At 53.9% G+C, this 104,939-nt stretch overlaps 1 protein-coding gene across 2 annotated transcripts; it reads left to right on the top strand.

Moving 5' to 3' along the window:
- Positions 1 to 7,381: 7,381 nt before the first annotated feature.
- Positions 7,382 to 71,833, top strand: MID2 (midline 2). 2 transcript variants are annotated; one of them, XM_032196332.1, is made up of 10 exons: positions 7,382 to 7,452; positions 20,423 to 21,144; positions 52,624 to 52,719; positions 56,519 to 56,626; positions 61,297 to 61,445; positions 61,887 to 62,014; positions 62,520 to 62,663; positions 64,966 to 65,127; positions 70,465 to 70,672; positions 71,194 to 71,833. In XM_032196332.1, the coding sequence occupies exons 2-10, from the start codon at positions 20,479 to 20,481 to the stop codon at positions 71,594 to 71,596; spliced, it is 2,064 nt and encodes a 687-aa protein (XP_032052223.1). In that variant the 5' UTR covers positions 7,382 to 7,452; positions 20,423 to 20,478; the 3' UTR covers positions 71,597 to 71,833. The 2 variants fall into 2 exon arrangements, with proteins under 2 accessions (XP_032052223.1, XP_032052224.1); XM_032196333.1 differs by lacking the exon at positions 7,382 to 7,452 and adding an exon at positions 10,162 to 10,234.
- Positions 71,834 to 104,939: the final 33,106 nt, after the last annotated feature.

Here is a 104,939-nt window from a genome sequence, read left to right on the forward strand (position 1 = left end):
GAAAATAAATTGAAAATAAAGATTTTTCTCCCTCCCTCTGTTCAGCCGCGTGCTTCCCGCACGGTAAATCTTGGCGGGCTGACGGGTATTTAGAAGTGCTCGTTCATTGACAAAGTGAAAAAATATACCTGGAGCAGAAGGGCCCTGTAAAGGTCCTTGTAGACCGTGATTTGTGGCTGTTTATTCTCAGCAGCGAAGCAGAATCCATTAAAATGGATGTGCCCGTAACGGAGCACGTAGCTTCTCCCAGCAAGGTGCAATTACGATAACGAGCTGCATGAGAGCAGGAGCAACTTTTCAGGTGGCGGGGCTCGTGAGCAGCAGAGCAGCTCCACAGCCTGCAAGGAACAACGGGGAAGCTTAGGGAAGGGTCACTGGCTCCTAAAAATCACGGGACTCTGGCAAGGGCTGGGGGCAGCCTCGCTCCTCCGTCCTGATGTGCTGCTGCCCCCAGGGAGCACCAAGGCAGGGTGCTGCCTGAATTTGGCTCCTTTTCTCTTTAAAAACATACAGCCACTTCACGTTCCTCCTGGGAAGGCTGGAAACTGGAGCGTGGTGCCAGCTGGAGACACGGATCCCCAAAGAGCTGCACCCCATTTAGCCTAGCAGGAGCCTCTCAGGAGAAGGAGGAGATAAACCACCTCAGCAGCAACGCTTCAGAGGTCTTAGGTGTGACGTTTTCACCTTTTATCTCCAGCCAAATGGAAAATATTTTTGTTTTGCCCTGTTGGCTCAATGGACCATCAGCCCTTCCCTGGGTGCTCCGTCGCCCAGCTCGGTTCTGCGTTGGGTCCTGCGGAGCTGGAAAAGATCCTGCAGGAGAGCGACCTGGCTGGCTTTCAACCCCCTGATGACAGATTCCACACCATCCCTCGGTTAATTGTTTGAATAGTTAATCACCCTCGTAATTAGCGGTGTGCGCTGTGTTGCTCATCTGAATTTCTGGGTGAAACTTCCAGCTCCTGCCTCCTGTTAGACCTGTACTAGATTAAAGAATCTGTTCCCATCCCATTTCGGCTCCCCACGCAGGTTTTTGTGGGCTGTCAGCTCAGCTTCAGCTGGGGTTTCGGAGCCTCGTGCCTGCTTTTGAGCCTCTCCATGCAGTTACAGCTCTTGTCCAGGATGCTCTTTTGCTTTACCCTCACCATGCCCGCAGCTCCTGTCTCTTCTTCAAGCTCCCGTCTCTTCTTTTTCATCAGATCTTTTCTTTCAAGTGCCTGGAGAACGGGATGGCAGCGTTAAACACGAGGTGTGGGATAGGGGCAAAGCATCCTAATCACAAGCTCGGTTGTAGGAGCCATGGGTCCTCTGAGGTTTCCACAAAAGTGCATACTAACGAAGCTTCCTGAAATGTATGTGGAGTGTGTTGCTTATCGCCTATGATCCAGAGGGTGATGTATGCGCTCAAACTGTGCCTTAAAAAAAAATACAGGCAGATGAAATCGGCTTTATAAGCACAGTGGTTATCATTAATTATTCCAGCTTGTTCATTACCTGTATCACCTATAAATGCAACAACTCTAGAGTACCTGAAGAGTCTCTCGTACTGCAGGATGCGTGGAAAAGCAGCCACGGTGACTGGGGAACTCCCCAGATCCCCCAGAAGCGGGGTACGGCTCGCCCAGAGCTGCCATCTCACCATGGGGCTGCTCACGGGACTCGCTCCCGACGGCTGGGCGCTGTCACTGCTTGGCTCTGCCAAGGAGCAGGATGAGAGGGTCTTTATGTGTGCATACCCATGCACAGCGTCACAGCCCTCCTCCTCCTCCTCCAGGTATTCGCTCCCCATTAAGATTCAGCACCGCTTTAATTAAAAAGCCGGCGCACGGCCACCCTGTTCCCCAAGCACCCTGCACCAGTGCTCCCAGTCAGACCTGCTGGGTCAGGGCGTGCGTCGGAGTGGGTGGTCCTGGGGGAGGCTGGATGGGGGCTGCCACCCCAGGAGCAGCTGGCAGAGCCGGGCAACACCTGGGGGCTCCTCCTGCCAGGATCAGGCCTTCTCCTTGCAGCACCCCTGGGTGCGCAGAGGGGACCTCCACCTCGGCGCACTCACCAGCTGCACCCACCAGCTACCTCCCATCCCTCTGGTGGTCTTCTCCCTGCTGGGAGAAGGTCAGACCACCTATAACAAGGGTATCACCGTGCTTCCATAGCTCCTGGGGTGGGCAGCACCAGGGCAGCCCCGTGCAGACATGGCCCTGCCGAATCTCAGCCCTGGCTCCTGGCCCCACACACGCTGCGTTTGCTCCTGCCCGAAAGTGGGCAAACCCCAGGAGTGCCCCCCAAAAAAACAGGAGAAAAGCTGCTGTGACGTGGTTCTCCTGAGACAGCAGCAGGCGGGCCCAGGGGGACCTTCCTGGAGGACTCAGAGCCCCGCTGCAGGCAGAGAGGGGATATAAGCTGGGGGAACACCCCCTTGGTTTGGGGGAAGTTGAGAGGTCTTTGAGGTCTGCTGTGTGCCGATGAGGGGGGAAACGTAGGTTTTGAGCAGGCTGGGATGAGGTTATTGGTTTATTTTGATTATAAGTCTGACGTCGGTCTTGCTAAATGGATGTGCACTTTGTTTAATTCCTGGGTATGCTTTACCTGCTGATCCGTGAGGCTGAAACCAGTGGGAGATGCTAGCGAACCTGGAAGGGCTGCTCCCAGAGGGTGTAGGGTGAACTGGGAAGCGTGGGAATGCTTCCTGCAGGATTATAGGGTCAGGGTAGGTCTTGTGGGGCTGTTGTGGCTGCTGCGAGCCAGTTTCTCTTTTGCAAGGCGTAGCGATTACCCTGGAGCATCCTAAAAGACAGTTTCGTGTGCTGCAGGAACCGCACGGTGGAAGTTGAGGCTGTGCTTGGCGTGGAGCTGGGGAGTGCAGGTGCAGCACGTGCCCTTCCCTTCCCTTTCCTTCCCTCGCTGCCTCTGCTGAGGCCTGTGCATGTCCCAGTGGATCTTTCTCTCTGTGCAGCTTCAGGTGGGTCTCAGAGGAAAGGGAAACCTCAGCAGCAGCAGAACCTCAGCCCTCTTCCATGCCCTGGGAGGTAACACACCCATTGGTATCCCTGCAGCCTGAAGCCAAGCTGGTGGGCAGCATTTTGGTTGTGTTGGTTTGCTCCTTGCTGGTCAGCCCTCCACCAAACGTAATGTGCTCGACGCCAGGAACATCTCACGTGCCCTGCTCTGGTTTTATTTCCTGCTGAATCCGTTGGCTTTGGCTCATGCAACATCTCCCTGGGCGCAGAGCTGGTGGTCTGTGGCGGGTGGATGGCACAGATTCGGCTCGGGCACCAAGGCTAACACCACACGTGGGGTGGATCTGCAGGTTCAGGGCAGGGGACTCATCCTCGATGAGCACAGCCAAGAGGTTCACGAAGGACTGGCACGGAGGAGGTGAGGTTAAGCAGTGAAACCAGCTGTGGCTCAGGTGGCTCTGGCACCGCGGAGAACCTCGCTCGAGGCGCCGTGTGGAGCCTGCTGGCTGGCTACAGAGGGGTTCCCGGCCTGAGAAATGCTCATCTCCTGTTGTGGCTAATTACCAGCCCTTAAATGCCCTGCAGCTGGCAGTCACTTGCATCTTTTCGCTGCCAGGATGCTGATGGAGAGCTCGTACGACTCCTCCCTGCAGCTAGGAGCCCTTACAGCTGCTTTGCACCACAGCAAGAGGGCTGTGCTGACCCAGCTCCCTCCTCCACCTCTTCGCTCGGTGTGAATGTTGGCTCAGGGCTTGTCTGACCACCGTTTTCAAAAGCCACGTTTCCAGTGCTGCAAGAATCAGCTTGAAACGAAGCTTTCCACCCTACATGAAGTCCCCTCGTGCATGTGCACGGTGAGATGCTCTTTAACGACGTGATCCTGGGCGTTTCTTCCCCTGGGACCCTTCATCAGGGTTTCCATGCGATAATTCTCTTTGCTCTCCAACAGGAGGGTTTCTCCAGCTGGGTTTTTCTTAAGCCCCGGTGAAGTGTTGCACTCGAAATGGCTGCAGGGGTGAAAACCCAGCACGGCAGGTGGCGAGGGAGCCCTGCAGGATTGGGAAGGGCAGCAGGGGGTGGTTGTGGTGACATGCAAGCAGCAGGGGCTGAGCAGTGGCTGCCCCTTTTGGGCACCCAGCTCCATATCTCGATGAGCCCCGGGTAGGTTCCACAAGCCATTTTCTAGGCTTAGAAACCAACTAAAAGGGGGAAAAAAACCCTGGTGGAAGGCCTGTGGAGCTGAACCCATTCAGCCAGCTGAGTAGTTTCACCCTGGAGGCACTGTGGGGGAAGCGAAGGCGTGGCGAAACAAGAAATACAGACTGGGGAACTTGTGAACTCGCCCTTTGTTTTGGTGTGTGTGGGGGGGTCCCAGCTGCTGCAGTCCCCTTGGGGCCTTTAAAAACCTATTCCACGAGGAGGTGTTGCTTCAGGTTCCTCTGGCAGCACAGAGGGCAGCACGTGGGCTCTGCTGGCGACCCTGGCTGGGCTGTGTTGTGCAACGCACCCGCCCCGTCTGGGAATGGCGAAGGACTGGGGCTTCTTGCTGCAACGGGAGGGTCTTGAGACACCCAGGAGCTTCAGAAACAAGGAGCAGCGCTTGCAGGTGTTGTTGCAGGGTTTCCAGCTCCAGTTGCACATCTCCTCCTGTGCTGGCTCCCAGTGGACGCTTGTCTGAAGTGCTTTGTCCCATCCTTTGGGGGAGCGAGGGAGGGTGGCTGAATCGAGGGAGGAGAAGGAAGCAGACCTGGGGACAAGTCCAGCCTTCTTGGTGTGAGAACGGCCTGGGCTCTCCCCTGCAATGCCTCACCTTCCTCCTGCAGAGCCCTTCCTGGACAGGAGAGAGGAGGGCTCTCCCCAGAGCTGCGTGGCAAGGGCTGTGTTTGCAAATGTTTGCATTGCCTTGGAGCAGAACCGCTTCCCCTGCAGCTCGCTGGGGTGGTGCGAGGACACAATCGCGCCCCTCAAAAATTGGAGATGCTCAGAAGATGGCTTAAAACCCGGCGAGACGGTCCTTGCCTATCAAACCACGTCTCCAAACTCTCTCAAGGTGAAAACTTCCCCTCCTGGGCTCGCAGGAGAGGCAGAAGGATGGGGCTGCTCACCAGCACGCCGTGCTCTCCAGCGGTGTTTCGCGTGCTGTGGGGACAGCTCAGCCCTGCTGCGGGTGCTTCTGCAGGAGGACGCTGAACAATGAAGCCTTAATGAAGCACCCAACACCGTCACCAGTTCCTGAAGAGGCGTTGGGCAAGTGGATGTGGAGCCAGAAGAGCCTGTTCTGGGGCAAGTCGGTGAGGCCTGTGGTTTGCTCAGCATGGGAGAGAGCAGAAATTTGGATGAGGCTGTGAAATTCCAAGGTTCAACATGAGGTGGTGCAAAGCATCCACTTCCCGTCCCCGAACCGGAGCCACAGCTCCCTGTGCAGTAGCAAGGAGGAGGAACCGAACGTCTCTGGATAAAGGAGGTGCTAGGGAAACCTAGAAAAAAATGAAGTCATCAAAATATAAAAAGAAAACGAGAAGAGATTAATCCAGGGGAATTCATCCATCCCTGCTCATCTCTACAGCTGCCTGCTTTTTGGAAGAGGGATTCTGAAGTTAAAATGATTTTTTTTTTCCCCCCCAATGCTTTCCACTGTGAGAATGGATTTTAGGAGGAGAGTTCTGCTTTATAACTGTTAGTTATGCACTAGGCTCCCCGGGCATGCGACACAGTTTAAGCACCTTCATTCCCCCTTTGCGATACATGGATGCTAACGCCTTGGGCAGTGCAGTCGTGATTCCCTTGGTCCCAGCAGCACGCAGGGTGCAAAAACCAAGCCAGCCCGTGATCGAAACGCATGGGTCCTCCTGGAAAGGGTGTTGAGTACTCCTTCACCTCTCCAAAACACCTCTGTGGGCGGATGGAGATGATCTCCCCACCCCTAATGAACATGACTCACTCTGGAGTGGTTAGCGCATTAACATAAAGAGCTCTACCCTCCCGCTGCCCTGCTTGCTCAATTAAAGTGTCATTTGAACCCCATCCCTCCTGTGTTTTGAACACACGCACATGCACAACAAGGCTGCGGTGGCGGCTGTTTGCCCAAGGTCACCTCTGACACCTCCAGCTTTCATCCAGGGGCCCGGCTGATCCCAGCGCGCATGGAGCTGGGAGCAGCGCAGTCGTCTCCCGGGGAGCTCTTAGGAAAACTGATCGGGGGCTTAAATAAATAAAACGAGAAATAAATACTCCCGGCGCTGAGCTGCGGTCTGGCGGGGCCCGCTGGCTGATACCTGCAGAGCAGCAGTGGTGCTTTCCTGTGGTCTCCAGCCATCTGCTGGTTGCTCACGGCCTCATTTCTCCCGCAGCCTGATGTGCCTGCTCGGGGGGCTGCACATCTGTGCCGCTGTCTTTGCTGCTTCGGTGCGGGCACAGCTTAAATCTGGCCCTGGCTACCTGCTGGTGGCCCTCAGCTCAGGAAAGCGGGGTTTGATTTCTCCTCATCCCAGCAAAGGAGGGTCGGGCTCTGGCCTGGCTGCTTGCTCTCCGCACAGATGCACGCGACAGGGATGGGTCCCGGGGCAGCTGTGAGTTACGTGACTTGGCCGTGGCCGTGCCGGCTGCGTTTTTGCTGCCAGGAAAACGGAGATTGGGTTTAGCGCCGAATAAGCGGTGCGCGTTACCCACCCCGCTGTCAGATCCTCCTGCAGGCAGGGTTTGCAGCTGCTCGGCGGGGTGCAGGGGGTGCGAGCCTGGCAGTGACCTCCCTGGGAATGGCCCAGCGGGCGGGTGCTGTGTGCTGAGGGCTGGCTGCATGGGCCCAGCCCGTGCGTGTGCGAGCAAAGGGTGGAGAATGGAGGATTCGTGGCTAAATATGCGGCGAAATGGCTCTGACGCCCAAAGCTCCCTCCTAGCCCACGTGCAGGAGCACCAGGAGGCCTTTTCCCTCCTATTTATTTTAAAGAGGCGCTCTGGGCTGCCTTTGAACGCAGACAACCCGTGCGGCACATCCCCGGGAACGCATCGCATCGCCGCGTCCCCCTTTCTCCCTGCCCTTTGCACCCGCACCCGCACTCCTCCCGCAGCAGCGCAGCCCCCCAGGAGCCCCCTGCAGCCCCCCAGGAGCCCCCCAAGCCCCCCAAGCCCCTCCCGGAGCCCCCCACCCCCCCATACAGCCCCTCTCCAACCCCCGCAGCCCCATCCCTGCGCGCAACCGAGCGCAGAGCGGGGTCCCCCCAGGGCTCCCAGCTGCCGGTAACGGGAGGAAGGGGCTCGGTGCGGGGCTCGGTGCGGGGTTTGGTACCGGGGCTCGGTGCCTCCCGGAGCCGCCTCACCTGCGGCGGGGCGGGGAGGGGCAGCGGCGGCGGCGGCGGCCGGGGGAGGGCTCGGGAGCTCGGCGCCGCCTCCCCGCGCTCCGCTGCCGCCCGCCCGCCGCCGTCTCCCCCGCGCCGCCGCCGCCGCCGCCGCCTCCAAGATGCCCGGGCAGCGGCGGGGAGGCTGCCGCAGCCCGCTGGTAAGGCAGAGCGGCACCGGGAAGGGGGTACCGGGGACATGGGGGGGATTGGCACACCGGGAGAGGGGTGCCGGGCTTTTGGGGAGGGGGCCCCGAGGTTCTGGGGGGGCCCCCGGTGGCGGCTTCTCCTCCGTTCCGTGCGCCCCCGCCGGATCCCTCCGGCGCCGGGGCGGCTCCGTGCGCCCATCCCGGCTCTTTTCGGTTCCGTGTGTGCGTGGGGGGGTCTCTCTGGGTCCTACCACCCCCTCTCCCACCCCACCCGGGCTTTTTTCCTTTCCTTTTCTCCGAGCCCGGGGGGTTCCCGTGAAGTCCCCGGCAGCAGCCCGCTGCCTCTCGCCCCGCCGGGGCTCTGGAGAGGTGGAGGGGGGGGAGAAAGTTGCAGTGGAAGTTACACGAGCTCGAGAGGCGGGGGGGTGCGTGGGCCCCGTCCCGAGTGGGGTCCCCCCCGGGGGTCGCCGAGGCTTCGGGGGCTTCCGCAGGAAGGGGAGCGTTGGGCTTTTTTAGCCCCCCTTCCGCGGTGAATAGAGGGGGAAAACTGGCTGCAAAATACCGGGGTGGGCTCGGACCCGAGGGTTTTTTTTTTTTCCGTTCCTGGAAAACCGGCTGGGAAAAGGGGAAGGAGCGAGGAGGAGGAGGAGGCAGAAGGAAACGGCAGCGGCAGGAGCGGCTGCGGGGATCCGGGCAGGTGGTGCTGGTGTCGCTCCAGAGCCCTGGGTGTTGCCGGCGCTTTCCGAGCGCTCCGAGCCGGGTCTGTGCCCTGCGGAGCCTTCTGCGGCAGCGGGGGAAAGCAGCGCACGCACACCGTGGCCGGAAAGTTGCGCTGCCTGTTTTGTAAACGTCGCTTTAAAAAAAATAATAATAATAAATAAAAAAAAGAAATTAAGAGTGCGATGGATTCCCACCCTGGAAGGACGTGCTTGTGTGCGCTGCTGGCGCGGGTACAGCTTGGGTGCCAGCAGCTTGCGTGGCGTTAGGCACACGTGTGGAGGTAGCCTGGGTTTGCAGGCAGGGTGGGAGCATCCTTGGGACCGCTGGAGATGCATTAATGCCTCCTGGTTAATTTTAACGCAGGGTTGCCCTCCGTTTTGGGGAGGGAGAGGCGGGTTTCGAAGCCAGCGCTTGGGGTTTTATCCCGAATTTTGGAGTTGGATTCAGAGCGGGTCGCTGTGCAGCCAGAGGTCGGGGCTGCTGGATAGTTTGGAGAGAAGCCTTTTGGGGGTTGTGGGGTTTTATTTTTTTTTTGGAGCCTGTGTTACATCTCGAGTCGGCTCCCGTTGGTGAGATGTGCTGGGTAAAGGGGGAGGCTGAAGTGGGGACGCCGTAACCTGGACTTTGCGGGGTGCCCACGGCCATTCCCCTCCGTGAGGCTGACGAGTGGTGTGGCTGTTCCTTGGGAGGGGATTACCGCTCCCAATAGCGTACCCGCCGTCACTCGCCTCTAGTTTAGGCTGGTGGCCCCCTTCTGGGGGCATTTCAGGAGGGTTTGTGGGTGCTTGGGAGCAGGATTTGGGTGCCCCAGGGTTGGCACGGAGCTCGGCTTGCTCCCCAGCCCTTTACAGCATCCTCCTCGGCAGGAGCAAGCAGGCTCAGGATCTGGCCTCCTCCCCGCAGCTCCAGCAGGGCTTGAACCTGTGCTCGCCGGGTGCCCGGATCACGTTGGCTCTTTCTGGATTTTCTTCCCCCAGAAAACAAGCGCGTGCTGCTGCTTAATGAGAGCCTGCCTTCACCCTCGTCTTTTTTTTTTTTCTTTTTTTTTGCCAATGAGCCTCTCTGATTAACACGGCAGGGAGGCCCGACGAGCAGCCTCCCTCTGCTACCGCCTCCAGCCTGGGCTGCCCAAAATGCCAGGGCCCAGAGGTCAGCGGCGGGGACAAAGCCGTGCCTGTGCGCGGCCGAAAGCTGCCCCGTGCCCTGCGAGGGCGGTGGGGCTCTGGCACGGGGGGAGCATCTCGCCCTCAGATCCCACACTGCCTTCCTGGTTTCTTGTGGTGTTTCTTTTTTTTTTTTTTTTTTTTTTTTTTTTTTACATGCAGCTGCTTGCAAACATCGCGGTAACTCTTGCCAGTGGGACGTGCCTCCTGTCCGGGATGGTGCCGGCACCGTTTTTGTGTCCTCGAAGGGGAGCTGGGGGCTGGTAGCAGGGGGACCCCAGCAGCTCCATCGGCTCTTGTGGGCTCTGGCAGCTCCCCGCCGCTGCTGGGCAGCAGCATAAGAGCCTTTTGTGCCGCTGGATACGCTGCCCTTTCTCAGGAAATCGCCTATTGTGCAGGCTGGAGGCTCCGGCTGTCTGTCTGTCCCTCCCCGAGCAAGCAAACCCAGGGAGCCCAAAGGCCAAGGGACATCCCCCCACCACCCTTTCCCCCACTCCCCTCTCGCCTTTGAGTCCTCCTCCTATCTGAGTCCCCTTCCCTGGGCAGGGATGCTCACGGGGACCTCTGCTCGCTGGAGCCTCGCGGGTGCCCAGGGTGCGGGGAGCCGGTGTCCCCTGGTGTCACCGGGTGCAGGGGATGTGGTGCAGGTGCCATCGCTGTCCTCCGGCGTGTGCAGCTTGGAAAAAGCCTGGCGTGCTCCGCAGATCCAGGGCTGCCTCCCTCGGACTCTCCAGGCCTGTTCCGGGGCTGCGTGGATGCGGGCGAGTCTTTTACACTGAAGTGGAAGCGGCGTGCGGGGTCCGGAGGGTGGTTCCCGATGGAAGCCGTGTTTATTGTTGAAAACTGCGCCGGCTGGGATGCGGCCAAGCAGAGGAGCGTGCTCGGAGCCAGCTGCAAAGCAACCTGTCCTGGTGCGTGGACGTCTGCTCTTCCCCAGACACGTCTCGGCAAATGCTGCCGCTGCTCTGGTTTTAGTTCTTTTTGTTTGCTTGCTTGCTTTGTGGTTTCTTTTTTATTTCTAAATTTATTTAAATTTTGATTTTGTTTACAGCTGTTGCAGTGTTGGGTGCTGCAAGCTCTCAGCTCTCAAAACTTTTTTTTTTTTTTTTCTTTTTTTTTTTTTTTTTTTTTTTTTCTGTCTCTCTGGGCCCTCTGCTTGAGAGAAAAAGGTGAAAACCTAGCGGGCTGTGAAAAGCCAGGATAAGAAATAATCGGAAGCCTGCCACGTTGGTGCGAAGCAGGGCACATCCAGAGGATGCTGTCTGCAGGCCTCGTAAGAAAGTGCCCAGCAGGGTTGTTTGCCAGCTCCGTGCACGAGCAGCCCGCCATGCACCAGGAGCAGCGAGGCTTGCCGGCTTCCCGCGACGTGGGTTGGGATTGTGAAATGAAAGGGTCCCTGTGCCTCTGCAGAATATCATTACTATTATTTATTACTGGAATTTGCGTCTAACCGGGAAATTAATTGCTAGGTCTGTTTGTTTGTGTCTCATTTTGCAGGCACGGGAGCTAGCCCGCTCTGGGGTAATGGCCTAGAAATTAAATTTCATTTTAATATGCAAACCCAATTTTGAGTTGATCGACCAAAGGGGGGAAAATTAACTTCAGACAGCAGGCAGAGATCTTTATGAAGCCGAGCTGGAGCGCAGCGTCGTAAATGTGAGCTGGCCCAAGATCTGTGTGGGAGCAGAGAGGACAGATGCGTGTACACATCCATGCGTGTGCGCAGGGTGCAGCTGGGCAGCACCCTTAGCGGTGTGTCAGAGGTGATGTGGAATAAACAAGCTTTTGGTTTTCCAAAAGGCCACGAAACCACACGGTTAAGGGACGGGTTGGGCTTCTCCATGGCTGGGTGGAGGCTCAGGTTGCTGCCCACAGGCTCCCGTGGCGTTTGCTGATGAGTGCTGACGCTGGTCGCTGCCCTGGTGCCATGGCTCTGGATGGGACAACTGCACCTTCTCTTACTACTTCTGGTAGTGGAATCTCATGCAAGAAAATCCTTGTTTTTGTTGTGAGATTGATCAAACGCTGGCACAGGCTTGCCAGAGAGGTTGTGGAGTCTCTGCTTAGGGAGATGTTGAATACCAGGTCCTGGGCAGCCTGCTGCAGGTGCCCCTGTGCAGGCAGGGCTGGGATCCCATCTCCTGGGCTCCCCGCAGGTCCATCAGAGAGTTGTCCCTGCTTGTCACCTTAGAGGATTTAGTGGCAAGAGGCCTACAGGTGATTTCTCTCCTCGGGGCGGTTTGCTGGGACCTGGTGCAGCCTGGACACTTCAAATGATGGAGCCGTGCCACAGTGAGCAGAGTGCGGTGCCGGGTGGAGCCGGGCTGAGAGACACGCTGGTGTCAGACTGGTGGTGTGATGGAAGCCTCCGAATGGAAAATGTTCCCAGAGTCAAGAGCACATCCGTGGGAGGGTGGCCAAGACGCTGACCTTTGCCACTTGGGTGTCTGCAGGATGCTCCAGCCACCAGGACAGCTCTGAGCCGCTGCCCAGCTGTGCTGGCTCGGGCTGCATGAAGGCATTTATTTCTCTTAAAGCACCTGATACCTTCTCAAAACTGGCACTCGAGTTCCTCCAGCGGCGCGTCCCGCAGCGCGGATCCCACCCGGCTCCCAGACTCCGCTGGCACGGCCACGAGCTTCAGCAGTGCAGGAGAGGGAGCCAAAAACAATTGCGTTTGTTTAGCAAACTCACCCCGACGTCTCCTGGCTCGCGCTTTGCATCACGGTATGGCCGCGGCATGCTGGGACCTGGCCTCGGCTCTCCCCGCCGATGCCTCTGCCTGCCTGCCCCGTTCCTGTTCCCCCTCCCAGGAACGTGCTCCGATCTGTGCTTGGAGGCTTTCCCTGGCCGCGGGCGGCTCCGACGCTCGCTGCACGGCGCCAGGAGCGGTTGCGTGCCTGTAGGCAGGAGGAACGGGCTGGGCCGTGTCTTGCAGGAGGGTGCTGAGCATCTCGGGGGCTTCTCGGGGCTGAGCATCCTCTTCCTCCGTGGTGGGCAGGTTGGCGATGCCCTCCAGGGTCTCCGCTGGCCCCATGAGCACACCTGAGCTTTCCTAGAGCCCCTGCCTCCCCTTTCAAGCTTGCTTTCCTCCTGGGAAATCCATTTCTTGATTAGTGTGGGCTACTCCTGCGCCTCCTGCCATCTCTCCGGGCATCGAGGAGAGCTGTGTGTGAAGTCTGCAAGGAGGCACCAAGTCCCCGAGTGTTTGCACGGGGAGCACAAAGCGCAAAGGATGCTGCAGCTTCTGCTGCTGGTAGTCCCGACGCATGCCCAAGCCCAAGCTCCGTGTCTGGGATTTCCGTGTGCCAGCTGTGAAAAACTGCCTGTAATGTGAAACTGGAGGTAATTAGTGAGGAAAATAAGTTGCGCTGGTCTTTGACTTCATTACATGTTGGAGAAAGGGATCCCAGCTTCTGGTTGTCATCAGAGGTTGCTTTTTCGGGTGCTGGCTGCTGTGCCTTTTTGGCCCCATGCCTCCGTGTGTGACACGTTTGCATTTTTCTGGCATGAAGTATGTAGTCTTTTTTTTTTTTTTTTTTTTTCTCCCATCCCTTTTATCTGATTGCTGAAGTCATTAGGCAGAGAATTGCATCTAAGGAGAGCTGAAAGGGACGGCGGTGGGGACGTGCCAAGCCAACCCCAGCTGCCGTGGGGACGCGTGGAGGTGACGGGTGGGATGCAGCCTGTGGTGGGCTGGGGGCAGCAGGTCAGAGAGCTTTGCTGGGCCTTTCACCGAAATCATCGTGCCCGTGCACCCCGCGGGCATCTGGAAATCTGGCTCGTGCACAGAGCGCTGCCACGAGGTAGGTGTAGCAGAAGGCTCCAAGGAGCTGTCATGGTTTGAAAACAAGCCTCGATTTGCCCATCTCCGAAAAGATGGGGTGGGGACCGAGCGTCGTCCTCCCCACCAGAGCCTGGGAAGGACTGAAGCGACCTTCATCCGTCTGCATCCACCGTCTTCTGCTGGGGGCAGCCCCAAATGCTTGGGCTTCTGTGTCCCGTGTGAGCCAGCCCTTGGGTTCAGTTGCACCAGTCTGGGTGCCTCTTCCTGCCCATGGTGGGGTGGGAGGGTGTGAAAGCCCAAAATATCTCCTACCTGCATTGTTTCTGCATGGGGGATTACTGCTAATTATTCCCCATTGTCTGCAGTTCCTGCAGGAAGCCTTGTTTATCTTACCCGTTTAGCCAGGAATGCAACCCCAAGGAGCCCACGAGGATATATTTAAACTCGCACAACCCAGCACAATAGCCTTTGAATTTCCCGACTCCGTGGCATCCGTCGTGAGCGCAGCCTCGTTGCATCCGGGCGTCGCGTTTGGTGGTTTTTGGGGTTTGGATGCTGGACCGAGCAGCCCGGCCCCGGCCGGGGTTGGAGCGTGCAGCCGGTAATTAGCGGCGCACGAGGCCGTGGGCGTTGCGTGGGGCGGGATGGCTGCAGGAGGCTTCGAGCAGCGGCTCTGGGAGCGTGTGCTGGGCACAAAATGGAGCTGAAGCGACGCTGCTTGGGGCTCACACCTCCCCGGGCATGTGTCAGGGGTCCTTGGGGATGCACCACGGCCCTCAGCTGGCTGTGAGGGTGCTGGAAACCTTGATGATGGGGGTGCAGCAGGGCTGTGCCCGCTGGCACTGCGCCTTGGTTGGGGTGGGCAAAAGCGCTTCTACGGGGGCTTCACGTGAGCAGGACGGCCCCAATTCCCTTTCGTGGGGTGATGTTTGAGAGCTGCTGGCTCCTGTTGAACTAAAGCAGAGCAAATTGGACAGCACGAAGGCAGGGAACTGGGAGGAGAAGCTCCGTTGGGCAGAGCGCAGGACGGCTCGAGGGGGCTGCACGTGCCTGCTCTGTGGCTGGCACTGCTCCAAAGCAAAGTGGGGAAAATGCCCGCTGTGACGGAATAACCGACCTGATAAATGCTCCTCGAAATGCGATCTGTCTTAATTATGCCTCAGCGTTAAGGTTCCTCCGGTAGCAGCCTCGATGTTTGCAGGGCACGAGGGTCCCTGGGGAGCTCCGGTGTGGGCTGGCTCCTCGCCACGCGCTGGTTGCTTGGAGCAGATGCGTTGCGTGGTGGCAAACATTGCCTTCCTTCTTCAGAGCCTGCTCTGGGACACCCAGGAGCCCCAAGGCTCTGCTGAGCTCCTCTGCCTTGCTTCTGGTCTAGTGGGGGCTTTCACAGCACCGCGTCGGCCGGGTGTGTGCCTGCAGCAGCTCTTTGCAGGGCTGGATGTGTCCCCTGCACCCTGGATATCTCCATGCAGTGTCCATCCTGGGGCTAAAAACCATGGCTTGCTCTTTTTTTTTTTTTTTTTTTTTTTTTTTTTATATAAACCACGGCATTTGCAGCCGTGCCCTCCCCTTGTCCTTGTGGAGCCAGAGCCCTCTGGCTGCCTGCGGGGACGTGGCTGGGCTCGAGCTGCATTGCAGGCTGCCTGGTGAAGAGGGAAGGGATGCAGCAGCGCTGGAGGGGGACACCAGCTCACCCCGAGCTGGGCACTGCAGCAAGGAGCTGGCCCTGCATCCCCCGGGGCTGGAAGAACCGGGGCTGGCTGCCGTGAGACTCCTCCGATGGGCGTCCACGCGGGTGTACTTCTCGCAGACAGGGTACTGTGTTTCCACCAGGGTGAGCTTTAATTAAAACGATGAGTGAACAAGCGGGGTTGAGCTTCCAGAGTGGCTGGAAGCGCTGGGCTGTGAAGGGGAATGGCATCGGGCGAGGGCTGGGAGGAGAGCAAACAGCTTTGGGACGGGTGATGGACAGAGGGAACGCGGTGAGACCTTGGGCAGGGGGGGCCTGGGGCAGAGGAGAGATGCCCTGCGCCTTCTTGCACCAGCCAGGCTGTGGGGGAAGCATCAAATGTGTGTCTGCTGGGGCTGGGAAGCAAACTGCAGGAAGCCCAGCCCGGCCCTGCATGCTGCAAACTCCAAGCCCCGGCTTTTTTGGGAGCCATGGGTGCTGTGCGTGCTTGTCACCTGGCTGGGCAGGGCACGGTGCCTCGCATGCATCTCTTAGCCGGGCAGGGTTTGTAGGAGATGGGTAAAATCCTCCCTGTGACCAGAGGGGTGCAAGCAGAGAAGACAGGGATGAGCTCTGGTGTTTGCTGCTCAGAGGTCCTGAAGGTGACCGAGGTCTCTGCCCTTTGGCCGAGCACCTTTGCGCCGTGGGGTTGCCCATGGCGAGCCCCACAAAGCTGCTGCTGGGCTTGTCCGAGAGGCGAGCGCTGCTGTGAAGTGCTCAGCTCCACCAGGGGAGCTCTGCCGTGGATGCTGGTGTGCTTGGATGCTTCCAGCACCTCCCCAAAATCCCCCCCTTGGCGTGCTGCAGGGCTGGCACCTGGTGCCGCTGGGCACGGAGCACGGCTCGGGGGCTTCCTCAGTGACAAGTTGTGCTGGCGTGACCTACTTACAGCAACAACAAAACCTCCGTGCCCCGAGCAGGGCAGGCAAACACGGTGCTAGCAGCTGAGGGCTGGGCACGGCGCCCTCCCCGTGTCCCGTGTTCCAGCAGGAGGATGGCTTCTGCGCTCCCCTCCGGCTGGCTGCAGGTGGAGCGAGCTCGTTCCATCGCCATGGGGCCGATCGATGTGTGCACAGCTGCAGAAACGTCGCTGGGTGTGTAAAATAATGGGAAACACCGAGGATGAGGTAACAGGAAGGATGGCGGGGTGTGCTGTGGGGAGGACGGGGGGGAGCCTGGCGCAGGGAGGGCTTCTTTGTGCCTGGGGGAGCCACAGAAATCCATGGAGGTGACCGGTGTGGAGGCTCGTGGAGCTGCCTGATGAATGGAGGCATGTTATGGGGTAGGAAAGAGGGAAAAAGAGGGAAAACCCCAAAGGGAGTAGCCTGGGGGCAGCATGGGGAGGATGGGAGCGATGCACAGCGGGACATGCCTGACCCGTGATGCTAACGGGGCTGGGCCTTCATCTCTGCCACCAAGTCTTCTGTGGAGTTGCACGTTGGGAAAGCCCCCGTTTTTAGGATGGGGGAGCAAAGGAAAACAACCCCGAGGAGCGGGGGAGGCTGCTGAAGGCGACAGAGCTTGTCCCAGCCCCGGCCTCACCGGGGAGAAGCTCGGGAGGAGAAGGATGCTGGGAGCGGATCCGTTTCATCAGCCAGGATGACGGAGGCAGAGATGGAGACAAAACTCCCCAGGGGAATGAAAGCAGCGTGCAACTGGAGAAATTAAAGAGCAACAAATCACCGGCACCCGGTGGGCTCCAGCCAGCTCGCTGGGAGGAACTCGACAATGAAGCGGCTGAACTGCCAGCAGAAAGTAATCTCTCGTTAGAAGCAAGTGCTGCTCGGGAGCGCAGCCTCTTCTGCTCCGTCTTTAATTTAGGGAGGCACAAGGACAACTGTGGGAATTACAGACCAGTGAGCTTTATTTCAGCACCGAGTAAATTGGCTGAGAAAATAATTAAAGCTCATGTGGAAATGCCTGTGCTTCAGCGTGACGGATTAAGGACAACAAAGCGTGACTTTTACACAGGAAATTCAGTTGTTTTTTCCTTTCCTTTTTTTTTTTTTTTTTTTTTTTTTTTCTCCCTTCCTTCAGCATTGCAATAAAGTGATCGGGGAGAGCAGTTGGGAGACGAACTGAGCTATTGAGGAAGCAGCTGAGGCAGGAGCCGTGGGAGGAAGGGCCGGATCCTGCCCGATGCTGGCAGATGGGCTGCGAGGAGGACCCGGCGGCGAGGTGCGCGCCGCTTGAGCTGGAAATTTCGTGGTGAACGAAATTTCCCAAGGCTGCAAGCCAAGCACGTAAAAATTAGGTAACGCTAGGTGCAAATTGCCTGGATGAGCCTGATTGCCTCCCCCTCTCTCTCTCTCTCTCTCTCTCTGCTTTGAGTATCTTCGTTAGGAAGCTGTCGCTAATTACACGGTGATTGGCTGTTGTTACTGGCAGGAGTCCTGGTTCTCCGGGGGCAGAGCTGTCCCAGGGCAAATTTTGGGGAGCGCATGGCTGCTCCCCAACTTGCCGGGCTGGGGGGAGCGAAGGGGCTCCCCCTGCCCCCCGTCTGCATCCACTGCCCCCCAAATTGGATGAGGCCACGGTGCTGGACGGGGATTTTGATTCTTCCTGAGGCTGAACCGTGGTCCAATTCCCAGCTCGTTTTCCCGAGGACAACAAAAAGCGCAAAGACAACTGCTGCCCAGATTTTATATCCTGCTGTCACGGAGCCAATTAAGGAAAGGGTTGCCATATTTTTTATTTATTTATTTATGTATTTTACATAAGGGTGGAACAGCAGAGCGGATTTTTTTAAGGCTTGTTCTTGGAAGCAGCTGAGCAATCCTGGCTGAAGTTTTCCTTGGGGGGGGGAGAAGAAAAAAAATAAAGCTTGGTATGGAAAATATCAGCCTGAGGAGCCTGTGCTTCCCCAGACTGTGAGCACTGGAAAGCAGGTCTGGAAAGGAAGGGCAGTTTGGTTTTGGTACCCATAGCCCAGGGACAGCACGGTGTGGACGTGTGAGAGCTTTCTTACACCGGGGATCAAGGGAAAAGCATGGGCAGAAGGAGCCGAGGGGACTCAGGGCTGTCCAAACACGGTCGGAGGAACACATCCTTGTGTTGCTAACAGAGCACCTGTGAGCTTCACGTGGGACTTGGGCTCGACCCCGAGGCTGTAAATACGATGCCTCGTGAGAGGCGATGGGGGCACCTTTGCGTCAGGCGCTCCTGAATGCTGTTTGCTGATACCCCATGTGTCCGCAGGGCTCGTGCCACCGGGACACAGGTTTGAGGGGCTGCCACGGGCTGGGATGAGCACATGGGGATGTGTGACACAGTGACGTGAGCCGGGAGGACGCTGCCAGCCCAGCCTTGTCACACCACGGGAGAAACGCGTGGTGCCCGCCTTGTCCTCAGGGGCCGGCTGACCCTCGGGCACGCATGACGTGGGGCTGTTTGTAAACCGTGTTAACTTCCACGGGTCTTTAACATTTATTTCGGGAGTTAATTACTGTAAACAAAGCAGCTTTAAATCTAATCAGCTATTCCTTGTGCCACGTTGGTCCCGGACATCAAAGTGAACATCAAAGCGAGAGGCATGAAAGGCTTCGAAGGCAGCGCCGCCCGGCTCGCCCAGGTGCATCTCCCCAAGAGCTCCCCGGTCTGTGTCACACAGCCCTGTTTGTGGGGCTCCTTCCAGTTATCGCAGATCTGAAGGATGTTGTCCTGTTGAGGAAAACAAGATTACCATAAGAATAGCCACCAGGAACAAAGCGAAGAGCTGTTTCAACTTGTTTTTGTTTGTTTGAATGTATTTTTGGTGGCTCATCAGTGAGGATGCTGTGCTCAGCCTGGAGTGTCCCAGCAAAACAAGGGACAAACCCCGACTCCGAGGTGTTTTGTAACATCCTGATGTGGGTGAGCACACATTTGGGCAGGCCTTGCTAAGGTTGTGAGCTCTTGGAGCAACCCAGGACGGGCAGAGTTGTTGGGGAGCGATGCAGCAGCACCTGGTGCAGCAAGGTGGGAGATGCCGTGTACCTTGGTGAGCTGTGGCGGGGGCTGTAGCTTGAATTTGGGATCTTTGAGCTCTTAGAGGTGGGCCAGAGGTGTGCAGAGGGAAGGAGAGCTCTGAAGAAGCCAGGGTGGCCGGGTTAAGGGAGGCTGAGAGCGTGCATTTTCTCCTGGGTGGTTTCTTGCCGGCTTCTTGTTTTAATTGAAAATCAAAAGCTTGTGGCTGGAGAGACTTCCCGACATCCCACAGGCAATCTCCCTCAGAGGTGTCCCACTCTCCAGAGGCACCTCGCTGTGAATTTTGGCCAGAAATCCCCTGGCTGGCCTGCCCCTTCTGTGCATCCTCGGCTGCAGTTTGCATTTTCCGCTGCGGAGCATCCCCCGGCAGCCGCAGCGCCTGCTCCCCCTGCCGCTTCCCACCTAATTAAGCGCTGCCTCTCATTTGCAGAAGACGTTTCCGGGCTGGTGTCAACCCGGAGCACTCGCATGCTAATTTCGAGCAGCGAGCGGGCTCCTCGAGCGCGTTCCTGCACCGCGGGGAAGCAGCGGGGCCGGATAATTGATTGCAGTTTCACCAGAGGCACGGGCCGCTCGCCTCTAACGCGGAGCAGACCCGGAGGAAGCCCACCGCCGTGCCCCTCCTTGCTAATTAGTCTTCGCTACTGCGTGCGGCTGCGGCGGAGCTGGGGGGGGGGAAAGCGTGTGGTTTCTCCTGGTAGCTGTCAGGCTGTCGTTCCCTTCCACGTGCAAGCTTGCATTTCGGGGAGGGGTGTGCGGCGCGCTGCTGCGGGCTCGCTCCCTCCTGCGTGGAGAGGCAGCTGCGGAAGGGACTCGGTGCTTTGTGAAACCAGAGCTGCTCATTGTCCTGGGTATTGGCAGTGGCTTTAGGTGCTTGAAAGGAGCCCGTGTCAAGCCTTGAGCTCGTTTTCCCCAGCTGGAGCTGATTTGGGCATCCCTGGTTTGCAGTAGAGGACAGCTGAGGTCTGGGCGCGTACAGCCTGTAATTTGGCTGGTCTTCTTTCCTCTCTCCTAAAAACAGGCGGCCAGGGGAAATCTGGGAGCAGGACGGTGCACTAGACCTCCTGACCCGCTTTACTCAGAGTTTCCTGGACATGATTCACCTCTTCCCCTTCCCCAAAAAGAGCAGGGACGGTGCAGACACAGAGGGGTTGTTTGGAGGCTTGGTTTTGCCCTCGCAGAGCCCTTAGATGTGGGAAACCAGCACGGCCTCCAGTTCCTCTCTTTGGCAACGCTTGCTAGAAGCAGCATGAAATCGTGTGGTTTTATCCCATGTTTTCTCTCGGCCTTGCTGTCCCAGCCATCTTCCCAGGCTGGGGTGGGAGGTGGCAGAGAGGAGCTTGCTGCTGCCCCTCCATCCCCTCCCAGCACAGCTATTGTCCTGCAGAGTTGCCAGATGCCACTTGGGGTCTGGACGTGGTGGTGGGACATAGGAGCCCAGTCAGGCTGTAGGAGCCACATCAGGGTGCAAAGAGCCACGGGGTGCAAGGAGCTGGGTGTTTCTGACCTCCCCATGTGCCTGTTCCCAAAGGGAAGGACCTGCCCTGCCCGGCTTTGCTGCCCCAGCCCACATAGCTGCTGTCTCACACCGTGCCTCTCTGCTCTCCTCCCCGCCAGGTCACCGACCAGCTTCCTGAGATTCTGACGCTGGATCGGGATCGTTTTAACTAAAGATGGAAACACTGGAGTCCGAATTGACCTGCCCAATCTGCCTGGAGTTATTCGAAGACCCTCTCCTGCTGCCCTGCGCCCACAGCCTCTGCTTCAGCTGCGCCCACCGCATCCTGGTGTCCAGCTGCTCCTCCAGCGAGTCCATCGAGCCCATCACCGCCTTCCAGTGCCCCACCTGCCGCTATGTCATCTCCCTCAACCACCGGGGCCTGGAGGGCCTCAAGAGGAATGTGACGCTGCAGAACATCATCGACCGCTTCCAGAAGGCGTCGCTGAGCGGCCCCAACTCCCCCAGCGAGAGCCGCCGCGAGAGGACGTACCGCAACAGCCCTACCATGTCCGTGGCCGGCGAGAGGATCGCCTGCCAGTTCTGTGAGCAGGACCCGCCGCGGGACGCCGTCAAGACGTGCATCACCTGCGAGGTGTCCTACTGCGACCGCTGCCTGCGGGCCACCCACCCCAACAAGAAGCCCTTCACCAGCCACCGCCTGGTGGAGCCCGTGCCGGACGCGCACTTCCGAGGACTCACCTGCCTGGAGCACGAGAACGAGAAGGTGAACATGTACTGTGTGGCTGACGACCAGCTCATCTGTGCCTTATGTAAACTGGTGGGCCGCCACCGGGACCACCAAGTGGCATCCCTCAGCGATCGCTTTGAGAAGCTCAAGGTAAGCACCAAGGGCGTCCCCGGGCCAGGGCGCACCAGGGAGCTTCGTGGCGGAGAACCGGTGCTGGCTGCAGGGTGCTCTGGTGGCACGTCTTTTAAGCCAAGCAGGGCTGTGGGCTGGAGGATGGGGTCCATGCGCTCATCCAGGCCCTTTTGCATTTCCTTGGGCTCCTTTCAGCGTGCTCAAGGCCTGGGGACTGCAGTGCATGGGGAGCCTCCTGCTGTTCGTGGGCCTCCCCTGCCTGCAAACTGGTGCTGCAGGAAGCGCTGCGGGCACCGCCTCCGTGTCCTCCTTGGTACGGCTTCCCCAGTCCTCTGCACTGCTCTGGGATGCAGGGATGGAGCTTCCCTCTCCTGCCCATGCGCCCTAACCTCTTCCTCCATCCTGTGGGACCTCTGGTTTTTGGCCAGGGCCACCTCCAGCAGGGTGTCCTGGCCGTGCCACTGCGGTTCTCCACGGTGGGAGCCTCTGCTCCGCAGCAGTCAGCGTTCTCCATCCTCGTATCCCTCAAGCTGTAGAAATGAGCAATTGTTTTCCAGCCCCCTTACCTCCAGCCTATGCCACGTATCGATCCAGAGTGAATTCTTGCTCTGCTGCTCCTCAGGTTGGAGAGAGCAAACTTCCAGGGAGCCCTCTGGGGTGCTTTGAAGCTTAATTTTTATGCAGTGGCTGTGCTAGTGCCGAATAACATGTGAACCCGTGTGGCTGATGTTTGACCTATATAAAGTTAGAAATCCCTCTCTCTGTCCCCTGTGCATTCTGCATGAGTCTGCAAAATGGTTTTAATTTTTTTTTTCTTTTTTTTTTTAATAATAATAAAAAAAACAGAGCTGGTCCAGTTAGAGGTCATGCTGGCGAGGCTGTAACTGTGGCTGCAGTCACGTTCCCATTGCAGCCCTTCTCATGTCTTTCCACCTTCTTCCTTGATCCTTTCTCCCTGAATTTTCTGGGCTTGTTCTGACCCAAAAGTGCTTTTCTTAGCTCTTTGTCTTGTTAATGCTTTTAGACAAAATCGATTTCTCTGCTCTTGTGTTTTCCGAGGGCAGAAGAAATAGTTCTATCACTAGCAAAAATTGAGAAGACTTCTTGTGTGCAGGCTGGATTGTTTTAAAAAGGAAAGAAAAAAGATTTCTCTCCAGGCATCAGTCTTCCTAGATGCTGAGTTTACCCCGAGCTGTTTCCCGGCTGGTTTTCCACCTGCCCTTTCCTCGCAGCTCCCAAACCCAGTGCAACTCCCCAGCAGTGCGGTGCGGTGCTTGCCTCTCGAAATGCAGTGCCAGCAGAGCTCTCCTCGGGTCAGAACATTCTTTTTCCATGAGGAAACGTCTCAATTAGCAAGTTGGAAACCCTAGAAAGAAAGCCCATGTATGTTTGCATGCAGTAAGACTTGGGGACAGGAATTAAACCCGTTTAATATTTCCCCCCATGCTAGCCAAGCAAGCTCATCTGAAGACAAAACCCCCAACAAGAAATTGCTTCTTCAACCAGCCAAGCTTTTGCAGGTTGCCAAAAAGCCAAGCTTTTGCAGGTTGCCAAGATGCTTTTTTTCTTTTTTCTTTTTCATTTAAATAACAGCCTTAAGTGGTTTTGGACAAGGAGGGAAGGTCTCCTCTGCTCTCTCTGCGATGAGCACTCCTCCTGTGCTGCTCGTCCTGCACAGCTCACCCTTCAGGCACGGCCATGATGCTGGTGGGAGCAGCAGCTGCCTCGTTCCCTGACGTGGAGGAGCTGTTTTTTGGGGAAGATGTTTTGTTGTCCTCCTTCCCCGCTGCAGTCAGCCTCCCTCTTCCTCTTGCATGCCCTTTAGTGGGTGGAGATTGCCCTAGGTGAGGACTGGTGGCCCACTGGGGATGGATGCGGGGTGTGAGCACCCCCCTGTTCCGGATGAGCACCCGGTGCAGGATGACTCCAGGATAACAGTTCCCCAGCAGAAAGTTTCCCTCTTGGATGCAATGCTGTGAAGAGCTGGTCTGTTTCTTGAGATGTGAGGCATCAAGCAAAGAAATGAATTTTTGAAATGCAAAGCTGCATCTCTGCCTGCTGAGCCGAGCTAAGAGGGATGAGTGCTTTGCTGCTTGTGAGGATGCAAAATTAGCTGCATAGCCTTGTCCGAGCTGCATCCTTGGCTGTGTTCTTAAATCTCTTAACATAATAAGCTGCAAAGCACGGAAAATCAAACCACGTTGACCAGTGCTTCCACATGTCTTTAACTGCACTGACACACTGGGGATGGTTAATTTTGTAACTAAATGATGCGCAGTGGAAACTTCTTTTGCCTCCTTTTGCATCTGTTGCTATTTAATTTCTGCAGGGATCTGGTTTGCGAGGCACAACTACTACATGGTTATCAGTCCGGAGTGCCTGGCTTGGCAGAGCTGTGCTTTTTTTTTTTGGATGCCTTTTCTCCTGATGCTCTACCCCTGGTGCAGGAGCAGCACGAGATCAATAGCAAGCATGCTGGCAAGCCTGAAAATCAGAGTCAATATTTGCAGCTGTATTTCGGCCTCGTCTTCGTACATCCTCAGTCTATACGTTTGGCCATGGTTGAGTCCGTTGCTCTTTCTGGAAATATTGGGAATCCTTGCTGGCTGCTCTCTGCTCACCCGACCCTGACGCTTTGTCCCCTCCTTGCTCTCGTGAGCACTGAAGCCAGGCTGCTCTCGAGCATCCGTGGAGTGCTTGGGCATTGAAGAGCAAGCGATTGCTCTTGTTTTCTGGCTTCGATCACATTGCTCGAGCTAGCTGGAAACACCTTTCAGATTAAAAAAATAAATAAGTGGAAAATTGGAGCAAATTATTCTGTCAAAAGGAGTGCTTTCCACAAGAAAGCTTTGGCTGGGGATTTTTTTTCCTTGCTTAGAAGAGCTAACTGCCTGAAAACTGTACTTTTTTGTTGTCGTTAAATCCTGAAGTGTTTCAGTTCTGAGTGCTGTCTGGGAGAGCAGGGACCTGTGCTGCTGTCGGGGTTGTTGGTTAATGCTGGGGCAGATGCTGAGCACCGGTGTCCAGGCTGCTCCCTGCCCCAAGCCATGCATCTTTAAATCCACGTGTTTATACCACCCTGCCTGCACAAGGCGTGTTGCTTTTAGGTATAGTTCTTGCTCCAGAGGTTCATGAAGGCATCTCCCTGTCCTTTCTCCTCTTGCAGCTCCCTTTATGGAGCTGCCTCTGCTGCCCGGACCCAGGAGGCAGCGCGTGCCTGTGGTGCTCCCGGTGCACCAGCATGGCTACAAGTAGTCAAAATGCAGGGGCTCGACGCCTGTTTTCCCCTCTCTGCGTATTCAGGAAGGGGTGGGATGCTGAAAGTAAAGATGCCCATCACCTCGTCTCGCTGGCTGAAAAATTAGCATTAAAAAATCAAATTAAAAACGGGTGTAGATTAAGCACAAAGCAACTGGCTTGACCTAGATAAAGCAAACGCCTAGGACAGCAGCACGTTATCAGCTGAGTTTAAAAAAAAAATAAAAAGAAAGAAAAAAAAAGTTCTCCAATTATAAATTGAGATGCCTTGAAGCCCATAATTGCAGTCATCTCCGCGGAGCGCTGCCCTGTCCCGTGTGCTGGCTGCCACCCAGCCGGGGCCGGGAGCGGGGTCACATCGGTGCAGTGAGAGAGGTCACAGTGAAAAAGGACTTGGCTTGTGAGCTCCGGACAGCTCTGTGGCAGAAAGAGTTTCAGAAAAAGGATTTTGCCCTAAATGATTTGCTGCTTTGCTTCTCCATCTGATCTGTTCCCTTTACGGGAACCAGCTGAGGGCTGTTGCTGAGGTTTGCGTTGACTGACACACTGGGAACAGCAAAAAAAAATTATTTAAATATATATATATATTTTGTAACACTTTCATATCTGCTCTCTGCTAAAGGAGGAGAAAAATCCCATCTCCTGTTATGCTTCAGATATAGATGCACTGCCTCCAGTGGGTTAGTGTCAGTGCGATGAAGTTTAAAAAATAATAAACAACCCCCTGTGCTAGACAAATTGTATGCAGAAAGCTGGTGGTTATTGCAGGGCTCTTCGGAGAGCAGTAGGGTAGAAAGAACGAGGGGCAGAAACCTTCCTTGGTGCTGTAGTGTAGGACTTCTTCGCCTCGGGGCCAGGGAACGTGTTCCCACTTGCGCTGTGTGAGTCACCAAGATCGCTGCTTAATTTATAATTTACTGTACTGCCATGGGGCTAAACTGAATTTTATACATATATAGAGAAAGTTGGCTTTTGTTTTTTTTTTCATTTTCCCACATGTAGAAAGGAGCTGGCTGAGAGCGAGGGTTAACGTTGTGATTGTTGCGACTCCTACACAGAAGGTGGGGGGCTGCTACCAGCAGACAAAGGGAAACCCAAAGCTCTGGCTGTGTGGCAGCAATCAGCTCTTTCCCCCGAAGCAGATCTTATTTGGGTCTGCTTCTGCTCAAGACCTGCTTAGGGAAGGAGATGCAAAGCCTTGCTTCCTGGCTGGGGTGATGCGGGTGGATGAGGCTCCCGAGCAAATCATCATCATCTTCCCGATCCATCCATCCCGGGCTGCCAGCACAGTTCTGCTTGGATTTGCCCAAAACACCCACTCGATGCGTGCTGCAGGCACACGCTTACCTGTGGAGCGTGGATCATATGGAAATACAAAATTTTCCTGGCTTCTTTACACTGCAGTGGGAAAGGGATCAATACACGCTCTGGTGTCTGATGTAGCTCCCAGTTTAAATTTTCCATCAGTGCAGAGAATGCAAGCATTGGTCACTGTTTCATTACTGCTCCTTTGTTGGTCGACAGGACCTTGAATCAGCCCTGAGTTCTGGGCTCCTCGGTTTTCTTTCCCAGCCATCAGCTTTTTGGGCAGAGCTTTGATTTTTTTAGTTAATTTAAGTAAGCAATTGCAGGTCCTGAGATAGCAGACCTGGAAAACTGCGTTGGTTAGATGAATCTCCTGCTTTTTCCAGAACCGTGTTCACGTCCAACCGAATCAGGTTGCTGCGGTCTCCCCAGCTGCTAGGGCCCCGAGCAGCTCTGTGGCTGGGGGCAGCTAGAGGAGGACGAACCTCCAGCCTTGGCATCCTGCAGGACGGCAGGCCAGAGCTGTGGAGGAAGCAAGATGGTAATCAGACGAGGTTATTTTTAAATAATGAGCGTTGCCTTCTTCTCTTAAAGTCCCCAGGAAAAACAAGCAAACAAACAGACATTGCTTTCAGAAAGTGGTTGGGTGCTAACTCCTTCACCTGCCACATCAGCCTTGGGCAGTGAGGAGCCCTTCATCACCTCATCCCGCCTCACCTCAGCTTCTCCCCAGATGCCTCAGATGTGCCTCTGAAAGCACGAGGAATAGGCCAGAGGGGCTGCTTCAGCCAAGGGCCCTTTTGCCACCTGCATGGCGATGGTCCTGAGCCCGTGCAGATCGCGTCTGCGCTTGAATGCAGTGAGGATGAGGGCAGGGATGGCTCAGAGCAAACCACACTTGTGGGGACACCACGAACCTCCCCGTGCTCTCCCCTGCTCTCCATGTACGTAGTGCTTGCCACGGTGCTTTGCCTTAATTGTAATTAGTGCTGCCCTCTGGGCTGCTGGCAAGGCACCGGCATAGGCAGTCATGGGAGGAGGTTTGGAGAGCGTTGGTTCCAGTTCAAGCAGAGCACGGGCTGCGGCGCTAAGCAGCGGCGAAAACCCTTCCAAGTTACTGAAGGAGGACGGGGAGGTTTTTTGTTTTTGTTTCTTTTTTTTTTTTTTTTTGGCAGAAGCCGTTGCGCTGGTGAATTAGAAACGAGAAATTTATGAGCGCGTTAAATTGTACGGCTGTGGCCGCTCCGGTTTGTTAGGTATTAAATTCCCCCTTAACTTCCTGCCTCGTGGTGATCGACTCCTTGATGGCAATTAGTTCGGTGGGAATCGTTTGTGGGAAAGCACCGCTCGTACCCCGTGCATGGGCTGGGGGGCACAGGACAGGTAGGATTTCCTGCTCTGGAGGGGGAAAGGTTTGTGCTCGTATGAAGGAGCAGGGAGCACGCTTCACCTTCAGCTGGACGATATTTTCACTTGGCAGAATGTGGGTTTTATGGCTCTGTGGGAATGTCTTCTCGCTCGAACCCCCAAAACCCAACCCCACAGAGTTTTGGCGTTTGGAGAGCGTCCATACCTAAAGAACAGAACTAAGTCTCTGGGTCTCCCTTGCCTTGAGACCGGGGAACCTTTCCCTGGGCCGCAAGAGGAGAGGCATGAAGAGGAGCAGCAAAACATCAGGGGAGCGGTGCTGTGGTGGCCCAGGGCCAGCGGGTGCGGAGGTGGCTTCTGGAGGTGTCACCCCACGGGTTCTCCCCCCCGGGCCTTCACTCCTGGTGCTGCTTTGTGCAGCTCCATCATGTTGCTCTGGGCCTGGAATAGTATGGTCAAACTAGAAAAAAAAAAAGAAGAAAAAATGGGTCTTAGGCACGTGCAAAGTCCAGCCTTGGCTTTCGCTGCTGGCTTCTCCTGCAGCTGGGGTGGTGGCGTGGTGCCCATCAAGCAGGCTTATGCGAGAGATGACAGGTTTAGCAGTTGAATTTTCTATTTCTGGACGGGGGAATAATCTCTAATACATAATACTTTTTTCCCAGCTGAAACAAGTCTGTGCCAGTCCTTGAGCTACGGCCCTGTAGTTTTCCAAGACAATTGACGTTCCCATCAACCCTAATCTTTGTTGCATGCATTCCTTGTCATGTGATTTAACAGATATATTTTCTTCTCTGTCAACAGATTTGTTAACAATACAGAGGCTTTCATGCTATAGTTTCCTGTAACGTCTCTTTGGAGGCTTCAGATTTGTGTTTTGCAGTTTCTAAATTTCCATTTAGCCCTGCTTCTTCTCTCCCTACCCTGCCGCTGGCTCTCTGAAATAGCAACTATTTCAGGGAAGACTCACGAGCTTGCAGGCGTTTTCCTCCCTGGAACAGGCACTTTTGTTTCCTGAAACAATTGCAAGCTGTTATCTTTTCAGGGCTTCTGTCTGATGATGGCTGTAAGGGCGTGGAGCTGAACTTCCGCTGCTTCAGTTCTGCATCAATAGGTTTTCTCTGAAAAATGAAAATTTGAGTGTAATCCCACCTCCCAGAGAAGGTGTTTACCAGTGTGGGGTTGCCTCAGGTTTCTGTGAGCTGGTTTTGCTCCTGGCAGCTCTGAGCCTTGCCCAAAGGCAGGACAGTGTCTGAGGCCATTTATTCTCAGCTATTTTGCAGTGCTCCTGCTGCCAGCAAGCTCGCTCTGCCTCTACCCTTTTTTCCTCTTTTTTTCAGAGATTTTACTCCAGCTTCTCCACTCTTCACTTCGTGCTTTAATCTCACGTACTGGAGCTCACACTGGCAATGCCCCGTTGTCAGTCACATTCCCATGCCTTCCCCCAAGCCCTGGCCAGCGTTTTTGGCAGCCTCACGCTGCGCTTCACATCCCCCAGAGTCCCTGCATCTTCCCTGCTGCACCCTCATCTTTATGGCCTCAAATCTGTCACGGGTGGTGATCCCACTTTCTGATACTCCTGCCCCGAGCGGATGCCACTTAATATTCAGGATGTGTGGCGTTATGGGGTTATAATGAATATTCAGAGCATGAATTAGCATGGCTCGGTTAATTACGCGCAGCGTGCGACAGGGAAGGGCTGCGCTCAGCTATTTGCAGTGCATACGCTTGCTTGGAAAACGCGTCCCGGGAACACTCGGTGTCTTTAAGTAATTTGGAGGATTGGTTGTGTGCGCTGGGGCGAGCGGCGTATGAATTTCTTAGCAGGTTCGAAGTCATGCTCTGAGATGCTGAATATGCTATTATTATCACATTAAACCCTTAAGTAGGCTTACAGGTGTTATTAAGTAATTTCACCGTGATGGCTGACATGCTTTAAAAAAATATATCTAATTTGAATATCCAATCAGTGTGTGTTTAACGTGCCCTTTTGTAGAAATGAACGTACAACAGTAGAGTGCATGCTGATAGAAATCCTTCTGTGTTGGGGCTGGAAAAGGATCTTGGGAGCACGAGAGCATGAGGCAGGAGATCTTCAGGGTTCCTGCTCTCTTCTTCCACAGCGGGTCCCTGGAGGGCACTGGTTCCTGCTTTGCACTTCTTGACCCACTTTGCTTTGGTCTTTATAAGCAGGTATGTCCACAACGAGGAAAGCAAAATCTCTCCAGCTGGCTTCCAGACACACGAGTCCTTGCAGGTCTCTTGTTCTGCTGAACTCCTCATGGGTCAGTCCAAATGTCCGTAGCGTTTGGAGAGCCCCATCTGTACAGGATGTCCTTCCAGATGATGCTGTGGTGTAACATGAGCATGCATCTTCTGCGTCAGGAGCTGGCAGCACCGCCACGGGGTGGGTGATGGCACCGGGCTGGCACGGGGGTCAGTGCTGGGAGCAAAGTGAGGCTCAGGTGTGACGAGCAGAGAGGTTTCCCATCAGCTCTGTCTCTAAGGTACACATTTGGTGTCTCTTCTGCTCCTACCTGTTGAATTCCTTTTATTTGGGGTGGGTTCCAGCCCAAAAAACATACCTGGAGGGATATCTAGTGCTGCCACCCGTGTTCCCCCAGCCTGCAGGACCCGGGGCTCCTGCAGTGAGGTGACACGAGCTGCGAGGCTGGCGCACGCTCCTGTCCTGCAGGTGGCCTTGGGACTCTCTGAGCATTAAATGGCTTTTTCACCTGGGAAAGTTGTCGGATGAATGATCTGCATCCCAAGTGCAGCCCTTCCCGAGCGCAGCTGGAGGAGGGCGACGTGCGCGAGCAGTGCTGGCAGCCCATCTCCCTTGGATGGAGCCTCCAGGAGCTTTTTCAGTGCTTCAGGCTGAAAAGCGCCTGGCCGGGCCTCCCATCCGTCCTCCACGTGCCAGCACCCCTCCCTTCGGGGGCAGAGAATGCAGTGCTCAAAGGAAGCCTGGATTTTCTGACGCAGCTTGCTTGCTTCAGTAGCCAGCTGGCCGTGGGACAAGGCTACGCGACCGTCCCGCATGGTGTTGGTGCGGCGCACGGTGCTCCGTGGCTTCTGAAGCAAATCTGCTCCTCAGGGGCCCAGACCTGGCACTTCAGTTTCTAAAATCGGCCTGATATGCGGCCTGCTGGAGCCCCCTCCGCTCATACGGGCATCACTGATTTACAGGATAAGCTCAGGAAATAATGCGCAAAAAGGCGTGTGTCGTGCAGGATGTGCCAAAGCAATAAATCCGGATTCCTTCCGTGCTCCTCTAAAGGGGCTTTTGGGAACCAAACATCTGGTATCAGAAGAGGTCCAAGAGAAAACGTGCACGGGTTGTCCTTCTATGTGTGCTCTTTGGGCTTTTTTATATATATACATATACATAAAATGGTGATGGTTTGGAAATAAAGGTCAGGGGGTGAAAGAGATGCTTCCTCTGCAGCTCCGCATCCTGGTGATTGCCTGACGTTTGTGGTGGCGTGAGCTGTAAAAATCCAGACTAGAATTTAAAAGCCTTGAAAAATGCCCCTTTGTTGGCCTCCCAAGGAATGAATTATGTCCTGCCCAAAGCTCTCCCGGCCCTGTGAAGGAGACGTTTTCATGAGCATTGTTTCAGGGCAGCAGGGCAAAGGGAGTCTGCAGCAAGGGGTTTAACAAGGAAAGCTCTTCCTATCGTGTGTTTGTAAAGGCTTATCTCAAAATAACTTACCCTAAGTACTTCCATACTGCTGAAAGCGGTGTTCTTCCCGGATAACTGGTGTGTGGAACCATTTGTATTAACGTTGGATGTGGGCTTGTGGGTTTATTGGGTGTGAAGGTTTAAAGGTGGACGTCGTCGTCAGCATCCGTGGGCATAGAACAGGGTGAGGATCCTGCAAAGCCGTGAGCCCTGTAGCAGTGTACCGGGAGTGCTAGCGTTTTATGAGACTAATAACTCAGTTAAAGCCCTCGGTTTTCTTTTAAGCCGCACCTTGCTGCTGAAAAAAAAATCTCTTTTAGCAGAAACTTCATATACTTGGCTCCTCCATGGGAAGCCAAGCGTGTTGGAAAACTGAGAGGTGCTCGGGTGTCACGGGGAAAGAGGCTTGGATGGAGAGGTGCCTATGTTGGAAATTGTGTTTGCAGCCTGAGCTACTGACCTCGTTCTGAGGTGAGGACAAGCACTGCAGGTTATTTACACACCCGTGGGGTGCGGGGGCACAGCTGGGAGGTGGTAGAGGCGTCGTGGTTTTCACTGTGTTCTCCTGGGTGTCCTCGGGCGCAGAGGTGATGTGGCCGTGGTGGGTGGCAGCTGCTGAGCCGTGGGCACGCTCTGGTGGCAGAGAAGAGGCTCTCCAAGCCCCGTTGGCTTGGCTGCTTGAACTCACACCTCAGGCAGTGCCCTCCCTGCTGTGCTTTGCTGGTGCTGCTGGCACATCCAGCAGTGAGACCACGACCTGCTGCAAAGGTTGCAGAAAGAGATCTGCTTGCTGGGATGCCCGGCTCTGGACCTTATTAGATCATCCCAGCACCATCCGTCCCTTTGCACGTGAAGCCCACAGGTCTCAGCTGAAGCTCTGTCGTGGAAAAAAGAATAAAATCATATAAGCCACTTGACCCATTTGCTGAGCATCTGCCCTGCGTTGGCTGGAGGAGGCAGCGCGCAGGGTTTCCGTGCGTGCGGGGCTGTTCTTCTGGCCGGTGCCTCTCCACTGCCTGCAGCCTACCTGAAAAGCAGCTGTGCAAGATGTGAGCAAGAGCCATTCAAGCAGCTTAAATCGGTTCTCACGAAGCAGCGGCTGGCTCAGCTTTTTCCTCTTGCCGCGCTTTGATCTGACAAGCGTTCGCTGAGGAAATTAGCTGGAAGGTCTTTGCTGCCGTGAAAGACGGGCGGTTTGGAGCGTGAAGCGTGAGCTGTGAATCGCTGCGCTGCTCCGGCTCCTGTCACGGCTCCTCTGCTCCCTATGTGGGGGTCTGCATCGCCCCCAGAGCGAGCAGAGCCACTGCTGGCACCAGGATGGGTGCTGGGGTCCTTCCCCAGCAGGGGCTGGGCACGGGGAGGTGACGTCTGGTACCGCAGCCCGGAGAAGGCATCCCTTCCTTCCTGTTGCCTTGAGGAGACTCTTGAGTACGGGGAAAGAACTTTTAACCTTTGCCAAGGTTAGCTGTGTGAATTTCTTACGGTCACAGGCGGTGTGGGTGCTGTCCTAGGCCCCCGTTCCTGGCAATGTGCAAGCTGGATGCTGCTTTCTCCTGCAGTCCCCTAAAAACAACTTCTTGTGGTTCAGCCTCCTGGTCCTCGCTTGCAAATTCTTCGTTGCTCTGCCTCAGTTTCCCAGCTTTAAAGCCACGCTGTGTTAGATTGGCGTTTGAAAGACAGGAAGCAGCGGAGAGATGCTGCTGCTGAAGGGCAACGTGGTCTCCTGAGCTCGGAGCTCAGCTGTGCGGGGAAGAGCTATTGATTTTCCTTTACCTTGCTTTCAAATGGAGTTGTCAGCTTTACGACTAAACATTATGTGCTGTTAATGATTTGCTGTCTCAACTTTTTGTCTTAAAGTCTTGGCTGTTCACCTTTCTGGAGGTGAAGCACGGAAGCGCCAGCACACCAGAGGCCCGCTGGAGAGCTGGAGGCTTCCCACCTCTTTGGGTCATTCGCTGTCAGCTCCAAGAAAGCAAGGAAAAAATAGCAAAGATGGTCTTATTTTGTTCACTGGGTGTGGAGACCTTTGGGCCTGCTTTCCATGGCGTTGTCCCAACTTAGCAGCTGTACCTGGGTCGTAAGAAGAGAGGGTGTAATTTAGGATTCTGACAGCAGAGTGGTCTGTGTGCCTTGGCTCTCCCTGTACCGTTTTACTCCAGCTCGCCCAGCCCCTGGACCTAACGGGTCTGTTTGTGTGCTTGTTTCCTCCAGATGAAAAGGGAGATGAGACACACGCCCTGGGAATTTGTCACAATGCATCAAACTCCCCGTGCTGTTGGCCCGTGGTTCCTAATAGACTCAAAGGGGAGTAAATCAGCGCCTTGACTTCCAAGGTCATCTGAGATGCCTCCATCTGCAGCAGCAGGGATGGCACAAGTGTCTTTGGGTGCTTCTTCCCCCTCTTCTGGGTTGGAGCAGTGGGGCCACCACGGTGCCCTGGCGTTGTGGGGACGTGGTGTGGGCACCAGCAAGTCCCCACGGTGCTGCTCCAAGATTTCTTGGGTAGGATTCTGTCCCCATCACACCGGGGAAATCACATCCCATTGACCCCAACCCAGCCAGAAGCAGCCCCAAGGGACGCCCAAACTTTGCACAGCCACTTGGAACAAAATACTCTTCTATTTTAGGACTGGGAGGAAGGTGCGGAAGGCAGGTCCAACCCCAAGGACTCCATCTCAGTGGGTCAAGGTTGGGGGGACCCCTCTGTGCCCGCAACGCTGCCCAGCCCTCGTGTTGTGAAGCCCAAGCATCCGATTATTCACCGGGACACATCTTTAGGGGTAGCCAGGAGAGCTCAAACCCATCTGGATGGTCCCTGGCTTAAAAACAAGTCTTTCTGCTTCATCATACGCCCCTCAGTTCTCAAAGCTGTGATTTTTATTTTTTTTTAATTTGACATTGTTCCTTGTCAGTCCCAGCAGGAAATATGTTTGGGACCAGTTGGAAAACAGAGGGGGAAAAAATTACCAGAAGGTTTTTCAATTCTTTGATCTTTTTTTTTTTTTTTCTTCCCTCCACAGAAAGCACAGTGAGAGAATGAATATTCTCCTGCAATCTGTTTGCTGCTCTCTGGGTAGTAGAGGATGACACCAGCTGTGCTGGCAGAAATCTTAAAAAAAGAAAAATCCCAAATTCACATTAGCAATTAAACACATTGCTTATTGAACTCTGGAGTTTAATCATATATTTTTTTTCCCCATTTTTATTTTGTTTCCATTTCGTTTTGTGTCTGAATTCTGGTCTGAGGACATGTGAGCTGAGGGTTTTGCATCAGGCAGATGCTGAGTTATTCCATATTCCAGTCAGGCTTAATTAATGCAGTGCACACGTGTGTTTGTGCCGCTGTGGCCACGGGAGCCTATAGGGATGGTAAATTGTTACCAGTGGTGCCAGGCCCCTGTAGGGGTGTTTTAGGCAGAGCTGAGACCTGCGCTGTGCACCACAGCTCTCGTGGGCTGCAGCTCAGCATCTCCTGGAGATGTCACCTGCAAAGAGGATGAGGAAGGGCAAGGAGCAGAGAAATGGGGCCGTGGTTTGCTGGAGGCTGCAGGAACTGGCGGTCTTGTGGGGAGAAACCCTTGCGGAGAGGAGGGAAGGACCAGCAGCCCCGTTTCAAGCTGAGAGCGTTTCTGTGCTTGCACCCCATGCCTTCATCCCCATACCCCGGGGCAGAGGGAGGGAAGGAGGAGAGCATCTCTTTGCTTCTCCTGATGCAAAGCTTGTGGTTGGACGTGGCTGTGCTTGGTCTCTCCTCTCGTTCCTGGTGTGGGATGGCTTCTCCTGAAGCTGCTGCCTGCGGGCTCCATCCCTGCTGCGAACCACAATGCATCGTGCTGCTGCGGCACTGGGTGATGCAGAGTGCTCGGTGCAGTGGTGCGTGGTGAGGGAAGTGCCAAGCAGGATGTCTGTAGGGCAGCTCTCGCTGCCTGCACTGGTCAGGAGGTGTTCCCAGATTCAGTTTTCCTTTGGGTTATTGCCAGGCATCCAGCTCTGTCTCTCCTTTCCACTACAATTGCTCCAGAACCAGTCCCGATGCGCTTCTCAGCTCAAGGAGCTGGTCTTAAAGTGCTTCACAGCCTGCTGTACCCTCCTGTCCCACTGCCTCCCGCTTTGCATCCTATATTCCTATGTTTTATCCATCATTCCCATGTTTTATCCATTCCAGCAGCTTCTTCTGTGAGTCCTGGCGCTCCTTCAGCCCGCTGGTAACAGGCAGCCCCTGCTGGGGTGTTGCAGTCAAACGCATCATTGCAATAAATCGTCTCATAAATTATCAACAAAACCAGCTCCAACATCACTCGGTGGCATCCCCAGAAAGGACGCTGTGTGGTTTTAACGCAGCAGCGTGGACAAGGCAGGTTTTATGTTCGACCACAGCAGTGGGACAGGAGGGCATGGAGCTGTGGGGATGGAGTCTGCTGCTTCTGCACCCACCAGGACTTTGCCAGTGGGACAACGTTTTGTCATGTCAGCCTCCAGGGACTTCTGTAGCATAAGGAAATATCCCACCCGAAGTTGTGTGGGCATGGTCTAGGTCTGTATTTTTGTCATTTTGTAGTTTTGTGGTAGAAGGCACGGTGGTGGGCTGGTGCGCAGGAGATGCCGGCAGGGGCTTGTGGTGCACCTCTGGCCAAGCAGCCACAGGGGCTGCAGGAGGAGCAGAGGGATGGGAGAAGGCTCTGTGCTGGGTGTAGCTGTGTGCTAAAAAGCTGGCAGGCATCCCTTCTGATAGAGGATTTGGGGCGTGTGCTGGAGGAACTGAACATCTATCCCGGCTGGGGGACACGTTCCGCAGAGACCTCTTGGACACGCAGCATTTTCTGGCCACTCGTGGAAGAATTAGCATCATTAGCCTGAGTTCATTGTCATTTGTCGTGGACCCTATAAAACAGAACCTGGCGCTGCTTTCCCTGAGTTTTGCTCCATGGTGGGGCGATGCAGTCACCTTCGCGTGGCATTAATGGGTGCGGGTGTCTGCGGGGAGCGGTGAGGTTGGAGGTGCCAGGGGGACACAGGGTGCAGCCTGGCTGTGACAGCAGCAGCCATGAAAGCCATCGGGATTTTAATCACGTTGCCAAGGTTGGGGAGGGAAGATGTCACATCGGGATACAGGTGCTTTGTGCAGGGCATCCCCTCTCCGAGTAGTGTTTCCATAACAGGAGGGCAGTGCATGGTGCTCGGAGGGGGGGCGATGCTATCCCCGATAGAAATTGTCCTCTTCCTTCTAAAAAGGGACATGAAGGGATGGAGATCCCCTGAGGCTGCCATGTGGCCTTGCACATCCCTGCATCGGGAGGTCTGCTCATGCACAGCCCGTCCTCAGGCGAGGGGCTTGGCCTGGCAGCACCCACAGGTGTGAGTGATAGCGATGCTATTTTATTTTATTATTTTTATTTTTATTTTTATTTATTTTATTTTATTTAATGCACAGTGCCCTGATGCATGGAGGGCTTGCAGCGCAGCTGTAAGGGGGCAGTGCTGGCTGTGCCACCAGCATTGCCCTGCGCGGTGCTGGACCTGGATGGGGCAACAGCAGCCGTGTTCATGCACTGCAGCCCCTTGCCCTTCCCCTTAAGGGAGCAAACCCCCCTCGGGAAGGAAAATGCCAGCTGCGATTCAAAATGGCACGCAGGGTTTGGGGAGGAGGCACGTTGTATGCACGGAGGAAGAGCCGTGCCCTGCGAGCTCCGTTCACGGCTGGGCAGGCACTGGGATGAGGCAGGAGGAAAGGGGAAGAAGTGCAGAGAACAGAGAGCAGTAAAAGTGACAGCTTTTTAAATAATTTAAATCCAAGCCGTGCTGAAGCAGGGAGTTTATCTCACGAGTTATCTGCAGCTGAGCTTTGTTTAACCCTGGGTAATCCTTCCTGGGCAAGCACAAGAATGCCCTGCACCGATCATATCTGCCGGTGAGAGTTATTTAGCGCTCAATAGCTGCTTTTTAAAACATTGTAAAACATTTCTATTGAAAAATAAAAATAAAATGCTAATTGCTCTGGTTTCAAAGCCCGTGACAAGGCCTCTTACGGAAGATATATGTTTGTAGACATGCTTGCCAACACATAGATTAGCGGTGTCAGAGGGAACAAAAAGTTCCCGTTAGCAAAGATTAGCTTTTAAAGAAAAATGAGGGGTCTGGGGGAAAAAAACAGAGGAGAGGAAAAAAAAAAAAAACAAAAAACTTGAGAAAGGTTTTCTGAGTAACCCTCTTTGTGGAGGTCTCTGCCAGGAAGATCAATGTGGTTGTTTTGTTATTGTGCCTCGACAGTGCTGCGTTTTGAAAGAAGCCTTTTGAACTGCTTGTGAATGTGCAGGAAAGAAGCTGCTGGAGAGGGGGCAGGGAGCACGCTGGCCCTGCCAGCATTTTGGTGGAAAACCGCCCGCTGCTGCCAGCGACAGCGCCTGGGGGGACGCGGCGGGGACTCCGGCTGCTGTGGTTTGCAGGACGTGGGACACCTCTCGCTCCTCCCGCGTGCCAGGTGCTCCCACGCCGTTGCTGTACTCCCCGTGCCCTTGGTGCCTTGGGAGTGAGCCCAGGAGGTGAGGAGCCAGGATGCTCGGCGCAGCTCTGTCCCGCTGTGGTCCCCGACATTTTCCCAGGTCCTGCCACCTGGGGTTAGAGGGCTTGTGGCTGGCACGAGGGCACGGTGTGGGGGCAGCAGCTGGGGGCCAGCGGTGCCGGCATCACGAGTGGTTTTGGGAGCCCAGCCTGGGGAGGAGCGGTGCCACGAGAGCTGAGTCGGGTACGGCGTCAAGGGGCCGGCGGGTGCAGGGTGCGACAGGTGACTGAATCCACGCTGAAAGCTCCCAAAAAGCCACCAGCAGCAAGCGCCGAGCTCTGCAGCCTCTGCTTGCTTTGTGAAGCACTCAGCGTTTTGCAGCGGGCCTCGTGACTGACTCGGGCTCTGACTCACGGGCTCCAAAACCCAAGCTTGGCAGCCGACGTGTCCGCACGCTGTCTGTCTGTCTGTCCGGCCGCAGGACAGGGAGGCAGCTTTCCGCGTGCCCCTCCCAGAGGTGTTTGTCCCAGCCCGGAGGAGCACGGGGGGCTTCAGGCCAGGAGGAAGGAAGCTGCTGGTGCAAGGGGGGCTTTGGCGCTGCGCCGCCCCCAGCCGTGTGCCGGCTGGGTGTTGGTTTTGCAAAGGAAACGTTTTCCTGATAGCAGCTATCTGCAGCTTGCTAGAGATAAAGAAAAATGTTATCTGCAGGGAAAAAACCTTCAGAAATGCCTGCTGGAGGGAGAGCAGCGTGCCTGGCTTGCAGCTAAGGCAGGCGGAGTTTGCAGAGCGCGGCGACACTGCCCTCGGCAGAGCGCTGCCCGCTGCGGGTGCTGCAGGAGGCGGCCACGAACCCGGCAGAGCTGTAAACTGAATTCTGCCAAGCACAGCTACATGTCAGCTCAGCAAAAACAAAGGAAGGTGCTATCACTCGCTACGCACTCATTTCCACCCAGGCCTGGCTTTCATTGAAATGATAGGAGCCAGGCAGCGATGGAAAAACATTGCTCTCGACGCCACCGCTCACCAGGCAATAAAAAAGTTCACTGTGGAGCTGGCATGTCCTGCAGCCTGAGCGGGATTTGCCCTGGGCTTCACGATGCCCTGAAACCCAGCTACAACATCTCAAACGGAAATCTTGGGAACGATGTGATAGGCAACAGGGGGCTCCCTCTCCAGGCAGGATGCCTGGTGCGGCACGCTCCATCCCCACATTTTGGGATAGCTGCGTTATTTTTACGGCTGCAGCCCCGGGAATCTCAGGGCTGCCTGGCAATTTCAGCTAGCTTTTAAGCACGCAGTTTGGGGACCTCCAAAGGCTCAAAAGGCAGGAAGCAGATAAGAAAACTGCCGGGTTTCTGTAAACCTTGTGGTTTGTGGGATACTCGCCTGATGTTTATGAAGCTCAGGGGCTGGTGGTGAAGCAGATGCGGGGTCCATCACCCCATTGGGGCGCAGCAGAGCCTGCGAAAGGCTTTTGCTCGCCGGGATGAATGCAGCCCAGCAGCAGGCCCAAGCCCAGGCATTTGGTCTGTGTTTATTCCAGATTCTCACCTGCTACTCAATTAATTCTTTGCTGTGTTGCACAGCTTCAGCAGCTTTATTTGAAGTGTCGCACAGCATGCAGGAGGCGTTTGCCTCTTGTACAAAAGCATTTGCCTTTTCAGCATGCATCCCACCCGCAGCAGCCTGTGCTGTTGGGCAAGATGCTTTTTGGTTTGGGTTGCTGTTGTTGTCTTTTTTTTGTTCCTGTGTTTTAGCAAAAAGATTTGAGTGTATCAGAGGAGAGGGCTGGAGGAAGACAGAGGTTATCACAGCCCTCTGCCTTGCAAAGAAAGGGCTATGAAACTTGAATGTCCTAGGGAAATAACTGAGAATTTGGGGCTTTCTCCCACTTTGGAGAGGTAGAGTGTATTTTTCGTTTTCACAGTATCAGAAATGTCTGGGCCATTTTTATTTATTTTGTTTTTGTTTTTTTTTTTATGAAGAAGGCAACAAGGACTGGTGGGAGCTTGGCACTTGGCTGGGTGAAGCCCGAGCCAAGTGCAAAGCAGCTGAAGTGGGTTTTGGCACGCACAGCTCCCCTTGCGCTGGCTCCTCAGCTCCGCTGGTCCCTCCCCTCCACAGCTTCCAGATGTTGTAACTTTCCGAAAGGCCTTTCTTTGCTTTTTGGCTTTACCCAGGCTGCCTAAACACGCTGCCTTGGGACGCTGCAGGGCATCTGCCGGTGCCATGTCCCCGTCCTCAAGCGGCGAGGCTGGGCTCTTTGCCTGGGGCAGGAAAACCTGTTCAGACCTCTGCTCCCGTGCCCGTTGCTGCAAGACGTCGGCACTTGTGCAACCGAGCCCTGCTGGATCAGCAGCCTGTGCACAAGCTCCGTGCATCCCCAGCAAAGCCTGCACCCGCACCCCATGTGTTGCAGGGTGAAAAGGGGGGTTCCCAGCAGCACGTAGCCTGCTGCTGGTAGCTTTGTGGGGGGTTTAGGCATTTTGCTGGCTTTTCCAGCAGGAAAATAGCAGTGAAGGGAAAAGGCAGAGGGGAGGCACAGGGCTTTCTGCTGCTCCGGTCTGCACAAGGAGTTAAAGAAGTCGGTGAGTTTACCCCGAGGCTGAGTTTGTGCTGGTGCGCGTCTATCTCAACATCTCCCTCTCCGGTTGTAACAGTCTCGCTGCGGCTTAGCATAAGCAACAGATCAGCCAAAATAAGCCCCATCCCGAGCAGCCGGTTGGCGCGGTGTATCTGCTTCCAAGAGAAACCTGAGGGTTTGCCTCCTCCTTCACGCTTTGGCGGTGCTCGCGGATTGCCCTGCCAGCACAGCTTTAGGGATGACGTGGATGTGAGCGGGATAAAAGCCGGCGCTTGGCTTTCCCATGGCCCTGGCCTCTTCCCCAGCAGCCAGGTGCTGGGACAGGGGTGCTGGAGCATCCCCAAAAGCTGCGCAGCTGAACCGCTCCTTCCGGAGCTGGAGAGGGAGAAAATCCAGGGTGAATTCCCCATAAAACGTGGAATGGCCCCACTGAACGTGGCCGTCACAATCGTGCCCCCAGAGGCTTTCGCATGCTGGGGATGTGGAAAGGTTTCTCTGGGCAGCACAGGAACAGGAATTTGGGTTCAAGTTACTCCTCCATCGTTGCAGCAGTGCTCCTCGTGCCCTGCACTGCCCTGGGTGGGATGGTGCTGGCCCTCGTGACTAACGAAGCAGCCTAGCAGAAGGAGCCAAGCGCAGACAAATGGTCAAGTCTCCCCAAGGGCGCACTGTGGTTAATCCTACCCATTTGTCACCCCTGCACAGTGGGTTTCTAAAGCAGCCCCAGGGGCTTTGCAAACCAAATTTTGCAGCAAACAAAATGTTGGTGCAGCGGAGCAGGGTTCAGTGCAGGGCCGCGTGGTGAAACAGCAGAAAAACCCTGCTTAGAGAGCTGGAGAAGTGCACATGCTTCCCTGTAACCGCTTACAACACGTCTCGTTATTTGTCTTCAGGTTATTAAAAGGGAAAGCAGTTGGCTCCATTTCCTTCCAACAAACCGTTCAGCGGAGCGATTTAAATCTAAAGCAAACACAACGGCAAGGGCTGAGCAGGGACAGAGCCTCCAAGAACATCCCGGCCTCCCCCAGGGTCTTGAAGCACGCTCGTGATCAGGGGGTGCTTCACATCGCTCAGCGCAGGGCTTTGCCCTCCTGCCTCCTGCCATGGGCTCCTACCCTGTTGGACGTCATGGTGCATGGGGAGGATGGTGCACAGAGAGGACACGCAGTGTGTGGGCTTGAGGGGTGCCCAGGGGGAGCTGCGGCCAGTCCGAGTGGGAAGGAGCCTCGGGGAGGGATGAAGGAAGCCCCCGGATTTTTTTTTTGCTGCTCTCTGTTCTGGCCCTGGTGCCCGAGTGCTGACAAACAGTGGCAAGGCTTGGGGATGCCTTTCAAAGATTGATACTGATGTTTTGTGACAATTAATCTTGCTATTTATATCAGTATAATTAGCTATGTTATTAATATTATCAAGGCGCCACAGTGCTAATTATATGTCTGCTTAACATGTGCTATCAGTGCTGTTTAAAATCCAATGTAATTCTGTTTGACATTATCCCCACCATTAGCGTTATTTGTTGTGTGCTGCGGAAGATAATTTGATGCTTCTAATCGCTGCGATACCAATTATGTAAGCTGTCCCCACTTGCCAAAGCTTTTGAGAACGATGCCACCAAGTGGTACAGCTGTCCTAGGGATGTGGCCCTGAGATGCCCGCCCTGTCTCTGGGGTGCCCTGTCCGTCGGGGGCTTCTTTGGAAGGACAGGGACTCTTGGAAAATCCTGCCCCCCAAAATAATGTAAGTAGGTCTTTGCTCTGGGCTCTGTAGGAGCTTCCCCGGGCTTTTGTTTCCCTTTTTTCCCCCATCAAGAGCTGAAATATTTCACATTTGAGGCGAAATTTCTGTGGGGAACCCAACTTTAAGGAAACTTCTCCATCTTTTACCCTCAAGTCCTGTCTGCCAGCTCTGCAGGGGTTCTCCTCCTCTCCCACCAAGCTCAGGAGATGGTGGCATTTGATGGCCCATCCTCCAAGTGCTGTTTGTTTTCTTAGGGGCCAGGCAGCTGCCCTTGCCTTCTCCTTGCCCCGTGCGTGTCTCCTGTGGCTGCAAAGAGGAGCCAAGAGCTCCCCTGGGGAAGCCTTGTGTCTTTTCTCCCCTTTAGCTGGCCTTTGCCATGGCCTCGTGCCGGGTCCCACAACATCTCCTTCCTCTGCCCGTGCCGCAGGACCCTGGCATCCTCCAGCTCCTGGCAGAGGTGGAAAACTGAGCTAAACCTGTAAATATGGGGGCAGAAAGGGAGCCACGTGGCTTCAGGTCTGCGCGCTGCTGCCTGCCCAAATCACGGTACGGCGGGTGGAGGAAACAGCTCGTCAGCGCGCGCAGGAGTTAGCGCAACAGGGAATTCAAAGCCAGCTGCTGGAGCGTTTGATCGTCTCATTTGATCCTCGGAGCTGGGAGCTGGGCTTTTTGGGGGCATGCTGGGAGAGGGAAGGCACCGATTAGCAGGCTCTGTTTCATTATTCATTTGCAGCCGTCTCAGTGCCCCCGCTCCAGCGTGAGGTGCCGAAGGAGGGAGCAGGCAGGAGGGTGGACTGGTGTGGGAAAGGGGGGAAGGAGCAACTTGGGGCTGGGGGAGTAGTTATTGAAACATCTTTAGTGATGTTTCTCCTGCCAGGGACAGCCTCTGGGGTGCTACAGCCCCCGAGCAGGCAGCTCCTGCCCCGTGCTTGCTGTGGGGCAGCCCTCTTCTGGCTGCGGTGCCTGGGAGGGGGCTTGGCTGTGGACTGAGGTTTTTTAGGGATCCAGGGTAGGTTTGGAACCATCCTTTGGGATCCCCCGTGGGGTAGCTGTGTACCTGGGGAGAAAAGGGGACTCTGGACCTGGTGGGCTCTCCTTGTTGCCCAACCCCTCTCCGTCAGCGGGATGAGATGTGGTGGGAGATCCCAGCCAAGCCCCGCTGTCTGCCTGGCAGTGGTGGGCGGTGGCAGCTGCTTGCTTCTTTCCTTGCAAGCCTCTGTTACACAGTACTTCAGCTCCTCTGAACGAGGTCTTCTGGGGCTGTGAGGAAGGCTGAGCTCATTCACCCACACTTTGGTGGCCCTTTTCTGCTGGCCTTCTGTTTTCCAGAGATGGGGCCGTTGGCAGTGCAACTGGCCACGGGGAATGCTGGCATAAATAAACTCAGGGAAGAGACCTGAGCCTCCGTCCTCGCAATGCTAGATAGAAATGAAGCGGCGATGAAGGTGATAAAAGTCTCAAGTGCAAGGAAGAGGAGAGGCCGAATAAATGCACAACACAGGAAAACCCTCCCTGGAGCTGGGGAGGCAGTGGGGATGCTGGAAAACACCCCGTGGTGCATCCCACCACCAACCCTAATGATTCGAGGTGATATTGCCCTCGCATTGCCATGGCTGTTTCCACCGAGGAGCAGTGGTTCTGCCCTTTTGCTGCCAAATCTTTGGGGTGGTGGCAGCCCTGTCTGCACAGCCCCGCTGCGAGCAGCCACATCTCCATCTCATGGAACAAACGAGCTTGAGGACAAGCCGTTTGGAGACAAGTTTTATTGCCAATTAATATTTCAGGTTAAAAGCATGTTCCGCAGTATTTTCGCTTGGTGAAGCTAAACTGTGGGACGTGGACATAACACAAGTCAAGCTCCCCCTGAATTGATTTCTTCCCCACCATTTGTCATCGACCTCTGGTGCTGTATCTTTCTGATCTCTGCAGAATTCAATACATTTTCTGCAATAATTTGAAATGCGGGAGCTTTAGCTTCACTTTCAAGGTAATTTTGTATTTGTAATTCAAAACCTATCTCCCCGTTGTTTAGGCGTGAATTCTACTCCTAATTCATTTTCTGCATTTCATATTCAGTTTTTGAAAAGCTGAATCTCAACGTTGCTATGCAGACCAGGCAGCTAGGAGAAAAGGATCTTACAGGTACCTTCCTTGAATTTTTTCATTACTTTTTGCTGGAATTTCATCTCTTCGTTTCCACAACAGAAGGTTGATTCTTCATTAAGTGCAAATACAGATTTGAATAAATCTTCTGCCAAATTCCAGATTTACTTTTTGCGAGCTCAGATTTAGTATTTCATCTCTTTAAATGGTATCATTAATTTGGAAAATTAAAAGATTTCAAATAATTTCAAAACCCAAGCCATGCACTGAGCCTTGCAAATGGCCCACAGGGTGATTTTGTAGCTTCCTAGGGTGCATCATCCGTCACCTCAGCTGTCAGACCTTCCTCAAAATGCAGGTAAGAGCCAATATAGTCTGCTATGATTTTATGTACTTAGTACAACTTCTACCGAGGAAGGAATCGCAGGCACTGTGCTATTAATCATTCAATCGTGCAAATGAAATAGGTATGCTAATATATTCCTCTATAACTGCATTCTCCAATTTCAAGAGGGTAAATGCAAGCCAGCATTTGACTAATGAAGCTCTCTTGGTTGGGAATCACACTGGGATCTTCAGGAGGTGGGGGGTGAAGGGTGTCTTTAATCAGAGCAGCTCAGGAAATTACCAGCAGAGCAGCTGGCCCTTTTGGAAGAACCCAAATGGTTAATGGAAACCAAAAGGCTTCAGCCTCTGCCAGGAGAACCTGGCCCAGGGGATTCCTAACTCACATCGGGAGCTCCTCGGTCTTCTGTTACAATTCCCACGCCCTCCATCATGGTTGTGCTTTCCATCACAGTTATGTTTTTGGTTTCCATTTGGTTTGTTACAAGTTGGAGCTTCCCAGGAGCAGCCAGGTGCTCAGCCTGGGCCTTTTGTGCTGGCCTGCCCATGTCCCCTGCCCTCTGAAGCCATTGGGATCCCCCCTCACTTACTCTGTCCCTTTGTAGGCCTCCTGTGGCTCCTCCTTAGATTTTCACCACACCTTGTTCATCCTCATGGTCCAAGTTCATTTTAGTGTTTCGTGTTCAGAGATATTTCTGGTCTTTTATTTTTATTTTTTGCTTAAGAGACCTTAACAACAAAAATTATTGTTGATTCCCTTTTACTTAGCTTGTCCTCTTCTGTCTTTAATAACCGAGCTCAAACGTTATCAGTGGTGTTCAGTGCCCTGCTGTTCTGAGTGTTCCCTGTGTGCCTCGGATCACTATTTGTCACATTTTTTTTTTCCTGGAAACCCCATCAGTGCATGAGATCCTCACATACCCTTGGGAATATTCTTAAGGGCTCTTCATAGCCATACCATTATCTGCAGCAGGAGTAGTTAATATAATTGCACTATTGTTAGTGAACCCATGAGGACTTACATCCGCTGGAGTTGGTTTCCACCCACCTGCCCTTACTTTTCGAGCAGGGCAACTTTTATGTCATCCTTTGTCTTTGCCTACCATGCATTTATCCACGTCCTTCAAAGGATGCATCTTCCATTCCACCAGTCATTTCTTCCATGAGGTTATGCATATTTATGGGGGTGAAGCTGTGTTGTCTACCTGCAATGCTCTGAAAGGAGCTTTGTTCACTTTTGGCTTCAAAGCCCCTGGCAGCGTGGTGCTGCTAGCTGCAGTCCCAGTCCCGTTCCACGCCTGGCAGTCCTTCATCAGCTGTGAAGCAGTGGCTGTTTTCTCATGGCCTCGTTACTGCTGGGCTGCACTGTTGCTAGCTTTGTCCTCTGGCTATTCCTGTGCGTTCAGAAGAGATCCTCCAAGCGGTCGGTCGGTGTGCTCTGGTTTCTAATCCTTTTTCCACGTCTGAGGTTGTTAACCCGCATTATGGCTGTGATTTGTTGTCCTTTGGCATTTCTGCTTTCCAAGGGTTGTGTGTAACTTCTGTCTCGCCTTGACCTGGGTATCGGGTGTGTTTCTCCCTCTGGCTCACGGGATGCTGCCAGTGTAGCTGTCTGGGGACAGGACCATGTAAGCCTTGTACCCCACCGAGGTCTTCTCCAGTTATTTTCTCTGAAATAACTCTGCAAATGTCAGGTGCTGGGACTGTGCCTCTCTAATCAGCTGGCACAGGGCATTTTGACTCAGGCCATCAGTGTCAGCAGCACAAGCAACCTTCTGGACAGATAAGGACACACTTTGAAACTGCCTTGATTTTTCCCAATTTTGAATCAGTTGGGGTGGGTTTGCTCTCCCCATCTGGGAGTTGCGTGCGCTGGAGATGTTGTACCCAAGGCAATCCATTGGATGTCCTTCCTCACTGGTGGAGAGGGGTGCTTCTGAAGCATAGTTTGCTTAGTTTGTGATGTCTCGGGATATCATTGGGAGATTTGTCTTTTGTTAACACCTTCTGCTTCTCACCGTTAGAAGTTTGGGAAGCCCAAGCACGGAGGGCTTTCATTGCCGAGCCTACTTGTGATTCCTGCCGCCACGACCCAACGGGATGATAAACAATGCTAACCCCAGTGAAAACTCACAGGCAGCTCCCAAAAGGTTTCCAAGTTCCCTGTGCTCGCCCAGGTCTGATGACACCTCCCCGAGATGCGAATAGGCTTGGCCAGAGGCTCTCAAGCTGCTCCTGAAGATGCGCAGTGGAGACGAGGTGCCCAGTGGGTACCAGTCCTGCAGCCGCATCCTGCCTGTTGATCTGCTTAGGTATAGGGTCATTCAGATGCATCAGAGAGGCAGAGACACAAAAAGGCACCTAGAATTATGGCCAAAGGAGCTTGGAGATCCACATGAGGGCTCGGAGATGGGGGAGGTTGCTCCCCCTTGGGCCCTGTGTCTGCTGGTTGTGCTTAGCACAGAGCATCAGGGAACAGCCCCCTGCACCTCCTGCTACTGGATTTGAAGAAAGTGAGGTGGAATTGCTCATTAGAGGAACATTTCTGGGAAAAAAAAGGCATTGCTTGGAGCAGTGGAAATCTTTTCCTTCCGCTCTGTCTTTTTAAAGGAGTAAATAAAAGTAGTAGAAGGTAAACAAATAAGCTCAGGTCTCACCATAGCTTGGGAATTTTTACATCAAATGTAGCAAATTTAATAAGATGTCTGAAAACCACATCCTTTTAGGTTGAAAAGCACACAGCCTGAACAGGGGAGTGAAATCTTTTGGAGTATTTAAGTAGGACAGCTCAAACAGCCAGATAATGGTTAGATGGCTTCAGGAATAAAAACTGACTTGTCACAGTCGGGATGAATTTAATAAAATATTTAAACAATTTTCAACAGTGCTGCAGTGGTACAGAAAACCACGATAATATCCAATAGCAGAAGAATGGCTTTGAAAAGATTAAAGGATGTAAACACTGAAGGACCCAAATAAGCCATGTGCATTTCTGCAGTGTTGTTGGATAAGCGTTCGTCAGGTGGGGCCGGTAGTGCGTCGTTAGTACCCTTGTTTTTGGCTGGTTCTGGCTGTTTTTGGCTGGTTTTGGCTGGAAGGTGAGGGAAGCAGGGCACTGGGATGAAGGTCAGGGTTGTGGGCCAACCTTGAACCCAGCCTTGCTGAGGGCCTCACTGAGGATGAGGGGAAAGCCCTTGGAGATGCCTTGTCCTCCAGGCTCATCTCTGCGGTTGTTTTTTTGGGAGGGAAGCTGCAGGGATGGGGGGGCTGTGAGGCTGCTGTGGGTGCTAGGACCCCTCTGGCTGCCCCGGGGTTGAAGGTCTCGCTGTGTCTTGGCTACACGGGTGGGTTTCCAGTCAGAGCCAGCCCCATACAGATGCTGCAGAGATGCTCCTTCTGATGCGCCCAGAGGGACCTGGGTGACCAGCGCATGTGTTACCATCTTCAGGGCTTCCTGCTGGAGACCGTTTCTTCACACCGCTTGATCCCGGGCAGCTTGAGGAGGTCTGGCCACCCTGTAACAGAGAGGAAAATCAGCAGGCTCCTTCTGGCCTTTTGCTAATTTTACTCAGGAAAACAGGTCCACGCAGCTCGCCAGGGGACAGCTCGTTCTTTGGGCCCCGTGCTTGTGGGGACAAGCTCCAGCAGCCAGAGGTTATCCATCCCCGCCGGTCCAACGCAGCCGTTCCTCATCTCTCGAAGAGGGTGACTCGAGCCAAGGGCTTGCAGGTGTGAGGGCTCTTACAGGATCTTTGCCTGCAGGAATAATTTCGGAAGCAGAGTCCCTGTTTCTGTTAAGTACCGCAGGGACAGAGAGAGCAAACAGGGGAAATGTAAGTCCTAGAGACGCACGCTAAGCAGCCAGACAGCAAAACCTGCCAAGAGGATGCTTCAGACCGAGTCTGCAACTAATCAGCAGTTTTGGAGGAATGACAACATGAAACTATTTCGTGAGATATTTTTTTCTGCCCCTTGGAACTGTACAGACAGCTTTGATTTACAGAACTAGCAAGCTCTCCCCTACCCTGCTCCTCAGGTTGCCTTTCTGCAGGAGCAGAACCATTTTGTCATGTTCTGGGGTAAAGGAGTGAAAGAGCTTTGGGGAGGAGGCCAGCGTGGCCCCTGCTTCGCACCCAAGTGGTGAGCTTTGGTTTGTGGAAAGCTGGCAGGGAGGCAGAGCTGACCGGGTTCCCAGCTGCTAATGCACACAACAAAGCCTCTGCAGGTCAGGGGACACGTCCAGGAGGTGCTCCAGGATCTGCGAACCCTTGCAGCTCAACATCCCGGGACATCTCATCCTTCAGGTCTCTTTTCCAGAAGCTACCATCTAGGGCAAGCGCTGGCTGCTGCTGCCAGTCCCCAGTGGGTTTGCCAGAAGGATGAGATGTGCTTTCAGAGGCACATTGCATTTCCAGAAAGCATCATGGAAAAAAACATCGGGTGTTCTCAAATCCCTTGGAAAAGAGGAGGCTTCCCAGCGGCGGTGTAGGGCAGAGGCTACAGCACAAGGCTCTCACTGGCAAGGTCCGGGGCTGCCGTGCTGCTGGGCAGGCTTCAGAAGTGCAAATGAAGCCGCTTGCACAGCGCTGGCAGCCTCAGGAACCTGGGCTTGCGAGGATACGAGGCGTCCTTTCATTTCAAGTGCCTCCCTGCGCCGGCTGCGGGGTTTTCGGGCTGCCCCAGACACGTCTGTGTGAACCGAACACGATTGCTCTAATTCTCCTTGCGAGCGCTGGCTGCGCGGTTTCCATTCCCCCTCCTGACCTGCCAAAAACCAGAGCTCATGTGAAGCCGCGGGAGGAGAGGAATTTCCTGAGCAGGGTAAACAAGCCCATTCTCATTACCACGTCTCTGCTGCTGCGGAGTCCTCTCCGCTTTTTATTAAGGAGCCCCTCATCACTGCTGTGTCCCGAGTGGCCTTGGCTGGTGGCAGGGCAGTGGGGAGGGAGAGGTGCCTGGAGAGGAGCCCGGCAGGAGATGGGGTCGGGCAGGAGCACCCCGGGGCTGCCTGGCACCGTGCGTCCCATGGCACGGTGCGTGCAGCTGCGGTGCCACAGGGACCTGGGGTGCGCACCCTGGGGAGGTGTCCACCGGGCCAGCAGCACGGCACAGCATGGCACGGCACGGCCAGCAAGGCAGGAGAAGGGCCAGCACCATGTAATCGGGTGAGTTAGAGCAGTGCTGGTGAGCTCAGGCTGAAAGAAGATGCTTGAAAAGCACTGAGACTCTAATCCAATATCTGCTAATTAGGCAACAACATACAGCTGCATTTTTTTTTTTTGCATTCAGTTAGCCCTGTTTACTTGAGCTTTTTTTCCTTGTCTTTTTCTCTCCTAAATATCAATTCCCAAGCAGGCGTTGAATGAGGATATGCTAATGCAGGCTGCTTTGAAAGCCTCTGTGGAGGACACGTGTTTGGGATCTGTCCTCCCCTGGCTCTTCCCTCTCTGCTCAGCCCAGCAACACTTCACCTCTGCGCTCCGGGCTGAGACTTTCCTCTGCTTTATCTCCTTGCAAAGTGGGAGTGAGGCCGCTGCAATGCTGGATTTGCAGCAGCGACAGCAGGGCCCAGCCCCAGGTCTTGCTCTGGCGTGCGTGGGGTGAAAGGGGTGGGCTGAGGACACCCAGCTGGGGACAGGGGACCCGGCTTGATGGGACAGTCGAGCCTTCTCCAGCCTCTCTTCAGCACAATTAGAAATGCCGACAGAACAAATTGCTTCATTTTCTAGGTCAGCACTGCTGTTTAAGGTGATAGCAGGCACTGAAAGCTGGCATTTTATTGCAGCTTTTACTGAGTACGTTTTGCTGCAAAGCAACTTAAAATGCATTAGTGTCACAACGCGGGAGCTGCGCCGGAGCCGCTCGGCAGGCTCAGTCATGTCTTTCTGTCACTTGTCCTTTTGTCTACTGAAATTCTCTTAGTGTAGAAAGGCAGCTGGCTGGCTTATCATATTTTCCCCCTGATTTTTTTATATTTTTTTTTTTCCTGGGAGCTGGTTACAAGCATTGCATCAAAGAGCTGTGTTGCTACCAGCACTGGAGTCAGCAACGAGCAGGCAACCCTGGCTCAGTGCTACCACGGGGAGGGAGATGGGGCAGGAGCATCCGTCCCTATGCCCTGGACCTGCCACGGCCCCAGAGCCGTGCCAGCTCCTGGAGGAAGCGTTTCCCATCTGCTCTGGCTTCTGTGGATGCGTGCACTGATGCACACCCATGTGTTTCGTGTTTGTGGCGCCTGGAGGGAGGGTGCAGGGACGTCCATCCTCCATCGAAAACAATTATAAATGAACAAGGGCAACAACAGCAACCTCCAAATAAATCACTGAGTAAACACTCTCCAGTTTTGGCGGCCTTTGCATGAAGATAAATTTGGAAACCCAGCCCTGCAACAAGGCAGGTCCAAGTGACGTCCTCCCAAGCCTTGTTGCCAAGCTCGTTTGGGGGTGAGCCCTCTCCCACTGCCCGTTTTAATTGGCTCTGCAGTCTGGGCCCCCAGTAGGAGCCCCCATACTTTGCACACCACAGCTCAGTGTTTCCACAGCCTTCATCCAGACCCTCCTTTCCCTCGCCCAGAGCTTTGCACCAGCAGAGCAGAGCTTCGTGCTCGGCGCCTGCAGGATCCCACCCCGCATCCCCCGAGGCTCCAGCGCAGCAGCCACAAATTGTGAGCAGAATTGTTTGCCTACCAGCCTCGTGCTGCTCAGCCCAGCGTATTAATTTTGCATCTGGTCACCTGCAGGTAAATCAGGTGCAGCCCTTGAGCTGCTCTCTCGGTGCTGCAGGAAGAGGTTTGCTTCTCGCCACGCTTGCAGCCAGCTGGGGCTGGGAAACGCTACCTGGTGCCAATCCAAGTGGCGCAAGGACGTGGTGGTGTTCCCCTTTAATCTTCTTTTCTCGCTTCTCCCCATTGTAGGGAAATCAAATATTCTGCATTTCAGGCCAGAAGGTGGATGTTTGAGGAAATTGTGAGTGTTCTATAACGCGATTTAACAAAACCCCTATCATTGCTGGAATTTATATGCACCTGCGAAATAACCAGCTGGTATAGTCAAAGCTCCTTGCACGTTTTCCTTTTTTCAGCACAGCGAACAGAAGGAAATGGTCTCATCGCTGTGTTCAGGTGCTGCAGGAGGTCTTACAGCAGCAGCAGGAGCCAGATGTGCCTCTTGAAGGAAGCCCTGCAAAGGCAGGGAGCAGCAAGAGGGGTGCTCGGATGCTCCCCATTCACGCCATCATTAACACCACTCAAACACTGCTTGCAGCATCCCTGCACCACCGGCGTGCACTTAATGAACGGATAAGCGCTGTGTGTTCGTGTATGGGGGAGGAGTGACACTGTCCCTGGCAAACTTGGGATGCTGCAAATACGTTTTGGGCTCATGTGCTTCAAAGCACACTCCTCGAGCTCGTTTCTGCCTCCCCCTCTTGCCCTCCGCCAGCAGCCCAGGAACATGAAAGCAGATCGGCCGCGATTTCAAAGCTGCGACTTCAGTGCAGCCGAGTCGGTGATGAGGAAGATAATTAGCAAGTTGAATGTTCGGTGCTTTAGTGAGATGATGTTTAATAATACTGAGCTGTAAGGAAAGGCGGTGGCAGGAGCGGTTAGCAGCTGGCTTTTTCATTATCGATACAGCATTGTTGTGCAAAGCACTTCCAGTTAATGAAGGCACCCAGGGCTTCGCTGCATTTTTCAAGCCTGGTTCTGTGTTCTGCTTTACCAGCCATTGGCTAGCAATTTGCAGGCTTGCGAGTGAGCTTCGAGTATTTTAGGAGCCAGTGGTTTTCAGGAATTAATGCTTTGCCTGTGCTTTATGACTATGATTCAAGTTCTCTTGGCTAGCTAGACCCCAAATTATCCGTGCGTGCAGATGTTTATGGGTCTGCTGGAGCCTTGATGAAAGCCTTGGGCCGCGCTTTCTAGCCGAGTATGAATAAAACACCGCAGGGATCCTCTCTCGGCCCTGGAGTTTAAAATATTAATAGGCTATCAGTTTCACGACAAGCGGTGCAACAGGTAGCGAGCGCTTTGCTGTAAAACATTTTCTCTTAGCGAAACCACGGATTTTAATGGCAATGCAGTGTCGCTTAAATTATTGATACCAAAAAAATGCCCGTCCACTGTGTGTCCACAGATATCAAGCTCTGTTTTTCAGCACTCTGCTGGCTTGTGTTCTCCTCCCTGGAGGCAGCACAGCCCCAGGGGCACAGCCAGAAGCAGCCTGGCCGGGGAGCTGGGGCGGGAGACCCCAGCCTGCTCCCAGCCCTTCGTCTCCAGCACCAACAGAGGATGCTGAGGGGAGAGCAGGGATGGAGAATAGCAGCTATTCATTCCCAGCAGGCAGACTTCCTGGCTGGAAATCGCAGCAGAATAGCTCTTTATACCCTCACAAAAAGGCAGGACGTGCTGGCAAGGGGCGGCCAAACTCTGTCGGGTCTGGGCAGCGCTTGGCAGCAAGACCTTGGCCCAAAGTTATCCAAGTTTTTGCTTCCTCAGGCAGCACGTTGGGTGACAAATGGTCTGGTTTGGTGGTTGCAGTCCTCTGGCTTTGTTCATCTTATGTTGTGTTGTTTTGTTTTTTTCTTTCTCTCTCTCCTCCTGGTTGTCTGGACTCGCAGCAAACCCTGGAGACGAATCTCACCAACTTGGTTAAACGCAACAGCGAACTGGAAAACCAGATGGCCAAGCTGATACAGATCTGCCAGCAAGTGGAGGTTGGTGAGAGTGGCCAGGGGAGAGGGCAGGAATGGGGAGGGGGCCCCGGGGAGCTCCCGGTTCGGCTGACGGGGTGCACGGGACTGCTCCCATCTCCCTTCCCAAGCAGCAGGACCGTGGATGGAGTGGGAAGGAGTGAGGGTGGCTGATGGAGAGGGCTGGTGAGGGATGAAGCCCGCAGCTGCTTGCAGGGATTTAGAGGTTGGCTGCAGCAGGTCCCCATCCCAGTGAAGCCATGCAGCCGGAGCACAGGCAGCGATGCTGGGAGCATCTGAAAGTAAGGGAGTGAGTGAAGCAAGGAGGGAGAAGGTCCTCAGTGGGGCCGGGGCAGGCTCTTCGTGGTGCCACCCAGGGCGTGCGGCCAGCATTTCTCTCACTGCATTCAGTGGGGACAGACCCTCTGGGTGCAAGGCTCCTGAGGCAGAGCTGCTGAGGCTGATCCTGCTGGAGAAATCCTGACTCGTGTGAGTCTGTCCCACCGTCCTGAACATGCGATGGAGATGCTGCCTCTTCCACAGCCTCTGGCACCTCATCCTCAGCAAGGCAACGTGAAGCCTTCCTGCTGCAGTTCAAGCCTATGGCTCCCTGTGCCATCCCGTCCACCCTGGGCACAGGGAAGGTTTTTTTTTGCCCTTCCCTCCACGTGCCTGCAAGCAGCCCATCCGCCTGCCCCTCTCTGCTGTCTCATCGAGCCTCAGCCTTGTCTGCAGCAGCCAGCCTTCCTCCCCGCGTCCCTTCCTCCTCCCAAACACGCACAGATTGCCTCCCTGCTTCCTTCCTGCTGTCAGAGGCGGTGATTGCAATCCCGCCCTGCTGGCTGTGGCAGAACAGCGGGCCAAAGCCATCAGCAAGAGGGAAAGGCTTTGTCCAGGGGATTACAGGGAAGCGTCGGCGGAAGACAGGCGATCACCTTTAATCCTGCTGAAGAAAGGGGCTCGGCCGACCTCGTTGCTTTGACCACTTGGTCTGTAAAACCCTTTGTGCTGGCGGCGTGCAATCAGGCATCATCCTGTGTTTGCATTTCCGAGGGAAGCGCTTGGCCCGGCGCTGCCCTTGGCCATGGCTGCGATGCGCTCCTGTGAGCGGCACTCAAGGGGAAGAAGGCAGCTAACACCTTGCTGTTGTTTCCAAGTGCACGTAGCCGTTAATAGCAAATTAATTTGCAGCTTTGTTTGCTGAAGTGATACACGGAGAGCGGCTGCTGCAATTAGTTTCTTCTTAACAGGCTATTGATTTTTCGGTGCTAAATTGAGCGGCGGTTCCTTGAACCAGAACCTTGCCGGGGGGAAAAGACACTGGTCTGCTGCAGGGATCCCTGACGTGGCTTCAGGGGAGCTTTGCCAGGGCTTGAGCAAACACGATGGTTATTTATAGAATCACAGAGTCATTAAGGTTGGAAAAAGCCCTCCAAGATCATCTGGTCCGACCAGCCCCCTACCACCATCACCCACTGAACCCTGTCCCCAAGCACCACGTCCAACCTTTCCTTGAACACCCCCAGGGACGGTGACCCCACCACCTCCCTGGGCAACCCGTCCCAATCCCTGACTGCTCTTTCTGAGCAGAAATGTCTCCTCATTTCCAACCTGAACCTCCCCAGCACAACTTGAGGCCATTCCCTCCAGTCTCATCACCGGTTATTTGTGAGAAGTTAGATCCTAGTTATCTGTTAGATCCAAGTTATCTGCGAGCAGGTAGACCCCCCAATGTCCTTTTCCTCTGCACAGCTTTCCAGCCACTCTGCCCCAAGCCTGCAGCACTGCGTGGGGTTGTTGTGGCCAAAGTGCAGCACTCAGCACTCAATTTTGTTGAACCTCATCCCACTGGCCTCTGCCCATCGATCCAACCTGCCCAGGTCCCCCTGCAGGGCCTTCCTGCCCTCCAGCAGACCGACACTTCCCCCTGGGCCCTGGCTGGGGGGTTTCCAGCCCTGCAGCTTCCCCTGCATGATCCTGGAGCTGCCTCATCACCCAAGCAGCTGTCAGGGACAAAAGGGTGCAGAGATTAGGGCATGGGGGATGCGTGGATGCGAGGACACAAGGATGCTGCATGCACCAAGTGGGATAATTTCCCCGTAGCACAGCATGCAGGAGAAAAGGCGTCTACACAGGGAGCCGCATTTTGTTCCTTACCACCTACCCCTCGGAGACTGGGGCTCTGCCTTTCCTGCAGGCAGCAGCAGCGTTTTGTTCTGAGGGTGCCAGCAGCGCCGCAAGCGCCGGCAACAGCCACAGATCAGCTCAGTGCATGGGTAGGAAGGAGCTGGGACAGGCTGCGAGTTTAAGGGCATTTGCATCTTCGAAAGACTTGTGTCTGAATCCGTCCACAGCGTCCAAAAGGACAGGCCTCTGATGTTAAAAGCCGTTTGGCATTTCGTGTGGATTCTGGAAGTTTCAGACCTCCCGGCTGTCGTTTTCCACACTGTTTAGGAGTTTTCAGCTTTGCCAGTCGTTCTGCCTAAAATAACAGTCAAAATACATTTCTGAGCCTCACTAAATATGCGGTCCTGGCCTTCAGAGGCAGCTTTAGAGAGAGAGCATGCTAAAGTGTGAAGCAGAAAATATCTTTGCCCTTCCGCGCTTGCCGCAGGCAGGGGGCTGCGTTGGAGCTATTTGTGGGCACCGCGGGGCTGTGCCAGGCCCCAGGCTTAGCACAAGTCCTCCGTTGGTGCTCAGGAGGCTGTGCTGCCGTGTTCCGGCTCTCAGAAGGGAGGCCAGGGCCACACAGGGAGGACGGTGGGTCCGTGTGGGTCCGAAATCCTGGCCCTGATTTTGCGCTCCTGGGAAATCCAGGGGATGTCGGTCTCTGGCTGCACCGATGCCTTCCCTTCTGCCAGCACGGATTGCAGCAGGCTGCGAATCCTGGGCTTGGTTTCCACCCCCTGCCACTACCTTGCAGCAGATTTGGAAGATTATCCACTGTTTTTCTCAGCGGAGTTATCTTTGCAGACCATCAGCTGTCTCCCACTTTGGCGTTGCATAATCTGCTGGCCAGGTTTAAAAAAAGATCTTATATCAAATGTGTTTAGCTCGGGGTTGGCTTCAGACTGCTCTGCTGTTTCAGATCTTTTTGAGAGTACAGAATGAAGAAAACCTATTTATGTCCTTCAGGACACTGTTTAATTCAAGTGACAGGGCTGAAATCCCCGTCTGTGGAGTATATTCCCAGTTCCCCGTCCATCCCCCGAAAGGATGCCGGTCTTTCTCAGAGCTAGCAGAGTAAAACCTTTACCTGTGCTTTCACTGCACTCTTTGCATGTCTTTAAGATATTTTTTTTTCTAATAAATCTGTGTATTTGAAGCCTGAAGAAGGGGTCCAGCAGGGATTAATTAGCCTGAATGAGGCAGGACACCCTCACCACCGTACGTGGGCATTTTGCAGGAGCATTGATCTCACGAGGGTTTCTTGGTGGCCGCAGGGTAGCCAAGCCCCGGTGGCTGTACCTATGTGGGAAACAACCCAGCAGGACAGTAACTGCTGAGCACTTCTGTCCTCGGGGCCCAGTGCGTTATCTGAAAATAAGGGTGCAGGAGGTGCTGGTGGTGCCCGGCTGCCTTCAGAATTTGCTCGCTCCCGGTTGATGGGGTGACAGACACAGCTGCAACACGGGGGGCTGGAGGTTGGGGGTGAGCAGAGGGGCTCAGGGTCTCGCCTCCCAATTTCTGCCCCAGCTGAGGAGGGCTGCAGCATGGCAGGGCCACCGGTGGTACCCCAGCTTTTTTCGGAAAGGGGTGCCACCGTGACGGCGGGGTGCTGCGCCTGGGTGCAGACACATGCGGCTCCGCTCCTCCTGCCCAGGTGAACACGGCCATGCACGAGGCCAAGCTGATGGAGGAGTGCGACGAGCTGATGGAGATCATCCGCCAGCGCAAGCAGGTCATCGCTGTCAAGATCAAGGAGACGAAGGTAAGCTGCGCCGCCCGGTTCCCCGTGCCCCTCGCTGCCACCTCTCCCCAGGGCTGTCCCCGTGAGGACGAGCGTGCGCTTGGAGGAGCGTGGCCAGAGGAGGGTAGGCGCAGCCTTGTATCAGCCCAGACGGCCTCCTCGGGGCTTTTCTTACACCACGCTGCTAATATAACAATGCGGAGTTAATAATGAAGGGCTGTCCGAGCTCTGCTCTGCGTTGTGGCCTTAGGCGAGTTTCCCCTCCTTACGGAGGCTCCCGCTCTGTGCATCCCCTGCAGCACCGAGGGGTAAGCCAGGGAGCTCATCCTGCTGGGAGCACCAGCACCCCAAATACAGGGTTTTTTTGCAGACAACGGTTTGGGAGCAGGTCATGCCATGTGCATATGTGCGAGAGCCAGCCAGCGTCGCTCTGGGACACCACGGACCCTCTTCTGCAGGAGCGGAAGCTTTAAAATGTGCACTTTTATCCCAGGCACTTCAGGAAACATATTTTATGTAACGGTGCCTTCTGCTGGTCCATCTGTCTGTCTGCCTCTCACTTCCCACCCTCTCCCCCTAACGTCTTTTGACCACGCTGTCCAGTTTCAGCCGTACTTGGCAGAGAGCTGGGACTCTTGGAGCTGGTTTTTCCTGCAGATTTGGCTTCTGGGAAGCGCAGAGAGGCCCTGACTCGTGCCCCAAAGCAGCCTGTAAATTCAAACGAGCAACCTGGAGCCCATATAGCTCCAAGCACTGCTCCTGTAGGAAAGGGACAAGGGGAGAGGGAGGACACTGGTGGCACTGTGGGGGAGTGGGCGGGTGGGGAGGATCAGGACACCCCGGGCATCCCTGGGATGTTTAAATCCCAGCTTTTGGGAAGCCCCTTAATGATGCTGCTCAGGAACAAGGATGGGAGGGCAGTGAGCGGCGCTCAGGGAATGGGTTTGGGAGAGACACCTGTGGGATGTGACAGCATCCACACGGTGCTGTGCACCATCCATGGGCGCTGTGTCTGTGGGGAAGGCAAATCTACAGAGCAGCCCCTGCCAGCTTCTTAGCTGTGGTCCTCAGACGCCTGCAAGACTGCCAGCATCTCTGTTCCGAGCTGCTCAGGAGCAAGGCGAGATGCAAGACATCTGGAGAACAGTCGAGCAGAGGGGTTTTCTCCATGGCTTTCAGCAGCGTAACACCTACGAGCAGCGGTTTCCAAGCAGCCTTTCTGAGAAACCCCAGCTGCAAACACTGGAGAATTAAAAAAGACAGAAAAAAAAAAAAAAAAAAAACGCAAAAAAAAAGCAGAAAGGGAGAAGCGCTGGAGACTGCGGCTGCTTTGATGCGCACAGACAGCAGAGCAAGAAGCACTGCACTCCTGCTGAATTCCCATTTGGTTTCCACTTCTGGGCTGCTTTTGCTGATGGACAGCAGGACATACAGTGTGGGTCGCTGCTTGCTCTGCCGACGAGCCCCTCTCTCTGCCATTTAGAGATGAAAAAGCCCTCAGCGTGCAGGGCAGGCAGAGCATTGCAATGCTCCCCTGTTTGGCAGGGCACAGCATGTGGTCCCAGGGGGAATTGGCTGCTCCGGCCCTGGGTAGCTGTGCGCTGGAGCTCCTCCACCTGCAGAAGGCAAGAAGAAACGTGCGAGGAGCAGAGCAGTGGCCTGAGGTTTGTGTCGTGTCACACGTGGGAGGGGAGGCAGCCTGCAGGAGGAGGCATCCCTGGGAGCAGGCTGGTGATGCTGGGGGTCAGGCACCACCACACAGCACCCCATGGTGAATGGGGCACTGAGGCGGTGGAGATGCATGGGCGAGGCCCATGAAGCTGTGAAAATCCTCAGGGATTAGTGCTGCAGGCTCTGCTCGCTGCTGGGATGTGGTTGGAAGGAGCTGGTAGCCAGGCACACCGTCACAGCAAGGGCAGGGGCTCCCCTCGCCGTGTTTGCCGTGTCCTCTCTTGAACCATTTCTTCCCATTTCTCTCCCTTATTCTCCCTTTGATTTTTTTATTATTTTTTTTTTTCTGACGAAGCTGCTCTTAAAACGAGCCATCCATCAGCCCATTAAGCCCCAGCAGGAGCCTCCCTTCCTTCTGCAAATAGCCATTTGGAGCTGTGCCGCCTGCTGCTAGCCGAGACGAGCGCTTCTCCCCGCTTCTCCCTGCAACGTGCCGCCGGCGAGGCACAGCTCGCGGGGACCTGCTGCTCCCTGCCCTCCCTACAGCCCCCGGCACACCGCTGGGGCATAAGCTCCCCCAGCCTTGGTGTGTGTGGGGGTGCAGGGCTCCTGTTATTCACCCCTGGAGAGGTCACATAGAACAGAGACAGCGTTCTGGGGGTACACGCGGGTCCCCTTGGCCCTGAGCGCGTCCCTTCAGCCGTCACAGCCCGGTGAGGCGACTGCTTAGCTGCAGCCCAACTCCTTGTGCCGTTCATTCCTGCATTTCCAGGCATGGTGCTGTCATTGTCGGGTCTTTACCCTTGTCTGACCTCCGTGTTTCCTTTCCTGCCTCCCCTCTCGCCCTGTCAGCCTCCTGCTCGCACCGCACCTTGCCCAGAGCTACGCTAAGCAAGGGCGTGAGAGGCAATGGCTGTGGGGCGAGCCGTGCCATCGTTTAGATGCTGGCTTGATTCATCTGTGCTTCATCCAACAAGGCAGCTGACTCCTCTGCTCACCGCAGGGCTCCCCCATCCCGGTGAGATGCTGGTGGGATGGGGCACATCCCCACGGGGATGCTCTCCTGGGGGTGTGGAGCAGGGTGGCTCGGTGCAGCAGCCTTCCTCTCGCTCCCGCGGGCATTACGCATGGCTCTGAGCCCTGCGGGACGGGAAGGTGCTGCCTCCTGGCTCCAAGCAGCTCCCTGCAAGACAGGAGGCCTCTCGCCTCAGAAGACCCCCCCCAGGTGCTGGGTGTGCCACCTGAGCTGGCTTTAGACGCAGCCTGGGGCACAGGGATGTGGCAGGAGAAGTGAGGTTTGGCAGGAAGAGCACAGCCGGGTGCACAGCCGCTCCTCTCCTGCAGTGGGCACATCCCAGGGGATGCCTAAGCCTGGGTGCCATCGCAGAGCTTGTGGCACTGTCTGGAGGATGCCCCAGTGGCCTCACTTCGTGGTAATTCACCCCAAATTCCCTTCTCTGGCAGCTGGGCACGTGCCACGCTGTCCCCGTGGAGCTCCATCGGCCATAACTCAGGCTGCAATGGGGTGCAAAGTTGGAGTTTTTCCTCAGCTGGAGCAGCTCAGAGCTCATCTGCTGCCTTTTCACCCTACTCCTGTCTATTCCGAGGTCCTGGGGCAGCGCTGGGGCGGGGAGGTGGCAGAAGGACACCCCGCGAGGGGAGCGGGGCCGCGGTGTCAGCCAAGGATTAGCAGGCTGCTTAATTGTGAGCGCGATGACAGCGCTGGCACCGGGGAGAGCAGCTCCAGCAGCTCCTGTCAGCAGCCAGGGCTCACGCTCGGCTTCTTGACGGATCGTTTCGAGTCACAGGCATGGTGGGCACGGGCTGACAGCATGCCGGGTGGGGGGCAAGGGGCAAGGAGACAGCAGCTGTGGGAGCCGCTGTCGTGGCAGCGTGGTGAGGGCTGCAAAGCGCCCCGATCTTTAAAAAATAAAACTTAAAAAATTCTGGCAGTTCAAGTCTAGCACCATGCTTGGCTGCAAGTGTCTGCTAAATAAGCAAGGGGAAACGGTGTCTCTCCGGTTGGTGCCATTCCAGAGGACTGTTGGTTTTACTTTAATGCACGGTGCCTTTCGGGAAAGTCTCAGGTGGCTTGGAAGTGCAGGGCAGAGGTCTGGAGTGGGATTCATTATTTCAGAGTCCGCTGTTTCAGATATTCCCAGCTTCTGAACCTCGTTTTCTCTTCCCCTGGGTGTCCTTGCTGCAGATGCACGGAGGAATAGGGCAGTAGGAATTGGTATTTCATTTGCAAGTGCCTCGTTGACCCTCTCAAGATGCTTTTCCAGACAGAGAATTACTTCCAGCTCTGCTGGTGGTGCAGTTCCCAGCGGGCTGATCCACCTCCTTTCTCCTGGAAGAAGGGGGTTAAATCTTGTGATTATTTTACTGTTGGAGCTGTGTGCACTAGTTCATCAGACCCTCCAGAAATGTTGGCTTGGCAATCCACAAGCAGTGCCAGGGATGACCTGGGTTTGGTGCCTGGGATTGTTCCTTCAGCTTGGTTCTTGCTGAGTGGAGGATTTAGGAGTTCCTAAGGGCCTTTCACCTGAGCTTTTCCCCCACATTTCTCCTAAGAAATGATGTTTCTTCTGGTTTCTTTGCTCCCCTGAGCACTTTGCAAGAAAGAAAGGGGTGCCACCAAGCCCGTTGTTATCGCTTTATGGCTTGTTCAGTGGTGTCTTAAGTCACCAGTAAGTACCCTCCAAGGAGCCCTATGGGAAGGGGGCTGAAGGATTGGAGTGTCCCTGAGTGGGTTGCAGGACTTGCGGGATGCTTGTGGGGATGGAGCCGAGCCCACTGTGCCCTGTTTTGGGGTACAAGCTGATGCCTGGCTCAGTTTTCCAGCTCCTGTTCCCCCATGCCACGGACACCCTTCCTGTCCTTTCCCCTCTTACTGCAGCCCCTCACCCCCAAAAAGCAGCGGGACCCTGCTGGAGGTGGTCCCGGCCACCGGGCAGCTCGCAGCCCCCCTCCGCGTGCCGCTCTCTGAGCACCTTCGCCTCCCCCTGCTCCCTCTGCAGGTGATGAAGCTGAGGAAGCTGGCCCAGCAGGTCGCCAACTGCCGGCAGTGCCTCGAGCGCTCGACGGTCCTCATCAACCAGGCGGAGCACATCCTGAAGGAGAACGACCACGCGCGGTTCCTGCAGACGGCCAGGAACGTGGCCGAGAGGTGGGCTCGCCGGGTGGCAGCCAGGGTGCCCCCTGCCCCGTCGCTGGCCCGGCCACAGCGAGCTGTCCCCTGAGCGCAGAGCCAGGGGTGCCCCCTCACACCCCGCTGCGTGCTGCCCTCGTATTAATTCTGGCGGTGGGTGGCGGGGCAGGAGGAGCACCGCAGGTCCTGGTGGTGCTGAGCAGGGAGCCGACATTGCTCCCTGGTGGGGAGGAGTGGTGGAAAAACCAACGGGGTGGGAACCAGCCCAGGGCGCCGGGACCCCCAGGAACGGAGCCCCCCGACCTCATTGCCTCGTCCCTGCCACCCCCGGGGTTCCCCAGTGCCAGGCTGTGGCACCGCGGGCTGCCCGCGCCCTGCCCGTTGCCCACCTCGCCCCTGCCGGGAGCCGGGAGCGGAGCGCACCCTGATGCGGATGGATGGGCTCTTCTTTTCTTTCAGGGTCGCCATGGCAACTGCATCCTCTCAAGTTCTGATACCAGATATCAATTTTAATGACGCCTTTGAAAACTTCGCCTTGGATTTTTCCAGAGAGAAGAAGCTGTTGGAGGGGCTGGATTATCTCACCGGTGAGTGCACGGCTGCGCTCCCACCGCCTGCGCCCCGCTTCTCCCCCCGGCCCTGCTTCTTGCACCCCACCGAGGGCTGGGGGGATGTTTTAGGGCACTCTCGTCACCGGTAAGTGGTTGACCCCAGCAGAATAAAGGCCACCACGCTGTCCCCAGGGCAGCGACCTGTCCCCATCCTCCTGTTTGCAGGGTGCCTCTGCTCCCCTGCAGCCGTGCAGCAAGGTTTTTGTGCGTAAGGCGGGGGGCTGGGGACACCCCGGGTGAATTAGCTGATTGTGGTATTGTGCCAGGGGCTGGCAAGTCGGGGGGAGGGCTGCGAGCTGCGGAGAAGCAAGGACATCATTACTCAGTGACGTGTAAAACGAGACGGTTGTGTGCATCGAGAGGCTGCTCCCTGCATGAGCCCGTCTGTCTGTGGGAGCAAAAAAAAAAAAAAAAAATCTTACGCGTTTTAAACCGAGAAGACACCAACTGACTGAAACGCACCACCTGTGGTCTCCCGCAGCGCCCAACCCGCCGTCTGTCCGCGAGGAGCTCTGCACGGCCTCCCACGACACCATCACGGTGCACTGGATCTCGGAGGACGAGTTCAGCGTCAGCTCCTACGAGCTCCAGTACACCATCTTCACCGGCCAGGCCAACTTCATCAGTAAGTCGCCGCTCACTGAGCAAACCCCCTGGCTCGGATGGGCGCTGCTGGGTGCAGCTGAAAGCAAAGGGCCAGAGCATTGCAGTCCCCGGGGTGCTGAGCTCCTGTCCACGCGGGAGGGCAGCGCACAGCTGGCAGGGCACATCTGGGAGCGCACATCCGACGGGACACACATCTGGCAGGGCACATTTAGGAGCACACAGCTGGGAGCACACGGCTGGCAGCTGTGCTGGAGTTTTGCCCAAATATCAGCCAGGCAGAAGCTGACGGCTGGAAGATAGAGCACACCAGAAATCACCAGGGGGGGGGTTTGTTAGTTTATTCCCCTCCGACACCTGAAATGATCAAAGCAGGTTTAGACTCCCAGCTTCTTAGCGCCACGGATTGTCGTTAGGGAGCGGTGGTGAATTGCAGGTCAGAGAAGCCAGGGCTTGAAGCTGTGACCCACTACGAGCCCCCCAGGACAGGCGTGTCACATCTGCAGTCTCCTTTTAGTCTTCCTCATTGTTCATTGTCAGGAAGGCTTATTAAAAAAAAAAAAAAAAAAAAAGAGAGAGAGAGAGAGAGAACATAGAAAAGGGAGTTGTTTGGGTTTCTGTGGAGGTACAATTAATTGGGGAAGAGCAGCTCGGTCAGAAAGCCAAGGACGATTTGCCAGTCTCAGGAGCAGGGATTTATTCCTCTGGGTGCCTGGGAGTCCTCCATGGCAGTCCTGATATGAGAAATAACACACGCATTGCAATTTCTTGTAACACTGCCTTTTCCCTAAAATTCAAGGGAGGTTGCACGAGCACTTAAATGGAAGAAGGAAAATATATCTTCCAGTTTTCATGTCCTCAGCACTCAGTGCTGTAGGGAATGGGGTGTCCCCCTGCCCTGTCCCCCTGCCTTTCCCTGGGGGCGAGGGCTGTGTGAGGAGCTGGGCAGCAGGGGCGGCTCTGGGGGAAAGCCCAAGGGGGCAGACGTCAGGAGCAGCTTCCTAGGCTCCTCCGCTAGCTCTTGGTAGAAGGAGGAAAGAAAACATCAGTTAACACCTCAGAGGAGCAAATGAATAATATATTGTCACTTGCAATAACGTGTTCGGGGCCGGGTGATGAAAGCGTCTGAGTCCTGGCTGAACTCGTGCACGGAGAAACGCCAAAAACAGTGTGCTGGGCTCACCTAGCAGGAGCACCAGGAGGCTTCCCAGGGAAGGAAATACCTTTTCGCAGAGCACACAGTTGGCCTGTGGAAACTCTCCCCTTTACTCTGTCTTTAAAGCCAAGGGCTCGGCAGGAGTCAGGCATTTTACGAATGACGAAAGCTGCAATAAAAAGGTTTTTTTTTTTAAGCTTTGGCAAGGAGAAGCCCTCAGTCTGCAGGGACAACCCCTCCTTGATAGTTCTGAGAAGGAAACCTGCCTTGGAGGCCAAATCACTCCCAGATTGTCATCTCTCAGCCGCCCTGTCCGTTCCAGTGAAGGACCCAAAGGTGGCCCTTGTCTGCAGGGAGATAACTCCTTGGCCATGCAGCACGCGTGCGAGGAAAGCAGCTCAGTGTGCAGGATGCTGCCAGTATCATAGCTCTTTTATTTTCTACTTCATATAGCATTTCTCCACTCCCCTAGGCAGCTTCCACGTGTGTTTCAGACCAAATCCAAGCTGACAATGACTGCAATCTGCCCTTGTCCTCCGAGTGAGCAAGCCACGGGGGGTAAATAATCACCCGAGCAGCATCCCCTTGCGGGCACGGTCCCACTGTCCCCATGTGAGCCTATAAAGAGGGTGTGTGGAGCATCTCCCAGGCTCCTGGCACACCGCTGTGCATGCATTCACCAGCGATGGGAGGCTGAAAACCCTCCTCTGTCACCCTTCATTCCCAGCCCACTCCTCATGAATTGTCTCACACTTCGCCCCCAGACCTGCTGGATCCAAGAAGCCCCCAGCTACTCCGTCTGAACTGCCTCGTTTTAATTCTCTTTTGCTGAAAGCGATGCTCCCGCGTTGCAATATCTGCCCCAAAGCTGCTTGCTGACAGCCCAGAGCTGGCCCCTGGTGTCAGCGCAGGTTTTGCCCCCAAAACCCACAGCATCCTCTTCCCCCTGCAGGTTGCCCTCGCCCCAGCCGTGCTGGTGGCAGTTGCAGCACCACCAAGTGCTTTTCTCCTTGCCCCGTGCCATCCCACCCTCGATACAGCACAACCTGCAGCGTTAGGCAGTAGAGCCTCCAGATCTCTGGGCTCCCAGCTCCTTTCCATTTCCAGAGTCCTTTGGCTCCGAGTCCCTTCCCTGCGAATAACCCTTCTCCCCTCTCCCGCACCGCAGGTCTCTACAACTCCATGGACAGCTGGATGATCGTCCCCAACATCAAGCAGAACCACTACACCGTCCACGGGCTCCAGAGTGGCACCCGCTACATCTTCCTCGTCAAGGCCATCAACCAGGCAGGCAGCAGGAACAGCGAACCCGCCCGCCTCAAGACCAACAGTACGTGCCCCGGGGGCTCCTCGCGTTGGGTGGGAGGCAGAGGAGATGCTCCAGATCACAGGGCTGTGTGTTTGTGGGGTGATGTTCGGAAGAGAGACGTCAGAGGGAGCAAATAGGTTGGCTCATCGGGTTTTGGCCCAAATCCACCTGCTGCGTGACTGCATCTTCCTGACGCTCATCAGAAACCCTCCCAGCCCCAGCGAGCGCAGTGCTCCTTCAGGTTTCCCTCCCCGGCGCTGCTATCACATCTGCCTTGAGCAGGCTTTCAGAGTGATTTATTGCCTCCGCCTCCTCGTTTTCTTTGCGAAACCTGTGCGCCTTTAAACAAAATGAAATTAAGTGCAGTCGGTGCACTGGTGGGGATGGAGGGGAGTTGCCGGGATGCAGACTCCAATCCAGTTCTGCCTTGTTTATTAAAATTGCATCCCTCCTGCGGTTGCTGTTTTTAAGAGCTTTCCCGTGCTTTGAAAGGTGCTCGCTCTGGAAATAAGAAATCGGGGACTTGACAAGCCAAGAGCGATTATGTGACACAGCAGTGCAGAGGGGAGCGAAGGCGCTTTGCTTCAGCAGCTCCCCGGGGACAGGGCTTGCTCCTGTGTTTTTTTAAGTGCGTGTCAGTCATCGGAGACACGGGCTCACTGCTGAGTGCTCCGCTTCGCAGCTGAACTCGATTTAGTAGATTAAATAAGTGCCCAATCGGGTTTTGAACTCCCCTTGTCGCTTGGCTGTGTCTGCAGCAGCTTCCTGCATTTATAAAATCTAGAGCAGGCATCTCCTGGAGCGCTACACAAATTATTCTGTATTAGCGTAGCTTTGAGGAGCTCCTTCCTCGGGAGCGAGCGGCCGAGGGAGCGATCCCAGGTGATGGAGGCTCCATCCTCTCCGCTCTCCTCGGGCTGCTGGTGGCCAGCCCCATCACTCACCTCGCCTTTCAGCTTCCTCTCTTGCTGTCTGTTTTCATGCACTCAGAAGCGTGAACTCTTGATGTTTTCGGAGCAGCGACTCGTGGTTTTGGCAGCAGGGATGAGCTGTGCATGCGAAGAGGGCTCGTTGGCCAAGCTGCGACAAATTTATGAGCGATGCCCAGGAGCTTGACCTCGAGGGGGCTGTGCCTGGTGCCCTCCAGGCTGCCCACAGGGGCAGCATCCACGCAGCTGGGTGGAGGGGACCAGAGAGGGGCAGAGCCTGTCTGGGATGGAGAGATGCAAGGAAAGGGGACTGCAGGGATCTGGGCAGGGAGCTTCCCCATCTCATGGCCATTTTGTCCTGCCTGATGTCCGTGGGGCAGGGCGCACCAAGGGGAGGGGGTCCCCCCTTCCTGCGTGCCAAATTTCAGGTACCCAGGATGCCACGTAACGCTGAGCATCCTGCACAAATCAGCCCTGGGTTTTTTTATGTGTTTTTCCACAGCTTCCAGTGGAAAAAAGAGTGTGATTAGTGACTGCCACAGTGCCAACAAGCATGGGAGTGGAGGTGTACTGCCCATGAAAAGCATGGAGGGAAAGGTCTGAATTTCTGCCTGAGTCATGTGTATTTATACAGTCTTCTCTCCGTGGCCAGCCCTGGTGTACGAGACTCCTCGGGGGTGTTTGCTGCCCACCACAGGCACTTGCGCGGCGCTGGCTGCGGGTGCTGCCCGTTGTGCTTGCTGCCCATTCCTCTCGCCCGCATTTGTCTTCAAGCGACGCGTTTCGCTTCTTTTCAAGCGGGCAATTAGGAGACAGCACACATTTTCCAACTGCCGTAACCTTCGTGGAAGTGTCAGCAGCTCGACGAGGAGAAAGGCCAATTAGCATATTTTGCAGCCCTCTTTCTGCTCCTGAAGTGGTGCCTGGAGAGATGCCTTCACCGCCAGAGGGTCAGTGTCAGGACACACATTGATTTCTGCAGCATCAGCGCAGGCACTAAATCTGTGTTCCCAAACTGCCCGAGCAGAAGAGCTGGGTGAAATAATTTTGGTCTAGTGACAGAAAGAAACCTTCCTTTGCTGAGGCTGGGCTTGAGGAGGTCTTGTTTATTAGCAAGTGTCCAAAAGTGGTTTAAAACTGCCAGAATACAGGGAGGGTACAAGTGACGGTAGTAAATAAAGTGCATGGAAAGTTCTTTTCACGGTCCTTGCCTTGACCGTTGTGGAGTGGTCTTATCCTCACTCATGTCTCCTGCCCTTAGCAGCAGGAATGTGTCAGTGCTGATGCTTTCTAACAAGCAGGGTGAGACACGTGTGATCCCATAGCAAGCTGTTTGGTACGGAGTCTGCTGGGAGATTTGTAGCTTTGGACGGACTTACTGCTTTCCCTTGCCTTGGCAATTCAGCATCGTGGCTTCCTCGAGGTGACGGGGGGGACAATAACCGCTGCTTTCCAGTGCTGGTGGCATCTTAGGTGGCGGCCCAGAGTGGGCACGCTGCTATCTCTGCTCCCCTGCCCATGGAGAGCAAGAAGAGCGAAGCAAGCAGGGCTGGCACAGCGAGGAACTCTGGCTTGCTTTGCTCTTCTGCTGGGCAGAGCGGGGTGAGCACCTGCAGTGAGCACAGAGATTGCTTCGGGAGCATGGGAGAGCCTGCCCACCCTGTCCTTTCCCTCTGCAGCATGCTTTCAGCACCAAGCAGTCCCCTCCATCCCTCCTCCCCTCCCTCAGCCCCTTGCCCTCGCCCTGGCACCTCTGCACGGACCCAGCTGATGGAGCAGCTCCTCACCCGTTCAGCTGGACGTCAGGTTTGTCTCTGGCTTCTGGGCATCGTGGTGCAGTTGTTCCTGCAGCATTTAGCCGGCCACAGCTCACGTAACTCAACCCACAGCCTGTGCCGGCTGTCCCTCTGTGTGGCTTTTTCACCGTGCTGCAGCTGGCACAGTCAGCCAGACCTGCTGGGCTTCACCAGCATTTATTCCTTCCAAAAAGCATCGAGAAAAGAAAATCTGGCAGTGCTGCTGGCCCTTTTCTTGCCAAGTACTGCTTAGGTAACAGAGAACTAAATGCTCTTGCCTGCACCCAGCATGGGGAAGGGCAGTGGCCGTGCTGGGCACGAGGCTCTGCCTGGCCCCAGCATCGTGGACTTGATTAACCTTTCGCATCATCCTAGAGGCAACGTCCACCCACTGCTGTCTTTGGTCTTGCGTGCCCAAGGCCAGCCAGGATTTCCTCCTCTCGCTGCTCTCTGTCTGCAAATTGTCCTCTAGCCCTTGGGCCAGGATGTGCCAGCACCAGCAGGCAACAAGGGCTGGACCCAGTTGTTCACGCTGACCTTAGAGAGGGGTCGGCTTCACCAAAAGGATGAAGGGAAGAGATGTACCCGGTGGAGCCGGGTATTTTTATACCTCCCTTCCTCTGGGCTTGTCTCTTCGCATTACTGCTGGGAAAAGGCAGATCTCAAAATATTCAGATAGCTAGAGGAGAGGGTCACTCCCAACCTCCAGCTTTACTTTCTGGCCTCTCCACTCATTTATCTTGCAAATGGGGCTCCAAGGAAAATAAACACGAGCTGTCGGCGTACTCAGGGAGCAACGCAGAGGAGCTCCATTTCAGAAAGCTGCCTTGGCTCACGCTGCCGTCTGTTCACAGCATTTCCTAAGACCTGGTTTGGAAACAGCCTTGATGGTAGCATTGGCTGTGGTGTTCCACCTCACGAGCATCGTTTAGCATAGCTGAAAACGCAGGAGGGGTGGCTGGTTGTGCACCACGGTGTCTGCCTTCCCTCTGCAGGTAACAAAGCCATGGTTCGAGTTGGTTGTGGTTGTTGAAGGTGTTCTGCTGCAGCTGTCCCGTTCGCTTTGATTTGTGCTAAACCAGATGAATCCCTCTAGAAATCCTATCCAGGCTCTCTACGCTATTTATATGCTGATGTGACAGGGCCAGGTCCCTGCTGTCGCACATTGCATTTGCAAATCCGAGAGGACGGGATTTGAAAAGCACCAGAATTAAGTCGCCTGTGCAGCTGAATGTCATGCCTGCCATCCCTGCGCTAGGCAGCACGTGTGGTCACGCATCTGCTCGTGGCAAACCAAAATGTGGAGGTGCCCTAGCCCCTTCCTACCCGTCAGCAAGTTGCTGGAGGTTTCAGCAGCACCGGGAGCTCCTCCACCTCCAGAGTGCAGCCAGCGCCTGTGGAAGGGTTTTATCAAAGTGAGCAGGGCGGCGAGTGCGTGTCAGTTTGGCTCCTGTGGGCTGCTAACATTACAAGGGAGCTGGAGCTGTGTTTCAGTCCAGCCTTAAAGATCTGCAGGATCCATCAGACTTCTTTGTGTTGGTGGAGCAGGAAGCCCCGGGCTGTGCGCTCGTCAGCTGGCCCTGTGCTCTCCCCTTGCTTCCAGACTCAGCTAAACACAGGCTGGACCCAGCGCCTTTGATTTGCTTCCACCACCTCGTGCACAGCCCAGACTATCTTCTCCAAGCATCCCGGACCTTGTTTGGCAGCAGAGAAGTGCTGAGAAACCTCGGGCATGTTTCCTGTAAAATGTAATAGCAGCCTGCATGCCACTGGGAGCGAGCTGTGTTGTCTGCTGATGGGGATTTGGGGATATGCTCGACGCTGCAGTACTTCTTCTGTGATTCAGTATTGTTATACCAGCACTTCAGGGTCCACTCTCCCTTCACTGCGCTCGTATAACTCGCATTACTGCTAATAGAGTATGGATCTGTTGAGGGATTCAGGCAGGCTACACGCCTTGCCCAGACTTGGTTCGCGGTGCTTGATGGCTTCTTCAGTGCCATTTCCATTAGCTGGCAACATCCCCCTCGCTCCTCCGCAACGTTTTACACCATTAACATAGGGCAAAAGGGAATTGTTGTGAGGAGGGAATAATGCACTTGAGCGGTGCAATGTGCAATAGAGAGGTCTGCAGCATTCCCCAGTGCCAGGATGACACATCCCCGGCGGATGCATTGCCTTATTTCTCCACGTTTCTGAGTTTCGCACCCTTCCCCTCTGTCTGGTCTGGGAATAAGCCCATGGTGCAGATGCTTCTCCTGGCCCTGCTCTCCTCTGCCTCGCAGGTGGTGCTGACACCCTGGGTGGTGGCTTCCTTGCAGGAGCCACTTGTCTGTGGCTGGGGACACTGCTGCAGGCGCCAGGGGCATGGGAACATCACCAGGGCAGGTGGCTCATGGATCAGGATGTGACAATAGCCGTGCCAAGGCACAAGGGTGCACCTCAGCATCCTGCTGGGCATCCATGAGTACAGACCATCCACAGACCATAAGCAGTGTCTCTGGCTATTCCAATAGCACCCGTGGCTCATGGAAAACGTCCAAAGAGCCCGGGGCAGATGTTTCCTGCCACATTCTGCCTGCACAACGACGGTAACAGACACAAATACTGATGCATGTGTCCTCTTCTAACAGGTCAGCCTTTTAAGCTGGACCCCAAGATGGCTCACAAGAAGTTGAAGATCTCCAACGACGGGCTGCAGATGGAGAAGGATGAGAGCTCCTTGAAGAAGAGCCACACGCCCGAGAGGTTCAGCGGGACAGGGTGCTATGGCGCAGCAGGCAATGTCTTCATCGACAGCGGCTGCCACTACTGGGAGGTGGTGGTGGGATCCTCAACCTGGTAGGCAGCCCCTTTCTCTTCCCTCCTGCTCCTGGAGGCCCTTGGATGTCCCCAGAGATGGCATGGGATGTGCTAGGGTTAAAGGCCAGGGTTGTTCGTGATTAGAAAGGTGGCTGCTGCTGTCATCGCTGGACCTTAAATCCAGGTGGCTGTGGGTTTCAAGGAGCAGCTCTCTCCAGCTGAAGGCTAGCATCACTCTGAGGGCATTAGGGCCCCAGCAGCAGGTGCGGAACAGCGCTGGTAGGAGCTGTTTGAGTGATTTGGAGCCATCCCAGGGACCTGTGTCTTGGGGAGGCTCACAGCCAGGATGCTCAGATCAAAGGTGGAGCAGGACCTGCGTGCGGCAGGCAGCGTGCCTCCCACCGCCCCATGGCAATGTGGTGTCCTTGTGGTGCTCTGCTCAATCCCTGCTGGAGCACCCACAGCGACGCTTGCTTGGAACAGGGCTTTTCAGGCATTTGCTCACAGGAAACTGGGGTTGGGCTTAATGCCACGCTGAGGTCGCTTCTCCCTTCTTCCAGGTACGCCATCGGCGTGGCTTACAAGTCAGCCCCCAAGAACGAGTGGATTGGGAAGAACTCCTCATCCTGGGTCTTCTCCCGCTGCAACAACAACTTCGTGGTGAGGCACAACAACAAGGAGATGCTGGTGGAGGTCCACCCACAGATGAAGCGCCTCGGCGTCCTCCTGGATTACGACAACAACGCGCTCTCCTTCTACGACCCGGCCAACTCCCTCCACCTCCACACCTTCGAAGTCTCCTTCATCCTGCCCGTGTGCCCGACGTTCACCATCTGGAACAAATCCTTGATGATCCTCTCGGGTCTGCCCGCCCCGGACTTCATAGATTACCCAGAGCAGCAGGAGTGTAACTGCAGGCCCCAGGAGTCCCCGTACGTATCAGGGATGAAAGCCTGTCACTAGGATGCTCAGCCCTGCCCATGCCCCGTGGTGGCACTGGTGATGCTGGTGGGTGTTGGTGGTGGGTGCCAGGAGCCTGCCAAGCTGGAGAGCCGCCGTGCAGCCGGAACGCTCCGAGGAGAGAGGACCTGCCTGCCTGCCCGCCCACAGCTCATCTTATTTTTAAGGGGAAAGAGAAAGAACCCCTGACCACGTCTGAAAATAAACTCCTGTCGGCAAGCTCAGCGCAGCCATGCACAAGGCTCGCGCAGCATCTTTGTGGGGTGCGCCAGGCTCTCCCGAGGCAGATCATCACGCGGATGGTTCTGTTTCCCCTCGGGGGCTGGAAAGGCTGGGGTGGGGATTGGGGTGACATCCTCAGGTGCTGCGGTGAGCAGGGGGACAACTCGCGTGTCTCCGCACGGCGCAGGTTGGGGCAGGAAGGGGTTGACTTTTTGGAGACCTGCAGAGCCAGGTGGGAGCTGGGCATCATTTGCTGGTGAGAGCTTTCTGTTTGGCCAACATTTGGCAGCTTCCTTGATAAAGTAGGTACCCGCGTGGGGTAGGTACCCACGTGGGGTAGGTACCTGCGTGGGGTGGGTAACTTGCACTTGGAGAGGCCCCCGCGGGGGAAGCAAGGCAATGGGTACGTGGTGCATTTCTGCAGCTCCCTGTGCTTGGCTGGGGCTGCAGTCCCATGCTGGGGGGTGCAACCCCCACCCCTCCGCCCCACTGTTTTGGGAGGTCCCAGTTCACCAGGATGCAGGGAGGCCCCCGCTGAGCACTCGCTCAGGAGCCGGGCGAGGTGCACGTTGTCCCCAGCACAGATGCTCCTGGGTTAGCTTCGCATCGGGTGTCCCTGCAGACAGTGGCACTGAGCAGAGGGGCACACCGTGCCCAAAGACCATCTCTGTGCTTTGTGGCCCCAAATCTCAATTTAGGACCCCAAAATCTCAGCTCTCGGTTTGTTCTCCACCATGGTGGTGTGAGCATGGGGCTGTCCTGTTTGCTTTGAGGCAAAAGGCTGAATTTGGGGCCCCAGCAAGCTCCTGAGCTGCCACCAGTGCTCCCAGTAACCGCAAGCACCAAGTCCCCCACAGATGGGGCCAGCAAGGACATCAGGCAGCACAGTGGCACAGAATGTGCTGATGCTCGAGCTTTGGTCCATGGTATTTGAAAATCCCTTTTTCTCCTCTGGATGGGGTCCAGCCTTGGTGGCATCACAGATGGACCAGGAGGCTGAGACCTCCCAGCTCCGCCAGCCTTTTCCTTGCTTTTTATTATTATTACTATTATTATTATTATTATTATTATTGCAATGGGGAGAGACCCCTGGACCTTGCTGACAGGAAACTACCTCAAAGCCCAGCCTTGGAGGGGTGGGTGGCCGGTTCAGACGGGGTGACAGCACTTAGAGGCTCTTCCCACAGCAAGGAGCAGGCACGGGGGCTGTGGGAAGGGGTCCCCACCGGCGAGCCATCCTGGGGGACTCGTGTCATTGCGGGCATCCAGGCAGAGCGGGTACACAGAGCCCATTCCTCAGCACAGCATCCCTCTGCTTAACCGGGGTGACATTTTCAGCGACCGGTTGCCCAATGCTGTGGGGAGAGAAGAGGAAAAGGGACTGCCACTTGCACTGCTAAGTCAAGTTTTGCCTCCAGTCTGGGCTGCTTTCCCATTGCTCGTGGGCTGGTGGTGCTTGGCAGGGGCTTGTGGCACACAGTGCATCCCTCCTGAGCAGGCAGAGCAGTTTTATTTGCTTTTGGCCCCAGCATTTGAAAGCACGGGGTGGGGATTGAGCAGGGATTGAGCTGCCATTCCCTGCAGCTAAGCACACAAACACAGTTCATTTTAAGAGGCTAAGTTGCCATTTTTGGTTGGATGTCTTTTTCCAAAGCCACGTGGAGCTCTCAGTAAAGTCTTTTCCCCTTGTGCTGACCTCAGCCAGGGCTGCTCGCACTGCATCACCCTCCAGCAAATGCCCAAGCACTGGAGATGGATTTTAGCTTTTGCAATCCAGGTGCCAAGCTTTCTGCCGGCACCGGCACCGCTTTGACCGGCTTACTGCTAGCGGACTCAGCACACCCAGTAAAGCACACGAGCCGTTAATGTGACATTTGCACCTGATGAAATTGCACTAATTGTGGCAGGACCCCCGCACACCTTTGCGCGTGTCTTGTCCCACGGGGAGCCCTGCACCCCAAGAGCGCAGGCCTGGGGGGGTGGGAGTGACGTCTGGGTCACCCACACCATCCTCTCCTGGGGGTGGAAGACCAGAACCTGCCCCAGCACTGCCAGGGGGGTGGGAGCAGCAGCCCCCTCCCTGCCCCTCCGCGCCATGCTCCCCTGCTGCCCCGCAGCCTTTGCCCCCAGCCCACGAGCGAGCCGTCCCTTTGGCCAAACCCGTCCGGCGCACGATGACACGACAGCAGTTGCAGCCAAACCGAGCCCCTCGGGCTGTGCAGCCCGCTGTTATGAATGAGCACGTTTCCCACGGCCCAGCAGAGGGGCAGGAGGCGGGCAGCGGGGTCCCCGTGGAGCTGGGGGTGCTGTTGGCCCCGCTTCTCCTGGCGACCCCGCTCTGCAGCCCTGGGACGTGGTGAGACCTTGGTTAGCGTGCTGCCCGCCTGACTCTTCTTTTCCACGTGTAACATACTCATTTCTGGGGGAGGGTTGCTTTTCCTTTTTATGTTTTCTTCCCTTTTTTTTTTTTTTTCCGGTTTTTCTTTTTGGCAACTCTTTTGTTAATGTGTATATATATATATAAATATAATATAATATATATCCGTTACTGAATGTGTCTGTGTGTGGCAGAGATTGCGTGCTGTGTGACACCTGCGGCCCACAAAATGCTCCTTCTGGCCATCGCCAAACCTCTGAGAAAATGCAGACTGCAGACCTCGGGGTCACTGAGTTGGGGCATAGCGAGAAATCAGTCACGCAGAAGAAAGAGCCTTAGCTTATAGCCCAGGCTGGGGATGAGAAGCCTTCCCGTTTGGCAAAGCCCCCAAGAGCACAACAAGCTCCACGGGGCAGCTCAGCAGGAGGTGGCGGGAGGGTTTGCTGTCACCAAGGCTGTGTGTCCCATGCGTGTCCATCCCTGCGTGCCAACCAGATGCTGTGGGGACTTTGTTTCTGCTGCCCAGCAGCCCAGAGCCCCAGGAGCTGTGGGAGGGCAGGGATGGAGCCCCTGCCCTGGTGCCGTGAGGCTGATGGCCTGCTCCTCTCCTCGCTGCCCCTCATTTCCCCTTTCTGCTGCCCGTGCCTCTGTGGCAGGAGGGCCATGCCAGCCCTCTGGAGCCCCCCCAGTCCCAGCACAGCCCTCCAGAGCGCTGAGACCAAGGTGAGCAGAGCACTTTGCAGAGACGTAGCTGGACGTGGCCGCAGAAATGTCCCCTCACTGCCAGGAAGGTGTCAGCAGAGAGTGGGGAGCCCCAGAGCTGCCCCGCCGCAGGGACATGAAGACATAAAAACCCATGGGAGACAGAGCCTGCTTTTGTTGAGCATAAGTGCCTAAAATATTTACGAAGTGGAAAACATATGGTGCAAACCAACACTGTAAAATTAAATATTTCTTACTTTATTCCTTTGCTCTAGGCTTTTTCCCATTAAACATTAAATGCCAACACATGGAAACCGGCCTCAAGATTGAGTAGCTGCTTTCATTACGGGACAAACCTGTGGTATTTGCTTTACCTCAGACTGCTGCTTTTGCTGTGTGGAGCTGACAAACACGGCTGTAAAAAGCCACTGGTGGGGCCTGTTGCTGGCTCTCCTGCTCCTTCCATGCAGTACCACCAGCATGAAGACCCCACTGGTCCAGAGTCCCCCAACAAGCTCCCCACAGCCCCAAGGACTCACAGCCTGCTATGCTTCTGACTCTTGATTTTGGAGCAAACCCTGCAAAGCCCTCCCATACAACAGCAAGTATGCTAATGAGGTTGCTAATTGCATGACCCTTGTCTTTGGCTGGTGATGACTGTTCAGTGCAGAAGCTGGGGGGCTGCAGCTGCCCTGCATGGCAGCACGTGCCTGAAACACCAGGAGAATACTACAGTTGACACCAGGGACAGATAGAATAGGACAGGGAAAACCAGGGATCCTCCTGTGCATGACTGTGATCCAAAATAGCCAGGACACGCTGCCACCCCTGATGCCTGGGGACCAGCTGAAGAACCTGCTCTCCAAATGATGCCCAAATGATGGTCAGCATCTACTCAGCTTCCAGTCCTGGAAGCTGCTGTGTGTGACTCCCTGGGCAGCAAGAGTCGGATCCTGCAGGGGATCCTAACACTGTCACCAGGTAGCTCGGCCCTTGCCATCAGCTCAGGCCTGCACTGGGAGATGGACGCTGATGGCTGTGGGCTGGAGGTGATGGGGGGCTCTCCTCGAGTGCTCCTGGCTTTCCTGGCCCCCTCAGAGGGGTGCCAAGGTGCCGGGACTCAACGTGGGAGCTGTGCAGCCCTCTGAGGCAGATCTGGGGGCTGGGAAGCCGATGGTCCTGGCCGGGCCCGCAGCTTCGGTCACCAGGCTAAAACTTCACGGAGATGCACTCAGGCTTGAAAGCGAGGAGATGTTGAAGCAAGAGGATGGCTCAGCAAGCCAAATACCTGCCTCAGCCCATCCTTTGCGGATTCTAACCATCTGGTCAGGCCCTGGACTCGCAGACATTTGGCCTTCCAGCGAGGGATGAAGAAGCTGCTGAAGATGCCATCCCTGCTGTGCTCAGATCACAGATGTCTTTCTGTGGTCCCCTAACCACACGCCTACTCCAGGCAGGATTTCCAAGCAGAGGCTAAATAGGAAATGAGCCTAACGCTGCTTTCATTAACAGCACTGAGAACTTGGCTACCGACATCAGCAAGACGGGAGATAAGCCTCAGCTCTTGAAAAATGCAACCCTTTCTTCATATTTAATGTCTACCCAGTCTTTCAAGTTTAAGCAAATACTTCTCAGCCACCTAGGAGGTACCAGTTAAGTGAAATCACGTTTTGAAGCGTCTCCAACCCTCCTTCTCACATTGGTAATTCAAACGGATGGCGAACACAGGTTAGCAAAGCTGGAGCCAGGAGCTGGGGTAGGGGCAGTGACCAGAGCGCCCAGCAGACATCACTGCAGGCTCAGGGAGATGTGGGCAGCTTCTTTGGTGGCCAGAGGGCCCGCATCAAACGTCTGAAGCAAGAGGATGAAAACTGGAGATCAGCCACTGAAGCCTGGAAGCTTGATCCCACTGAAACAGCTGGATTTTTGGAGCCCTTGGGTTCACACCAGGGATTTGGTATGTAGCACATTCATTGGAGCCTTTCAGCAATCCCCACACCACCCTCTCAAAAAATAAATGAAAAAATACGTAAAAATTAAAGGCAAGGACAAGGACAATAAATGAGTGAAAAATGGTAGCAGGTTTTCCTTTAATATCAAAATCCCCCTTCCAAACCCTACCAAATCATAAACAACATGACTTTTTCTCCTTTTTTTTTTTTTTTTTTTTTTTTTTTCTACTTGGTCCTAACACAAGTCCTAAAAAGAGTGAAGAAGATAAGAGGCAACCCTATCACTGTTGGCCAGACCCTGCAGTAGAAGAGACAGCAGCCCTACACCAACCCAACGAGTAGCAAGGGCATGAACAGAAGAGGTGGTTGTTCCTGAAGCCTGCACAAGGGCATGCAGCTCCTGCCCACAAATTGGGCAAATCACACTGCAAACACCATCTGAGTAAATCCCACTGTCAGCTGGCTGAGGGTGGTCACTGCGGGGCAGCAGCTGCTCTGCACATCTCAATCAGCAGGGCCCTTCCCACCCTCGGCGCTCCCATGCCGTGCAGAAAGCATAGCTCATCCTTTCCACGTGGGCTTTTGGTGGTGCTTAGCACCACGCTGGCAGAGCAGCTCACAAATATTCATTTCTTCCCGCAGCCCCCACGAGATGCAGCAGTATTATCTCCGCTCTGCAGAGGGCTGGCACCTTAAGCACAGCAAGATTAATACAGATGCTTTCAAGAGTGTCGGCGAAGCAGGGGGCTGTTTCTCGGGGCTGTTAACACTTTCAGAGGACGGCGTTTAATGTTTGCTGCTGAGATTGACTGAGCATGTGGAAATGCCATTTTCGGAGGCTTGTGATCTGGAGAACTGGGACTGATGATTTTTTTTTTAGAGAGGCAGTGAAGGTTAGTGCACTTGGTGAATTCCACAAGCAGCTTTTGGATGTTCCATGGTTGTTTCCCAGTTGAAGATCATTGATTAGTGTTACGCTGGTGCTAGCAGGTGGGTTTTGCCCTGGCATTTTTCTTACACACAGAAGGCCAGGCACCACTCCTGGCTCTGCTCATTTTTCCACCCAAAACTTCAGCCCAAATATGCTCTATGCAGCCACATCTGTGTGTCAGGTGGACCCCCAGAACCACCAGAAAGTTTTTCTTCTTTGGCTTGCACCCAGCTCTCAGGGCAACTCAACAGCACCATTGCCACGGGACCTGGTTTGCCTCCTTCATCAGGCACAACAACCGAAAAATGTTGGAAGGGAGGAATTCTTCAAGCCAGGAACAATTTAGAGGCTTTAGTGCAGGAGGCACTAAACCCAGATGCCTGAAGAGCTGCTGGGAAATGGAAGCTTTGGAAAGGGATGGTCTCAGGGGTGCTGTGCATCACACCCTCCCCATCCTTCCCCTCAAAGCAAACAACGGGAGCCTCCATCCCTCCGGAAATTGCTTCGCGTTGCCTGAATTTACTGTGTTAATCAGGGAAACTGGATGAATGCACCCAGCCCCAGTGTGGGGATGCTTCCTCCAGCCCCCCCAGAAAGCTGGGCATGGCCCAGCGTTCCCCATCCACATTTCCTAGAAGCCAGAGGAGGCTTTATCCTATAACCAAGCGTAATTTCTGGCTGTCTTTATTGTCATGAAGCAGATGGTGCTCGGCAGAGCAACAAGGACCTTTTTCCTCCTCCTTGCTTGATTTGGAGCCCTTCTCCATTAACCTCTGGTTTCTAGGAAACAATATCTCTTGTGGATGGGCACCTGCGAAAGTCAATTTAAAACCATCACTGACGTGGCAGGCTGCTTCTTAGAAAGAAAAAGACTTTGCTGAGAAGATGAAATTGGCTTTGCTGCTGCTTTCCAGGAATCTGCTTTTAAACACACAAGGCTTCAGTGTCACACGCACAGCAATTCAAACTAGAAATTGCTTCCTCGAGCCAGCCAGGAGGGGAAAGATTGGCCTGCAGTTGTAGGGTGGGCTGAAGGGAAGGTTAATACTGTTTTGGGAGCCTTGTGTGTTTTGTTTGTTTGGTTTGGTTTATTTTCTTTTGCTTTGATTTGTTTTGCTACTACTATTTGCTTTGGAGTTCATGAAATAGGAGATACAGAAAAGCTCCCTTGCCAGTGCTCAACATCCCCCTGCCTGGGAAGCTGCAAAGCAAAGAGACAGGACAAATTATTATTTTTATATACTAAGTGACATCAAGAGACTGCCTCATCTGTAGCTGTTCACCAACAACAATGGCTTGCGCTGAGATTAGATAATCCTGTCCAGGAGTACAAAGCTGCAGTCCCTCCATCCATGAATGAACATTCCTTTAACCAGCGAATTATCTCCTGGTTGGGGAAAACAATCAAAGAAAGAAAAACAGAAAATATCATTTGAAAAAAGGACAGAACGGAAAATTGCACACAGGAGCAGCTAGCTGATAGACTGTGTGGGGTAAATGATTTACAGGGGCTGAACCGGCTCCAAATTAATCCTCCTTAGCAGAACTCTGAGATCTTAAATATTCATCTGAAGTGCCAGCCCCTAAAATTGCCAGTTCTTGATCTTTAACCACATCAAGAGACATCCCTGTGTCTGCAGGTGTGCTGAAATGGGGCTTACAAAGAGTGGCACCTGATGTCTGTTGGCGCCTGGGGCAGTGGGCACAGGGAGGGTCACCAGGACACGCAGCCCCTGGTGTCCTCTGCTTGAGAAGATCCCAAGAACCAGCTGAGCCACCCAGCAGTGCAGCATGTGCCGAGCCACCCAGGTCCCATCAGTGCTTGTCTCCTGGGAACACCAGGCCAGGACTGGCTGCAGCATCCTCCTGGTCACAGCAGGAGCAGCACCAAGACTGAGAACCAGAAACGAGCCCAGTTCTCCATGGCAACGAGGAGGAATTGGGTCAGCTGGAGGAGGCGAGCATGCCCAGGAGCTTTAAAAGCAGACACCCAGCCAGAAAGGCAGAGCCAGCCCCAGGGACAGGGCTGGGAGCAAGGGACACGGCCAGGGCTTCTTTGTGTCAGCGTGGGGACTCTTGGTGGCTCTCTGGTGGCACAGAGCTGTGGGTCACCAGGTGCCGCTGTGCCACATGTGTGCACCTGAAGCCAGCGCCTTGTGCTCTTTGCTTTGCAACTTCCCTGCAGTTTTAACAACCGAAGTAAGCATTTTACAGCAAATTAAGCAATTATACTTTGAAAGCTATGCAAAAATTACCTGCGAGATTCCCACAAGGCCTGCCAGAGCCAGGAACTCACCAGCACTGCAGGGAGGTGTCAGCACTTTGGGGGGATTCAGTGCTTTAGATGACACTTGGGCTCTGATGTCTCTGGGCTCTGATGTGACCCAAAATGTGTCAGACACTTGTTGCATCTTTGCCCTTCAACTGTCATTAAAAGGCCTCGGTTCTGCTCCCAGCTGTCTCAGCATGTGACCTGGAGCTGAATAACTCCTCTTGAGCAGTACCTTTGTCTGTAAAATGTGTTTCTTAATGCAGCTCTACCTGGTAATGAGTTACACACAGCACCTCAAAAACCAAGGGGAAATGCTGTTGGTGCCAGAGTTACAGTGCTATTTGAGCTCGGCAGCACACAGTGACTGCACAGATGCTATTTAGGGGTGGTTAAAAGGGTGGGAGCCCTTTGCTGAGCATCCCTGTTGAGGGGGGCATGCCAGAGGCCTCTTGCATCTTTGTGGGGAATACCTATATCCTGAGGCGCTCGAGGTGGGACCCTCTTTCTGGACTGTGGTTCAGTGAAGACGAGGTAAGCAGAGCTTCCCATGCACATGGTCCCATGGGAGATGGGATCCACTTCCCCACATGCCTCCTGCACAGCCCTGCTTGCAGGTCTGCAGCTCCCAAACCCATCCTGTACAGGCTGTGCTCAGCACGGGTCTTGCCTTAACTCCTTAAAATGGGAGCCCCTTATGTCTACCCTGTCCTTTCTTCCTGATTCACAGCCAGTTAAATGGGAGCTGCTGCTCCAAGAAAGGCTTTCAGCAACAAAAGACTTCTAGACAAGGATATTCAGCTGTTCAAGCTGAATATGCTGCAGGGTTGAGCACAGCTCAGAGCAGACCGAGTTGGAGGACCCAAGCCTTTTCAGCTGAGGCTTCACCATCTCCTGGATGCCTGCCCTCCCAAACCAGGTGGGAGAGGAGGGTTTCGTGGGCATCCTGGCCTGAAATCCCCCTTCTCAACCAGAGCTTTGCCATGGCACGCCACCAATGATGTTGGGTTGCATTGCGTTTGACCCCAAGAGATGCCCAGTCAAGCCATGGACCAGAGCAATCAGAAACAAAGGTAGTGAAGGAATTTGTAATTAAATTGCCATTAGATAGGTAACAGATTGTCTGACAGCTGACAGTGAGTGAAAATGCTCTACTCTGTCATGTTTTATCAGCATGAAAACCATTTGCAAGTGCTCTAATTACATTCCTAATTGCCAATGTGATTAGGGACCTGCAGCTGTTCATTAAACGTGTGTCACCCTCAGCCAGCAATCTGTAGGAGAGAATATTTAATTAATCAAATAGGCATTGGATGAAAGCAGGAGATGGACAAAACCTGGAAGGTGAGTGAGAAGTGGAGGAGCCTTGCACCAAAAGGAGCTAGTGGGTCGTGGGGTCATCATCTTCCAGCTCTTGGCACCATGTCATACAACCTCTGTCAGAAGCTCAATAAACACCATGACAAAAAAGTCGCCTTTCTGTCTATATTACTCCCTCTGGAGCATTCCTGCCCTGATGAGCAGAAACTAACTTCTAATTCCAGCCAAATGTTTATCTTCCAGCATCTTATTCTCTTTACCTACAGGTCGGTGCTCTCCTTCTTGCTTCTGCTTCAGAGACAGCCTTGGCTCCCTCCTTGCTCTTCCCCCAGTGCATCAATAGGCAGTGACCGGAGCTTGCCCTGCCCACACTTGAAGGAGAATGAAGGAACCCTGATGCCCACCAGGTGCCCTCTCTGCTCAGCTCCTTGCCCATGGCCCTTCATCTCTCTGCAAGTCTTCCTCCCCCGGTTCTTTCTCAAGCATGCTGACAGCTCGGATGGGGCTCCTCTTCTGCTGTTATGGGCAGAAGGGTTGGTGGCCCTTCAGAGCTCTGCCGTGCCATGCTTCCCCTTGGCTAATTAAATACTCAGGATTGCAGTCCTAGACTGGCCTGACTTCAAGAGCAACCATGGGGCAGAAAAATCCAATCTCAAAATCTCTCAATCTGGCAGCTGGAAGAAGAAGGGTTTGGAAGAGATCACCCACAGCCCCAGCTGGTAAGGCACTCGAGAGACCAAGCTGACTGCAAGCCCCTGAAAGTCGGCCAGGAGCAGCCAGTCCCGTGGGCTAGGCTGGGCTCGGGCACTCTTGCAAACCTGTGGAGTTTCCTCCATGGCCTCGGGAGGAAACAGCACTTCTGAACACACTGGCAGAGGGGTGAAACCATCCAAAGTGACTTGGCCCAGGCGGACTGATTTTTTCCTGCAATCCTTCTCCAGGCAGGGAGCAGAAGTCTTCTGGAGAAGGTTCGTCTGCCTCTAATTTTGCCGGTGGCAGAGAGGTGTGTGATATAACTACACAGACAGGTGCTCGCTGTGCCTCGTTGCTGCTGCCGGCAGGAGCTGCCCTGGGGACGAGGCAGTGGAGGATGTCACGGGGATTCGTCTGCAGAAACTGCAAGCATGAATGGAGCCCTCAGCATGGCACAAGGAAGCTTTTCCCTGCCTTGCTGGGCTGCTGTTACTACACGAAAAATAAGAGCAGTGGGGAACCTTCAGACCATGAAACGTGGCCGTAGACACAGTGGTGGGGCTCCTTATCCACAGCGTCGTGAGCCAGCTGCTGATACAATGACACCAACAGAGCTTCTGCTGTGTAGACATGCCCTGGATAAGCAGAAGGCAGTAAAACAAGTCAGAAACAAAACAGAAAGGAGCGATGAACGGGTCATTGTTCTTTCAGCTTACCTCCTGATTTAGGAGGCTTCTTCCCAGGGTGTCTCCGTGCCTTGGCATCGCTGGTGCAAGGGGTTGAGCAGCTCCATCCGCACCATCACTGCATCCTCCCTGCAAGGGACACTTTCTGCTGGCTCCCCAAAAGGCAGGAGGGGAGCGTGGGCTCCTCCAAGTACAGGCAAGAGCACTGGGGGGACCACAAAGGAAAATGTCCTTTCTTATTTTATCTAGGGTTTCCATCCCAGAGCATTTCTTTTCCCTTCCCATTTCAGGCAGCTCTTGAGAAGGTGACTGAGAGGCCAGGGCTCGGAGGAGAACACCGTTTTAAAGGCATCTCTTTTCTTAGCACCCCACTACATCCAGCTGCCTCTGCTCCCCTGAGCAGCAGGACGGAGAGAGGGAAAGGCACCAGAGTGCATCCAGATCAGCTCATTTCTTCAGATTTAACATGTCCTGGTGCTCTTGCCTTAAAATATTCTGGATCACAACAGGGAGAGTCTTAGGAGGCTTCACCTTAATCCCTGTTTAATTTCCACTTAAGAAAATGTCACTGTGGGTGTTTAATAAGAATTAATTCCTTTTTTTTTTTTTAATAGTTACTTTCAATTAAACAGCCCCAGTGTTTCCTGGCTCTCCAAACCACCCCGAAGCGCTCTGAATCCTGCTTCCCATTCACTAACCCCAGCTCTGCTCGGCGTCACAGCTCCAGTTTCTGCGGCAGAGCTCTCGCAGTGCTGCACAGGTCACCCCAGTGCCTGACAGATGCAGGGGAGCTGGGGCTCCTGTCCAGGCCCTGCCGTGCCAGTGGTTTATTTGGGCTGACACCAGGCCCTGTCCCAGCACAGGGGCTCATTTCAGCCACAGCAGCCAAGCTGGGTGCGAAGGTCGTGGAGCTGCCTGTAATCATCTCTGAAGATGGCACGGTCTGTCTGTGAAATTGTCACTGCACCATTAGCTGTTGGCTTAGGGGGATGTAATTCAGGATGTGGCTACTTCTCCATATTCGGGGAAAAAACAGACAACGTCCTCACTCTGCACTTAAAGGGCAGAATCAGCTCCGTTTGTTTTACAGTCCCACTGGTCCCAGTGTCCTCCAGCTTTAGGGGCTGCTTCCAGAAAGGGTCCCCAGCACCTGCTGGGCAACCTCATCTGGGGCAGAGGGAGCCCGGAGCCTGGAGGCTGGGCAGGGAGGGAGGTGTAACCACAAGGAGGAGAGGAAACGGAGGATGTCCCAGCAGCTCTGCATCCCCTGGCCGTGCTGGGGACTCCTCACACGTGCTTCTGCAGGGCCCAGCTGAGCACACAGTGCTGGGCATCTGCAGCACAAGGCAGCGCAGCCTTGTCACTGTGCCTTTCCCATCCACCAGTCTCGTTAGCATGGAGCTTTTGCCTCACAGGACCACTCAGTCCATGGTAAGAAAGCCTTGGGTGAAGCTTGCTGCTCCTAGATATCCTCTCTGGCCAGCCCTGCAGTTCTGCTGCAGAGCCAATTATTCCTCCTTTCATCATGGTGCATTGTCTTTTTATTTCCCTAAGAGCAGCGCTTTGCCCTTGTCATTACTGCATTTTCTCTTATCGATTTCAGACCATTTTTTCAGCACGTGGAGGTTATGCCAAACACCAGACCCGCTCCTCCCACTGCAATCCCTCAGCACCTCCCCACCGCTGTCCTCTGCCCTCCCCTGACCATTTGGCCAAGCCCTGTCCCACTCCAAGCCGCTTTTTGGGGTGAAAGCACCAGTTGTGACTGCTGGTCCCTGCCCCAGCTTCAGCAGCTGCAGCACCACCAGCCTGCAGCCACCACTACCCACAGCAAGCCCCCAAGGGCTACTGGCCTCCAGGCTACTGCTGGCCTACAGCAGTCTTCCCAAGGGTGGACCAACATTTGCCCACTTCCCAAGGCTTTCTCTAGCAACACACAGCAGACCCTGCCCTGAGCTGGAGGCTGAAGTGGAGATGCCCAGAAGTCCCTTGAGAGATCATCTAGTCCAATCCCCCAGCCACACAAACAGAGGAGATGAGGAGGCTGCAGGAGCAGCTCCCAGGATGTAGCTGGCTCCCCGTTTTCTCCAGGCTAGCAGCAGTGGGGTGATTAGCAGGCTGAGTGGCAGCAGCAGCGTGTTCCGCTGGCAGGAGGGGAAGATAAGACAGCAGCCCCATCACAACGAAACACATTTTTATAACCGCTGGTGAAAATTGATCCAATAAGTCTCTCTCCTGTAGCCTCAGCTGACAACGTCACCTCCTGTAACAAAGACCTCTTTCATCTGCCGGCTGCCCGGGCACTGAGTATGCTCTCCCATTAATGAATCATCAGCTTGTCAGGGAAGTTTGACTACTCTGATTTCTGAAAGTGATGGACGTGGCAGAGCTCTGCACACTCAGCACCCTTCCTCTCTATTCCCCCATGCCGGGGGGATGTGGGTGCCGAAATGTGCATCTCTGTTGCTGGGGGAATTTGCAACCTTGGCTGCTGAAGAATAATGCACAAAGTTGACTCTTCTGGTTACCTTTTAGATCTCCTTCTTCCCCATCGTTTCATGGGGAGAAACTTCCATCAGACTGCAGGGCACAAGGGTGGGCAGGAAGCCCTCTCCAGTGGCAGAGCAGTGTCTTTAAGATGTGTTTTCCCAGGGGCCAAGCAGCCTCTTGGACTCCTACCAAGTCCTCCCAGGGCCTGGCTGGTAGCCGTAAGCTTCCCGGAGGTTTCCAGCTGAGCCTCTCATCCTTGGCACTTGGCATGCCGTGGCCTCCCAGCATGGGCTGTGGGCAGCGTGGAGGCACTGAGACAGAAAAACAAGCAGGGTGGGCTCTCTGCAGGTCTCACCCAGCTTCCAGGTCACAGCAGCGCTGACTCCAGAGCTGAGGGCCTTATCCACAAGAGTTGTTATCCTTCCTCACCCCTTGGCACGCTCGTGTCCCGCCAGCAGGACGTGTTGCTGGCCCACACTTGCGAGATGCCCACAGCCAAGAGGCAAGATATGGCAGAACCCAGAGGGGGTGAGGAATCTGCTGAGCTTTAGCCCAGCGCCAGGTCTGATATGCCACAAGTTTGTCTCCCAGGCAGTGGATTACACCTGAGCACTGGCTTTTATCTTTCTGAGGATCTGGCAGAAATTGCCTGCAGAACCTACGTGACCCAACCAAAAAGCTCCTGCCCTGCAGGGCAGCAGATGCAGGGAGAAGCAGCGCTTGGTGTTTATTTCTTCAGCTCACGGTGATGTTTCCTAGGAACTCCTGCCTTTGCTCTGTGATCCTGTACTCCTGAACCTGAGATCCCAACCTCCTCTTTGCTGCAGTCCCCAGATTTTTCCTGCCAGATCTGTGTCTCTGTGAATCTCACCCTCATTGCAGCCTGCTGGCCCAGCCTCGTGGCATGCTGTCAGCACTGTGGAGGTGCGGAGCTGAGCCAGCCACCCAGCTGCTCCACCCCAGCAGTGGCACAAGATGGAAACATCTGGGCTGGGATTCCTCTGCCCCATCTTGGATGTCTTCTTTGTGAGGAGCTCAGCTGGACTTGGACACCTCACTGCCCTTGTGCTCCATTCTCTCCCCACCAAGCTTGACCGAAGCTTGCGCACCACTGCCAGGGTGTAGGGCAAGAAAAGGAAAATGGCTCTGTAGGTGCTCAGAGCTCACCTGACCTCATTTCTCCTAGGGATCATCTCCTCTCCAGCAGCTCTCTTCTCTCCTCCCTGCAGCTGGGGTGTCCCGCTCCCCGTGGCTGCCTTGTCCTGGCCGCCACGTGCCTCCTTCCACTGCATCTCGCTCTAAATATTCCTTCTCCTTGCATCTTCAGCACTAAGCCGTGCAGAACTTTGTCACGCTCCAAATGAAGGGCGAAGCATAAAAATAAGTTGTGTGTTATTTACGCTCCTCTGAACTGTGTGTGAATGGGAGTGCTGCAATTTTAAATGCCTTTAAAATCAGTGAAAGATTTAGATTTCTCTTGGTGACATTTGCAAGTTGATGTTGCTAAACACTGGAGTACAGCTCATTTGCAGCCACTAACAAGCACATCATAGGAGTCTGAAGCATTAAGAGTGTTGCTAATCTCCCATTATTTATAATGCTTGGTCTCTGGATATCACCAAGCCAGGAGCTGTTAGCCTGCAGCTGGAGCATGCATCTCCCTTAAACCGAGCAGCAGATCCACAGCCAGCCTCGTTTGCTGCACACATGTTGTGGGAAGCAGCGCTCGTCCCCAGACCCTCCAGCACCGATAGCTCAGGGTGTAAATCCTTCTGGTGAGTGGGGAAAGTGCAAGGTGGGCTGGTGTGTCGACACGTGCTGGGGAGGAGAGGAGATTTCTCCTTTAGACGAGGGGCCGGGGGCTCTTCAGGTCTGGTTCCTCGCATGGCAGAAGCAGGGCAGCTCCACCAAGTCCACCCCCTGCTCTTTCCTGCCTGCCAAAACCCAGCTTCTAGTAACGAGGGTTTCACCACCCCAGCCCCTGCCAAGGCTGGCTGGAGTCAGACAATGACTTCATCACAACTGGATGAACGTGAAAAGCAGCCTTAAAACTCTGCTTTGCTTCAGTTCCAGTCTTCTGCGGGGTTGGGACCCAATTAGGGCTCAGTGCCGTGGACATCTGACCACCGGCAGCCAAACCAAAATGACTGTCTTCTTTCACATTAGAGTGACTGAAGAGCTGTGAAGCCATGATTACTTCCTCTAATTAATGGCCAGAGTTTAAGCAGGGCTAGGTTTTACCCAGCAATTCAAAAATGAGAGACTCCACAACCACCCTGAGCACATGAGAGAGTCATTCCCCCATAAAAAGCTTTAAATGAAGATCTTTGAGCTCCTACTTACACGGGAGGCAATGAATTACTTGCTGTGTTTAAGACAGACACATTATTTATTGAACTCGGAGAATTAAGCCTTTCTAGTCTATTGGAGATGAACCCAAGCAGACGTGATTTAGGAGCCAGGCGCTACTGGCAGCGTTTAGCATGGCACGCAGCAAGGCTGGCGGCTGTGCCACTGCCTGGGTAATTTACAACTCTTTGTTGCCGGGGCGTAATACATTATTAATCAGTCATATTTTAGGAGATCCAAATTTATATTGGCTTTAATTAGGCTGGTCTCTTTTTAATCTCCAAGTGTGCACAGGGCTAATGGCAAAACGGAGTGTAATGCAGAGGGGTGTATTCTGGGACACCATTATCTTCGCCTTTCTCAGATTGATCTGAAGGTCTGCAGGTTGCCATTAAGATTCATATCCATGATGACAACGCCATGCACCATCCCTCGTACCTCCCGAGTCATCAGCAAGATCTCTTTGGAACTACTTTGAAAAGGTAAAACCGAGGCTATTAGAGAAAAGACCTTGAACTGAATACGTCGGAGGCAGAAGCAGCGCGTTTGGTATGCAGCATGGATGCAGAAGCGTGAACATCCCCGTGCAGCAAAATGAATACTGAAGGGGAATGAGGCACTTGGAATAAGCGATCAGCTGTCATTTCCATCGCACAGAGGAGGAGGAGTGCTGGGTTCACCCTCACCCACAGTGGTGCTGGCACGGATGGGTGTGCAGAGGCAGGCGTTTGGGGGAGAGCAGAGACCTGCACGCTGAGCCAAGAGCATGCCAAGGGCCTGTGCACCCAGAGATGTGGCTCCTTCCAGAGCAGCAGCCTTCTTAGATGGCTTCTTACCTTGCTGGTCTGTTCTGGCAGGCCTGCAAGACCTCCTCTCTTCTCACATTAACTTTGCCTTTGGCACCAGTAAAACATGCCCCTTGATGAACACCAGCACTTCCAAATACCAGCTCCAGAAGCTGTTTCTTCTGCCATGAAATAGGACCAAATGCCCCCGTTCTCAGACAAGAATAACCATAGCTGGTCCCTGTAGTTTACTGCTGACCCACACTGTGGCACAGGGAGCTACTCTGCCCAATAAAATAAAATAAAATAAAATAAAATAGGAGAAAGAAAATAAAAAAAAAAAAAGATTTTTTTTCAGCAAGTTCCTGATGTGCTTCAGAGCAAAGTCCTCCTAAAATATTTGAGGCAAAGGCAGAGGGTGGGAACAAGTAACACAGAGCAGGAGACCCCCTGAGAAAGCCTGTGGGAGCCCCAGGGACAGTGAGAGGGGCTTGCAGGAGGGGTGAGAAAAGGGTGCTCAAAGGCAGAGAGAGTTCAGAGTGCATCTGAGACACGTACAGCAGGTGGCTGAGAAACTAAATGAAATTATGCAGAAGAAAACAGATGATGGTAAAATAGTTCAGCAGAGCATCAGGATGGTAAATCCAGCAGGGCTGTACAAGTTGGAGGCAGTCGGGAAGCTTCCATATTGCGTTATTATCTCCTTCCCCATTTAAAAACCCAATATGAGGTTTAAGCAGCATGCCATGCTGGCTTCCTGGGAAGAAATGCACTTTAAATAGATGCAAACCATCAGTGTTGCTCGCATTAAGAAAAGCTGGCTCCCATGTTTCACTCATCATAAAATGCTGGACTTACATCCCCCCAAACGCATTCCTCATTCCTGTTCCCCCCACGGCACAAACCAGGACCAGCAAATGCGCAGGGTGAGCAGGAGAAGCCCCTGCTGAGCCCCGGGGGCTCGGGCTGCTCCATCAACAGCAGCCTCACTGAAGTGCTCCAGGAAAGCCAGAGCTTGCCCATGAATGATTCATCACCCCGCCTGACTCGGGAGGTCAGCTTGGGTGATGATAAAAGTCTGTTGAGATTAATGACTTTAAGAATTAGCTGGGAAGGAGACAACATCCCCGCTCAGATTGCTCAGCCCTGTGCTGTACAACACCTCCCTGACGCTGGTAATTGCAAATGTGCCATGTGTTCACACCGCCGCTGTGTAACCCCTTATTTTGGATGCATTTGCTTTGCACAAAGATTTTGTCTGTACCTGTAACACATCAATACTAGCACAGGTGCTTTCTAGCACTGCCAGCCTTAGGGCACTTCAGTATCTTAAGCCAGGCGCCTTCTGCACTCCCCAGGCTGCTGACGAGTGGAGAGAGCTGTATCCTGAGCCCATGAACACCTTCAAAAAAAAGAGAAAGCAAAAGCCTTGTTACAAAACCAGATGAAAAGAAAAAAAGAAAAAGAAAAAAAAAAAAAACTCAAATCAGTGTTCTCTTTCTCTCTTTTTTTTTCCTCTCTGTATGGACATATGTATATATACAGAGAGAGAGAGAACTTCAAACAATTTTGCTGTGATTTCAGCTGATCTCCTAACCCATTTCCAAGCACTTTTTCAAATGAAAAGACACTGCGGCTCCTCCTCCTCCGAACACCAAGCCGCAGATTTTGTATCAGCCGTTTCAAACCATTTATCCACTCAGCAGCTTTTCAGCCGGAGGACTCAACAAAGCCGCACATGCTTCACCAGGCACCTGTAATTTTAAATTAAAAGAAAGGGGGAAAGCTTCATCCCCCTCCTGAGAGCAGCAACCCCTGCAGCACCTCCCACCTGCAGCAATGGGGGCTCCACGTCCAAGCTGTCCCAGCCCAAAAGCTTTCCCCTGCTGCAGTTCACCACCCAGCCAAGCCTCTCAGCCAAACATTTGTTTTAATAGAAGGTTATTACTCGGGTGATTATTTCATCCTTAAAAAAAAAAAAAAAAAAAAAAATGTGTTTTTTTTATTTACTTCCAGGAGAGGCAGCGTGGGAGCTTGTGTTGTGTGAGGGCTTGTCTTGGGAACAGCTGTCCCCTCTGCTGCACGCTCCCCACAAATGCAATGAATAAAAATGGCACAGAGAGAGTGAACAAATCAGGGAACTATTATTGGGTGATTTCGTTACACTAGCAAGCATGACTTGGACGGATTTTAAACCACTCCGGCTTCTTCCAATGACATTGCACTGGGGCATTGTATTTAAACCAAAAAAGCACAGATCAGGAAGCTCTGTCTCTGCCCAGGAAAAAATAGGAGACATTTTTTCCATATGAGCCATAGCTGTAACTTTCTGTCTTAAAATAGCCAGATACTCACAGAGCTCTGGGAGCACTCAGATAATATTTGCAGCTTTTATGGCAAGGGTTTTTGTCTAGGGCTAATTTTCTTTCTCATATTCCTGTGCTTGTGACCACCTCAGCTGCTTTATGCAGCAGTGGCCATAGCTTGCATGTGTCCCTGGGCTTGCAAATACGAAGAGCACACAGTGCACTGCATGCTGAAGTTGGGTCTGCAGCGAGCACAGTGCTCGGAGGCTCCTGGAGCTAAGGGTTGCCTCTGGTCAGGGTGCTGGCACTTTGGGCGCATGTGCTGAGCTCCAGGGTCTGTTTCTCGGCTGGATACCAGATGGGAGCTCTGGAAGGCGGTGTGGGGCTGGAGTGGAAGGGAAAGCATCAACGGGTCAGGCCTGAGGGGTGCCAAGGCCACCTGGGAGGAGTCAGCATCCCCACCACCATTTGTGCCAGCTGGCATCAGACGAGCAGAGCCCTTCCTTCCCCTTCAAACCACAGCAAGTTGCACACCAAAAAGCTCGGGTGGGTCCCTCTCTGCCCTCGCTCTGTCCCCAGAGTGTGCATTTCCCACACCTGGCCGGTCCCACGGCACCTTGGCTCCCGATCCCCCGAGGAAACACCAGGAGGAAGGCTGCCCATCGCAGAGGGTGCTTGGCAGGAGCAGCAGAGGAGGGCTGCAATGCCCTGCCGGGGCGAGGGGAGCTCAGCCCGAGCGAGCCCAGCCTGGCAGCGCAGCAATTAGACGGCGGCTGTGTTGAGTAATGGCTCCATTACTGATCTATTATGGAAAATGATGGAATAATATTGAGCCGAGAGAAAAGCAGCCACTGCAACACCGAAGGGTGCAAAGTAGTTCAAAATTATCTGATACAAATACTCCAGAGGCCCTAACAGGTGGAGTCTGGAAGGAGATAAGCTGGGGAGAGCCTTTCTGAAATGTTTCCAAGCAGGCAGCGGAGTCCTTCAGAAAGCAAAAGCTGTTGCCCACGCCACGAGGACAGCCGTGGAAAAATGCTGCGCGTGGTATGGGTGGCCCCATCTCAGCGGGGACGTCCCTGGGTGAAAAGTGGCTCCAAGCAGAGCAGCGATGAAGATAGATGTCCAGACACACTGCTGCGTGGAGAGATGCTGAAAGGACTGATTGTTTCCTTTGGAGGGGAGACAAATGGTCTGGAGGAGAGCTTGTGAGCTGAAGCCTTGTCTGGGAAAAAAAAAAAAAAAAAAAAAAGACAAAAAAAAGGACAAAAAGCTTCTAACCACAAGAAGTCCTAAAGCGTCCAGGCATCCAGGGTGCTGGTGCCAGCAGTAAGGTGGCTCCAGACACATTGCTGGAGGCTGGGTCGAGTGCTGCACGGCCAAAACGAGGTCAGGTTTGCCTGCATGTCCTGGTGCCGATGGCATCCAGCCCTGTGCTGAGTCCTCCTGGGCAGCCTGGCAGAGCCCTGCTGGCCTGCTGGGCCACGCAGCAGACCCCTGGGGATCTGCTCAGGAACAGGCTGTGTATTTTTGCTGGTTTAGGCAAGAAGGTTAAGGGGAAGCAGAGAGGGAGCAGTCTCACCACGGAGGGCTTTGCATCCTTCTCAGGCCAGTTGCCCCGTAGGCAATTCTCCCAGCTGAACCAGTTCAGCCTCTGCTGTCAAACGCCTGGGCTGTGTGATCTCCAGTCTGCAAGCTCAGTTTAGTCTCTGAAGTAGCTGGGCCTCGATGGGATCTTGGCATTGGGCTTTAAGGTGGCAACATGATCTCAAAGCTGCATGTAACTTCAATTTTGGCCTTGCTCTGAGCAGACTTCACTGTGTCCCATCCCTCTGTGACCACTGAGTGACTCCACCACATGCCTGGGGTGGGTGGTCCCAGCCTGAGGAGTCCTCCCTGCTGAGACAGGTTACCTACCCATCCAGAAAGGAATGGCTTCCAAGTTAAGGTCTTTGGATTTTTTATTATTATTATTATTATTATTATTATTTTTAACAGCAACACATCAGTATTACTCCTAGATGAAGCATACAGTTTGTGTCCAGACCCTCATGCTAAATGAGCTGCATTTTCCCTGTTTATTTTTTACTGTTCAGTTTGCATTTTTTTTTTAGCACCAATTTGAAATTAAGCAAAATAAGAGATAATGAATGGTGTTTGATTTTTATTTTTTAATCAGCAGGAAAGAAAAAAAAAAAAAAAAAAACAAAATAAAAAAGAACAAGCTGCCCACCTTGGTGGATAGCCATTTCACCACTCTTTTGTCAATGGCAGAATCGTCTGGCCAGTTCTGAGTTGTGTCCAGAAATGCCTTTAGCAAATTCGTGTAGACTCCTGTCTGAAGACCTGGAATCTCAGGCCAAGCCCCTAGACAAGCGTGCTGGTTGTGATGGGGATGTTTCCCTGCCTGGCGGTTGCCTCAGCCCCACCGGTGTGGCAGGACAGAGGCAACCACGGGGGCTGGGGAAAGACCCAACAGGGGGCTCGTGCCAAAGCACTGGGCTTTTGCACAGCGCCCCGTAGAAATGCCCCCTCCAGCTTCCCAGGTGATGACCAGTTGCTTTTCAGGCACAGGCAAACCTCTCCATGGCCAGTGCATGCTGTGCTGTTTCCCAAGGATGGTTTCCAAAGAGAAACAGCTGCTGCCAGCAAGGGGTGGCCTGGATGCGTTCATCTGCGCATGGTCCCCACGGGTCTGCAGCGAGGGTGACAGCTGGGTTTTGCTTTACAAAAGCAGAAAGAGCAGGAACATATTGCAGCTGTTGCTGCTGTGTTTGAAATGCCCATGGCATGGTCTTAGGGGCTGCTCACCCCAAAACAGTGGCTGTTCAGGAGAAAGGCAGCAATAGAGATCCCCTGCCTCCACAAAGGAGCTCTGGTGAGCTCCTCTTTTGGGCCACTCGGTGGGCACAGACAGGCAATCAGACACTGGGTTAATTCAGATGAGGATCCCAATTTGTCAAGTGTCATCTGCTTTGGGTCAAAGCAGGGCAGCCCAGGAACTGACGGTCAGTGCTGCTGGAGGTGCAGTGGAAGTCCAGGGGGAGGTGGGAGAGACCCAGAGGTGCGGTGGGTTGTCCAGGGAGCATGGACAATTCAAGAAAAGAGGGTGGCTCTCACACGGTCCCAGCAAGCCACAAACCTGCTGGGATGAGGGCTGGAGAAAGGCCTGCAGTGGTCTATCCGCCCTAAGATGGGACCCTACCAAGATCCTCCATTCGGTTCATGGAGAAAGGAGCACTTGAGAGGCCATGGAAACATAGCACAAACATAAATAGGGCATATTAAATACACAAAGGAGGGAAAGTTGCTAATTACCCACAAACAACAAGCTATAACCACGTAGCTCACTTAATTAGAAGATAAATTAATCACAACATAGAAGGCGCGCTTTAATTATCACCAGACACTGCGCTGAGCGATAATGAGCATCACCAGAGCCGGCAAGCGCTGGCTGGTGCCTGTGATCACTCCACGCTCCTTCCAGCACGTTCACACACCCTCCGAGCAAGGGACAGGTCTGCTGAAATCAGCTGCCAGCCTGGGGACAGCGTGAGGCCCCTCATTTCTGGAAGCGAGGCACGGATGCATGCAGCCCCACGGAGGGGATGTAGGTACCCAAGGGTCTGTTCCTGTTCTCCTCCCTGTTTGTGCCTGCTAGACCCATCCAAAAATGCATCTCTGCTGATGGCTCTGCGAGCTCCCCCAGGTCCGGACTGTCTCCTTCTTGTCTCAGCTGAAGTCTTGGCCTTTTTCCTGGTTCTCCCCCAAGTTTCACTTCACTACAGCCATGTAGTGACCCTACCACGAGCAGCCCTCAGCCCCTGTGAACGTCCTATCCTCCCAGCTGTCCATCTCTCACCTAAGTGTCATCTCCTACCTACACAACCATGTAGTCCTCACACCCAGCACCTCTCCAGACCCAGTGGACCCTCTTTTCCTCCCAGGTCTGAGCTACAGCTCGTGCTAGCCTTCCACATGGCTGAGACTTGCCTGCTCACAGCACGCCTTTGGCCCAAGGTTCTCTGCTCTTATCCATGCTGATCATTTCCATCCATGATCATTTTCCATATCCACGATCACTTTCCTAAGCATTGCTCTCCAGGTCACCATCAACACCTCCTCCATCAGACTTGTTTTCATCTCCAGGGCCTGGCGCTCTCTTATCTCCCACTGATACATCACTACCACACCCCCTTCCTCTGCCATCATTGTCCCCTCGGGTTATAACATCTCAGGAGTCTTTGCAGCAGCCTCTTTCCTCAGGACCTGGTGCCACAGCTGGTTCCCTGCATGGAGCAGCACTGGGAGAAGCCTGGGAGCCTCATCTGCGAACATCCCCAGTGTCAGGGAGCACCAGCTGCCACCAACACGCCACCGTGAGGGTGTTTCTTCTCTTTTTATTTGCCAAAATCCACTGGGGAGCAGGCAGAGCCTTAGTTAAGCAGGAGGGCTGTGACACTTCTGCCTGTGCTGGGCAGAGGTTAATTAGATAATTACTCACATGTTGCCAGTTTGTCAGGCATGAACGTGGCGATTGCTGACTGGGAAAGCCTCATTTCCCTGATAACTCCATTTCAGCTGCATTGCCTGGTAGGTTTTTACCAACACACATGCACACAGGCCTGCAAACAGATGACGGCCTTCCACAAGCCAGAATTATCACTGTTTTAATTTGGGGGTAACGTTTTGCAACGTGTCAGCTTAGCTATACGATGCTCTGATGCAGCTAGGGCCATACGCATGCCCTTGCAGCGATGCTTGCTCGTGGTGGTGTGCAGACAGGATTATCACTTTGGTGCAATCTATGAGATCTCTCTGCAAGTGCATGCGTCAGCACATTAACACCTTATGTTTCAGAGCGTGCCATGTGCTGTATTTACCAGCAGGGTAAAGCCTTACCACCATCTCCCAGGTCAACAGCAATGTCTTATCACACTTCTCCTAGAACAAGTACATCCGTGATATGTAGCAAGGCAGTGCCGTGCAAAATCACCCAGAATAATACGCTCAGCAGGTTATGCCATAATGGATTGTCTCAGAGTTAGCCCAGAAGGGCAAGGCATGCAAATGATACTGTTAATGTAGTGCTTGTGTTGGGATTGCCAAGTGGCAAACTGCACTGGGAGTCAGGGAGCTGGTGCCAGCGGGCAGCGTGGTCTCCTTACAGCCTGACAGCAGCACTGGGGAATCCAGTGCTGTTCCTGCACCTCCTGGTTTCCCATCCCTCCTCCTGCAAGGTGCGGGGATTATTTGTCATTCGGCATGGTCGATTCTCTTCTGCTGCATCCCTCACAACCAGTGGTGATGAGCAGAGTGAGAGATGCTAAAAATACCCACATTATGTAACGGCACTGCAGAAGTGGCCTCATTCCCCGCAGCCAGCTCAGCCCCGGTGAAGACACCCAAAGCCACCCCCGCCCTGGGAAGCTCGTCTGTTACAGCTCATTAGCAAAAAGTTTAGACTGTGCAGTCTGAAAGGAGCAGTCGCGCTTGATGACGTTCAGAAACCAGCAAGTTGCTGAGGACAGGGCGGGTCTGGGGCACGTTTTGGGTGCTGAGCTGCTGGCTCTGCAGCTGCGGTGCTGGCAACTCGCACACGCCGAACGCCGAGCACAGCGTATGGAGGCTGTGCCTGGGTTAGGGAAACTGGGAACAATTGGCCAATTCATTCCAGCTCCCAGTGACCTCCCCTCACCCTTTTGCCTTTGCATGGATTCAGAGCAGAAATGATTTAGATGGCTGTGTTTCAGGACCTCTATTAGCTAGCTCTGACCTAGGCTCCATAATGCTAGAGAAAGCCACAGCGTGCTTGGCATGGAAACAGAGGCGATACTCTAAATAGTGTGGTCTCCAGAAAGGTTTTGAAGGAAGTTCACAGGGAGCTAGACTCTCCAGAATACTCAAATTCTCATCAGACCCACTTCTGGGGCCAAGGAACCAACAGTGATGACAACAAAATGTGAACCCAAAGGACATCAAGTGGTTGATTTTTCACCTCCCTGTGGTCCTGGCAGCAAAAGTTATGCAAAAGGAAGAATAATGTTGTCTGGGGACTTGATGGATGCTTGCTGGCCATGACCCACAGCATGTTTATACTGCATCAATCTGCAATATAAACATGATGCGTTTATATTTTTATTATATTTATATGTGTTTATAATCAAGTCTGCAATTTCTGCTGGTCCCCAGCAGAACTCAAGTAGTTGCTTCCTTCCACATGATGCTTCAGATGTCTTCTGGGCCCGGGTCAAATCTAAGAGAAAAACTGGGGCACAGTGTGCTGGGGCTTTTTGTTTTAAGTCTCCTGGATGCCTTGGCACACAGTCAAGTTAAGCTGATCAGCAAAGTGATTCCAAGAAGAAATTTCCTCTGGAGCCACCTGGAAGGGCTTGTGCTCACCCAAGACCCTGGCATAGCCCTCATTCCTCCTGTGCTCTTTCTGTGGCACATCACAGACGTGACATTTGGTCTCTGCTGAACGATCAGGGCTCATTAAAAGGTGGGTGGGGATTTTTGTTTGTTTTGTTTTTTGTTCATTTATGCAGTGCTTTGGTGCACAGAACTGAGATTTTGAGGAGTTTTCTGGCTTGTATAGTTCTTGTGAATGCCTTCGAGAGCTGGCACTGGCCTTTACAAACCGATAGCTGCCTCCACCCATGGCACACACTGCAGGCTGTAGCTCCGAAATGGAGCAGAGAAGCCCAGGACAGAGCTAGCAGCTGCCTGTTCAGCTTGGAAACTGCTGATTTTCAGACTGGCCAGTCAGGCAGAAGGAAGAGCAACCAGGTTTGGAGACCTGTGATGGCCAATGCTGTGCTGGGTACAGCACAAAGCCCTCCCGCGGCCACGCCGGGAGAGGTTCACTGAGACCACGCAGCAGCCTCATGGGAGAGGGAACTCAGCAAGGACTGAAAGCCACAATATTTAATGCCAAGAGAATCAGGGTGCTTCACATTCAGATGTGGAGAATCTCTAAGTGTCCAAGCTAGCAGTGGAGCTTTCAGAGGGAAGTTCCCAGCAGCTGGGCAGAGGTGGACTTTCTGCTCAGCTCCCAGCACTCACAAAGTGTGCAGGAACCTAATGAACCCGGATGGAATTAGTTAAAAAAATTAGCAGGACAGGGGACAGATGGCGTGACTGGCTGAGCACAGCTGGGTAACAACATCTAGTGCTGTCTCTTCCATTTGAACAGCAATATGAAAAGTCAGCATAAGGAATCCGCTGTGGCCACAAGGACATCAGGGAAGCAGTGTCCTTGGGGCATATAGGCATCTAGGGTCCAAAAACTTTTAAGAGCCTTGCTGAACTTCCTGGCCTATTTGACAAGTGGTATTTGTCCTGTAATCAGGCTGTCAGACTGACCCTGGGGAGCGCTGCGTGTAACCTGGGGTTCTGGCAGAACCCAGGAGCTGGGATGCAGGCACAAGCTCCAGGTCTGAGCAGCACAGGCAGGAGACTTTGCACAACCATGGCTCCTGTCTCCTGGGGCAGGACGTGTTCTCAGTTCAGAGGAGGCTGCTGAAGCCCCAAACCCACGTACCCTGCATCTGCGCTCCCCCTAGTCCACCAGCACCATGAGCCGTGGGTCCTCTGCAGCACCGCAGTGGCATCCAGGAGCATGCTAATGCTCACGGGGGATTCTCACAGCTCTAGTGTTGGCCATGGAGATGTGTTTTCTCCCTGGAGATTTTGCTGAGGACCAAGTGGCAATTATTCCTCTTCTGAACAAGAATAACAACCTCAATTATGGACTAACTCCAGCTCACTTGCGCCTTTGTGTGTTGGGTGTCTTGCCTGACAGTCTGGGCAGATGGGGCAATCCACTGCCTTGTTTCAGGACCTTATTTCTCTATAGGCTGGCAGGACAATCTGTACTAAGAGAGCAGACACTACGTGACCTGAAAGCACAACCAGCCTGCAGGGCAGAATATTCATGCTTGAACTGCATCCCCTTATAAAACAAGGAGCAAATATAGGTATTAAACCTGACTTCACAGAACAAAGCCTAAGCTGAACACTGAGTACATCTGGCATCCCCAGGATGAAAAACGTGACTACAAAATACTGTTCAGCAGTGTGTGTTAGATCCACTCTCAAAATGTGTCTCTTTGACATCACTACTGTGTTGTGTGTCAAGTCTTGAATGAACCAGCATCCTAAATTAAATTCAGTGGGTTTCCAGAGGCTACCTGACTTCAACAGAAATACGGGGTACCAAAATACAGGTGTTCTGTGTGATTGCAGAAGCCTCAGGATACATTTCCATGGGATCTATAGGTGATGCAAAGGCAGCTGGGACACTTCAGGTCACATCAAACAATATTCAAACTGTGTGTTCATGTACCTAGTTCCCTCCCTGCGTATCTGAAGTGGGCAATGGGCTCTGCAGGGATCATCTTTCTAAGATGCACATTTCCAGGCATCGTTGCATGGTCAAGGCAAACTTTAATATATTGAGATATGACTGGGAACATACCAGCTCCACAGCATTTTCCATGAAGCTTTGCATGTTCCCCAACTACCCCATCATGACTCAAACTGTGTGCTTTGTTAACCTTTCAAAGATGGGATTCATGCAGGCATGCACAAGCCAGCACACTGCTGCACAGAGTGGTGCTCTCACTGCACATCAGCCACAGCTTTCAACATGCCACATCTGAGGTATCTGCGAAGCTGTGAGTAGGTACAAAAATTTCGAAGTCAAATTGAAAGACTCTCCCCAGGAGCCTAGCTAAAGTTCTGTGCATTATTTATTATTATTGTTATTAAGGAATAGGGATAAGCACATACAGTCGTTTGAAATTAAACACAAGAAAATGGTACCTGCGTGGCAGAGGACATAGCAGCAAATCCAACGACAGCAGCAAGTCAGTGGCTGTTGGAGCAATGCTCTCCTCGATGTCACTGCGGGTTCCATGGACAAGGTGGGAAAGGACAGAAGTGGAGACCTAAGGACCACAGCGAAGGGGCAGCCCCCTGAGCCAGGCTGGCTCCAGAGTCGTGCCACCGTGCCACCTCCTAATTCACAGAGGTGTCACACAAGGAAGAGGTTTTGCCCTCCTGCTCCCCATCTCTCGTGCAGAGGCTGTGCTGTCAGGAGACCGAATCACCTCATCAGCTGGCACCCAGCCCCAGCACGGTGAGTGTCCCCGGGACACATTTTGCAGAAATGACCACTTTTTAAAGTGATTTGTGCTGCGTGCTAATGAGCTTTCCCTCTTCCCTCAAGCTTTGGAGATGAGCAGCTCACTCAGCCAGTACGCAGGAGACCGGCCGGCTGCAGCTCCCACGGAGGGGACACAATTATTATTGAAAACCCTGACAGCACGGGCAGCACATGCAGCAGTCGGTGACAGCTAGCCTCTCACAAATTTCTTGACACATCCATTTCCAGCATTTCCCCTCTTTGCTACAAGAGGGTCTCGCATCCTCCGCAGTGAGACCCAGCTGACCCCCTCTCCCCACGTCCTTTGACAGCATGCACGCACCAGAGCTCTCCACAGCACTTATTTTTTGCTCTGGCATTAAACCAAGAAAACAAATAAAACATATCCTGGATTTCTCCAAAAATGTCGCAATTTTCTTATTGAGCTGAAACGGGGTTTTTGTTTGTTTAATTTCATTTAGAGAAAAATTATTTTTTATTTTACTCTGAAAGAAATAAAATATAAACCACCTTTCAGAACATTAATATGAAAAGAAAAGTGGGACTCTTTTCTTTAAAAAGTCTCAAAATCAAACATTTCAGCTTTTCCCTAAACAGTTTCGCTTCTAAATTTACCTTGGATATCTGAATAATTTTACTCAATCTGCAACACCGTTTTTCAAGGAATAAGTCATTTTCTAGCAGCATGTCACCCAGCTCCTTTTATGAGCAAGAGAATTCAGTCTTTGCCAGGGCCTGTGCAAACAGTTCCTGCCCTCGTAAAATTACAGTCAAAATCAATTATGGTTGCAACCTGTTCAGCCCTTCCCATAGTTTTATTTTCTGTCTGACAGGGTAAAATCCTACTCACGCAGTATTTTGCAATAATTTTCTCTCTAAAAACCATTTGCCACTGACATTGAGATACCCGATTTCCAGATCCATTTTCCTCCCACCAGCTTTTCTCCTTTCATTTCTTTCTTCTTTATTTTTTTTTCTTGGCTACTATGCAATTTTTTTGTGCTGGAAAAAAAAAAAAAAAAAAAAAAAGAAAGAAAAAAGAAATTTCTTTAACCACTTTGCCTTCTTCCAAATATTTTCTAACTCCTGAGCATTGTTGACAGCAGCCTTTCCCTCTCTGCTCTCACGGCTGGCCCCGGGATGAAGGAATGCCAGTGGGTTTCTGTCCATCCTCCAGAATTTCTCCTTTGGGCCAGCTCCTTTTGAGCCATTTCGGCTGCAGTTGGCCATCCACAGCTTCTGACTCTCGGAGATATTTACGCACACCATGGGGAGCGACTCTGCTCCCTTTATTTGCTCCATAAAGAGCTCCCATCCGCACTGACGACTTTTCCATAAAACCCTGCCCACTTTATTTCCAGCCCCTTCATGAACCTGCTCAACCCCTCGCTGCAGAGGGTGCATCCCTGTCCCTGCCAGCACCATCCGATGCATCCTCGCTCTCCCCAACCCAGCTGGCTGCTTGCACAGGGAAGGGACCCCAGCAGATGGAGACCCCAAGTGTGTTAGGATCCCCTCGACTATTTTTTCCTGCTCGCCTAGACATGAAATTTCGCTGGGGGAGCTCACTCCTAAGCCAAATCTTTTTTTAGGTCAGTGATGCTAATGACGGCACTTTTATTTCCAAGCCTTTTTGCTAGGCGCAGGCACTTTCCCTTTTCTCTCCAGCCATTTTTAAGGAAGTTAATGAGTAGCAGAAGCCCTTGCTGGTTGGTTTTGTTTTTTCTTTTTTTCTTTTCTTTTTTTTTTTTTTTTACTATCATGTATAATAAATGTGCTTTTGATTAAATTTTTACATGTTGCTTAATGCATCAAACAGGCATATGATATTCCGCTGGCAACACAACACAAACCCCTCCTCAGTGCAACATTCATTTCCCAAACTGTTTCTGAAGCAAGTGTCACTTCCACATTAAGAAAAGACGATTGTGACAGTTTCCTGGGGGATGCTAAGACAACATCTGCTGTAAGGTTTTCAATCAACATGCCTTAATTTTCACAACTCCAGTGCAAACATATTTATAGTAAATAACCCATCTCGGATGGAGTGAAACCAGGTAACCTTTTCAATCTGTGCAAACATACATTTGTTTCTGGCAGAAACTTGGATGCTATTCGTTCTTAGCACTGCATAACTAAGTAAAACTGAGGATCTGCTTGAACCAGCTTCATCCAAACTCAAGTCTCATTCAAGTGCATCTCAGTGTTGGCCAGGAGACAGAGTTCTGGGGAGCGTGGGCATCTTTCCAAGAGGCCACACGCATTCTGTGGAGCCCCTGGGGTACTCGTGGCCACCAGCCTGAGGCAGAGGGACCCCCTCTCTGCTCAGCCTGGGCTTGGGGACACAAAAACGTCCTGTGCCCTTGTACCAGGCTCACCCACTCCTGGGCCATCCCATGGCTTCTTCTTCAGCAGTTGCTGCCTCCTTGCCACAATCTCCCCGAGGAACAGGGGATGCCAGGGATGAAGATAGGTCCCCGCAGGCTCCTGCTGCCTGTGGAAGTCAAGGGGCAGAGGAGGTGTTGCCGTAAGCCCATGGGGTCGCAGGATGCTTTTGGCTGTGAGTCCCTACCACAAAGGTCAGAGCCCAGCACCAATTCTCACCCCTATGCAGCCTCCCCAGAAGCCAACCGAAGAAGACACCAGCCTGGGCAACCAGCCTCACCACCAGGCCAGTGCTCACAGCTCCTTCCAAGTCCCCAAAAAATGAGTTGCGGGAGCGTGTGGGTACTGTTGCTCTGGTGAACATGCCTGAGCATGGCAATTACAAGGCATCAGGTGAAGAGAATCAGGAAGAAATGCAATATTTTTTAAGAGGGTATCAGCTGTTTCTTGAGGTATCCAGATTTCAAGGATTTTCTCCTCCTCTGTGCAAGATAGAAGTCTTCTGGTTGTGACTGCCAGAGGCATTGCTTGGTCTCTGTAAGCAGCTGGTGAGTGCAGTTGAGGCTCCTTGAGAGTAAAAAAAAACTGTGGGACTGTTACAGCAAACCTGGCAGGGATATCAGCTGGAGGAAGGCACTTTATACTGCCCCTCACACACATAGGAGGTTGAAAGCCACCTGCTACAACCACCTGGAAAGGAGTTAACTGCCTCTGGTTTTCATTGAGGAAACACCTGAAAGCTGAGAACAAAAAAAAATGTTTGAAGTGGCTCTTCAAAAAAAAATCTTTTTTGATGCAGAACACCTACCTTTTCATGTGACAAAAGAGATGGGAAAGAACTAGAGGAAGAAAGATGACAGCACCCACTGCTCTCCTGGCTGTTTCTGCAGAGCAGGTGCAGTCTTCTCCCCGGAGGCCACACACCCTGAAGGGTTTATCACCCTTCCCCAAGTTGGAGTTATCCCTGTCCCAGAAACCCCAACCCGTGAGGTACCTCTGAGACATAGCAGCGTTTTATGGATTAAAGTGAGGTAGCCGAAAGAAACAAAGCCACAGAGATTACTGCAAGCGCTTTCATTGGAAACAGGGGAGGAATTTCCATCAACGAATCACTTGCCTGTCTTTTATTTCATTTATTTATTTATTTATTTATTTTATTACACAACTTTGTGATTAATCTGGATAATTCCCCTTGGCAATAAACATAAAGGCAGTAAATTACACGTCGTTAACTAGCCACAGCGCACTGTTCTGTGTCGGTGGGATGCAGCCCACCCTGCGCAGCAGGCGCAGTGCCAAGCCACAGGATGGGGGCTTGTGGAGGAAGGGGGGTGCTCAGTGGTGCGATGTGCCCTAACACCCACTGCAGGCAGACGCCTGGATCAGAAGCCTGTACGCAGGATTCCTGGGAGCCCTGCAAAGCAGAGCATTGCCTCATCGATGCTGAAGCAGCCCTAAGCAGCTCTGGGGTTGCACCAGCTAACCTGGAACCGACCCATGCAGCGTGCGTGTGCAGGCAGGCCCGCTGGAGAGGGCAGCTTGGGAAAAGAGTGGGAAGGAAGAAAAGAGCCCACAGACTGGCATGTGTGCCCAAAGGCTCCTTCCCACCCAACCTGACCTCACTGCCTGAATCCATTCCCTGGCACGCGGTCTTTGCTGAGTTTCACCCCATTATTCCTGCTGGTACCATGTCATACGGCATTAAACCTCCTGCCTTGTCTTAGAGCAGCACTTGAGGTCCTAGGAAGAAGCTCCCTGCCACCTTTCACCCTTCACTGGCTGAGCAATACTAATCCCAATTTCTCCACGAGGTTGCACCAGCCCCAGCCCAGGTGTCCTCCAGGTGCAGGGGACATCTCCCTCCTGCTCCATCCTCACGTCCCGTGACGCACCAGCCGGCTGCCTGGGAAGTTCGATGCGTTTGCACTCAACCTTGGACTGAATCACCAACACACGGAGAGCTTTGCATGCGTCTCATTTAGCAGATGCTTCTTCTCCTGTCTGCCAGCATTGGTTTTCTGCCAAAAGACAGACTCTTGTTCGTCTGGGAGGAATAACTGATCTGAAGGCAGCATAAGAGGGAGCAGCTCTTGCTCTGCCATCCATGGGCCTGGCCCGTTTTTATTTTCTTGTGGAGATCCTGCTGCCAGAGCAGGGTTAGCTCCTTAACCTGATTTCATGGATTGGCCTGCATCGCTCTGGATGCGGAGGGGTGAGAGGTGATGTCCCACATCCTCCTCCAGGTCTGACACCCTGGAGGATGACCCCCCAGTTCCGCATGGTGCTTGCGGGCAGCAGGGCCTGGCAGAGGCAGCTGGGTGTCCCATGGGGGAGGCATGCCCAGCAGGCACCTCGGGGAGGCACATGGCACAGAGAGATGGGGTGAAAATAGCAGTGGGGTGAAAAAGATGGACTGAAATCACAGTTCTCGGGACTTTGTGGTGAGGCATCAGTGCTTCAGCAGCCGTGCCCAGCGCCCTCCTGCCCTGGCTGGGCCTTGCACCTCCCCACAGCCCTGCTCTTCGCCAGCAGCTTTCTCCCAGCCACACACCGCCGCAAAGCCTGGAGGTTCCCAGCACTGGAGGGGAAGCAATCTGATCCGAGTCACATTTTGAAACAGTTTTTATTTCCCCAGAGAGGCTGCAGCAGTAGTTTTGAAGGGAGAACAGTTAATGCTCGATTTAGCTCCACAAGACCTCGTTTGCCACCA

This window comes from Aythya fuligula, chromosome 13 (genome assembly GCF_009819795.1).
Source record: "Aythya fuligula isolate bAytFul2 chromosome 13, bAytFul2.pri, whole genome shotgun sequence".
NCBI classification, from domain to species: domain Eukaryota; kingdom Metazoa; phylum Chordata; class Aves; order Anseriformes; family Anatidae; genus Aythya; species Aythya fuligula.

Bases quoted from the DNA above. Each gene is read 5' to 3' on its own strand.
- MID2 (XM_032196332.1), top strand. From the start codon at position 20,479: ATGGAAACACTGGAGTCCGAATTGACCTGCCCAATCTGCCTGGAGTTA. The intron at 21,145-52,623 runs GTAAGCACCAAG...CTGGACTCGCAG, and splicing joins ATCGCTTTGAGAAGCTCAAG to CAAACCCTGGAGACGAATCT. The intron at 61,446-61,886 runs GTGGGCTCGCCG...CTTTTCTTTCAG, and splicing joins GCCAGGAACGTGGCCGAGAG to GGTCGCCATGGCAACTGCAT.